Source organism: Xenopus laevis, chromosome 3S, assembly GCF_017654675.1.
Source record: "Xenopus laevis strain J_2021 chromosome 3S, Xenopus_laevis_v10.1, whole genome shotgun sequence".
NCBI classification, from domain to species: domain Eukaryota; kingdom Metazoa; phylum Chordata; class Amphibia; order Anura; family Pipidae; genus Xenopus; species Xenopus laevis.
The window spans coordinates 57,038,940-57,183,118 of NC_054376.1; the positions used below are offsets into that span (position 1 = coordinate 57,038,940).

Here is a 144,179-nt window from a genome sequence, read left to right on the forward strand (position 1 = left end):
TGAAACAAAATGGGACAGATTCGCCCTTCACTAGGGGCGTAACTACAGTGGGGGGCCTAGAAGGTATAGAGGAATCATAAGGCCCTAATATATATAACATTTATATAAATATTGGTAAAACTGGTCAACCTCTAGACATTTTGGTGGCCAGCAGATTTTTGCCACAAAATTTTCTGAAATTGAGGAAACTCACTGGAAAATTTGAGACTGCTTAAGAGGGACAGGATACTGGGCTACAGAGCCCAAAATTTGGTAACTCCCGACTTCGACACAAGGCAGTCCCATTGCATGCTGGGTGTTTTAGTCTAACATTAAACATGGCAGTTGGCAAATTGTTAAACAAAAACCACATTACCCAACATGCATTGGGAGATGCAGGCTCAGCACATTAGGGCAAGAAAACACTTTGGCTGGTTTCCAAAGTACAAACCAGCCAACAGCCCAAAGATTAGCCCAAATCCATACCTTGGCACGTTTATACTTTCAAAACCCGTCTGTGCTTTAAATTAGTAGCCCAATTTGGCTGGAAAAACGCCAACCTGGCAACCCAGGGCGGTACTTGCAGGTATGCTGGGAGTTGTAAAAACAAATTGTAGATTTAAAATATTCACATTAACATTTACTTAATATTACCTCATACTCAAAATGTTTCCCAAGAATATTGGAGGGGGAAAAAAAGAGAAAGCCAGAAGACAAGGGATGTTTAATAGAAACCATTCATATATTTCAACTTTCAATTAACATTTGGAGTGCATAACAATAAATAGCATTCATAACTTACTAGACTGTTTACAAAGCTTCTCCATGTCATTGTTATTTCTACCAACGGCTCTGCGGTTCACCTACTAAAATGACAGACCCTGTATATAATAAAGGCGCAAAATATTGCTCTATAGCATATTTTGTAAATAATATAAAAATAAGTTCTATATTACAATTTAAACTTGGCTTGTAAAATTTCAACATAATACAGCCTTTATTCTACAAACAGAACACATACAAACACCTTTCTTTTTATTTTTCTCCACAATATACTATTTTTTTTTTCTCATGATATAGTTTCTTCTGTGATGCGCAAATGAGTGTCAATTACAAAACAAAAAGAAAAACAAAATAGGTTATTTATTTTGCTACATCAGTACTGGAAATATCTTTGAGAGCTTGAATGAGACAGAAGTATCTGTGGGCAGAGCGGCTCTATAAATTCCTGCCATTTTAAGGGTTCTGTGTGAAAACAAATTGTTTATTCCAAATAATCAAAGCTGAAAAGTCACTTACAATCATGGTCAGGATTTCTGAAGGATTTGTTTGCTATAAATACGTTTGGAGAATGTAAAGACACTAGACCTTATGAGGTGAATCACAATAGTGTTCTAAACACCCAGCAATTAACATGCATTTCTTTAAGCAGCAGCTCCACCTACAGGAGTCACAGACGCACAAACAGTTGTTTTCTCTTTGCAGCAACAGAGTAGCATTTAGGATCCTATTTGCAGTGAGAGAATTAAAAAATACTTTACTTTGATTATTCACTGATATAGAAATATTGCATTTTTTGTTCCCAGTGGTAAAATCTCTGAGATTCTTCTAATAAACCAAAAACTTCAAACTCTTGCAATGAAGAACCATAGCTTACTAAAATGCATACCCTCTAGTGACTTACTCAGCTGCTTTCTAGACTATGCCCTTTTAAAGAATGTATTCCGACCTCCTTCTGAAATGTACTTTTTCTTATACAATCTATGCTTTAAATATATGAACGTCAAACAAATCTTTTTAAGCATTCAAAATATTAAATGCATTTAAAACTCACAAATTGAAGACACAGTCACAGAGGGTGTTTTAAGGTTTCTACATGGACATAGTGCCCTGATAATATCTCCTAGGTCATCTCGAATGTGAGACTCCCTTGCAGGCCTAGTGGGGACTGGGTGAACTCCTTAATGTCTGGGTTTGGTTAGAAAAGGCTATGGGGTATATTTATGGGACACTGTATATTGAAGTTAGAGATCCCCACAGTACTCCACTCTCCATTAGTTTCTATGGGATTTATCAATGGGTGATAGTGAAAGTTCACCCTTTGATAAATACACCTTTCAAAATCCCAAAGAAATGAATGGAGAGTCTAAACTACAGAACTTGTGGGATGATATTGAGAAATTACTAACTAGACTCACTAACCTAACCTTACCCAAAGATATTTTAACGTTTCTTTTAGGGAAGCCATTCCCTCGGCTGCCCAGATGGTCCCAGACCTTAGCCAATCAGATCCTGACGGCAACCAGATTAGCTATAGCAGCCAAATGGAAAGCCTTGGATCCCCCGTCTTTGGCTGCAGTAATTACCCGGGTAAATAATAATCGCTTTTTTGAAGAGAGGATGGCTTTCGTTCAGAACAAAACACAGCAACACTTGAAGGTCTGGTCTGTTTGGGTACTCGAGGGTTTGGCAAACTGAGACTTTTCGTGTTGTAGTCTGCCCAAGAATGTCTTTGATTATTGCCCTGCTCTATGCAGACGTCTTCTTCATATGCTGCTGTTATTAGCCTCGCTGGAGTTGACTAACCTCGGCTGTTTATTTTGTATCTTTGTCCCTTCTTTCCTTCCCTCTTCTTTAGTCTTTATTCTTTCTCAATCCCCTTCCTACCCTTCCGTTTGTCTATCCTCCCTTTTCCTCTTTACTTCTTTCCTTTTATTCTATCTTCTCTATCGAGGAGGCCTTACACAACTAGTAATTGTTTACCACTGCTTACGATATGCTGTTTTATGCTGTACGGCTTATGATGATTGTGTATGTCTTCTTTATTCCTTAATAAAAAAATTTAAGTTACAAAAAAAAAAAAAGAAATAAATGGAGAGTGGCAGAATTTCACTCTAGACGACTGTGGTGATCTTTAACGTCACTGTTTGATAAATATACCCCTAAGAGTGATTCATGGGTGAGTGGCTCATTAAAAATGCAATACTGTATGGTATTTTATCAAGATATATATATATATATATATATATATATACATATACACTTTCCCTGATGAAAGTTCCAGTGTGGAACTGAAACGTTGGAACCAACAAACCTACATTTTGTTTGCTGAAACCTTTGCCTCAAAACTTCCTTGGAGTGCTGTCAATTCACCTCGCTATATATATATATATATATATATATATATATATATATATTTATTTTAACATTACTCATGTATCCAACGTTTCGGCCCTCGTTAGGGCCTTTATCAAAGCCATGATAAAGGCCCTAACGAGGGGCGAAACGTTGGATACACGTGTAATGTTAAAATAAAGGATTGAATGGAAAAAGTTTGGTGTGCGGGTCCATCTTGAAGATTATATGCAATAATTGACCGAGCACCCACGAGCGGATATACTACTAAGAGTGCCTTCACAAACATTATATATATAGTTTATATAGTCAGCTTCAAATTCTTAGGTCCCAGATGTGCAGCCATGTATAAAGTGTTACATGATGTTGCATACACAATTGTGTGACTTTGTACACAGAGTTGTATATTCGTACATAGCAAATGTGTGTACATATGGACATTTTAACAGTCTTCATCCAAAGCATAATCCATTTACTGTGCATTTCCCGTACCCCCCTTAATCACAGCAATAATTGAGGAATCCCATGAAAAAATAATGTGCTTTCCTTCATAGCATCATGTTACTTCAGACAGCTGACAGTACAGAACAGGAAATATTTGCATAGCAACTCCTAATATACGGGATCAGATTAGTAACAGAGCAGACACATCTAGACTTTTCATTCACATATTTTCGCTTCAACATTTTTATGAGCAACTTTTAAATTAAATAACATTTTAGATATGAGCAACACATTTGATATTCATTTTTATATATTTAATTCCGAGAACTATTCCAAAAAGAACATCTGCTGGGAGCAGGAGAGACTCCCTCCCACCTTCTTACTATTGACCCGTATCCTGTCTGAATCTCAGTGGTAGTACATTTATGCAATACAATATATATATGAGCTTTAGTTTGCTCCGTTGCTAGTTACACTAGAATTGTGTTTTAGTTTAGTGAAGTTGTAACTAGACTGTTACTAAGATGCTTAGAAGATATCTGCATAATGTTAAACAAGTCTGCTACTTGTAACGATCCTCCTACAAGGCTAGAGCTATTATTTAATGGAAACTCTCTGTCTCTGGTGAGAATACTAGTTGAAATACAGTTAGTCTTCATCATGTACTATTAGACTTTTCATGTGATCCTAGTCCTAAGCTAGTCTTTTGTATTACATTCCAAAAAACAAATATTTAGAGGTTAAAACGTAAAAATGTACTGCTGCCAAACAGTGATCCGTCGACTGAATCAAGATCCTTAATATATTGTGCCTGAGGAGCAGGTACAATTTTTTCATCTCAAAAGGTTGTGTTTTTTTACATGAACCAATAAATGGCATCACGTTGCCACAACCCTCTCTTTTTCTTTTACAGATATGGGACCTGTTATCCAGAATGCTTGGGACCTAGGGTTTTCCAGATAAAGGATCTTTCTATAATTTGGATCTCCACCCCTTAAGTCTACTAGAAAATAATGTAAACATTAAATAAACCCAATAGGCTGACTTTGCTTCCAATAACAATTAATTATATCTTAGATCAAGTAGAAGGTACTGTTTTAATATTATAGAGAAAAAGGGAATTCATAGAAATTTGGATTCTTTGGATAAAATGGAGTCTATGGGAGATGAACTTTCTGTAATTCAGAGCTTTCTGGATAATAGGTTTGTGGATAACGAATCCCATCCCATATGAGTTTGGGGAAAGCACACTCACAGGCCAATATCTCTTATCTAAATGGGTGGGCAAAATCTGGTGGAAGGCGAGTAAACGGTTTGAATGAATTGGTTAACTTTGTTAACCAATTATTATAATAATAATAATGGGTAGTTTCATTTGTAGGAGTGGACTGGGTTGTGGTCTGAGCACACAGCCTTAATAATGCATCTTCTTTAGGTCTTCAAAAATGACCCCTGCTCAAGAGACCTACAGAAATATTTGTATGCTGCATGCTTGCTAAAGTGTGATCTCATGGGCCAATTGTGTTAACTGTTTAAATGTTGCTGCAGTTTCTGTCAGTGGATTCCTAATTGTGGTACAGTGACAACTCGTACTGTATGTCTGTGCCAGTCACAGGAAAGTAATGATTCACGTCAATTCATGTGCAAACTGAGATATTTATTATGACATGTAGGCTATACCTTATGAAGCTGAAGTTGTTTATAATGTGTTTGGCTGGAACATATGGAGCAGCAGTGAATTCAGAAGCAAGCATCTTGCCTGGTGATTGTCACTAAGCACATTCTAAAGCAATGAAAACCTTACACTGAATGGATGCTCTCAGTCAAAGACAAAAGGGGATGTGTAGCACGCAAAAGGTTCTTTAAAACACACCTGCCTAGACTAAAGGAATATTTGGGATGATTCTGAAATGGAGTATATAAACTGAAGATACTATTCTCTCCCACTGAAAGCCTACCAAGGTTAATGCTTGGAATAGTCCCCGAGCCTAGCAACCAGTGCACAGTTTGAATGTGATGCTAGAGTCCAATTATAATCTGTCATCCACACAACAGACTAGTTGCTAGGGCCAGTGCAAACGTAAAAGCCAAAAAGACCTGCAGAACAACTGTAAATCTTATTGATAGCACAGGCTACACCATTTTTAAAAGATGTAGGTTTCCTGACTCTTTAAAGTACAATTAAACCCTAAAAATATATATGGCTGAAAATAATATATTTTATTTATGGCTGAAAATAATATATTTTATACTGAATTTATCACACCTGATTGCAGTATTCCCCTGTACACAGTACACAGAATAGTGGTGAGAAAAAGTAGAAAATTGGTATCCAAGCCTACAAGTGCCTAGATATTTCCCTTGTTTACTTTATTAAGTTATGTCGGCTTATTTACTAAGAGGTACTAAACTTTATCATTGCATTACTTTAATTGCATTACCTGTAGTTGTTTGATCAAAACTAGTAAGTGAATAGATGCTCCTGGCATCTGCACTGGTATTATATAGCGCCTAAGTTAGATAATCAGCCTCTAGTCTAATAAGTGACCTTAAGATGCTTAGCCCATAACTATTTCTTCTGTGAACTGTAACTCTCACAGTCCAGTCACTGGTTTAGGAGTGTCTGAGAGTCTGACATCACTGCAAAAAGTATTGTTGATCTGCCACAATTAATAGTAGGGTATCTCTGCTTTAGTTCTTGATATGATTCCAGTTGCCCTGACCTTGAAATAGTTATATTGTAAGGAACATGCAGATGTCAACTATGGTTTATCATGTCCCTGGGCATTTTCCATCAGTATTGCATTATGGACAATAAAGGACAGAATGGCAGTTATGAATATGGGAACAGCTGCATTATATTCGAGTAAGATAAAGTGCCCTCTTTGTCTGCTAATGACCTAATTAGTCTTGCAATACTAATTCCCCCTTCAAGGAATCCCATTTTCAGGATAGATGATTCATAGTGACTTTTGCATTTAGAATGGTTCATGCCGTTTTCAGCCTCACAAGATCTTTTTCTCTTTATTGTTGCCACGATCCACAAAAATGAAGACCACATTACAAAACCTTTAAATGTAAAATGTACATGAAGTGACTAAAAAGTTAGTAGAAATGTATGCTTGGGTCACCTAGGAAATCAATAAAACCATGAAAGCCAAAGATCATCTCTGACTGCACAAAGCCAATAGTGATATTAGAAATATTGAATGTTTCTTTCTACTTACCTGAGAGATAGAAAAAAAATCAGGCACCTTAGTTAATAATAACCACACGCTTACTGTGATATAAACAACCTTTCAGCTTAACACATGAACATGAGCAGGGATAAACGCAATATAAAGGTATTATGCCTTTACATTATTACCCACATACCAGTGTCATTTCATCCCTGTCTTTATTCTAATTTGGCTAATTTGTTCTATTACAATTAAAGTGAGTTTAGTATTGAAGTTTTGCATGTATAAAAGGATAGATGTGGTGTGGACCATTCAGTGCCTGTGAACTTTACTTTCCTTATCCCGTCGCTTCAACTCCTCTTTGTAGCAGTAAGAACAGTAATTTTCAGTCTCAGGACGCCCATAAAAAGAACAATTCTCTCTTTTACACCTGCTCTGATGGAGTAAATAGATTGGACAACCTGTGCTTCTGCCTCTGCTGTTTTTGTCATTGTTCAACCGTGTCTGAGAGGTTTCCTCATCAGCATATTCCAAGCAGTCTCTGATATCACTAGAGTTAAACCCGTTTGTATATGTCTGAGATTTATGCTCTGAAGGCTTTTCATATGTAAGAGATTCCACTGTGTTCACTGTGCGTATACCAGATAACCTTGCCGGGCTATAACTTTGTGAAGATAACGACCGGTTTTGTTGGGGATATGTAGCACAAGTTTTTAAGGAGCCTATTGTTGGCCTATAAGGGTTATCTTGGAAGCTTGGCGACTTGGAGTTGACATCATGTAAATGGATAACACTTTGCCTTTGGACTGGAGGTGTATGGCTATAGTGTGCAGATACTGGAATGGGGCCACATTTTTTAGCACCATTGTTGGGTGAGGGATATGATGTTGGGGTTGGACTGGAACGGTCTTTGAGTTTTAGAACAAGCTGTGTTGTATGGCTTTGAGGCAAGATTGGTGATGCCCTGTCCTGAGGTGAGGAATCCAGCTTATCTTTCGCAAAACCATCTTGATCTAGCTTTCTACTCGATGATCCATTGACAGCAGCTTTCTTCTCAACCTCTTTCCTTTTCTGCTCTTGCTCAGCATTGAAACGTTCCTGGGCACTGGTTAAGTAGAAACCAATCATTTCCTCATGGAACTGATGTCGGTGACTGGTGAGAAGAAGTCCTGCAAAGATAAACTTACGTTCCCCTTGCATGGCTGCTCTCAATATATTAAGGCTGAGTTTTACATCTGTGCTATATTTCCATGGGTCAGACTTATTATCTGAAAGTGATCTGTTGGTTAGTTTATCAACAGGAGAAATGCTAGCTTTATCGGTGGGTGATGGAGTTGTTTTCTCAGATGGGGAAGTACTAGCAGACTGTCCTGATTCCTCTTTGCTTCCCTTCCGAGACTTGGACTTTTTAACTTTGTCAGTTGAGTCCCCATTCTTCCCATTGCCTGAATTAGCTCGACTGATTTTGCCATGAACTAATCCCCCAAGACCCCCCATGTTCTTTTTCAACTTAATACCCAGTGTTTTACTGAAACTTCCAAGCTTATTTGCCACTGAATCAGTTCTATTCTTTTCCTTCTCCTTTCTTTGTTTTTCTTTGTCTTTCCCAGTTTTTCCATTGTTGACATTAGAATTACTACAGATGGAGTCTCGATCAGAGTCCATGGAATCCGCCAGTGACTGTACATCTTCTCCTGTGGAAGCTGTCGGGGATTCGGGTTGAGCCAAGGGTGCCTGAAAGTAAAGCAGAATATATAACTTTAATATTAAATACCAGATCGGCTTTTTTCCTCATTACATCATTTTTTTTCAATATGCAATTTTCTAACGTTTTCACTAATCACTGTCCATCTTACTGCATCCCTTTATCTCCAAAGTATTTGCCATTTCTACTAAATGCCCTACCTACACTTTTCTGCTTTTCTGCCTTCATGAATTCTGATGGCATAATAATTGATTTCTTTATGACAAATTCCTATCTTTTCTTCATAGGTTACTTTAACCCCCAAAACATTTTATATTATATACAGGAATTTCTATTTTTCCAATAATCCTATTTAAAAAGAAGATATTGCATAACACTTAAGGGGAGATATCAACAGGATGGACACAAAACACAATCTTACAAAGCAGAAGCAATAAAATAAATATAATATCATTGATGACAAAATATATTTATATCTGGGGCTTGTTGTTTTGTAACAGGTGGGGAACCTAGAATTACAACAAAATAATGTAGAACTGATGTTTTTCATAGAATAGGCACTACTCTTGCATGTCCACTTTCTTTCAGGAATGTTTCTCTATTGGGTAATACAAATAAAGTTCTTCCCAATTTTTTACAACACTTATTTATAACAAGTGTCATCCATCATCACCTGTGTGGCTTCTACATAAATCTATGATGCTTTGAAATTATGATAAGCTGGTTTTATTTGTGTATTGGGTTGAAATATTGAGTTCATGCAGCACACAAATCAGACTCCTACACAGCTAATAAGTAAGTAGGGCAAATGCAAACATGATCAAACATCATTCTAAACATATCAGAACACTTTACAGTTAAATTAGAAAAATCAGCGTAAGGTTATACAGTGCCTGCCAAATGTCAATTAAAGCTGTCTGATCAAAACACATTATGTTTTATTTTGTGTCATGACATGGAAGCATTGGGACACATTGATATGGCAATTACTATTATCCATATATAAACATGTAAATATTAATAAGTATAAAATAGATCCTTTGATTGCCCAAATGAGTTCTGGGTTTGGCTGCAGACATACAAACTTTCACAGTGCTCTGTCTAGTCATGGAATCCATTTCCTCCATTCCTGTTGGGCAGATATTGTAGCAACTGCAAAGAAACTATAACTATACCAATCCCTGAACAACAAATGGAGCAGATTTTAATGAAGCATTTCCAGCCAAGGTACACCATTTATTTTATTCAGAAAATGCAAATGGCTGTGTGTTCCATTGATTTTAATTACACAAACAGGAGTGGTTGAGTGCCAAATGCATATACAGTGCCTCATGCATTTCTCTGTAACAGCGCCTCATAAATCAGATGCCTTCATGTTTGCTACAAGTCCCAAAATATGATATGTACCCACACCTTCAAGGGGCTGGGGTTATCTTGAATTAAAGACCCTTTGCAGTGGATGGCCTGCTCCTACCGCTGGCTGATTCTAATTGCAGAGTGCTTTAGTAAGATGAACGTTTTTAAAATGATCAGTAACTCCAGGTGATGTCACATGCAAATCAGCACATAATGGTATTAGCATAATCTTCACTTGGTTGTTACTTCATTTAAGTGCCCAGAAATCATTTGATGTTGACTGTCCACTCAACACAACTAGGTGTCATATTGGGCATAAAGAGCAGGGACTTGGACCTGGGAGGTAATAAATAAGGGACTGTAGAATAATGAAAGGGAAGAATTATTGGTTCTACTAAACAAGGAATCCAATAGGCGTGTATGGTGGAAAAGAACTCCAGCTGTTATCAAGTGGTAAAAAGCAAATGTATATGTAATGAATCATGGTTCCTTACCAACTTCAACCCCATAAGTTATGGATCCAAATTGCTAGCTGTCTCTACGACAGATATATAGCTTGTTACAGCTCAGTAAAATACAAATGTATACATACTCAAGGTTAATGTATAATTTTCCCCATCCCCCTGATCTGAATTTACATGCCCTTCTGCTCAGAGACCTTTCATGTGAATCCTCATAGATCCTCCCATCAAGCTGTATCAGATTTTTAAGGCCAAAATCATGGTTCTCACATTTTCTGTGAGGGAAACTGTGAACACCAGAAACTCTAGTTTTAATTGACATGGTGATCTATGAAATGGCAGAGGCCTGAGTGCTGACTAAGATATGTGGCCTTGATGATCAAGAACCAGTTGTATAAATGCCGGCCTCACTATGTAACTTTGGATGAACTTTTATTATCGTGTAGAAACTTTTTCTGAGTCAATTTGCAATTGGTTTTCATTTTTCAATATTTGTGGTTTATGAGTTATTTGGCTTTTTATTCAGCAGCTCTCCAGTTTACAATTTTAGCAATCTGGCTGCTAGGGTCCAAATTACCCTAGCAACCATGCACTGATTTAAATAAGGGACTGGAATATAAATAGGAGAGGCCTGAATAGAAAGATGAGTAATAAAAATTAGTAACAACAATACATTTGTAGCCTTACAGAGCCTTTGTTTTTTAGATGGGGTCAGTGACCCCTTTAAAAGCTGAAAAGTATCAGAAGAAGGCAAATAATTAATAAATTATATAAAAAAAAAATAATAAAGACCAATTGGAAAGTTACTTAGAATTGGCTATTTTATAACATATTAAAAGTTAACTTGAAGGTGAACCACCCCTTTAAGTGGGGGGGCATTCATGGAGCAATCACATTGATCCCTTTAAGATTGCAAGGCCTTACCCGTGTTTCTGAGGGGATGCGTATCCAGGTTACATTCATATAGCTGTGCAGAAGGTTCAGTTTGGCCTCCAGAGAAAGGATCAGACTGTAAGGGGAATACATAGCCATAATGAATGTAAACTATACAGTGCAACTGCAAACTAGGGTTGCACCAAATCCACCACGATTCTTCACGAAAGATTCGGCTGAATACCGAACTGAATCCTAATTTGCATATGCAAATTAGGGGTGGGAAGGGAAAACCTTTTTTTACTTCCTTGTTTTGTGACAAAAAGTCACGAGATTTCAGTCCCGCCACTAATTTTCATATGCAAATTAAGATTCGGATTTGGTTCGGCCTGGCAGAAGGATTCGGTCAAAACCAAATCCTGCTGAAAAAGGCCGGATCCTGGATTCGGTGCATCCCTAACACAAGAACAGACAATGTTACAGACAACATTAAGTGCTCAATAAAACATCCGTGTGCACTTTTGGTGCTTGTCACAGTGACATTTGTACAAGTATTACCTGGCTAACTTGATGTTATCATTGTCATCCTTGCCCCAGTCCCAGTCCTTCCCAGGATCAACCGCAAAGTGCAAAGGTAGAAGCTTGTGTTCTGAGTCAGTTAAAGGGATCACAGCTGTGAAAGAGATGTATGAGTAGCATTTAATTGTAGAGACACAACAACGATTTTATATGTATGGGGTGCTTTGCCTTCACTACTTGTTGGACCCGGACTAGCGAAAACAATAAGTGCAAATCTGAGGCAGTACTTCTGTTGCTGAACTACGAATTCCCAGCACTTTAGCCCTATAGCAGGTTAGACTTCCATTTATATCCACTGGGTACCGTATATACTCGAGTATAAGCCGAGTTTTTCAGCCCCCAAAATATGCTGAAAAACTCTACCTCGGCTTATACTCGGGTCAAAAACGGTCGCCGGCATCTAAGAATAGTCGCCGGCGCCTAAGAATAGTCGCCGGCGCCTAAGAATAGTCGCCGGTGTCCAAGAATAGTCGCCGGTGTCCAAGAATAGTCGCCGGTGTCCAAGAATAGTCGCCGGTGTCCAAGACTAGTCGCCGGTGTCCAAGAATAGTCGCCGTCGTCCAAAAATAGTCTCCAAGAATATTCGCCGGCGTCCAGGAATGGTCGCCGGCATCCAAAAACGAGACGCAGGCACCTCCAATGGGAGCAGAAACCCTCAATTTTTTAATTGAAACTTACCAGAAGTGGCTGCATTTCTCACCCTAGGCTTATAATCGAGTCAATAAGCTTTCCCAGTTTTTGGAGGTAAAATTAGGTACCTCGGCTTATACTCGAATATATACGGTAATCATAATAAAGATTATAATAACATTTCTGCATCATTGTCTGTTACTGAGACTTTTGGCAGAAAAAAAACAATGATAAATCTTTTAGAGAAAAAAAATATTGATTATATCAGCTTCTCCACTGAAATGTTTTGCATTAGTCACTTGTATTGACCTGTAACTTTATTGTGAGATGATGGGTTTTCTTTATCATTGGAAAGACTTTATTGATTTATCCAGCGAGTCACTGTGTCATGCCCTTTATTTACTGAATAAATATTAGTAAATATTTATTGTTGGTATTCATAAATCAGAAATAAGAGAAATAACCAGAATACAATGCTTATGAACTCAATAAATAAACCTTCTAGTCTCAGGGGTAGATTCATTATGGATCAAACTAAGGAATTCAGTTTTAGGATTTATCAAAACTTGCCTGACTGCCATAAACATTTTCCTGAGAAAGGGGATGCAAAGTCAAAAAAATAAAATCCCAATATTAGGTTCATGGCTAAAAAAGAAACATATCTTCAATATAATTACAAAATCTGTACAGTTTTTATTAAACGAACGCATCCGTTTCTACTTCTCTCCACTTTCACTGCACAAATCTTAAGACTGCCGAGGCTGCTCTGCTTCAAAACGATCAACCCTTCTCCGAGTATCTTTTTCAGCAGTGAACCTGATAATGGGATTTTATTTTTTGACTTTACATACCTGTTAACAAATCAACATATTTTATCAAAGCTCATAACTGTGTCAACTCTGTAGAATATGTTCTGTTGACTAGTCGTATGCAATTGAACACTACAGGATGGTAACGCTCTGTGCTTCTCTTGATTACCCATCCAAATCAATGTGTATCATATGTGGGGAGAGAGGATTTGCACAATTATTTTTATATGCCATAATGAAACATTTCATAAATTAAATGATTATTTTTTTTTACGAGCATAGTTACAATTTAATAAATTATCTGGTCAGTGTTACAACCAATGAATAAAAGTATTCCTAAAATAAAGCTTAAATAAATAAATAAAGCTATACTGCAGCACAAAGCTAATAATAAATGTGCATATCTATCAAATTAGATTTTCTACTTCCAGTGAACACCACAAGATGGCAGTGTAGAACACAGAAACGAGCAGCCACTTTTATTTATTTGCATAACAAACATATCGCTATGGGGATCACTAAGCTCTGACGACCATTGCGACTGCTGACTCAAGTGGGAATGGAAACTCTGCCTTGTATTTCCCAGGTGCAGGGATGTTGTAATATTGCACCGAGAGGTTTTGCACTAATTAAAAGTATGACTTGTCTCTGCTAGCATTCCTAGCACAGTGTTAAGGTTGCTCATCACTTAACAACTTAGGCTGATAACTTTATATATACACCTTTTTAACATGAACAAAATAAATAGAACTTGTGCTTAAAATACTGTGTGCTCTGGGAAACTGTTGGGAAGCTAAGCTTAGTCGTTGTCGAAAACCATTCAAAAAAGCAGAAAGTGAGATTACATTTGTCACTCACTTTTAAATTCTTTTTCAAAATGCACAGAACTCTGAACTGCCATGCAATATGAATTATTATTATTATTATTAACATTAACATTTAAAAAGTGAATGTGAATTAATTCCCAGTTATGGTGATTTTTTTATTCTATATATGCAGTATATTGTGATTTGGTCCCTAAGCTCAGGCAACTGACAGCAGCACAGAGAATGTACTGTTAATCAGCAAAAAATTATATTAGCCACCTTCATTATTAAGCTTTAGTTCTCTTTTATCCGACAAATAAAAAGACCTGGATGTCCACGGAAGACAACAGTGGTGAATGATCACAGAAACATTTCCATGGTGAAGAGAAACCACTTCAAAACACTCTCCAGGAGGTAGGCGTATCAATATCCAGGTCTACCATAAAGAGAAGACTGCATGAAAGTAAATACAGAGGGGTGCACTGCAAGGTACAAGCCACTCATAAGCCTCACGATTAGAAAGGCTAGATTTGCCTTCAAAGTTCAGAGACATACTGTCTGCTCAAATCCAGCTAAATGCAGTCAAATTGATTGGGAGGTGTTTTATAATACAGATGGACAATTATCCAAAACATACAGCCAAAGCAACCCAGGAGTTTATTAAAGCAAAGAAGTGGAATATTCTTGAATGACCAAGTCAGTCACCTGATCTGAACCCAATTGAGCTGCATTTCACTTGTTGAAGACTAAACTTCGGATAGAAAAACCCCAAACAAACAGCAACTGAAAGCCACTGCAGTAAAGGCCTGGCAGAGTATTAAAAAGGAGGAAACCCAGAATCTGGTGATGTCCATGAGTTCAAGACTTCAGGCTGTCATTGGCAGCAAAGGGTTTTCAACCAAGTATTAGAAATTAACATTTTATTTTTAGTTTTTTTAATTTGTCCAATTTCTTATTAGCCCCTGAAATGAAGCTATAAGGCTGTAGTTCCTTACATTTTTATGCAATCTTTTTCTTCAACGCACTGAATTACAGCTGAAAGTCTGCAGTTCAACTGAATCTGAGTTGTTTCATTTAAAATTCATTGTGATAATGTACAGAAACAAAATTAGAAAAAAGTTGTCTCTGTCCAAAGATTTATGGGCCTAACTGTACTTGCTAATTAGATGCTATGGGTTACTGCACCTGGGCAAATTAGCATCCCATCATTAACCCATTAGGGGATAATAAAATAAACTGTTTGCCCACATCTAGTAACCCGTAGCAACTAATGAGAGTTGTGTTTTCAAACAGCTGTCCAGCAAATACTTGAAACTGATTGGTTACGATCAGTTACTAGACAAGTAACTTTAGCTGGTTAATTACTTTACCCCCAATAAACATTACAGCACTGACAGGAGACAACTAATTTCTATGTGCACATACAATTTATTACTGATAGTCAATAATATTATTAGATTGTGTGCCGTTTAATTCTTAATAACATACTTGCTATTCTTGTATAAATACATAAGCCATACAAATATTATTACTGCACAGCTAATGGAATTTGAAAGACACGAAAATAGAGAATTAGGAACCTGTACAATTTGTACTGTTCAGAACAGACATTTCAGCAGTATGGCTCTGGATGAAACTGGAGCCTTACAGAAACAGGTGCTGCACCAGCAGAAAGAGCTGACCATCCGTATCCCCAGTATTGGTATGCAAGGAAGGAATAACATGTTGTCAGTGTGTGCTTGGTGCAGTCACCCTGTCAACTGAAACTTAAGCAACAAAACTTCCATAGCTCTGAACAAGTTTACACATTACTTCCTTGGACCGTGCCTTCACACCTAGAATCACAAACAGGACAGGATGATTGATTTGATGTTTTAAACAGGGCTCAAATTCAAATCCAATCTGTACTACAACTGAAGTGTCTGCTCTGCATTTCTGCACTACTGTCTGGAATGTGAGCCCCTATAGCTCTCCAGAGCCAGGATGGAATGTGACAAATGCTCCCACCTGATGTAAATTAGACAAAACACATGAAACATTTGAGACGTTAATGTACTAGTTTTCCAGATATACTGTATATAGTTACTACTTTTCCATAATGTAATTTTTTGGGATTGACTTTCTTGGCCACTAACTCACTTAAACTCCTCAATCTAAGATGCAGTCCCTTTGGCTACAAGGCAACACTGCCGCCATTTGACTTAGTGGCCGTATGCTGATTGGCAGCAGAGATTGGTTTCTCCAAATTTGTGTACAAACCATAAAGTTCTTTGAAATTCACCAAATTCTGTGTGATGCATCTGCCTGCCTTGGCATGTTTAGAATGCCATCTTAACCTTGTTACCTGTAAAATGCCAGCACTACTTATTGATTTCGAGCTTGTTTGACTTAAGGAACTGTGTCTAAGGCAGCTGGATAAGTCTTACCATCAGTAGTAAGGTTTTTAATCATGGGACCTGGTCTGCACCATAACTACAGAGGAAGAAGACCTTGCAGCTGCAGGGGGGCCGGAGGTACAGGTGGCCCCATGAGGCCCTAACTGATTAGCAATTTCAATATCTATTGGTTAAACAGGTCAGCCTCTGGTTATGTTAGGGACCCTAAAATTAAATTGCTGTGGGGCCCAGTATTATCTAGTTACGCCTCTGGACCTGGATAAGCTTAGGGGCTTTTATAAAACATTTTTTCACAACTGCTTCACAATAGCTTAACTTAATTGCAAAATGAATTGTTACCATAAATTGGCCATCCTTACTCTACTCAAATTATGACATACACCTTGTATTTGTGGTAGCTTTATTGCTATTGCGTGTTCAAACTCAAGCCTCTAACATCATGAGATGTGGTCTAAACCAACACTTATAAGGTTGTGTGAGTTTTTGTTTATATGGATGCTGGGTTTCATTTGAAGGGGTTGAACTTGATGGACTTTTGTTTTTTTGTTTTTTAACCCAATTTAACTATGCAACTATGTAAGTGCACATAAAGTCATGGCCCATGAGTCATAAGTATGACTTTAGAGATACAATAGTGGGCAGTGCACCATCACCACATGTTCACAGTTAACCTTATGTTTTGGCTAAAATCAAACTCAACTTAGTGGGCAATATTAAACCATTAACAGAACCTCTGTGGAAACACCTTTAACAGTTAATAAGTGGAAAAGTGTAGCCCAGCAACATGCACAGTCAACAGTAAGGTTTTCTAACAATTCCATAAATCCTGCATCATATACCTTTTAATTCTCCAATAAACAAATCCAACACAAAAGTCTCAAGGCTAACGAGCCAGCCAGTGTTGACTAACCTGAAGCTTCATAAATAAACATTATTTCCAACAGAAACTGGAAACAAATCAGCCACCATTTGTGGGAAATGTACAATAAATCTGAAAGTCAAATTCATTTTATTTGCATATTGAGCATTCTGCTTGACGTTTCTGCATAGTGTGTGTTAGTCCAGGCAAAAGAACTGCATCAGCATATTTATTACCCAACTCTTGAGCCTCTAGCAATGCAGAACTGATAACATTATGTTGCCTGAAAAATTAACAGACCTTGCTACTTGAACTGCACTGCAGGTAAATTATGGTAATAAAAATAACAGAAATATTTCATGGGTAAATGATTTTGAATCAACTTTATGTAAAAATTTCATCTGAGGACTATTGACACAAGCATGCTTCCTCTGAAAACTAACGTAAAGAACAGCACAACAGTGGGTCCAGAGTTTGAAATGAATCATTTGTAAGATCTGTGCATCTACATAAGGGAGCATAAAAGGAAACCAGTAAATAATAAATGGAGTAGGCGATAAACTCACCTTTCCAAGTGTGTGAGTGGGCACGTCTGACAACTGCCATGTGCTACATGCAGCCAACCAAATCCTCATGGGATTGTCGGTTCACACTGAGAGCATCGGGATCTTGGCCTTACCATTTCTCAGAAGAGAAAGAACTGCTTTCAGCTAAGTACTAACCAAGAGAACCGCTCTCTGAACAATAGTCAGCGGCGATCCTTGCCTTTATGCCGCCTGAGGCGGCCTTCCATTGCAGCCCCCACCCCTCCTCAGGGCGCTCACCTTTTCAGCGCTGGAGGGGGTCAGGGGTTCTAATAATTCTGTATTTCCAGAAGAAATTACAAACATAACCTTCCATATACAATTATTCCACCCCAAAGAAATAAAGAAAAGAAATGTAGTATCGGCTGGGTCTAAAAACATTATATGTTATATTTTTAAGGTTATGAGCCCAGAAATAAATGTATGCACTAGATTCCTCTGCATTTGGAACTCTGCTCCCTACCTTTTGCTTCATTTAGGTGTTAAACAATTATGGGCACCTCACTTGTCTGTCAACCAAACACAAAGCAGTCTGCCTTTTTTATTTAACATCAAGATCTCATCTGTCAATCATTTATGTATTTCCCCACCTCTATGCCACTGGCATAGCAATTACTTACCATTATGCACTTTCCTCCTACTCAAGGCTCTATTGAGGTCTGGTGCCACCCTAAGCAAAGGACCTAACAGCCCCAACAATATATGGAAATGATGTTATGTGCACGGGTGCATGCAACTTCACTTCCACTAAATGTCACTTCCTTTTTTGCCAAGACGGGCCTTGTACCCCTCACCCCACAGTTTTGCCGGTGGATTTAAGCAGAAAGATTCCCACGGCAGCTAGGGGGTCTCACTGTACACCCTACTTGTCTTAAGGAGATGAACATGGATTCCCATTAGAGGATTAGATGAAGCAAAGTTAGACCCTGGTGTTGCTTTACTATAGTTGCCACAAAATAGTATTAGACCACACCATCAAAAAATAAACTTCATTCAAAGCCTTTATTGAGTTAAGGGTTCTGACCCAGGTACCAGCAATGTTTCAGACCAACACTGGTCTTTTTTGAAGCTTGACAACAGCATCTATGTTAAATATTAAACAGTCATAAATAGAATGCAACTCATTCTTCTTAAATAAATCCTACGGCTATTTTACATTATCTTTAGATCATCAAAATGTTTCCATATTTTATGTTATGGTTATAAAAAATTGCTGCCATGGTAACATTTGCAGAACCTTTTTCTTTTTTATGATGCCAGAAGTTTATTAAAAGCAGGTTTCATCTATAACATATTCTAGATCATAGGATATAAGAGGTATGGGCTGCATTATGCCCAGGAGCTTAGAAGTCAAGCCAATCTGACCTCAGAATATGTGTCAACTGAAAGTGCCTTCTGGGCCTTGGGCCAGAGTATGACTCTTCTTGGGCTCTGAATCAGCCAAACTTTCTTATTCAGGCACCTTTTGATGGTTAGTGTAATACCTACTAGAGAATCAAAGAGCCAACCACTTCTGACAAAGAAAACAGGAGAGTGCAGGCTGCACTGATATGTTACAGGGCAGATACGGTACAGAGTTACATTGATGTATATGTCCAACTTCTGTGGCACAGAGGGTCAGAATTTTTCTGGTCTGTGGTATAGGGACGATAATTGAAGCCAGTTTTGGCCACTCCCCTTTTACTCACATATATTATTCATCACTTAGTATCGCACACACAGGCAGAGTATGACACACACAGGCAGATTATGACACACACAGGCAGAGTATGGCACACAGGCAGAGTATGGCAAACAGGCAGAGTATGGCACACACAGGCAGAGTATGACACACACAGGCAGAGTATGACAGACACAGGCAGAGTATGGCACACAAAGGCAGAGTATGGCATACACAGGCAGAGTATGACACTCACAGGCAGTTTATGGTGCACACAGGCAGAGTATGGCACACACAGGCAGATTATGGCACACAAAGGCAGAGTATGACACAAACAGGCAGATTATGACACACACAGGCAGTGTATGGCACACACAGGCAGAAAAAATTTGAAATTGTTGGGGAGCACCTCCCATCAATAATTGATAACAATAGATGGTGTGCAGGGTCAAGTAGCCAATTGTATATGCAGAAAAAAGAGAAAGAACTGACCCATCTTGCTGCACCCTCCCATCTGTTACATCCGAAGTCTCATATAGAATAGTGATTAAAACATAACCTTTAATAAACACAGTAATAAAATAATTTTGTCCAGAAATCAGCAATTAAAAACAAGGTTAACCGCAGGGAGGCGTCTTGACCAGAGGCAATAGGTTGTGTGGACGGTTACAATTTGTCTGGGGGGATAGTATAGCCTGCCTAATGCGGTAAATTAAACAGCAGTCACAGGCATATCGCCGGTGTTTGGCACAATTTTAGAATTTGGTTAGGCAGGGTGCCGTAATAGACCGTTATAGGGGCAACTACCCACAATCCGGGAGGGTGCTTACTGAGGGTCAAGGGGTTGGTTGCGGAAAGGATCTTGGGGTAGCACCTGAAGCTAATTAAGTGCCCGAGGCACAATATATCTAGAGTTTGGCTTAATCTAAGTGCATACGGCACAATCTAGTTTAACAGACTAAATATGAAAACCACATGCTGATACGCTTATCCATGTGATGCGTGAAGGAGATGACTGTGGCAATTGATCTATAGGCAGCGTCGGTGTGGTGCACACAGGCAGAGTATGGCACGCACAGGTAGCGTAGAGCAGGCACAGACAGTGCAGGTTAGAAAACCTATTAGGACCACCCTAAAATTAACAGTACATACTGTTCACAGGTGTGAACAATGCAGGTCCTTAAGGGTGTGAAGAATACATAGGATAACAAGTGCAGGGCTTTTATAGCCTGAATCTGAGGTTTGAACAATACAGGGGCCAGTTAATCTCAGTTCTAATACCCTTTGAAACGTACATAAAGGTCAGCAATCAATGCAACTAGAATTCAATGGAGGGGGGGGCTGCGGGTAACCAGTTGGATAGCACTGGTGCTTATTATGGGTGCCATGACAAAGCGGTGACTCTCTTATTTCTGCATTGTGACCTTGTTTCAATGTCAGTACATTCTTTCTCTTTGTTCCATACATTCAGAGGTTAAACACAACTAGAATGCAAGGAGAAGAGATTGCTATAGAGAAGATGTATCAGTGTGTTAGGTCTATGATCTTTTTTTTTTTGCATGAGCAACATTAAACAGATGTATATGAAAAAAGGAAAGGAAATAATGACTGCGGTGCTCTCATAATCTCACGCTTTTAGACAGATTTCAACTCTTTGTAAACAACAAGAACTATTATCCAAAGCCTTTCACAAGCCTGTCACTAGCAACTTCCTACATAGGGACGGGAACAATATTTTCTCCTCTCATCTTTTGAATATTCAAATAAAAAAAAAAGTCCTAGCAGATATGCCATTACTCTAATCAGCCAGATGCAGCTGTCTGCCGACATGCTCATCCTGCACAATTAAAAATGCAGTTCAGAGTTTGCACACTTGTATATCAAAAATGCCCATGCATGGTCTCAATGTAGTTTACCTCAAAAGAAAAAAGAAACCTACTCACAAGACATGAACATGCTTTCTACTTTTCTATTTGTGATCATTTTTTATAATATTGAATTTGAAAGTTTCATTCTTGACCTTTTAATGTCTTTCTAAAGCAGCTCTGGGAAGGGGTGATCAACTCTGTAACTGTTCTAAATTGAAACATTAGTTGATACACTTCTTATTGTTTCTTATCATTTCTTACTGGCTCTGCTGAGCAGAATCCCTGAGTATCGGCTGTTAGAATTGATACAATTGATGTTAATATTCCACAGATGCTGCTGAGAAATGTATAAACTAAGGAGATTTTGATCAGATTTTGTGCAACACCACACAACAGCATGAGATCCGTAGGATCCTACAAAGTCTGATGCCCCTATTGCTAGAATGTAAAGTCAGAAGATGTACTTATTGCATCTACATCTGACAGTCAATGTATTTCAATGGAAAAAAAAGGTCAGTCAGACACCATCAAATTTTAAACTCCAATAAGGATTAATTATATCTTAGTTGGGATCAAGTACAAGGCATTGTTTTATTATTAAACTGACATCTTCTCAAAGAGCTATACGCTGAAACCTTTGCCATAGTTTGTTGAATGAAACTGTACTGCAGCTAATAAACTTATTTACAACCAAGGCACCTGTTTTAAAGCATATGAAATGCACTCACCGCAGATAAAAGCCCTTCTGATGGTGCAAAGACATTCAAATGTTGATGTGCCTTCAATGTGTCATGGGTTGTCTCAAGGAGTTTTCACTCACTTTATTGTCTCTTTTTTTTTTACTTGGGCATATTTATACAGATAGGTATCTCTTTTTATACCAGGCTAATGCAGAAAATGATGCCATTATTTGCCTGGTGAAAACAAGAGTTAAAGGGACACATTTATGCAGTGGCTTTTAATGGCAGTTATAGTTATGATATTCCTCCTTTTGTGCCAAAACTTTAAAGTCAGCTCCATATACTGCATAACAGGTATGATATTACATGGAGTACCATGGTGTTGAGATGTCAATGGCATCTTGGGCTAACAAAAAAAAAAAAATACAAGCATACTGCTCCTCAATCTATCACACCTTTTACTTAACATAAGAAAGGATCACGACGTGTGTATTTTTTTAAGTTCTGCCATTATGGTTCCACAAACAGATTGTCACAGGCAAAAGATTTCCATGGAACAACTGTCACAGCAGTGATATTTACTGAAACCTTGCTTGTAATTAAGACATTCGCAGAAGTTGAAATTAGTAAATAAGTGAGAGGAATATCAGAGCAGTTCTGTTGGTTAGAGAAATAAAAGGACATAGTAATAGCCATCACACTAGGCAGCTCTGGCAATAAGTGATGGGCGAATCTATTTGGCAGGCGTGAATTCACTGCAAATTTCCGCATTTTACTGCTGGTGAATAAATCCACGAATTTGCCGCTGGCGACGAAATGGACGCCGGCGACAAATTGGGAGCAAACATATTGTTATCAGCATTCATGAAAATCTCCACATAAATGTAATTTTTAGGCCTGATCCACTTACAGGGAATCACCTATGGTAATTAGTTTGTCGATTCTTTACAATTTACAGGTTAGTTATGGCTTTTCAAACTAATCAGAAACGCAGCACGGGCAGCACTGTATGTCTTATATCCATAGGCATTGCTATATTTTTTGTAGGCTCCTTTCTGGAAAATACAGCACAGCATACAGGATCTGTCTGCCCAGAGGCATCCCAGAGTACAGAATCAGCCTCATAAATTATTTACATATATAATGCCACTAACATCATATAGTATACAAATATAGTTGAACTAAACACTTGAGGGTAAGAGTATGGTTTATGGCCCTCCAACTATCACAGTCTTTCATATAACACAAATAGATGTATGCAAGTGTGATTATGAATGAATGATGTCAAAGGCAATGTACTGAAAAAAAAATACAAAGTAGATCTTACGATCTATAATTCACAAGTGAATAATTTAGGATACATGTCCTCAGAGGCTGGCCCTGGGTTATGCTAGTAGACTTTCTGTGGGGATGAGGTTCACTAACATCATAAAATAATAACTTCATCATGTTCAGCTGCTAAATGTTCATCATAACATCATTGCCCTGGATCCCAAATTGGCATCATTTAAGTCCCCCAGCTTTAAACGAGACAAGTGTGTGCATACACATGACATCGGAACACTTTACACATATCAAAAACTCAAAAGTAATGAAGCATGGCGCTTCAACGTGTGAAGATCATACAACATAGCAAGAGCTATGGCGCTGTGTTTGTTTTCATGCTAGCTGAACATTGCTGCGGGCTCAGACTTCTTCTAGCAGAAGTTCATGGTTTGCATACACATTATCGGATTAAAACAGGCAATAAGAAAATGCTGATGGAAAGGAAGATTTCATTTTTCAAATTTTCTCCATCCATATCCTTTAAACGCTCCAATGCTGCCAGAATTTTAAGCATGTTACGGGCTTTGAGTGATGAGTTAAGCTACAGACATTAATGGTTCTTCCACTGTGCGGATCGTTAAGAAGGAGAACATTTCAAGTGCTCTCATTTGTTAAAGCGAGAAAGCACAGTGCTTAATTTTAATTCTGTTTCTCCATTTTTATATTGTTTCTTTTCTCTTCAGCCTCACCGTTTTCTTTTATTCTTATAGTTACAGCCATTCACTGCAATTCCTCACTGCAGCTCTAGGATACGGAGAGGAGAATATGCACAGCATGGTACAAAGTTGTGCACAGCTTCTGGTATCTATTCCCTGCAAGATGACAGAAAGGTGCATCTATCCACATAAATAACTGCCCTGTTCAGCTTTGTAAAGCAAGACACTAAATCCCTGTAATTTTCAGACAGCTATTTTAAAAAGCGACAGGGTTTTTCCGTCATTGTTTCATCGTATGTCATTAAGGTATTTCAAACTATTTTTTTTGTCTTTTGGCATCAAAATAAAATCTTTTAATAAATACATGCTCCTGTTCCTCTACATATGGAAATCATAGGGGTCATTTACAGTGAAGAATGCAGTATGGAAAGCGTAAAAAAAAGTCTGCATTTGACATTAAAGGAGCGTAGAGACCTGTGGTTTGCCCGTTGAATAGAGTGATGCCGCTTTTTAGTTACTGTTCGGCTTTTCACTCTACTGCACATGCGCAGCCACGAGATGAAAGAAGAAAAAGGAAGAGGATCACTCCGTGGTGCTCGCTGGATGAACACCGATCCGGTGCAGTTTTCTGCAGACAGGAGCACTGGCCCGGGGTACCAGGTAAGTTAATACAATCACTTGGGGGCAAATTCATCAAGGGTCGAATTTCGAGGGGTTAAATCCCTCGAATTTCGACTGAGGAATAGAATCGAATAGGCAATTTGGGCGAATTTACGCGCTGGCGAATAGTCAAATTGGTGAATATTCGCCAGGCGAATAGGCGCTCGATCGAATATTCGCTCGAAGGATTTTCATTCGAACGAATGCCTTTCCCATAGGCTTTAGGCAATTTGGTAGGTTTTAGGTGGCGAAGTAGGCAGTCGAAGTATTTTTAAAAGAGACAGTACTTCGACTATTGAATGGGCGAATAGTCGCAGCATTTTTGCGCTCGATCCAGTACTTCGACTATCGAATGGCGAATAGTCGCAGCGTTTTTGCGCTCGATCTATTCCAATCATTCTACTTAGGTGAATTTATGCCAATTCGATAGTCGAGGAGCACAAAAATTCAAAGTTTTTTTACTTCGAATCCTTCACTCGAAGTTAGTGAATCGGCCCCTTGGGGTTGCCTAACTTTTGGCATCCCCAAGAAAAAAAACATCTACTGTGTAATAACTCAAATGATGATTTTTGACAATCTCATTATTTAAAAAAAACTTTATTGTCCCAATAGAAATTATGCAGTAGTAGAATGTTGTACTGTGTTAGCCACAGTACATCTTTTTGTTTAATTTGATAACATTTATTGACTAAATTACATGTAATTAGGCAAAAAAAAAGATAAAATTAAAGTTTCATCTCTTCAAACCCACCAATTCCTGATGAAGATAAATGTTGCATGAATCTACGTGTTTGTGGCAGCTCACCCTACCTTGCTCACGTTGTTGATCTTTCTGCTCCATGGACACAAGTGCTGAGAAATGGGCTTGATCGTAGGCCAAGACCAGGGGTGAGCAATGGCATCTGTTGGGTGGGACTTCAAGAGGTAAATAGATTCCGCCAAAAGGGATAGGTGCAAAGGCTGCAAAAGAAAGATAAGAACATATTTTATACACAAAACGATTTGGTACTATGCCTCCTAAAAGTCATGGTCAGCATTGCCATAGTATATGGAAGAACCAATAAAAATGCAATGATCACACAAACCAATATCCAAACCAATCACATAAACCAATATCCTGGCCTATTACAAGATGCTATTTCATACATCCAAAAGATGCTTGTGGCCATTTTTGAAGCTCATTTAAATGATGCATGATAATTTTCATGTTGCGCCATACTAAGATATTTTCCCTAGAGAAAACTTTATTCACTTTGCTCTTCCATAGCTGTTGACATTTCCAAAATGCAAATAAAATATTTTTATTGCTTTTTTTTTTTGCATTCATCTCCCCATTGGAAGGCACTGTATAATTACGCTAGTCTGTGTAGGAGGAAACGCTTTAAACAAAATTAAAAAGCTTTTCAGATTTGTTATGCAGCAGGTTAAACATGGTTTGTAGAACTAAGAAACATGCTACATCCTTGATCCTGTAGTCCAGTAAGTAGAGTTAAGATAATTGATAGCAATGCCATGTATCCTTTATCTTACACTTCTATTCACTTTGCTTCACAATAACGAAAGGAGGAAATGTATTTTTATGACATTTCACTTACGGCAACTTAGAACATGGCAGAAACCAGGTCTCATAATTGAAACTGAAAATGCAACACTGTGATCATATAAGATCAGAGGAAAGGACGGCATGTGGCCTTGCCGAGGGGTAATTATGTGAAAGAAAGCTGTTGAACTCTGCTGTAACAGAATTCTGATTCCATACAGTTCTCTATATCATCAATGACACAGAACGCATCTCATACATTTTTTTTCTTTTAAATTGAAGTTATTTGCTTTGGTTCCCCATAGCCCTCTTCCATAAAGTAGAGGACCTCTTTCTTTTCAAATAGGATCAGAGACGTAACAAGAGCTGGTTGTTATAAAAAGCGTGAATATTTAATTGGATGATAATAGCAAAGACTTATGTACTGAATGAAACAAGTATGCTTACCTTCTCCCCCAGAGTCCCGGAGCATTGTATCTGCAACTACAACAATGGGTCGCCTCAAAATATGGGCCAGTACAAACACATGGAACTCTTCCAGGCTCTCATACACTGGGTCTTCTGCATTATCAACTCTGAAAGAAAGAGAAGTTTCTGTATTAAATTAATTAAAATTAATCTATATGAGAGAGCAATACCTACAGAATTTTGGATTCATGGCCCAAACATACAAAAACAGACAAAAAGTCCAAAATGTTGACTTATTAATGTGGCAATTGTGCTCTAGCTTGATGACTGCACCAGAGGCCACCCATATAAACTAGAGGAGCATAACTATTTTTTTTGAAGCAGTGTAGGGGGTTCTTTATGGTTAGAAAAGAGAAGCAAGTGAGGTTATGGCATGCCCTGCTGGGTGATGTTATGATGGCAGATTCTATTACCTCCTTTAAGAGAGGCACTGGGGTTCATTTAGAAGGGTTCAAATTAACGGACATTGGTCTTTTCCAACCCAACTTAAGTATGAAACCATATAAAAGTCACTCTTCGCTGCATATAGTTCACCATTCAAACTGTGGCCTTCTTGATCAAAAGGATCAGTGATGCAGGGTGAAAAGCACACATACAAACAAGAGTGGACTTACCAATATACATTCCTTGGCACAATGTTTTATTAATTATTCATTCTGTGCAAACATACACAGGGATTTTTAGTTACAAACTCATAATAAAATTGCCAAACTGCATCAAGGTAAAAAGCACAGTGCAGAAAAACCAAATTATAGGGGCTTGGTAATACAGCAGCATACATTATTTTTGCATGACATTTTCCTACTGGTATGCAAGAATTAATGTGAACATTATCCTTGTGACGACAGAACTACTCAACAAATATATGTTGACAAAGCATATCTCAATTGGTTTAACCAAATAGAATAATAAGTGACTCTCTTCTGCTCACAGGTCATTTGTTTTGTGCCGCATGTGCTTGTACAGCTGCATACGTAGTGTTTGAGTGCTGACATACAGTGTGCCAAAATCAGCTACAATTTGGCTGCATCTCCTCACACAGAATATTTATAGAAATCTTTGCCCGAAAGTACTCAAAGCGATTCAGAGTAATGCAGAAAGCAGGCGCTGCCTGTTTGCAATGGACCATTCATCATTAGCCTCCATTAACAATAAGGGGCCGATGCATCAAGGGTCGAATATCGAGGGTTAATTAACCCTCGATATTCGACTGGGGAATGAAAATCCTCGACTTCGAATATCGAAGTCGAAGGATTTTGCGCAAAAAGTTCGATCAAACGATCGAAGGAATAATTCATCGATCGAACGATTAAATCCTTCGAATTGAACGATTCAAAGGATTTTAATCCAACGATCGAAGGATTATCCTTCGACCAAAAAAACTTAGCCAAGCCTATGGGGACCTTCCCCATAGGCTAACATTGGGTTTGGTAGCTTTTAGGTGGCGAACTAGGGGGTCGAAGTTTTTTCTTAAAGAGACAGTACTTCGACTATGGAATGGTCGAACGATTTTTAGTTCGAATCCTTCAATTCGAAGTCGAAGGTCGAAGTAGCCCATTCGATGGTCGAAGTAGCCCAAAAAACACTTCGAAAGTCAAAGTTTTTTTACTTCGAATCCTTCACTTGAGCTTGGTGAATTGGCCCCTAAATGTTTCTTTCTTGTAAAATAAAGTTTATTCCAAAGCAACATTAACAGAAAACAAAATAAACCACACTAAATCACTTATCAAAGATTGTTGCTGCTTAGATACTTTTATCAACCACAATGAAATGTATTCCAGGAAAAATCCCAATCAAGCCTAATATAGTATTAGTCAGAATTAGTGATGGGCGAATTTGCGCCGTTTCGATTCGCCGAAAAATTCGAATTTTTGACGGGAATTTTCGTGGGCGTTTCACGAATTTATTCGCTGGCGGTGAATTGCGCAAATTCACCGTAAATTCGCACCTGGCGAATAAATTCGCCCATCACTAGTCAGAATTATGCAATATCTGATGATAATCCTGCTGGATTGCCAACTATCTCTGGACCAGCATTCATTCAAATACCTTGTAGACCACCTGCACAGGAAAGTCCTGGATTGTGCTGGGTAGGTCAAAATAAACTATTTAATGAGTTGTTCACGAAAAACTGTGCACTAATGTTGTGTGCAATGGTATCACAACCTGTGTACATCTTGCTGACAGGGAACATTATTTTTGACTATATCTCATAGTTGATAATGGTGCTTCTTACCTAATCATAAACAATGTAGTACTGGTTGTAAAATAGAATAGCATACTAGGGTTTATACACATACACATTTGTAACCAAGGCAAGGTGGAATGCCTTCCTAGGTGCAACAGTCAATGAAGTATAGCTGGTGGTATAAAAAACATGGTGGGTTCTGCAGACCCAGACCCATGCCCCCAGTGCCCCAATTGATAGCTGTAGGCACCTGCTGCACTCCCCCTGAACTCCCCCCAATCATGGCCACAAAGGACAGAAGTGAAAAGGTACATGCAGCAGGGGAGGAGGGTAGGGTTGCCACTAGTGATGGGCGAATCTGTGGCGTTGAAGTCAATGGGCGTCAAAATAATTTTGATGTGCGACAATTTTGACACGAGCAACAATTTTTACATGCGTGACTATTTTGTCCAAATGCATTAAAGTCAATGGGAGTCTGAACAATTTTGTTGCGGTGGGTTTTTCGCCAATAAATTTTCATGATCCAAATTAGGAAAACCGGACAGAATTCTATTAGGTTTACACAGTGATTGACCAATCGCAACTTGTGACTGCACAAGCCCACCCCCCCAGCCCAGAAACAGGTGGCAACCCTAGAGGAGAGGGATGGTTGTAACCTCTGGACAAGCTCAAGACTGGGGTGGGGGCCCCAAGGTGGCAGCCCTGGTAGGCCCGATCCCTAAGTCCAACTCTGTACTGGAAATAAAAGATAATAATAGCTGCCTTAAAAACATTGCAATTACAATTTATACAGTCGTGCATTACAAGAAATGTTTGTACCTTTGCTTTGAATGTGTATATACAGTAAATGAGACTACCACTCTCTAAAAACTTAGAAGATCAGAGATCTGCATCATTTGATTCACCAGCTGTAAACTGAGTGTTATATGTGGCGATGATTCGCCAGCGTGATTTCATTACTTTGCCGATTTACAAACGGGCGCAGGAATCATTTTACTAGTGAAGGAGATAGATGCTAGTGTTGCTTCACACTCTAACTACAGGAGAATTTTCGTTCTGGCGAATGGACATAACTCCGCAAATTCACTAAGATGCAGATTTTACTGAACGTTTCCTCTTTCGCCAGACTTGCCTTTGCCAGCTCAGACCAGGCGAAGTGCAATGTGCAACTTTTTTCAAAAGTCCTTAAAAATGCTTTTTGGGTAACCCGGGTTCCCCCATACATTTTATGGAACACAAACTATACAGTGGGCTCATGTGTAGGGCATTATAACAACTATATTTTCTTTATTATGGTTCCCTGGACTTGTGTAATGTAATGTATTTGCTGCAACATATACGTCCATTAAACTTTATAATTTCTCACAGTATGCAAATTAGCCTGAGTGAAGACCTCTAACAAAGTTGTGCTGGGCATAATTGAATGCTAGCGCATCTTCACTTTGATTGCAGACATAACGCTATTGAAAATTCACCAGCGTTCGGTGCCCTGGATGCAACTTCGAATTTTAGTAAATTAGCGTTGTCTGAGCGAATTTTCACCTGGTGAAGTGTAGCGATGCCGTCGCCAATATGTTTCTTCTGCTTTAAGCCTGGATAGGACACTTGGCTTTGGTATTTTAAAAGCTGCTATGGCTTCCAAACAACAAGGAAATGGATTTTAAAGTGCAAGGAAGACTCTCAACTATGTATAACACACTTTTATCTTCTTCCTACAAATGGAATCTAATGACTCTGATGCTTGATGGAACACTAGAAATATCTTTAGATTGTAATTACTTACCACATTGCTATTCCCAAAGTAAACAATAATTCCTATGTAAATATGGCATGCACACCAACCCTAATCCATGTTGATCCAACACAAAAAGGATTTTTTTTTAATCAGATGCATATACATTTTTTAATTCAAGCCCGACTTCCAACAATTATTCAGGGCTCATTTGATCCTGAAAACATTGTTGTAACAATCAGCCTGCTTTTGTTTAAATTCTATAAGGGAAATTAAAATGAGCATTTATACCTAATCTCATTACAATCACCATGGCCTACCTATCCACTGCTTTGAAACCCTAAGGGAAGCCAGCAAGTCAGTTTGGGAATTGTTGCTGTAAAATAACAGAATCCAAAAAAATATTATTTGAATGTATTTTAGTTATCTTCATGTTTGGTTCCAATTTCTTGCAAAATACTTAAAATGGCCATGCATGTTTCAATTGAAATCTAGCTTACCATACCACATTTCATGTGAACTTTAATTTACAGCAAGAAATTATAATTTCTGATCACAGCCTTATCATATATAGTAAATAATGTACCCCTTGTTGTATAATAAGGATATTATTATTATTAAGGAGTTCTATGACTATCTAAAAGCACAAGGCAGAAGACCAAGCGCTTTTATACAAGTTATGGAACTCCAAGGTGACCAATAATATCCTCATATTTGACAATAAGGAGTACATTATTTGATATACAGTAAAACACAAGTTTCAGTGAGTAATGTGACAGGAATTACTGTTTTCTAGCGCAATAAAGTCATGTAAATGGCAAACTGCACTGCAACATTTGGCCAATTTGCTGCTGCTCCAATGGAGAATACAACCCATCTGACATAGGCTGGAAAATAATGATAAACAAAATGTTATGTTATGTTATACTCATGAGGCACTAGGATAATAGGAATGACAATGCTAGAAAATAGTATAGAGGGCTTATTTGGCTTGCAGCTTTATATAAAGATAATAATAATAATGCCTACATGGTAAGTGGAACAGAATTGTGTGACACTTGCCATTAAAACCCTGTAGCTATTTAATGCAAGATGGAAAAATTTTGAACATGAACATTTTTTTCATAATTTTTTCATCATTTGATGAGTAGGGTAACTTTAGTGCCGTCTATATTTAATTTTCAGCGCAGATTCATTTGCATTTTATTTGGACTCCTGCAGTGGCACAAACACTTGCTCAACTAAATATCTAATAAAAGGTGCCTCACCCCTCCGCCCTAATGGCTTTTTCTGCGCTACTATCAGATACATCCTGCAGTACAGATGGTGACTTGGTGAGGCATTTGCAAATTAAAATTAGTTTGCTTGCCATATATTTTAATTAAACTAATGATGAACCCATGAATTAGTACAGAAAGATGAAATATAAACATTTCTTATGCAAACAGCATGTATGATTCTGCTGACTAGTTAAATGGCAGCACTATTATTGTTAGCTCTTCAGGCTAGACACGTCCTTTATCCTGTGTCTCCTAACATATTGTAACCATGTATGTATATATATATATATATATATATGTGTGTGTGTGTGTGTGTTTATTCCCATGTATTTATGGTAAAAATGTACATGTAAATAAATAAATAAACAATGGTGTGTGACTTCTCATCCCAGGGAACCCCCAGTCCAAGGGTTACTAATCATTTAGAGAATATAAGAAATATTCAAATAAGAGAAGAGGACAAGACCCACTACTAATAAAGCAGTAGCAGTAGAAACCTTTATTAGGACATGCATTAGCCTGATGTGTTTCATGCCTAAATGGGCACTTACTCATAGAGCATATGCAGGGGCGTAACTATAGAGGAAGCAGACCCTGCGGTTGCAGGGGGGCCCAGGAGTGTAGGGGGCCCAGTGAGACCCTAATTAATTAGCAATTTTAATATATCTTGGTAAAATAGGCCAACTTATAAATATTTTGGGGCCCTAAATTGAATTTGCTATGGGGCCCAGTAACAACTAGTTACGCCACTGATATGAGTAAGTGCATTTATACTTTTACGCTGGGATACAATAATGTAGAGACTTCCAATACTGACCGTGTGTGCTAGCCAAATGTAAAATAGGGAAGGTTCGCCAGGTAAGTTAAAGTGGAAAAACTACTTAAATGCATTATGTATCAGTTCTTTATTTTGCGGCTGAAGCATTAGGGCTTCATTAAGTCACTAGGAGAGGGTTTGTAGGTGTCTGTTATCCTTGAGTAAATACTAAGGAATCTGGGGTGTAATTTGGCCAGCTATCTGGGGTGTTTGAATAGGTAGTCTCTCTGTTGGTACTATCTTTCCCATTTGTGTGTCTTTAGCTCCATAGAATGCTGTTCATTTTTATTGGCGATACTTTTTTTCCTGCCTTCTACTTATAGCTACCTTTAGAATAGTATAGTGTTACTATGAAGATTAGTGAAGGGCAAATTTATTCACCAGTGCAAATTCGCGAAAATTCACTGGCGACGATTAACGGATGCCCATTGACTTTAATGGGCACCAGCGCCAACGAAGCAAAGCAAAATGGGACAAATTCACCCATCACTAATGAAGACACATTTTACTTTATCAGTGGCCCTGGCACACATCCCCCCAGCTGTTTTTTAACTGGCATTTGGCAAACTGAAAGTTCCAGCCGAAAATATGAAGCTATAATAGACAGCATGCACTAAATCTGCATTGTAATTATTTAGGTCGCTTCCTCTGTTTCATTGGCTTCCTGTCTAATGCTCATATTTCTACAATAATTTATCTACTCAGTATTTCAATAAAATCTCTATCCACTGCTTAAAGAACAACAATAAAAACAAATTTGTTCAGATTTATACAAATAACTATATTATAAGCAGGGGGATTTTTGAGCCATATTACTAACATCTTACATACTGCTAATCCAAACCTGAAAATGTAAAAATACGAATCTTCATAGACATAAAAATGTTTAAAATTTTTTTTTTAAATGGAACTTGTGAGTTATTGTGAATGTCTGTTAGGGGCTTATTACGACTATCCCTAAAAGTAAATGTTATTTATATATATTTATCTATATTTACAGGTATTCATAAAAATAAAGTAAAAACAAAATAAAAATAAACACATGGGGTTTCTTGCAGTGCTTGCTGATGACCAGCAGAGAGCGCTCTGAATAGTCACTCAGTCTTCTCCATATTCATTACAGTGAAATGTAAACCTGGAGCAAATAACACCTTGTTTTATTTGCCATTGTGATATTAAAGCAATGCTATAAATTGTTGTAATTGTTTACATACATAAATGTACCTTTTTTGGGATGTCTGTCTTGGGTTTCACATCCCACTGTTCAACACAGCTTGTGTCATCCTCAGCCCTCCACTAATATGTCTGGATTTATATTCACAAGACAAGGAGGGCTGTGTGTTTGATCCCCAAAGGTGGGTGATTGGGGGGAGGGCTGATATACAAAATGATTGCTTTATAGTATATAAAGAATAAGCATCTGTAATATAAATAATATGCCCAATGCACAGAAGCGGTATTCTTAGTGGATCTATACATTTCTAGTCACGTATAAAGTGTGTCTAAAATAGCTGCCTCTGGACTATATTTGCTGTTACAACGGTGCTTTACAGTCACATGGATATAATGAGGATTTATCATATTAAAAATTCATATTGCAAATGTGGTTTTAATACTTCACTTTACAGAGTAAAGATCAATTTCCTGTCCGTGCATTATACAAACCAAAATCTATATGCCTGTCACCGCACACAAGGGAGCACCTTTGTTATAATCTGCATGAAGAGCAAGAAAGGCCAAGCACTTAAAATTGACTTTGCAATCAGAAAGCAAAACATTTATTTAAAAATGATCACTACAGGTTAATGTTTCCTATTTCAGATACCTAGGTATTCACAAATGAATATGTGACCTACCTAAATGCATGCATAGAAAAAAGTAGGTGAAAACAACTCAAGAGAATATTTGAACCCCTGAACCCCAATAGATATATATATTTTGCAAATTTTGGAGCGTCAGAGATTTTATTGAGTTCTGCAATTATCAACAGGGCACAACTCCTAAAGGCTATTAATGCCCAATTAGATAATTAGGCTCAGGAACTTGCAAAACGGTGTTTATCAGTGGCCAAATGGAAGGCGTTGTTTTAGGGTCAGGGCACAAAGGTAGATTCGGGGAGATTAGTCGCCCGCCGACAAAACTCCTCTTCTTCGAGGGGACTTATCTCCCTGAACTGCCTCCCCTGCCTTCCTGCCAGCTAAAATGTAAACTGTCGGCGGGATAACACTCGGATCGATTTGTTTTTTGAAGTCGTCTGAAGTTGCCTCTCAAGGAACTTCGGGCGACTTCTGAAAGCAAATCACTTACATTTTAGCTGGTGGGAAGGCAGGGGAGGCAGTTCGGGGAGATTAGTTGCCCTGAAGAAGAGGAGATTTGTCGCCAGGTTGACTAATCCCCAAATCTGCCTGTGTGTCCTGAGTCCTGACCCTTAAAGTTCCCAATGTAACTGTGCATTATTATGTGTAAATGTGTCGTTTCTTACACACTGATTACAGTAGTCGTTATTGAATTCTTTTCACTTACAAAATTAACCAAATATGTAATTTGTCAGGCGTGCCCAAACCTTTTCTTTTAACTGTATCTTTTCAAGAATACAATGGTGAAGGAATTGTAAATGCACAATACTTACCCACCACCAGAGCCTCCATTTTTGCTGAAGTGTGTCCGGGGTTCACTAGATGCCAACTTTAGTAGTTCGTTCCACTCTCGTTCCCACTCATCCTCTGTGTAAACCAGCCCAGACTGTATGGCAAATGATCAGAAATTAAACAAGTTCCAAACAATGGTTTCATGGATTACTAATTAAACATTGTCATTCCATTTACAAAATATATAGGAGAGGAAAGGTTAAGCCTTAACTACAGATTTCTGTCCCTGCATAATGGCATTTTTTAAAAAAAAAAGGTAAACCACCTCTTTAAATTATTTTTAATAATACATCACACAGTTACTTAACTGTGGAAATTTTAAAGGTATGCTTGCAAACCGTAATCTAATTAAATAACAGCAAACCCCCATCGTTTTTATAGAAAAAATGGCCCATCTTGAGTACACCAATGGCCTTTTGAAATTAATATCCCCAAGAAACTATAAGGGACATCAATGTTAATACAATAGCAGAATGTCTATTTAGCTGGCTACTTTGGATACTCGAAAAAAGCATATGAGTTGCCACAGTGGCATATTTATGAAAGTAGGTTATTGAATAAATTCAGTCCTGGGTCCCCTGACATGCCATGCTATCTAACCTTGAACCAAGTATTCCTTCCCCCAGGCAGTCGGCATGTGGCTGCAAACAGCTCAGGAGTGTGGACCCCATTGAGACCTCTACTGCTAGAGGGCTGTGGTTGCCTTGGGCTGGTACAGAAGCCCAAAACATAATGTACAGTATTCTAGACTACTTTTTTAGTTAAGCTTTAATTCTTCTTTAAGGACAGTATATTTATTAAGGGATCTGCCATTATGACACAGATGGTGCTGTACTATAAGTAGTTTCTAAGGCAGGGGTCCCCAATCTTTTTTACCCATGAGCCACATTTAAATGTAAAAGAGTTGGGGAACGTCATAAGCATGAAAAAAGTCCCTGGGGATGATTAATAAGGGCTGTGATTGGCTATTTGGTAGACCTTATGTGGACTGTCAGCTTACAGGGGGCTCTACTTGGCAGCACACCTAGTTTTATTGCAACCAAAACTTGCCTCTAAACCAGTAATTCAAAACACCTGCTTTGAGGCCACTGAGAGCAACATCCAAGGGTTTGGGAGCAACATGTTGCTTGTGAGCCACTAGCTGGGGATCACTGTTCTAAGGCCTGCCACGTGGTGCTTTCTCCTACTGCTTGCTCTCACCCTATAGTTCTTATAATAAACACTGCAATGATTAGAATAATTTTCTTTTGCAGCATATAACTGAATTACAAAACTAAATTACTTATCCAGCATAGGAAACTCTCATCATAAGGGGAAGTTCTACTGCAATATGTTATGCAGGAAATAAGTAAAACCACCAAGCTGAATTCATTTTATTTACTGGGCGAGCAAAGTAAAACCCGCAGCTAAATTGATTAAAAGGACTACTTCATTTTGTGATTAAAATGAACTACTGAAATGAAACAAAGACTGCCTCAAACAACGACAGCAAATATTGCTTCATTGTTAAATTCAATTATACAGACAAGGAGTCGATTTCCACTTGTACAACTAGAGTGTTCTAAAAAAAGGCTTGTATTCTTTCCTGGATAAAAGGTGATACGTTTGAGCATGTGCAGATATTCACATTTAGTTGGGCTGCATTCACCGCTTTCAAAGGGACAGGGTTCTTCATTATATGGTCTTGTAGTTGCATCTGCTCGCACAAATCAAACAATTAACATTCATTGATAAATAAGGATTTTCATGCTACAGAATATCTTGACTATTCCCTTTAGATGTCATGGGAATGCTTCTAAAATAATGGGGCAGTGAAAAAAAATAAGTAAAATGTGAGCATTCTGTGCTGCAACAACCATGCATGCTGATGATGAAGACCATGTTTTTGGTTGCAACTCAGCCTTCCATTCCTCCTATATTCTATCCTTAAAGCCTTTTGCTACAGAGTTTCATAGAACAGTAATTTTCTGACTGCCAGCCTCTTCCTCTGTGGGATGTAATTGCTGATGAGACACATATAGACACCTAGATCACCATACAGTGCAATAGCAGACATATATGGACACCATTTTTAACCAACCTTGACAAATGCTGCATTACAATTCTTGTGATTAATTTATTACTGTACTGGTCTCTTGATACTTCAATTGCACCTATACTATTTTGAGATCCTGAGAAAACTCAAAGTACAGGTATGGGACCTGTTATCCAGAATGCTCGGGAACTAGGGTAACTTCAGGATAATGGATCTTTCTGTAAGGATCTTTCTGTAATTTGGATCTTCATACCTTAATATTATTACTTATTTTATTATTACAGAGAAAAAGGAAATCATTTGTAAAAATTTGGATTATTTGATTATAATGGAGTTCATGGGAGACAGCCTTTCCGCAATTCGGAGCTTTCTAGATAAAGTGTTTCCGTATAACGGATCCCATACCTGTAGCAGTTCTGGGTAAACCCAACTTAAGGTAAAATATATAATGTATAAATTCATGAGTCATCAGATATAAATTAACCTATACCTACAGGCACATACACAATGACAGGCATTGCATAATGACATTGTAAGACAGTCTGATAAGTAAAGAGGTACACAGAGAGGCAAACTAAAAGAGTATAACTATGAAAGAGTGTATCAAACAGAATTAACACACAGGGAGACATTAATGATGGTTTTATTGAGATAAAATCAATTCAGATGTACTTTTACATTACATGTACTTTTTACCTGTCTTGTAGTATAAGCGCAAAATAAATACATCTGGTTACCTCTTTGTTCTGCTGTGTCTGTTGCCACCTCCATCGTCTTTTCAGTGCATCCCTTTCAGCTCCGTTCCTCATCATAGTATAAAGGGCTTTTCTCAGAACCAGATCTCTGTCATGAAATCCCCACATCCCTAGGACATAGAATATTTAGAACTCGGATAACTGCAATGATGAGCACAAACACACCACAAAAACTCAACACCACAAAACTGTCATGTAACCTCCTGAAGGAAACAAGGTGGGGTTAGTTTATTTTCCTTGCCCTAAATTAAAAGGTTCCCAAAATTGTTGAGCTGGCCAAAGACCAATCTTGGTGGGAGAACACCTATAGGATTTGCTTTCTTAGACATTTTTATATTTCAAGCCTAAAGAGTAATTTGTGTGAGATATGGCATGAAAAGTACTTGAATAATCTTGCATGTATACCAGGATTATTGACAATATTTCCATATATCTGTAAGCTTTTTAGGTTGTCAGCCATTAGGTAGCAACACTTTAATATAGTACTCAATAACTCTTTTAAAGTTTCAGGATTAATCTATGAAAATTATAATACAGTCCAATAAGTGAGTAGCCCACAATATGCAAGTACTCTGAAATACATGGCAATTGAAATTATACTTCTCATCTTACCCAAAGAGGCAGCATGTAAAAGACAATTTCCATCTCCAGTTGTTGCTAAGGGCAGAAGACGTTTGCAACTTAAACATGTTGTTGACCACCAGTTTAATCTCCCTGCATGGAAGAAAGGACAACATAATTTTTAGTGATAAAGAATGTTGTTTTCCAACCCCCAGGGACGGCTGCTCTTTGCATGGAGCCCCAAATTAAAACTCTGGTGTTCTGTGCAAAGAGTCTCATCAGGAGACACCCCCCCCCCCAATATCTTGATGGTAAGTACACGGCTGAACATCCTGCCGCTCTGTACTTTGCTCAAGACACAAGGAATATTGAGGGTACGTGAGGGTATGTCTACGTTCCTCCCCTTCCTTCCATTCTTGAATTGAGCGCTGTCTAATGTTCGCTCACCTTGCTGGTAAGGCTTCAACTTGAGTATGCAGTGCAGTTTTGAGCTCCAGTACTTAAGAAGGATAGTAGCTGGAGCAAGTGCAGAGATGTGCAACTAAACTGGTAAAATGAATGAAAGAATTAAACTAGGAGGAAGTACTATTAAGGTTGGAGTTTTCTTCTCTGGAAAAAAGGAGCTTCCAAGTGGACATACTCACTGTTTACAGAAACATTAGAGGACATTATAGACAGCAGGAGATCTTATTAAAAGAGCCCATCTCACCATTTTAGTCTACGCTTACTGGTGAAATTCTTCCTATGCTCTAGGGGGCAGCATTAGGGAACTGCTCATACTTACTGTTTTTCTTACTATTTCATAGACTTCATCATATGGACAAGAAAAGTATTTCTGACAAAGATAAATAGGTAAAGAAATACCAGTAAATGGGCAGATAAACATTTTGGTAGCATCCTAAGAGACTGTAAGATGTAGAATGCACTGGGCTGGGCCCCCATGAGTTACCAGAACATATTCACTGTGCTTTTGCATTATTTTAATAGCCTCTGGAATGCTAAAGGATGAATGAGACATCATTCTTTCATGACAAATTCAGGACATGGTTTTGAATGATGCCTAAAAACCAGATTCAACTATAAATATTTACTCCAGCTGTTAGTGTGATAGCAAAAGTTAACCAAGTACATAAATGTTGCAGGAAAAATACCATTATAACAGAAAGGTTACCTGTAAATGACAATATATTATCTACTTGAAATTCACTTCAAACTATAAATGCAAATGGCATACAATTTTGGGAACAATTCAGAAGGCAAACTCTGCAGGATCTTCTCCAATTTAAATCCTGTTTCTTTCAGTCTTAGAATTCAGAGCAAAGATTAGAGTCTATTCTTATAATAAAAAGCAACTTACATTACCTTGTCACCATATATTTAAATTCCTATATAAATGAAAACATCTAAATCAAAAAATTAGATAAACTGAATGAAAAGGACACTGTGGAAAATGGTATTGGCATATTTCAAAGCTTCATGGAGAACGAGTTTACATGTAATAGATCCCACACCTATACCATAGAAAATTATACAGTACTACCGCTTTACTTAAACAATTCAACACCTTAAAAGTCTCCCTATAACATCACATGATAGCTATAGTAATACAGGTATAGGATCCATAACCAGGGTTTTTCCAGATAAGGAACCTTTCCATAATTTGGATTACCATATTTTAAGTCTATTTTGTTTGTTCAAACATGGTATAACCAAATGCAATAAAACTTCTGAGGGACCTTTCTCTTATACAGTGATAGGTCAAAACTACTTTTGGTGCAAAAAACTTTGGGCCTCCCACATGCAATGTCCCAAGAATTTTAGTCCCCTAGCTGCAGAATTATTTCATGAAGCAAAGCAACACTGAAGCATCCTCTCATTCAGGATGAAGTCAACTACTACTTTTTGTGGAAAAGTTTCCTACCTACAAAGGCTCACCAGTCAGATTTTAGCATTTCATAGGGTACAATCAAATGCAACAAAACATGTACATTGTGGTACTAAGAGGTATTGAATCTGCTAAGCTTCAATCTGCCATCGAGTTCCCTGGAAACAACAGTGTTTTCAATAAATGAATTGAATAACCCAACTACAGAATTCTCAAGTAAATTCAGGGATTACTAAATTTTAGCAAATTCTTCCATAAAATAAATGTTAATATACCCTATTGGATAGAAAGGTTCTTGTTACCTTTGAACACCCAAGATGTAGATGAGAAAATGCTATTAAGAAAATTGATAAATCACAAAAAAAATTCTCAATGGTAGAAATCCATTTTTGTTCATCTAGCAAGACTTAATAAAACTCTGCAACCTTACATTTCACCCCTAAAATGACCCCAAACTAACTTACATTTTAGTGTTATGTCTACATTAGTCAATCAACACAAACAGCTCATAGTTCCATAGCTCAAAGCATTGCCACCATAGAATATATGATGAAGTAAGGAATCCAGGGTGAAAACGCCCTTCAAATAAGACTTTCATACATAATTTTCCTGCTAAACTTGTGATTATGCAATCCATTTCTCTTCCCAGTGCTGTCTGTAAGGTAATTCATCATTTAGACCTGTCCTTGAAATACAAAATGTAATGTCATGCATGACGGAACAAGAAAGACCATGTAAACTCACTTTACCGATAACCCAGCATGGATGCTCAGCTGATTCTGCAGCAGGGATAATGATCAAAATGCAATTGCAAGCCAGAAGGCTATCCAAAACTAGGTCACATGAATAACTACTCCAATTTCCCAGAGGCCAGCAAGGCATTCATTGAGGTTCTTGTTTAAGGATGTGTAAAAAAGAAAAATTACTTGTACAGGGTTGGTACCTGGCTGGTATTTTAACGACCTAGCTGCTTAAACACCTGCCACGGCCTGAGCCGGTTTTACAAATTTACCAGCAATTTAGTTGCTGGTAAATTTGTAATACCCTTAAGATTAGCCCTTGGCCTGCTCCTAATCCGCCCAAATGTTACCTTATTTGCATGCAGATCTGCTCCTAAAGCATTTCTCCTGCTGTTCTGTTGTCCTAGCCACACCCCTTTTGCTGCATAACCCCACCCCTTTTATGTCACTACTGCCCCCTTTCGTGCCTCACCTGCCAGTAAAAAAAATTCATAAATATTGCAACCCTACTAAAAGATTTAATAGAAATAAACCAGACCAAAATAAACATAAGCAATTAAGCACCATACAGGTATGTGATCTACTATCCAGAAACCATTAAACCAGAAAGCTCAAAAATAAGGCCATTGTGGTGTCTTTAAACAAAGAATTCTTCATTTTTGTCTGTTTTGCCTAATGTCAGTATTGATATTACTGGACCTCTTGGCTAAGCTAATTCATGTTGATTGAAAACAATCCAATGTTTAATGTTTTTGTTAGAAAAAAAGGAGTTGTGTTCCACATTATAGAAAGACTACTTACATATAGGTCCATAAATATTTGGACAGAGACAATTTTTTTCTCATTTTGGTTCTGTAAAACATGGCGGAGGCAATGAATTTTAGATGAAACAACTCAGATGCAGTTGAACTGCAGACTTTCAGCTTTAATTCTGTGGGTTGAACAAAAAGATTGCAGAAAAATGTGAGGAACTAAAGCCTTTTTTTAACACAATCACTTCATTTCAGGGGCTCAAAAGTAATTGACCAAATTAAAAAACTGAAAATAAAATGTTCATTTCTAATACTTGGTTGAAAACCCTTTGCTGGCAATGGCAGCCTGAAGTCTTGAACTCATGGACATCACCAGATTCTGGGTTTCCTCCTTTTTAATGCTCTGCCAGGCCTTTACTGCAGTGGCTTTCAGTTGCTGTTTGTTTGTGGGCCTTTCTGTCCGAAGTTTAGTCTTCAACAAGTGAAATGCATGCTCAATTGGGTTCAGATCAGGTGACTGACTTGGCCATTCAAGAATATTCCACTTCTTTGCTTTAATATGGCTGTATGTTTTGGCTCATTGTCCATCTGTATTATGAAACTCCTCCCAATCAATTTGACTGCATTGAGCTGGATTTGAGCAGACAGTGTCTCTGAACACCTCAGAATTCATTCGGCTGCTTCTGTCCTGTGTCACATCATGGATAAACACTAGTGTCCCAGTGCCACTGGCAGCCATGCACGCCCAAGCCATCACACTGCCTCCGCCATGTTTTACAGATGTTGTGGTATGCTTTGGATCATGAGCTGTTCCATGCCTTTTCCATACTTTTTTCTTGCCATCATTCTGGTAGAGGTTGAACCAAAATTAGAAAAAAAGTTGTCTGTGTTCAAATATTTATGGACCTTACTGTATGAGGAAAACAATTCTGCAATGATATTATATAGGACAAAATATATAGTTCTATTTCGTAATAACATTATGGAAACCTATTTTTACATAAACTATTAATATACTCAGTTAAGGGAGAATGAAACCTCCCCACCTATTTTTATTTAAACGATTAATCTATTTAGTTAAGGAGGAGCTAAACCTCTCCACAAATAAAAGCCCCTATCCATTGCCCTCAATGATCCCCCTTCATGCTCCCTTCCCATAGAGTCTGTTACATAGAATAGCATCCCTAGCACAGCAGAGTTTAGAGGTGCCATCTTCTGTATATTCGGATCCTTTTCTATCACTTCTATGCTTGACAGAGCCTGCAGGAGCATGCCAGTTAAAGGAGTGCATTTTATTCATTTAGATGTTGATGGAATGTGTTTGAAAAAGTAATGTTTCGGGTTACTTTATTGAAAATTACTACAAAGACCCTACTAGTCCCGCCCATCTGTTCCACTTCCTGCTGCCTCCTTTCCCAGGCTGTGCAGAGGAGCCAGCAGCAGTCAGCACACTGCACTGTAAGACAGGAATCAATCAGCAGCTAGGCTAACCTGATGGGGAACTGAAGCCTGTCTTTGCTTGTGTGACTGCAGGGCTGTGAATGGCTGTCCCCCTTCTAGCGTGCATCTGGCAAGGACCATTAGGACACACCGACCCCTTATTTGAAACTCAGAGACGGACCAGAAAACATAAATAGGGAGCTCTAATAAAGGGGCTATTTTTAAAGATAATATACAACACCATATATTATACATAGCTGCCTATATAACTAGGCTTTTTTAGTTTATCTTATATGTCTCCTTTAAAGCTAATTCTGGAGTAGCTCCTACTGTGTATGCGCCTGCAATCTTTGTGTTGGCAAACTGATAGAAGAGAATCCAAAGATATAAAACAGGGACTCTTTTCCATGTAACAGCCTCAGAGGATAGGCAACAGGGGGGGGGGGAAGGTTTTGAACATGTAGGGCAGTGGAGGGTTGAGTTCTCCTTTAAGTGAGGATTTTTCCTTCTAAATTATTTAGAGATATTTTGACTCAGTTCTAAATTGTACGAATATGCCTTACCTGCCTGTTCTAAAGCCACCATTGTTGATTGCTCAATTAAGTCCCGTTCAATAAAGCTTCTGAAGTCTTCACTGTACACACTGAGGTCTGGTAGTTGGAATGTGTAGATGGGCATTTCAAGAGGAAATGGCTCGCTGCTGCATTCATTGGCCACATGGAGCCGAGCAAGGGAAACAATGGCTGAGCTGGCATGGGAAATGCCTCTGGAGAGTCTCTTTTCTAGGCAAAACAGGCACAACATAATCTTATATGTGAATTGTACTGCACATTTCACCATTAGGATACACAGGCAATGTAGGCATCTTCCTAAAAGCTTTTGCTAATACAATTCTGTACAAATCAAGCCAAGATTTACCTGTAATGTTAAGTTATTAATGGACTAATAATGTTACCAATTGAATTTTTTTGATTTTATACTGTATTTTAAGTCTGCTTGTGTTCATCCAGCACCTACAAATAAATCATTTCTTGGCAAAACATTATCCTTTATGAGAAAGATTTTATTGTATAGTCCTGTTGAGAACCATGAGTGGCATCTGACCCATCTTTATCTTCCTGTGCATAGCCCAATTTCAATGTGCATGGCTGTCCCCATGTTTATTCAGTAGGTTACAAGTGTCTCTGAAACAAACAAACAGTTTGCACCAGCGCATAACATTTACATGTACACACATTCATTTTTTGGTTTTACTTGTCATTTAACTGATGGACAAAGGTGGGGAACATGCAACAGGTCACTGACAAGGTTTCCAAAATGGATTATAGTAACTGCTAATGTAGTCACTTTTCCTCGGCAACTCCATCTGTAATAAACCCCAAAAAACAGCATGTACAAAATAATCACAATAAGGTACATCACAAGAGGTCTCTTTTGTAGTAAATTTTATTTTGAGCATCGCCTACCTGTCCCATCACTGACAAAGAAACAGTATAGGTGTGGGGAGTTCTGGTGCACTTTCTGCATAGTTATTTGAATTTTTACTATTTTTTCCCAAAAAATTTGCAATTTTTAAAATGTTTTCTCTAATTTGAATATTCCAATGAAGATTAGAATTTAGTAAATCAAAATCTTAAAAATATGCATTCCTATAGTAAAACAAAAATACAGCATATAGCCATTTAATGTATTTTTCATTTCTTTCAGCTTGCTAGAATAACTATTATGGTTAGGTAATACTTTATATATAGTTCTATGCATGACCACTTGTAACACCATATAATTTACTACCTGGTTGAACTTTATATGTAAATTAAAGAAGGGAAAACGGTTTTACATTTTCTAATACCAATATAGGCCAATATAGGTGAAATGCCACTTGGAACATTTTTGAGCATTCTCATATGTGAGTGAAAATAACCTTTATGAATTTGAAGTGCTCACATTTTCTAGTAAGATTTTTTACAGAACTGGATTCTTAATTCATCCAGGTTCCCACTTCATAGTTCAAATCAGTGACTGGGTTATTCCTTTTCTACCAAATGTTCTACTTAGTAAGTAATAGAAGAAAGCATCATCCTCAATGATTTCTTAAAGGGGAAATCCAGCTTCCAAACCAAAATTTGATAAAGAGGCCCACATAACACAGAAACCCCTAATATACCATCACAGTTACCTGTTTCTTCAGATAGTATGACTAAATGCCATTTGTTATGCTGAAATCCAGCTGTTTAACAGTTCATCTCTTTCTGCATCATTTGAAATCCTTTCAGGGAAGGAGGGGCTAAAACACTGATGTTGCAAATTGTAACAACTTCTCCACAGCTTATAGACAGCATGCAGGAACTACATAACCCACAATGCATTGCACAGTGATGTTCCATTTTGAAATCACATGTGCAGGGAATTGTGGGGTTTGGACGATGCAGGCTAGGACAGATGGCTGTTGATACAAAGTAGCAGTAGTCAGCCAGCTTAGCAAAGTAGTCAGAAAGATCAGCAGAAGAGCAGGGGGCTAGGCTTAAGGAACTGTTCCAAACCATTAAAAATCATGAAGAGTCTACATATTTGATTATTTGATAATTGATGTATATTGCAAAGTTGTTGAAATTATGTTTACTTTTCAAAAAGCTCAAGTTATGTTTTTGTGGAGTTCCCCTTTAAAATTACATTCTGAGCAAAGACAGCCCCCCCCTCCGTGATTTGTTCTCAGTGTTCGGACTATAGATTGTTTGTATAGTCGTGCTAAGTCTGAGACAGTGTTCTGTGTGTGTGTGAGAGTGTGCAAGCTTTATGTGCTTTATTACCTTGAGCAATGTCATCCTGTCTTTGGAGGTTTGGTTTCTCAATTTTATTGATATGTTGGGTGATTTCTCTCTCCTGCTGCTGCTTATAGTATTTCCCTTCGTTAAATACTTGAGGCAAATTTGCTGTGTGCACCTGTCGAAGTTGTTCGTAGTCACTTAAAGCTGCAGTGAGATCCCAGTTTTTTCCTAAAGATATAACATATTAAAAACACATTAGTGACCTACTTTAATGAGCTTAAAATACTATGAGTAGCAGTATGGGTATGCATATTAGAATTCCCAATTTGTAAGGATATTAATATTGTTACCAAAATAGGAATAAATTATGATAAAATTCTCCAGACCTATTGCTGCAAATCACAATCACAGGCAGCTCACACTGATTGCAGCTTGCCTTCTCCATGTTTCCACAAATAGGGTATAGAGGATATTAAAGTAGATTGACCTAGTTAGCTATTGCCTTGACCCTCTTTCAATGATGCCTTAGTTGATTTGAGTCCTAAATTACAATGAAAGAATTGCACCAGAGGAAGGACCTAAGGGTTCCGAAACATGTAGTGTGTCAATAAAAACTACTTTTTTCACATTTGAAGAATCTCCAGTTTCCTTCAAACTTCATGTTACTGCTGTGGAGATGGCTACTCCACCAACCTTTTGAAGAGTCTGACTATTAAGTCATTTGGAGGATCGTTTGGGATTAAAAATTTGAATGAAAGAATTGCCCTGCTGTCTGGCAGGCTGGGTAATAGACCAAGGAACCTGGAATGGATAGGTTAAAAGATAGTGCTTCTGTACAAAGCTGGTGAGCCACAGTGCCACCAAGTTAACCACTGCATGGGGTTCTCTGATCATTAATGTGTATGGGGACTGATCATTTCTAATAAAGGGGCAGATGTATGCTGAAATCCACCAGGGCTATGAAGTTATATTTCACAAATAATTAGATGATTACACCTTTAAAGCCTATAGTGTAGAAGAGCTAGAGATCTACGATACTACAAGTAAAATATACAATCTATTTAAAAAAGAACAGGTTAATCACGGGGAGCAATTTGTTTCTCTCCTTCCACCCCAGACTTTATAACGTAAATGGCCAGCTTAATATAAAAAAAAAACCCACAAACACAATGGCCGGGGTACTATTTTAGTAAGCACCACACTGCCATCTTCTTTACTTTCCCAGGAATCCCTCACTGCTGCCCTGGGCTATGTGCATGCAGAGTAGAGTAAATCAGACGTTAGATGCTAAAACCAAACAGGGATGCAGCAAAGTTCCTGGCGACAGCAAATAATAAACCAGGGGTCGCTAAAAAAAAGGCTAGTGCCCCTTTTAAGTAAAAACCTGCTGGGTGATGTTGTGATGACTGATTCTGTTAATGCCTTTAATAGTGGTTTGGATGATGATTTTGGACAAACAATATATCCAAGGCTTTACTATGATTCTAAAATCTACAATTAGTATAAATACTGATATATACAGTTTATATATGTGAGTGTATAGATAGTCTGGTATGAATATGTGTATATCTGAGCATTGGGGTTTCATTGGGGTTTGTTTGGAGGGGTTGAACTTGATGGACTTTGGTCTCTTTGTTTAACCCAACTTAACTATGTATCTTGCAGCCACTTTATAAATAAATGATGATTATGGTTGAATTTAGTGAAAGTGTGAAGTAGGATTCCTGCTTGTTTTGTCTCTGTAGAGAGATTGTACCTAAAGGAGGCCATACAAGTTTGCAGTCACTAACCAACTGTTCCATTCATTTAGGCCAAAATCCTGAAACATTCAGAATTGCAGGAAGTGCAGAGGAGACGTAGTAAAAATCTTGTAGAGTGCAATATAACTAGTGGGGTAGGTGTGAAAGGAAGTCTTCTTAAAAGTCATCTTAAATATATTGCAATATATGGACAAACAATCCCTGTTTTGTTTAAAGGGTAAGGAATTTTTTAGTAGCAGTATGCACAAAATGTCTCTGTCTTAAATATATTGATAATGGGTTGAGTGCAGAGGACTCTTTTATTTGTGAAAGGAAGTCTTGACAGATTGTGGTAGATATCACAGTTTATGATTCTCACCACAGACAACAGACAAACAGGTCTGTCTATAGGATACAGATTTTATAATTCCTTGTTAAAAATGACACCATGTTACTGATATTTCTGATACTGATATTGATATTCATGCAACAGGACTACAGTATGTAAAATGTTCCTATAAGACACTCGGGCATGTCTAGTAAGTCTTCAATCCTCATGTCCAACCTTTTAAAAACATTCATACAGAACTGCCAACTAAAAGGAGTCGGTTACCTTTTAAATTAACTTGTGTATGGTGGAGAGAGCGATAGACAATTTGCAATTGATTTTCAATATTTGAGTTTTTTATTCAGCAGCTCTCCAGTTTGCAATTTCAGAAATCTTGTTGCTAGGGTCCAAATTACTTTAGTAAACATGCCTTGATTTGAATAAGAAACTGGAATATGAATAGGAGAGGGCCTCAATAGAAACAGTGCTTTACAAAGGATAACATTACATTTGCTATGGCTTCTATCTCTTATTTAAACATTTTTCCTTGATGATAAACCTATTCTGCACCAAAATGAGTCATCAGTCATCCAACCTTTAGCACCTCATAGTCATCCCTATAGGAGAATAGTAGAAGACTTAAGTGTGTGGTTCACAAGCACCCTGTGGTACGCCAACCTTCTGAGTCTAAAAATATTTACTAGCATATAAACAAATAAGTAAAATACAACTTGTCTTGTCAAACAGGAAATCTGTGCCGAATGACAAACAGTCATTCACACATGACACAAACAGTTCCAAATATATTTTTATGAGGATGAATTTCACCTATTTGGGTAATACATTCATAATAAAGCCTGAGTACTGTTTTTACTAATTGTTCTAATTAAGTCAGCTCTGATTTATAGTCAGATCTGGCATGGTCTGTGTAGTTATCTCTATACAGATCTGTGTTTAATTAAGCAACAACAGCCCCCCCTGGAATTAAAAATTACAAATGCAATGTTTCCTTGTTATGCTTAATTAATTACATAATGCCACACTAACCAGAGCAAGATGGATCAATACATCAAGTTTCTTAACACTTCCCTAAATGATAGATACATCTTCAGGGAATCATTTTGCTGGCATGGCTGATACATTGGAATACAAAGAGAATTGTCTACATCACAGAAACCTGTTAAAATGAGCTGATGTGAGCAACTGATTTTATCTTGATGAACAGAATGATTTCTATTCTGAGGAGTTAGTTTTAGCGACTTCCTGTAAATGACACGGAAACAAGTAGGTGTTAAGTTCCTCTGTCTTAAGGCACTTCAGAAATAAAATTAGGTTCAACATAGCATTTTTGGATGTGGTCTCCTCCGTTCATTCATGGCAACAGCTCACAAAATAATAAAAGATGATTTTATTGAAACAAACCAGTGCTGTCCTGAAATATATATAAGTATATGGAATGGATAAATCCTAGACATGTGTGACCTATAAGTAAGGTTTTTTACACTTTGTTCTAGAATTGGTCTCCCTTATACTCCGGTATAAGCTGTGTGACAAGATATTTTCTCAAAAGTGGAGTAAAGTGCTCAAATAGAGTTGTGTTAAGAATAATAGCAGTGTGTTTGAAAAAAAAGCTGAAAATTCTTACAATAGCTATTATTTCCATACATGAAATTGCGTTGGGAACACTGCACATTCTATTCCAAATGAAAATATGAAGAAAAATGTATAAAATTTGTGTTATTTCTTTACAGAAGTAGTAGTATTACATTCTTTTAAGTGAAGAAAGGGAAATATTAGGTTGTGCAGTGTCTGCATTCTTCTTTACAAATATTCACTGTATTTACTGAAAAATGTTTAAAGATTTTGCTTTCCTTGGAATTAGGGATGCACCGAATCCACTATTTGGGATTTGGCCGAATCCCTGAATCCTTCGTGAAAGATTCGGCGAATACCGAACCGAACCCTAATTTGCATATGTAAATTAGTTGTAGGAAAGGAAAAAGTGGAAAAAAATCTTCTTTTGTGACGAAAAGTCATGTGATTTCCCTAACCGCCCGTAATTTACATATGCAAATTAGGATTCGGATTCCGTTCAGCCAGGCACAAGGATTCGGCCGAAACCAAATCCTGCTGAAAAAGCCAGAATCCTGGCCGAATCCCGAACCGAATCCTGGATTCTGTGCATCCCTATTTGGAATCACTGAATATCTAGTTGTATAATCAGTGTTTGTGAGAACTGCTGCACATCTGTGTTACATGGAGTCAGCCACCTTCTGGCACCTGTTACATTCCACAATTTTCTGCATGTCTTGGTTTTGCCTTATAAACAGCATTTTTGAGGTCACCCCCTAAATTTTCTATTGGATTATTAAGGTCCAGGGATTGGGCTGGCCACTCCACAACATCAATCTTGTTGGCCTGGAACCAAGATGTTGCTTGTTTACTAATGTGTTTGGGGTTGTTGTCTTGTTGAAACACCCATTTCAAGCACATTACCTCTTCAACATAAGTCAAAATGACTTCTTAAAGTATTTTGATGTATTGAAACTGATCCATGATCCCTGGTATGTGATAAATAGGCCCAACACCATAGTATGAGAAACATCCTCATATCATGCTTGTGCCACCATGCTTCACTGTCTTCAATGTACTGAGGCTTGAATTTAGTTTAGTCATCTGATAAATTGTCTGCAGCCACTAGACCCAAAAAGAACAATCTTGCTTTTATCAGTCCACAAAATGTTGCGCCATTTCTCTTTAGGCCAATCAACGTGTTCTTTTGCAAATTGTAACCTCTTCAGCATGTCTTTTTTCAACAGGAGATAACTTTGCTTCACATAGGCATCTTCTATTTGTAACAATACTCACAGGTAACTTTAGACCTTCTTTGATCTCCCTGGAGCTGAACATTGATAGAGTCTTTGCCATTTTGACTATTTTTCTATACATTCGAATGGTAGTTTCCATTTTCTACCACATATTTTGGGTTTTGGTTGCCATTTTAAAGCACATGAGATATTTTAGCTGAGCAGCCTATCATTTTCTTCACTTCTTTATATGTTTTCCCCTCTCCAATACATTTTTTAACCAATTTACGCTGTTCTTCTGAATAATGTCTGGAACAACCTATTTTACTTATTTTCTGCCTTCCTTCCTTAAAGGAGAACTAAACCCTAAAAATTAATATAGCTAAAAATGGACACTGAATTTATTCTGCCAGCCTTACGTTTTAGCTTCTCAACAGCAGCAATGATCCAGGACTTCAAACTTGTCACAGGGGGTCACCATCTTGGAAAGTGTTTGCGACACTCACATGCTCAGTGGGCTCTGAGCAGCTGTTGAGAAGCTAAGCTTAGGGGTTTCGGCAAATTTACAAGCTGAAAATTAGGTTGTAATATAAGCCTTATACTGTGACTTTTCTGTGTATTGTATATTTTGAGTTGGTCCCTAAGCTCAGCAAATGACGGCAGCACAGAGCATGTGCAGTGAATCAACAGAAAAGAAGATGGGGAGCAACTGCGGCATCTTTGGAGACACAAAGGGCTGTAGTTGCCTTGAGCTGGTACCGAAGCACAAAACCTAATGTACAACATTTCTAACCTACTTTTTACGTTAAGCTTTAATTCTCCTTTAAAAAAGGCAGTAATTGATACCTATTTTTTCACAGACCTCATTACCTCATTAATTGAACTCCACATTGCTGTTATTTGGAACAAGCTATTATTGTGAACACCCTCAATTAATGATTTAATAACACAGAATCAGCAGCATGCATGTCATAACTCTTGGGTCTGTTGGTTTTTAGTGATGTTGAGCTGCTATTGTTCTGGACACAACTAAACTTCTTTTAGAAAATGGTCTGAGTTCCATGATGGCTGGCCACAGAGGTTCCCTTACATAGTCCTAAATCATATTGCACTTTACAAGGCAAGAACTACACAAAACAAATATTGTGACACTTTTTGATTTCAATGGTTAAAAGAAGCAAAGTACAGAACTATCAGAAATAGAGCCTGTCATTGAATAATGTGAATTACAGGGCACTTCTGAGCTTTGTTTTCAATGGTGCTCCCTAATTGATACACAAGATGGGTGAGTGACAAGCAGCCTGAATGACTGGATGACAAGCAAAAAGCGACTGTCCTCATCTACTGATGCCCCATGCACTCAGGGTCCCTCCTACTGTGAACCTTTCCTTGGGTGGCAGTATGCAGCAGGTTACCTGAGGCAACAAAAATAAATTTGCCTATTCTAGTGGAGAGAGCACAACTGCGCCCTGAAAAAGTGGTCTTCGGCATAGCATTGCCCTGAAGACACTGGTTGACATGATGCATTGGCAGACTAAATTTGAACCCTGCCCAATCCCCGTATTGACCCAAACAGCTAGATAGTTCTTTGCTGGCCTACACAGACACATAAAATACACACACAAAATTGTACAAAATAATCTTATCTGAAAGTTTATGGCCAGATTTAGATGTACTGTATTTTAGCTGTAGCCCTATTCTAGTAGGGAATTTGTAATAGGAGCAAGGGGGTCTGTTATAATAAGATTAATCAATGTTATGATCCAGTTCTAGCAGCCAACAATAGCACTTACTAGTCTGGAATTTGACTGACTGGTTGTTATGGGTTACTAGACAAGAACTTTGGATCTATTATTACATTACCTTATCTCCATTTAATATATTCTACACACAGAATACGAGGAAAGGAAAAAAACTACCAATTGTACATTTTCCAGCCAAAGAAGTTTGCATTACTGAAATTCTTGGGGTAGTTGCATGCCATATACAAATAAAGTACCAGTGAATGTAATGTATTGGGTACATAAGATGAGCTTACCGCTGTGTACGGTGGGCCTGGGTGCACACGCCCCAGACCTTCAGCAGAGGGACCAAGAAACATCAAAGGAGGCTGGCTGGAGTCATAGGCTAAGTGTCCTTGGTAGACACGAAGTTCGTCAGGCCTTGGTTCTTAATTTTGAAAAATAAAATTTAAGTTTTTAACCTTGTACTTTGTGGGACCAGGCTTGTGCCAGCCTCATTTGTTGTTTCTTGGTAGTTGCATGCGATGCTGTATACATAGGAAATCTATGTCAGTTCTTGATGTGATTTACTGCTGTTATGCATTGCACCACTTACTTCATATGGAAGTTGCCTGAATACAAAAGAGAATGCTAAAGCAGCCAGTTTGAAATCTGCCAATGCATTAGTAGCTGACAACATGAAAAGTACATCATGTAAAACTGGAAAATGTGTTTGGAACACTGGCAAGAGCTGCTTGCCTAAAATGCTGGATAAATCTCAGCATATGTGTCCAGTCACATAGACACCATGGTTTATTTGTCTTTATTTAGGGTACAATAAGTAACACGTATATATTAAGCGTGCTGATGGTCCTAGCCCCGTCTTGAAGTCTAATCTCTACCCAAGGGTTTATCAGGCCTCGGCAGACTCTAAGAAGGCAGGTTTGCTGACTCTGGTACATAGGGATTGTCCGTTCCAGGTTTCTCAGGTGGATACTGACCCGGCTGGCAGATATCTGATTCTCAGGGGATCACTGGGGGGCAAACCTTTGACCGTTATGAATGTCTATGCACCGAATAGAAGGCAATTGAAGTTTTTACGCTCCAGGTTGAGCAAAGCTAGAGGGGACTATTCGGTTCCCACGGTAATTGGCGGAGACTTTAACTTAGTGTGTTCGGAGTTGAGAGATCGGTCCTTCCCGCCCACTGCCAGGGACACGGCGGAGCACTCCAAAGGACTCCGCCAATTACTCCGTAAACTTGACCTTAGGGACATTTGGAGGGTGCACCACCCCACTGAGAGAGAATATACGTTTTTTTCCGCTAGACATAGTCTCTCCACTAGAATAGATTACTTTCTTGTGTCTAGAGACCTTCTCTTAGTCCCGGCCACTTCCACTATTATCCCCACATCTTGGACTGATCACTCTGCAGTGATGCTAGAATTAGAGGTAACACACCCGCCTAAGAGGTCCTCCCATTGGCGCTTAAATGAAACTCTCCTGAATAACCCGGAGTTTAAACAGAAGGCCTTAGAAACCATTACGGAATACTTTGACACTAACCGAGGGTCGGTAGAGGATATAGCATGTTTATGGGAAGCTCATAAAGCAGTCCTCAGAGGCCACTTTATTTCCGTCTCCTCTAAGCTTAAAAAACAGAGAACACTCCGCATATCGCAGCTGGAGCGTCAGCTGGTACATTGGGAGAAGTCCTATAGTCATACTCCTACCAGACTGATCAGACTAAAAATATCCCAGACACGTAGAGACCTTAAAACCCTACTTTTAGCTGACACGGAAAAGGCCCTCCGATGGCTCAAACAGAGATACTACGAGAGTGGAGATAAGGCTCACACTTTATTAGCCAAGAAATTGCGGGAACAACTGGCCCAGACGGCTATCTCATCGATAGATACAGGAGATAACCAGCTAGTATATTCTCCTGAGGCCATAGCTGAGACGTTTAGTAATTATTATTCCAAATTGTACAACATAGGTACCCGTCCTTCTGTGTCAGGGAGGCCCGTGGATCAGCTAAGAGAGGCGTTTTTGAGGGATAATGTTAAAACTCGGCTCTCCCAATCTGATTTAGAGACTCTCAATGCTCCCATATCTGCGGAGGAGATTGCAGCTACCATAAAAGCCTTTCCCTCAATGAAGGCCCCAGGCCCAGATGGCTTTACGTATGCATATTATAAGGCGTTTCATGGTGTCCTTCTTCCTTACCTGACCCAACTCTTTAACTCCTTTCTCACTGGTTCTCCTATTCCACCGACAATGCTGACCTCGTATATTACCTTACTGCTTAAAGAGGGAAAGGACCCCAACCAGTGTGGCAGCTACCGCCCCATTGCTCTGCTGAATTCGGACCTTAAATTATTTACGAAAATTTTGGCCAATAGACTTGCCCCCTTAATGCCTGGACTTGTCCACCCTGATCAAGTTGGGTTCATTCAGGACAGACAAGCAGGTGACAACACCCGTAGAGCTATTGATGTAATTGATCTTATTAATAGAGCCCAAATCCCAGCGGTCGTCCTTAGTTTGGACGCCGAAAAAGCGTTTGACCGCTTGGATTGGGGCTTTTTGTTCGATCTGCTACATACCATGGGGTTCGATGGCCCATTCCTGACGGCAATAAAGGCTCTTTACTCCATACCTACGGCGACCCTTAAATTACCTGGGGCTCCTAGCCAATCTATCTCTATCTCAAATGGTACCAGGCAGGGTTGCCCACTCTCTCCCCTTCTTTATGCCCTTAGTATCGAGCCGCTGGCTACAGCTGTACGGGAACATCCTGACATCACGGGTCCGCGGCTGGGGGATAGTGAGTTCCGGGTGGCCCTGTTCGCAGATGATGTCATTCTAACCATTACCAACCCCATAATCTCTCTCCCAAATCTGCACAAATTGCTTACTCTATACGGCACCTATTCGGGTTATAAGCTGAATCTCCAGAAATCAGAGGCCTTAGCTTTGAATACTCCCTCCCATGTGAGGGAACTGTTGAAAGCCAACTTTAAATATAAATGGAGGGAACATTCGCTCCGTTATCTTGGGGTACAGTTGACGGCCTCCTATTCTCAACTATTTAAATACAACTATACCCCCTTCTGCAATCCATTTCTTCGCTCCTGGAAAAATGGGGCACTTACACGATATCCTGGCTGGGTAGGATATCAGCTGTTAAGATGTCTATCCTGCCTAAACTGTTATACCTTTTTGAGACCCTCCCTGTGACGGTGCCCACTGCTGTCCTGCAGAATATTCAAACCATGTTTTTTAAGTTCATTTGGGCGAAGTCGAGACACAGAGTCTCCAGAAAGGTAATGTCTATGAATAGATCTCAGGGGGGATTGGCAGTACCCAATATCCGCAGATACTACGAAGCGGCACAACTTAGACAGGTGTTAGGCTGGACCACATATCACCCTACCTCTAGATGGGCACTCATTGAATCGCTTTCTCTGGCTCCTATTCACCCGAATGCTCTTCTGTGGCAGACCCCTAAACCGGTGAAGTTACCTCCCAATGTTTTGCAGGCAACTAAATTCACTATTAGACTCTGGGAACATTGCTCCAAGAAATTTCCCTTGACCAATTTCCCATCCCCTATGCAATCCGTTCTGGCTAATCCTCGCTTTATCCCGGGGATGTCTCCCGCCTTCCAGAACCGTTGGGGTTCCAAGGGCCTCTTTAGAATATATGATTTTCTCAAGCCATTGGAGAATAGAGTCCACTCGTTCGCAGAACTTCAAGAGAAGTATCAAATCCCCCAGACCTGGTGTTATGACTTTTGCAAATTCTACATTTCATTAAGGGGGTGTTCCAGGGGCGTCCTCCATCTCGCTCACTGACGTTCTTTGAAAGGACGTGTCTCCGGGGTCTGCCACAGAAAGCGTTGATCTCGACTATTTATTCTGTACTTAACACTGTATTAGAGGAACCGTTTCCTAAACACAGGTATATGCTACAATGGGAAAGAGAGCTCTCCACCACTTACACCTTGGAACAATGGCAGGACATATGGGAGAATGCCAGGAGAAGTGTCACTTGTGTAAGACAGAAAGAGAGCGTTTACAAGGCTATCTTCCATTGGTACTATACCCCGGTGAAATTAAGCAAAATGTATCCAACTACCTCAGCGCTGTGCTGGAGGGCTTGTGGACAGGAGGGCTCTCTCTCCCATATATTGTGGTCCTGTCCGAGACTATCTGCATTTTGGAAAGCGGTTAGGGATCTGGTGACGAAACTCTTTTTCTATGAGATCCCAATTCAGGCCTCTAATGCAATACTAGGCCTACCACATGTAGGCATCTCCCCCCCAGAACAGAAGCTTCTGAATTTCATTTACACTGCGGCCAGATTGTCTATTACTTCCAATTGGAAGTCTTCTCGTGCCCCATCCATAGGCGAGACAATTTCCCGTATCAGGGATATGAAATTAATGGAAGAAATGACGGCCAAACATCGCGGATCCTTGCCTAAGCATGACGCTGTTTGGTCGAAATGGGTCTATTATGTATCTCAAACGCGTATGGTGGAAGGGGGGGAATGAGAATAAGGATGTTGATAATTGTATTGCTGATGATTGTCTATTACAGGCCTCTTGCATCTCTATTGCTTCATTGACCTATACTTCAAGCCCTCTGGTCGTTCAATGTTTTCCAACCATCTCTGTAACTCTGTACGTTTACTCTGACATCCATGTTAACTCCCACACTCCTTCTTTTTTACCAACTGAGAACTTTGTGAAAACGATATACATGACTTTTTTTCCTGTTATGTCTGTACCTTGTGCTTTTATTATGCTTGGAAACTTAAATGCTAAACCAAATAAAATTTAAGTTACAAAAAAAATAAGTAACACGTATACAAATTCTATGCATTTTAAACACATGGAGATTTCGTGGCATTTTTCTCATAAAGCCTTTTAAAGTAAAAAAAAGTGGTGTCAGAAATTAAAGGTTTAGTAAAACACTACTACTACAGTGTTTCACTGTATCACATACAAGTATGGGAACTGTTATCCAGAAGCCGGTTATCCAGAAAGCTCCTAATTCCCTTTTCTTTCTAATAATAAAAAAGAACATTGTACTTGATTCAATCTAAGATCTAATTAATCAGCAGGTAGCATTTACTGGTCACCTGTTTAAAAGCAACAATCTTATTGCTATTATATATATATATATATATATATATATATATATATATATATATATATATATATATATATATATATATATATATATATATATATATATATATATCTTATAGCTATATACTGCTCATGGGCAAATTTATGGCCTTTTATTGCATTTGGGGGATTGTAACCAGACAAATGAAAATGTCAAAGAAGTCTCAAAGCACCCAGTACATAATAATGGTCATTACAAATCAGGGATATCCAGCGTTCCAGTTTTGGCTGAAAAAATCTTGGGCTGGCTCCACCACGTGTTCCTGTCGTCACACAAAATTGTAATAGCTATAACCAACAACGGTGAAGGAAGCCTCAGAAGCAGGTCTTTGCTGCAATTAAATGTATTAAGTTGTGCCACTACATGTTTCGGGCCTACAAGCTCTCTCTCATAGTGGCATAACTTAATACATTTAATTGCAGCGAAGACCTGCTTCTGAGGCTTCCCTCACCATATTATAATGGTCACCCTAGGCTACTGCAGACCAGACCAGATGTGCATTTTACCAAATAATCTCCTGGTCACCAGAATCATTTTGATAGTCTAAACAGTGTGGAACATTTCGGACATTACAGAGACTATGGCTCCAGAGAGCAAAAATTGTATGGTCGGAGATAGTAAGTACACTACTGACAATAGTGTCTGATTTTAATGCACGAGTAATGCATGAGAAAGCCACACAGTGTGGGGTAACAGAAATACCTTATATTGTGTTGCCCAGTAGGCATCTTATTGATTGTTCCTAAAGTACAACTTCTAACACAAGTTCACCAAAACCTCAATAGCTCTTCCTATAGAAATGATGAGACTCTAGCTCCCATAGCATGAAGGAGTGAAGGTTGTTAACAAAACACATACAAAATATCATTAAATAAACCACCACTTATGTAGCTACTGAAGCATTTTTCCAGCAAGAAGAAACAAGTCACCAGCCATGAAGTTACTTCGTTCACTTGTCCTATCAGTCCTAAGTAAAAGAAAAGGAAGATTTGTTTTTAGTTACCAACTAGATTTTTCCACACCACATATATACGCTGGCCCTTGCTTTCTGCATGAAGTCTAATATGGCTGTATTTCTTGAAGACACACATATTCCTTACAATAACTATTTCCTTTTAACGGAAATATTCAGAAAACATATGATATTGAATGATCTTCTTTGTAAAAGACATTTTAACTCTAAAGGGCAGATTTATCAAAATCAATATGTATCTAAATGTGATCATCCTTAAAGAACCCAATGGATTGACCTAGTTTATGACTTATAAAAATTATGCAGTTTAAAGGAGAACTAAAGCCTAATTAAAGACGTAGCTAGAAATGTTGTACATTATGTTTTGTACTTCTGTACCAGTCCAAGGCAACCACAGCCCTTTAGCAGTAAAGATCTGTCCCTCCAAATATGCCCCAGTAGCTCCCCATCTTCTTTTATGCTGATTCACTGCACATGCTCTGTGCTGCTGTCAATTACTGAGCTTAAGGACCCACTCACAATATACAGTACACGAATATAAATGCGACAATATAAGGCTGTTTAGTACTTAATGCAGATAATTACTACATTGCAGCACAGAAACCAGTGTAATTAGCATCAGAATGTCATAATCAGCCCTATAGCATTAGCTTTCATTACAAGCCAACCTAATTTTCTGCTGTATAATTTGCGACGGCCCCTAAGCTTAGCTTCTCAACCACTGCTCAGAGCCCACTGAGCATGTGAGTGTAGCTGACACTTTCCAAGATGGTGACCCCCTGTGACAAGTTTGAAGTCCTGGATCATTGCTGCTATTGACAAGCTGAAGCTTTAGGCTGGCAGAATAAGTTCTGGGTTTAAAATATGACATTTTTAACCATATTAATTTTTAGGGTTTAGTCCTCCTTTAAGGAACTGCCCAAACCCAAGTATGTCATAATCACAAGCACTGCAAGGTCTAAAACACAGCATGTACAATTATAGTCCAAAGATTTCTTTTATGCTACCCTCAATATCTACAGCACTTCTGTCAAAATCCATTCTTCTAGAGCTGCTCTCCCACTCTCACCTTGGTAGGACATGCAGTTTCATGGTACTTGTGTCTCAGCAGCCTACTGTACCAGGAACCTGGAAAAACGCATTTTATAGGAATATGCAATTGCCACACATTTTTGCTTTGACACCGACCATATCCATATATTGTATTAAGACCAAACAGATCTGATACCTAAATATAATATCTTTCTAGGAGAAAATGAATGTTTCATGACAGTAGCAGTTTTACAACCCATTGCTTTTTAAGTTTGATGTAGTTCCTTTATAAAAGGGGAATTATCTATTGGGTTTATTTGAATACAGCCCAGTATCTCTGCCAGAAACCGTTCAGATGGAAGGCAGGCATATATCTGATCTGCAGCTCTTTCAGAAGATTATTAGTTCCCATCAGAGCACAAAGCCTTTCATTTTATTCCTTCCAGTCAGCCTAGCAATTACATCAATAACTCACAAGACACAGGAACATTTTTCAAGGAAGTAAAAAAAAACAATGGGCAGTTATGATTAGGAAGTTTGTTTTGTAAATACTCAGTGCCAGTCCAAAATGAAATCTGAACCACACAAAATTTTCCCATAAAGCTGATTAACAGAGGAAACTGATGTTCAGGCAAAATGGCAGCTCCAATTCACACTCAGACAATGAAAATCTGCTGTAATAATCTGCTGTAATCCTTTTACTGATTTATAAATATTAAGCATTTTTCTTGGAATCAAAAGTGGGATAGAAAAAGAAGAATTGCTTAGTGGGTTAAGAAACAGTGACCCTTTAATGGCATTCCATCCAGCACAGTCCCCACCAGTTGCACAGGTTATTGTCTTCATTTTATAAGAGAGTATCCACCAATTTAGGAGTGAAGAAAATTTTCATTTTAGAAATATACAATAATCTGAGCTCTCTGCTTGAGTGCTGAATTGTACATTCCCTCCATGTCTATATCATTAGAAATGGCTTCAATGGAGTCACGGTGAGCTGATACATAAATGTTTACATATGTGCTACTGTGAAAATTAAGGTGGGAATATATCAGAAGATAAAAAAAAAATTCTGCAAGATATAGTTGCATAAAAACAACAGTAAACCACCATGATTGCCTACATAAAAGGGGGATAAGCCGTGTGTTACTACCAGGTCCAGACTGAGAATTAAAATAGGCCCTGGCATTTCAGGTACACAGAGGCCCAATCAGCCCACATAGAGGCCCAAATAGCACCCACCAGCCCACTTAATATTGACTTTCTATGGGACCTTATAGCAGCCCCTCTGGCATTTGCCAGAACCCACAGATTGCCAGTCCGGGCCTGGTTACTACTTTATAAAGGAACAGTATTTTGCCCATGTCTATGAGTCTGTTACTGGGATGGACCTTGTGTGCAGGTGTTTTAGTGTGGATATGGTCAGCTGATTCCACGATCACATTGTGGAACCTATAGAGAACTCTATGCAAACTCAGTCAATTATTGGGATCTATTTGGTGGTAAAATGTTTGATTGCGGCTTCTGACATAAAATACCACAAGCCAGTACTGAATTACAAAAACAGCATCAGTACACAGTTCTTTTGAGCATCATATTCTTATTATGTCTACGTATTTAAAATAGAAAAAACCACTAAGGCACATTATGATCATCAATTGTTAAAAATACACATTTTTCCACAATATAATTAAAATGTGACAACTGTTTAATTTGTTAAAAGCACATGGATGCTATACACAGAATGCCAAGAAAACCACAGCAATTATTATTATTATTTATTTTTTTTTGGTAGGATGTGGAAAAACACTCTTCTTTTTTTGTTTAAAAGCAGCTTATAAAGAAAAACATATATGTTCCAAGCTACACCATTAAATGATAATAAAGCACACCATCTGCTTCTGTTTGCAAACACTAGTGTTTTCTGCTGCAAAAGCAACTAGACATATGTCCTGCTCACTTCACAAGCATTTTCTGCTGATCTTAAATCAGCAGATCATTATCTACAAAGCCAATGGGAGCATCCCTAGGAAGGGAACAGTCACTAATCCTAATTCCTCTACAAGTGCCCAATGGCGGTAGTCTATGCCATCTTGTGAGTTTTGTTAATGCAACAGTTTTATACTGTTCTTTAAATCATTATGGTTTTGGATTTATTAAAACTCACAAAGCCTCATTTATTAAGGCCTGGGCAAGATGCAAACAACAAATAGATACAAAGCACCATGCAACGAGCAAGTCATAATTCCAAGAACAAGTTCATCCTGTACAATAACCCCATTTTGTTGCATCATATCACTGCTCAAAAGTCTGCACAAGTCTTGTCACCCATAGTATCCAATGAGATTGTGTCTTGTTTTTCAAACAGGTGACCAATAAATTCAAACTATTGGTTAGTTGATAGACCTGTATTACATACCTTCCAACATTCTGGAAACAGAAAGGGGATCAAAAAGTTTTTTTTGACCACGCCCATTTTGTGGCCATACCCTTTAATTACCATGTTCATTTTCCAAAATGTGGCAGGTTATGAAAGTCTGAACACATTTCTGTCGTTTTTATGTGTTATTACAGTTCTGCTAATGATGGTGAATTGCCCTTTAAGATGTGAGTTCTCCCAAGAGACCTCCTTATCTTAAACTGTTACAAAAGTATCTAAGTATCTATTCTGGGCTCTCTGCCAAAAGCCAATTAAGTTAGAAACTTCGTAACTTTTTTGGCTGTACAGTGCACGAGATCAAAGAGAAAGACGGGACATTTCAGTAACAAACCTGGGACTGCGGCTAAGCTGTCTAAATCTGGACTTTTCCGAGAAAAACAGGACAGTTGGGAGGTATGTGTAACAAAATGTGCACCTTTTCTGACATCACTCCTGCTACTCCTTAACAAAAAGATGTACACTCACACTGACCCTGTAATGCGGCCATGCCCCACTGCAGTTGATGCAAGGCAATTATCGCATTCAGCACACAAAGGTAAGGTTCATGTGGAGACAACCTGTCTTTAAGCCTATGGACAATATGGATAACAGATCCCATTTTTGTACAGGTTACTAGATTACTGGCCTAAACATCTAAAATCAGTAAATAGGCCAGGCTAAATATTTTTTTACTTTGACCCAACTGCCCACATGCTTTTTTTTCATTCATTTGCCCCAGTTTCCACTTAAGACCTCTGATTTATATTCTCTAGCAATAAATCACTTTTGAAATTATTCAAAAACAAAAATTCATAACAATTTGCAAATGACAAATTATTGGTAATATAGGTCTAGCACTTGTGTTCCTAAAAACGGGAAACAATTATTTCCTTACCTTCAAGCAAGTCCCTTGCCAGACCCGGTTCAGCCCCTGTGGACCGAACAAAGTCTGACAGGACTGAGTCCATATCCAGAGTCATGTGATCATGTAGTGGCGCTGCTTTGCAAGCAGCAGGAGCAGAAGGGATAAACTAGAAGACCTCCATCTACAGACAAGGGAAAAAAAACCAAAACATTAGCCATTCTACATTACATCATTAAGGGAGCTTCTTGAAAAAGCATTTTTATATACCACTTTAATCATATGTCTTATTAAAACTCAAATGAAATGGATGTACTGCTGTCAAAACTAGTGATGGGCCGGCGCGAATTCGCAATGAATTCCCGCGATTTGCAAAACCGCCGACATCTGTTGTTTGGACGCCAGTGCATTTTCGCCACTGAATTTGCACTGGCATCCAAAAACAGACACCGCCGTCAAAAACTAGACACGGCTTTGCGAATTTTTCGCAATTTCGCGGTAAATTCGCAAATTTTTCGGCGAAGCAAAATGCCCCAAATTTGCCTATCACTAGTCAAAACGCAAGCATAGTTACTGAAAGCATCAAGTGATGTTAAATACTGGCACCAGAAGTTTGGAGTTAAAAATGCATATAGAATAATTCCAGTAACATAATTAACTTCAAATAATAACAAACAGTACCCAAGGAACTGGCCACTAGCATCAAAGTTTCCTATAGCACTGATGTAAAAACAAGCAGAAAAAAAAAAGAGAGAAATAAAGGGGAAGCCTGACAAAGGAACAGTAAGTCAGTGGCTGAAGCTTACCGTGGGCTGTCTGTACCACGCTGCTTGTAGAACAGCAACAATTCCTCCACTGTGTGACAATGACTCACTGCCCTCACTAACACAATAGCTGACAGGATCTTGGTTATTAGAGATACTAATATGCAAATACACTGTTGTTTTTCAGCAGTGCTTGGAAATTCTGATTCTTGACCGTCCTCATTAACATTTCTAGCAAAGTGAAGACATCCTGAACAAGTAATAAAAAGTGAATGTGTTTCGCAAATACTCATGGCAATAGTTTATTTTTATTTTATTTTCCTCCGTAGTAAATTGAGATAAGATTTGGTTAAGATACTATAAGGTTTTCCTACAGAAATGACAGCAAATGCTCAAGAAGGAATTAACTCCTACATTTTTTTTTAGAGCAAAAGCAGGAACGGGTGTAAACAAATATCAAATTTGTATCCAGTTTTACATCATTTTGATCCACCAAAGCATAACATCATTTCTCCATCCGTATGTCAGCAGAGTAGCCACTATTTCTGTAAATACCATGGCTAGTGATGGGAGAATCTGACCCGTTTCACCTATTAAAGTCTATGGGCGTCTTTTTTTTTTTTTTTAAAGCTGGCAAAAAATGTCACTCATCTACTACAAGATTCCAATATGCAAGTGTGCACAGCATGGGTATATAATACATAATCTTTATTGTGTGCTGAATTTATAACAGTTATAAGGCATTACAAATCATCACACAAGGCTCCAGTTAGTCTAGAGTTGACCATTAATGGATCTACTGTAATTGGCAGGATAAACATCAGTTAAAATACCCATGTCTAATAATCCACTCCAAACAGACACACTTTAAATACTTCATCCAACAGGTTTGTCTTTGTCACCCCTAAAAAAAGACAAGTACAAAGTAACACTGGGCTCATGGGCACATTTTCATTAAGGCTTGGGAAAGCTTAGCCTCCCCAACTAGGGGGCTACAGGCAAAATCAGGGCCACCACACACCACCTGAGGGAACCCCAGGACAGAAAGGGATCCTGTCTGAGAACTGCAAAGACCTGATTCATGGCCTGTAAAGGTGTGGGGCTTGTGGGGGCGGGGTCTGATGGTTACTGACAAGGGTCTCTGGCAGAGGTGATAGGAGTAGGGGAGAAAATAATATATAAGATGTAAGATTCACAGAAAAGAACAAAAATGCTGGAAGAAAGGAAAATGAAAAAAGACAGGGTTAGTAGAGGACAGCAGCAGGATATTAAAATAAAGAAAAACATAGATGATAGATCAATAAATAAAATGTGAGTACAGTGTTTCACATTTTACATCTATAATTGATATGATTATTGGCCTATTCAGGTTGCACGGATGTTTAGCATTGTCCAATATTGCAGCAGGGGCACAAAGACAGAACCTTAAATGTAATATGACAGAGTTGAATCTCCGAACTGGCAGGAAGAAATCTGCTCAGTGGCAGCAGTTTGGCCTTCTGGCTACATTACTTGCTAGTGTCAGGCATGGAATAGTTCTGGATATCTTTGAAAATACCAGAGGCAATAGTGTAAAATGACCATAGACCTATGACTTAGTTTGGGACTGTGGGGCTCTGTCTGGACCTCAGAGTACCTGAAATGCCAGGGTCCATTTTAAATCTCAGTTGATACATGTCTCCCCATTTGTAAAAATGAATCAAGGTGTTTCTTTTTTACACCAGTGGAGAATCTGCTATATCTAACATTAGCTTTAAGTGAGTTTCTGTATAGCCACCATTAGCCTCCGCAAACAAAAATTCACCCTCCACCTATGACTGGGTGTTTGCTCAGCCCATTCCATAGAAGCCTTTCAGCAGAGGGAAAGCAAAGCAGAGTGGTAAGTGGGAATAGTGTAAGGAATTTTCCTTCTGAATTGAACTGCTGTAGATGCTTCCATCCACCAGCTCTTCTGAATAGCTACAGTTACAGTACAAGCTGAAATGCAGAACACTCACATTTCTGTATAAAGTGCCACCACAGTCAACTGCCCAGACTAATAACAGGCAGTCTCTGCAAACATGAAATCCAATTTAAACTAAAAACAAGGTAAAAGTGCTTGACAATAATATATCAAAACAGATCTCAAAACCTTCAGCATTAGGCCCAGCACGAGCAGTGTCTTGATCCACTTCTTCTAAAGTAATTCTTGTAATAGAAGTACCGATACTTATTTTATGAAGGCAATTTCTTATGTTTGAATCTACCAGAAATACAATCCCCACTAGCAGAGAACAGCATAAGGCTTGTGTTCAAACCCCAAGGAACATTTCTATTTGTAACAACCTGCCTGGAGTTGAAACAGGGACCTGATGTTTCTGTGCTGTCTGCATTATCACTGCTCAATGTGAGTTGACAGCTAAGGCCCTAGTTCACTCCTATGGCCCAGCAGATCTTAGTTTAGAAAGCAGTCATTTGTGGGGCACAGTATCATATGCTTTGGCAAATCCAAATAGATTGCATCTACTGCCCCCCCCCGCTGTTCAGAATTTTAATTACCTCATCATAAAAAGCAATTCAAATCAAATTGGTCTGATATGACCTATCCTTCATAAAGCCATACTGATTGCTGCTCATAATGCCATTCACTAGGACAACATTTTGAATATGATCACTTAACAAGCCTTCAAATAATTTGTGCACAGCTGTCAAACTTACTGGTCTATAATTGCCAGGCTGAGATCATTATCCCTTTTTTAAAATTGGAATGACATTAGCTTTCCCCATCAGCTTTCCTCCAATCCATAGGTACCATACCAGATGAAAGTGAATCTGAGAAAATCAGAATAGGTGCCGGTCTAAAACTTAACTAAGCTCTCTTAGAACATGGGGGTGTATGCCACCTGGCCCTGGCACCTTGTTTACATTAATTTTTATTAAAGCTTTATGGATCATATCCTGAGTCAGCCATTGACTAGATTGAGCTGAGCCAACAGTGCAGCTATGATGTGAGCCTGTGAACTCTGACTCCTCTATTGTATACAATGAAGAAAAGAACGGATTTAGCACATTTGCCCATTCTGTATCTGTCATAACCATACTGGTACAATTATTTGAAAGAGTAACACTCTCAACCCACATCATTTTACCATTAATATACTTAAAAACACTTTTTGTGGTTCGTCTTAGCCTCTGCTGCAATGCGCTTCTCATTTCTTATCTTTGCTATTCGGATTTCGGTTTTACGACATTTAGGGGCAGATTTATTAAAGATTGAGGTGAATTTTTGAATGAAAAAAATTAGAATTTTGAGCTATTTTTGTGTACTTCGACTAGGGAATAGTCCAAATTCGATTCGGATTTGAAAAAAATTAGAATATCGAAATTTATCATGTACTGTCTCTTTAAAAATTCGACTTCGACCATTCGCCATCTAAAACCTGCCGAATTGCTGTTTTAGCCTATGGGGGACCTCCTACAACCTATTTGAAATCAATTGTTTTTTTTGGGAAAAACTTTGAATCGTATTCGATCGAATGCACTATTCCTTTGATTCGTACAATTCAAAAAGTTTATGTCAATTAAATGCAACTTCTGTCCCCAAATACTTATAGTTTTTAAATGTCTCTCCTTTTCTTTTAACTTCTTTACATCTATATTAAGCCACATAGGGTGATTCTTAGTGCTACTACAGAAAAAATTGAGTACAGTAACTATTTAATATAATTTTAAATGACAACCATGTTCTGTCTTTTTAGTTGAAAACCTAATGCCCCAATCTATGATTTGAAGGGCAGCCCTCAAGGCACTAAAATTAGCTTTTCTGAAATGTAGGGTTTTTGTGTCCCAGTGTATATTTGTTTTCTACACCAGACATTAAAGGGATCCTGTCATCAGAAAACATGTTTTTTTCAAAAGGCATCAGTTACTAGTGCTACTCCAGCAGACTTCTGTACTGAAATCCATTTCTCAAAAGAGCAAACAAATTTTTTTATATTCAATTTTGAAATCTGACATGGGGCTAGACATTGTCAATTTCCCAGCTGCCCCTGGTCATGTGACTTGTGCCTGCACTTTAGGAAAGAAATGCTTTCTGGCAGGCTGCTGTTTTTCCTTCTCAATGTAACTGAATGTGTCTCAGTGGGAAATGGGTTTATACTATTGAGTGTTGTTCTTAGATCTACCAGGCAGCTGTTATCTTGTGTTAGGGAGCTATCTGGTTACCTTCCCACTGTTCTTTTGTTTGGCTGCTGGGGGGGGGGGAAGGGAGGGGGTGATATCACTCCAACTTGCAGTACAGCAGTAAAGAGTGATTGAAGTTTATCAGAGCACAAGTCACATGACTTGGGGCAGCTGGGAAACTGACAATATGTCTAGCCCCATATCAGATTTCAAAATGGAATATAAAAAAAATCTGTTTGCTCTTTTGAGTAATGGATTTCAGTGCAGAATTCTGCTGGAGCAGCACTTTTAACTGATTCATTTTGAAAAAAAATATTTTTCCCATGACAGTATCCCTTTAAATTAGATCACATTATGGTATTTATTACCCAGGGGTTCAATGACTTGCACATTTGCTATACGTTCTGGGTCATTAGAGATCACTAGATCCAGTATAGCATTTTTTCTGGCTGACTCAACAACTTGTGCCATAAAATTGTCATTAACAAGTTTATAAACTTGCTCCCATTAACTGTCCTGGTAGTCCTTTGGCTCCAGTCAATATCTGGGTAATTAAAATCACCCATTATAATTACTTTGTCCAAACTAGCAGCCTTTTCTATTTGCACCAGGAGCTTAGCCTCCTCCTCCTCACTAACAGTAGGGGTATATAGCATACTCCTACATCCTTAATGGAATAAATGGAAATTAGCCTGTAAGACATGTTTGCATCTGAGAACTGACAGAGTGATGGACGGAAGGTCAGTGTGGGCAATATAGTATTTGAAGAGTCTAAAATAGATATTATTGTTCTGTGCTCTACTTTTTTTTTATAATGCCAATAGTTTTTTACCAAATGTAATTCTATTGCTAGAGCACAATGCATACTGCCTTTATACTTCACACAAATGCTTTAAAAATAGCTAAACTACATATTAACTCCATTCAATGTGAAGGTCAAGAGAAGGTAATTTCATGATAGATTATTCCTGAAAACTGGCCAGCAACGCAAGCATAGTCATTTTAAAAATAACTATCTGTCTTTTTGGACCTGAATGTATAATAATCACATATAAAAGCTTATATAGATAGAATTCCTATAAATGTACACTAGGCAGCAGATTTACTAAGGGTCGAAGTGAATTTTCGAATAAAAAAAGTTTGAATTTCGAAGTAATTTTTGGGTACTTCGACCATCGAATAGGCCAAATTCGACTTTGATTCGAAGTAAAAAGTTCGACTTTGAAAATCGTAGTACTGTCTCTTTAAAAAAGTTCGACTTCGCCATCTTAAACCTGCCGAATTGCTATGTTAGCCTATGGGACCTCCTAGGACCCATAGCCAACATTTGGCTAAGTAAGTTGAAGGAAAATCGTTTGTTTGACGAAATAGTTTGAATCGTTCGATGCAAAGGATTTCATCGCACGATCGAACGGTTTTCATTTGACCGAAAACGGCCAAATTCGATACAAAAAAACTTTGACATTCGAAGTCGAAGTAATCCAATTCGATGGTCGAATTTTGAAGGTTTTTCCACTTCGAAATTCGACCCTTGATAAATTTGCCCCTAGCTGTTCATATAGAGGCAAATAACAGTGTAAATACCACCCACACGTATTCACAAGTATTCTATGCCAGAATCTTATACTTTGCAACAAAAGGTTTATGAACAGACTGCAGTATTCCCTTTTTAATTTATGGACTATTTTTCTTTAGGTTGTTTGTTGAGTTAAAATGTTCTCTTTAAACAAGAATCATTTATAGCTGAAATTCTGTATTCCTAGCTTCAAAGTTCTTAATGAAGCATGGTGCTTGATAACAAGAAGCAGGTTTGGTGCTGAGATATGAATCGGAGACCTTTAGTCTGTTGCTTCCAAAAAAAGTCAAACAAAAGTGTTTTCTGGTTCTATTAAACAAAATAGCTTTTGATTCCAACCACATCTTTTAATATAAAGTTATAGCCCTGTCTGATGGAACGTAGCAGATGTGCCTTCTGGATCATAATGTCACTGAATTAAGCAACTTGCTTGGGGGCTTACACATGTACCCTTAAAATGAAACAAGATTTATATCGTAATTCTGAATAATAAACACATCCTTTCCACATGAACAGATTCATGGTAACAAGTACATGCAATAACGCTTGAAATACAATGTACAGAAAAATATAGCACTTAAAAAGGAGGAACACTAGGGTTCACCCGTTCATTGACGGTGTGCAAAGTGCAAATTTCATAGGCAATCAGTTTTTTATCCTCAAAAAAGCTTTTTCCCATAATTCCAGCATAATGTGGTTGCCAGGGATGGTACACCTAAAAATTCTCTATGTCCGGATTGGCTTCACTTCCAGCACTTGATGTCTAAAATGATTTGTGCACCCACTTCTTTACGTGCAAGTATGCTGTGTCTATTTACGTATGTTGCTCTTGGAACCCTGAAGGTACCACCACCATTGTAGGCAGCAGTAGTTCCAGGGTTCCCCTACATTCAATAGCACACTGTGTGTTACAGCGAATCACAAGACAGGGCAGGACCGATTAGACACAGAGCAACTATTCCAAAAAAATGAAGAGACTTTGAATTTATTTTTCAAGCAAATTTGCACAAACGTAACTGCACTTAGAGGTAGTAACTGAGCCCTATAGACTTGATGAGTATAGCAATATTCAAAGGCTAAAACTTCAGGTATACAATAAGCCCAATAAGTTAAATACAGTATGCTCAATAAAACATCACAGCCCCAATAGGAAGTTGTGACCCATTTAGGTTACAATCATAAAAAAGTGGGAAAAGAAGCAAAGAGGAAGGCTAGGAATAAAGAGAATTAATGAAGACCAGGCGAAGTTGCTTAGAATGAATAGGACCACCTATAACACAGTAAAAGTTTCTTTAAAGGTGAACTTACCCTTTTTTGAATGCTTTTCTTTCTTAGCTTCTCTAAGAACATATGCATTTGCAAAAGGATTTATGCCATAGGAATATGTCTTTACTTCCACGTGTTCATGTTTAAATAGTACAAATCCAAATTCTGTGAAAGGAAGCTTAGGAGAAGAAAAATGTACCCCACGGGCAGTGGCCAATATGTTTGCAGTTTTTGTTTTTTTGTTTAATATATACTGACAACAAGGGAGTGGGGTTGGTGATGTTACATAATACCAATAATTAGGGGTGGAATTTACCTTTTAAGAATGGAATTGAGACAGTTTTTTGTTAACACTTGAGAAAGAGCTCTGCTCAAAACATGTTGTGACACAATAAAGCACTTGAATTTTGCAGCAAAGTTCTGTGATCTGTGGACCCATTATTAACCACAACTTTTCTTGTTGCTTAGGAGAAGACAGCAAGAACAAATTTAAAAATTGACTTTAGCACATTAAGAATTCTATTGCTTCATTCTACATTTTACAAAGGGATGAAGTTTTACCTGCAACTTACTAGCTCCCACCCTTCCCAGCTATAGTCAGGTGATCCCACTGGTGTGTAATAAAAGGGCAGCCAAGTTTGGGAGTTTTACTTTGAAAGCAGCTAGTAAGTTGCAGGTAAAACTTAGTCCCTTTGTAAAATGTATAATTAAGCAATTGAATTCTTAATGAATCAGATAAAATTGAGCATAGGACTGGCCAGATATGGGATGACTTTGACGTAGTTGGCCAGCTTAAATATATTGCAATATATGGACAAACAATCCCTGTGTTGTTTAAAGGGCAAGGCATTTTTCTGTAGCAGTATGCACAAAATGTCGCTGTCTTAATATATTGATAAAGGGTTGAGTGCAGAGGACTCTTGTATTTGTCTTTATGTATTTTGTGGTCACACCCTCATTGCACCCCCGCCTAATGGTTTTAAAAATTAGTGGTGAGCACAACTTTCCCTTGTTTGTTATAGCCTCTATATGCCGTTTTATCAGTAATAGGGAGGGCGAGTGAAAGACGCGTAAACATGGCAATGGCTGTGCGTAAATAGGATATGCGCTGTTAAAATGGCAGAAGCCTTTGAGGAAGTCTGGAGTGACGAAACGCTTCAGACGGGGCTTAGTGACGTCACCCAGGGTGCGCCCAGAAAGGAACATGCTGTGAGGAGAGTAATAAGCCGGCATGAGTAATTGGACTCCGAACACAGCGCAGCAGGTACACACAATTGAACCTGGAAAGGACTGATAAGTGCCAATCTGCTTGGTTTTTACACCATATGAAGCACATTTTCCCTAGCAAATCCGGACTGGGGTCTGGATACAAGCATTGAGAAAACAGGCAGGCAGGCATATAACCGTTGAAAACGTTTGTAAGTACGAACGGTGGTGGATCACAAAAAATTAGGAGAACGTGTAACTAGGGTCTGCTGGATGAAGGAGTGGGTTTCATGTGAGATTGAATATTAGAGCGTTCACACTGAGAGGTAGCGATTATATATAAAAATATACTACACTATATTTTTGGAACATTTTTTCTTGCTGTCTTCTCCTGAGCTTCCTTGTGAAGCACTGTTTCACAGAATTTGGATTTGTAAGATTTATACCAGTTGGAGAACGGAATAGAAACGGCTACAGGACCGAACTTCTGGAAATCCTTAAACTTTCTTTTTAGTGACATGTTTAAATAGTATTGCAAAAGATACTTGCATCTGTATATTCTATTTCCAGATCTAGATCAGAGATGTGAAATGCACACAGTACAGTATTATGTTTCCCAAATTTAACTATATTTTAGACTATTCACTTTCAAATCAATTTAAATCATAAATCAAACTTATTTTAGCAATATAAGTTTAAAAAAAAGGCTAACGACTACGGTCAGGTCCATTAATTGATTAAAATTAGTTAAAGAAAATGAATGACGTCCTATTATATGAGATACTCACGTCAGTCAGCCCCAAGGGAGGTCATGTGGCTCACACAGGGCACAAATCAAAATAAAGCACAGTAAAGCAGTAAAGTGACTACTCAGCATTACACAGCAGCCCACTACAGCTGACAGTAACAAATGTAGCCTTCTTATAAATGCCATGATTAATGTCAGCCATGCAGGGAAAACCAAAAAACAGATAAGCAGAAAAAACAGCCTCAGTTCACACTTGAGCAAGCTACCATTTATTAACAACACACAATAAAAAGTAAAAGGAGTAGTGGAATGGAATGGAAGATTAAGTGTATATTTACTGGCTGCATTTCATCTCTGCTGAAATGCAATAGAATATACAATACGAATGAACACAATACAGCATACCTCCCAACTGTCCCGTTTTCAGTGGAACAGTCCTGCTTTTGACAGCTCAACCCACATTTCCGCGTTTGTACTGAAAATTCCTGACTTTCTCTGCACTGAACAGCCAGTAAAAGAAACAAAGTTTCTAACTTAATTGGCTTTTTGCAGAGAGCCCAGAACAGCCACCAGGTGCAACTAAGATACTTTGTTACAATTTTGAGATAAGCAAATAAGTAACAAGGTCCCATGGGAAAAGTTAGACTCACAGCTTAAATGACAATTCACCTTCATTAGCAAAACTGTAATAACTGAAAAAAAACCCACAGAAATATGTTCAAACTTTCATAACCTGCCAAATTTTGTAAAATGAACATGATAATTAGGAGGTGTGGCCACAAAAATGGGCATGGCCAAAATAAATTTTACCGCACGCCCTCTTTATTTCAATAATGTTGGGCGGTATGAATACAGTCTAATACCACATGAACAATTTAGTGTTCATTATAGTAAAGGTACTGTGGGTCTTTAGGTGTGGATATAGATGGGTTCACACTTATCTCAGTTTTTGGTGCAGAATAATTAAATTTAACTAGAAAATAACCCACTGAAAAAGTTTAATCAATGCATATTCAAAGGTTTCTCAGAATTAAAGTTGCCAGCTCTCCCTTCCCGTTAGGGACAGTGTAATGTAACCACTCCCTCACCTTGTTCCTTTTTGAAGTGATGGATTCACGACTTGGAAGTCCCACTTTCCAGTGCACCACCAACAATGGAAAGCAGTCAAGTCCAAGAATCCATCAGTTCACAATTGAAAGTTTTGAGAACACTTATGGGTTTAAAATTTGGAGGTTTAAATTTAGATTTGTCAGACCAGGTGAACAGTCTGGGTATGATTCTAAATAGAATCTCTCAAACATTGGGTATCCGCTATCAGATCAACATTTTTTCATATTAGGAACAATGCAAGAATAAAATGTCTAATTCTAGCAGAGGACACCTGTAAACTCAGGTCTAGATTTCCGCAAATGCCCTTTATAATGGTCTGCCAGAAAAAGAACTGTATTGATTACAGTCGATACCAAATGCAACAGCCAGGGTACTTACCCACCAACACCACCAAAGCTGTATAACACCAATTCAATGCTAGCTACACTGCCTTTAAAACAAGAGGATTCTCTGTAAAATCAGCCTGTAAATGACTAAATCATAAAGGTCCTGTTTGTCTGGAAGAACTTCTGATTCCTCATATCTCCTTCTAAGACTTATGAAAACTCAAGGTACCCAGAGTAGCCCTAAAATCCTTTTTCTTGTGCTTTCTATTGCACAGCACCCACAGTATGGAATGCTTTGCCAATAACAGTCCAAGTGGCATCTTCACTGAATGTTTTTAAAAGTAGACTCAAGATATATCTATTCACCCAGGCTTGTTAATTACAGTAAGAAGCATGATATAAAGTGATATCAGTAATATATTAAATGCTGGAGTACCATGGGAGAAAAGCTCAATAAATATGTTATTATTTTAAACCCTGTTTTTCTTTATTCAGAATAGGGAAAAGCAGAAGTAAAATAGTTTGTAAACTTTTATTCCAGCAACAATACAACAAAATCAATTGTGAATTGATTTGTTAAAAAAAAATATATTTAATCAAAATGTTCCTTATGGCTTTTTTAAGGGTAATATACTAGCTGGAAAGTATAACGTTAAGCTTGTATAAGTCCCTGAGGTCTAAGGTGCTAACCAGTTTAGCATTGTCACAAGTTTAAAAATGGCTCCCCTGGGACAATTAGGAGTGGTTCCATTTAGTGGTGGATGCACATGTCCTTTATGGGTGAATGGCCACTGAAGGGTTTGATATATTTTTTCATTTTTTGACCTCTGCAGGAATCTCCATTTAGAATGTACACTGTTATGCTCATTAGTAAAATATCTTTTTTGCAGCAGCCATTACCTTTTTTTGCATCAATGGCTCACAAATATTTTAGGTACTGACACATATATTGAAACAATAGAAGCTTTTTCACCAGTGTGATCCTAGATTTTGGAAATCAAAAGCTTTTATATGACCACAGAAATGGATTTTATACTGTATGTAACAGTCAACTTTTTCTTTAATGTACATCCCCCTATATTGCAAATTGTGTTTTTGCCACAAATAGGAAAATACATGTCCAATGTACTACTACTATAGCTAATTTGCAGCTCCCCGTTGTTACAAACTGCTATAACCTTCAGCAATGTGAGTTTGATAAATGCACTTAAGCATGTAATGCTCTTCTTAAAGGACCAGTAACATCAAATTTAAAAAAAAAAAAAAAAATCATTAGTACACAATGAATAAATAACACCCAAGAGAAGTTATACTTTAAAATTGCAAAGTCTTTATTAAGAAATAACTTAAATTGCACAGTTCTGAGCAAGGACGCGTCTCTTACACACAGACACAAGCACCGGCTATGAAACACGGTAACCAGCAGCCTTCCTACAATGGGAAGGGATTGCAGACAGAATGAAAGCTGAAAATGATCTGTGCTCGGTGCATACAGTGGAAGAGTGCAAATCCTACCGAACTAACCGCATCTGTCAACGGCATGAGAGTTAACTACTTCCTTGGTTAAACACATAACCAGCACCGATACACATTAGCGCAAAGTTACCGCAGCGCTTATACAAAGTACAAACCATTCCCATTCGTGAATGTGTGGAAAAAGACTCAGGCCCTGAGGGCGCTGGCAGGCTTGGGGCACATCGGGAAAACTTTGCCAGTTTGGAGCATCAGTTAGCGGCCAGCAGGATCCAGCAGCAGAGAGCCAGGGAGGATAAATCGAGCGCCGCTGGATGGATGGACGCCCTGTCGCCTTTTCTGAAGAGGAGTGGAAGCTGAGTTTTTGTAAGTTATTTCTTAATAAAGACTTTGCAATGTAAAAGTATAATTTGTCTTGGTGTTGTTATTTATTCGTTGTGTACTAACAAATTTTTTTAAAAAAATTTGACATTACTTTGAGCTGTATGAAAGGAAAGGAAGGCTAAACATTAAAACTAAAGGGAACAGTACAAGCTCAGTACTGCAACAAATAAACAGTCATTGATAAACTGATCTCTTCCAACCAAGCCAGTAACCCATGTACCCATGCTATAAAACTGTAAAATATTGCCCTACTTGTTTCAATCAAGAGCAGATAAAATTAAAAACTCATAATGCACATATTAAAGGAATTACAGCACATTAATAAATCAAATAACAGAGCCCTTGGCATTTAATTCCCCATAATAATACATTCTTTACAGTTGAATAACAATAGTTATGCAGTCTGCACTTACCTTTGTTAAAACTATGGTTGCATTAAGAACTCTTCCAATTTGGAAATATTCTGTGTAGCTGCATTCTGAGGCCCATGGTTTGTAGAATTTCTCTTTTCAAGTCTTGTTTCCAAGGAATTAGAAAACGTCTGAAGTATCTGTGGGACAGAAAATAAATACGTACGCTATAAATGCTGATACTAGTTTTAAGGCGTACAGTCAACATAATCACTGAAGTAATTTAAGTACAGTCAACATAATCCCTGAAATGCAAATTGCTTTAATAATGGTGTTAGCTTTCTGTTACAGGGGAGTTCATCAAACAGGAGATGAAAATGCAGTTTGACTTGTCCCAACTTAAATGCACATGAAAATGATCAGTAAATTCAGTAAAAAACATATCTGAGGGCACTGCCTGTTTCTCTGCATCAAGCCACGATGGAGCTTGGTAATAAACACTGGGCAAATATGAACCTGGACAGGACCCATAGCAACAAATCAATCAGTGATTAGCTTTTTCAGCCATCTGCAGGTTGAACACTGAAAGCAATCATCTGATTGGTTGCCATAAGTTACTGCCCAGGTGCAAATAACTCCCACTATTTAGTGATTTTTACCAGATAGTAAAATCTAGCACTTCTAATGGAAAGGAAATATACAGTAGCAGCTTGTGCAGACAAAATATAACAGCATTGTAACTAGTGTGTGCTGTGCCCCCTGCAAAAAATTCTTTGGAGGGCCCCAGCGCACAGATATTCCTACCCGGCCCCTACACGCCCACTCCCTGCCTCTACCAGGGCAGTGACTGGAGCAAAATATTAACAATCTATGTTAAGTGCTGAGTAAAATGTGCCAGGGCTGTAGAAATAATAGATAATAATACTATTTTCCAATGCTCAAACCAAACCTTCCTGGAAGCATAGGATTTCATATATGAGTAATCAAGGAAATAATTATAACTCTCACACAGAGTGCAGAGAAAATGTTTATGTACACTCTAGGATATTGTAGAATATGTACACTTTAGCACACAATAGTTAATATCCTTGAGTGAAAAGTATTTAAAAACATTGATATGTAGGGGTTTTAATACATTTAACATTTTCTGTTAAATAACTGATTTCTGATCTTGCACTTATAAACACAGCAGAGATTTGGCTAAACCACCAACAGTCTTCTTTCGGTACTTTTTAGTCTACGTTTAAAGGATGACCCAGGCTCGTATTAACCATCTCTAATTATCTGAGCAAAACAATTTGTTTTGTTAAGTGCTTCAGTAAGTCTCCTCCATCTCAAAGAAAGCCAACTGTATTCCATTTTTGCCAAAACAGTATTGTTAGTACACTATTAGTACAGTTGACGAAGATTTTGTTGAAGCAAACAGCCATAGCATTGAAATGATAATCCAGTACTTGTAGCAACACACAGGTTAGCTTTTCAGGTTCTGTGTATGTCAGCACAAATTAAACTTTACTGCAGAACTTCTACCTAAAAGGGAACATCAAAAGATCTGTAAAATCTGTATAAAACAATCTTTACTGTGTACCGGTGAGTATATCACCATATGCTTTAGTGCAGTGTATGAAGATACACCAAGAGTCGTGAAAGATTTGGAAGCAAGCTTTGCATTGAATCCAAACAGCGCAGTCAATATTAAGGAAAGATGTCAGGGCTTTGTATCTGAGAATAAACTGCCACTGGACCATATGTTACAGAGACCGATATATCAGTAGTTTCTTAGTACAAGTGTCACAGACAGGAACATCAGTCTGCAATACACAGCCTGTTTACCATTCATCGTATATGGAAAAGAAAAATCACTAAAACACATTGATCATTGATAACATTCTCAGACATAAACAAACCCTACTGCAGCTTACATTGCAATGCCGAAAACAACAGCTTTCTAATACATAAACAGTTATGTCAAATCTAGACGCTGACAGCTGGTTTATATGAGTATATGTATAGGATTCAATATCCAGAAACCCATTAACTAGAGAGCTCTGAAATACAGGAATGCCATTTCCCATAGAGTCCTATTTGAAAAGGCAATATTTTATTATTGAAATATTTGCTTTTCTATGAAATATTAAGACAGTACCTTCTAACTGATAAAGTTAGTATACAATTATATTAGTGGCAAAAGAAACCCATTTGCTTTTATTATTCAGTGTTTAATAATACACAGCCTGTGTTTAGCAGGTGCTAAAATGCTTAATGGCAGTGTAGATGGACTAAGGATACGTGTTATGGGTGCCCCCACCTCCTCGTTGTTTCTTTTCAGAGGGCAGGTACTTGTAAAACTTCTGGTGGCTGGGTTACATAGGCAGTCTTCATGCCTGTCCTTTTGCCTCAGCTGGGTGCACCCTATGTTACCAGGGGCAGCAAAAAGTCAATCCTGGTAACTTTAAGGGTAGGACTACATGCTGTGCCTGCATCCGACAGTCGTGTCGGATCAACAATGCGACTTCATCCAACATTTCTATCTCTTACCTTATTTCCATTGCATGCGATTTGTCATTGGCGTTTTGTCGCAGCATGTCGGATCGCGCTGAAAACGTCCATGTAGTCCCACCCTCAGAGAAGAACTTCTGGTTATTACACCAAAAATTCTGCTCTTTTAGTGCACTTTCTGCACTAACCTTATTGCCCCCCTCGACCTGCTACTCCTCTGATGAAGAAGAAAAAAAGGCTTAGCTAAAGGTGACCACAGCCGATAATATTGTACGAAAAAAATTTTGTACGATATTCGGTACATTTACTGTATAGTGGGAGACGAGCCGTCAAATATCGGTAGAAGACTTTGATATTGGTCGGCTTGTCAATCGGCCCAGGCAGAAGATTTTGATTGGGTGCTTTTGAAGGCACCCGAACATTGGCCACTGTTAGTGCTGAATTGTGTGAATACAGGTAGAATTCAATTGTTTCTACCTGTATATCTAACGATTCGGCTCTACACGTGTGTATTGAAACAAACAATCTTTCCTGGAAAGATCTTTTCCAGGAAAGATTGTAATTTTAATGTCTATGGCCACCTTTAGACACGTTACAGCTTGTGAGAGAATTAACTGGTATTATAATAAAAGCTTGTAATTATGGCTATGCATTTTTATAAATGAGTTCATATTCCAGTGCCGAAAGCGTTAAAAGAAAAAAGCATCTGCATTTACCAGAAAGCAAGTTAACATATTCCATTTCTCAAAGACGGATCTTGCAGACTAAAGTCTGGCACATTAATGTGCACTCATACATAATAAATAAAGAAAATGTACACAAGTACAGTATCTTGAATTGTCCAATACAGAGTGTGAGCAAAAGAAGAGCTGGCTAAGTTAAACATCTATGCTTTAGTCTATAACAATAATATTTTCATTGTGAAATTATCAACCAAACTGGTATCAACATGGTATGACGCTTGAAGTGCTAACCCAAGTGCAAGCCCAATATTATAGCCTTTACAAAGCTTGCTGCTACCAGTTGTAGTAATCTACCGACCCAAACGCACTCATGTTTTTTCAATATGCACACCATTTTTTAAATTAGATATCAAGAGTCTATCTAGAATGTATGGGCATTTTTTCACAGCAAAATGCAGCAATATACTTTTTTCATCCCTACTGAACAGCCTTCATTTTCCTTGGCCTGTCTGTTTCTCAGAACACTGCCCATTGGTGCTTTACCATGCCCCTCGATGTATGTATCAGGAGTTAAACGTCTGCACAGGATGCTAACTTTGCCCTAACTCAGGGATTGCTTCTTCTTTACTACATAAAATGCAAAGTACATGGTGTACTGAGGGAACCATGGTCTAAACACCTGCCTTGAGGAGCTGTTAATTGAAATGATTTGCATCTAATGAACTGCAAACAAATCCATGAAAACTTTGCCGTGCCACTCACATCTTGGCATCTTAGCACTGGATAACATGAGACTTAATTGGATAATGTGGAGATGTGCTGTGTGTGCTCATCTATCTTTTGATAGTAATCGGTTTGATAATATTTATTTTCATTGTTAGATGGAGATTATGTTTCACAAACCAAGTACAGAACACTTTCATTTTAGTAGTATCAAAGCCACACTGGTAGATTGCTTAAGAGTTGAAACAGATTTTATTTCCATGTCATCTGAGCTGCAAAATCTGATGTTTTCTCACTATAAAACATTCACTGTAGTATTTCCTACTAAAACTCACTCACTTTCTATTCACTCCTATGGTATTTTTAGAATGGTATTTACCAATGGAGTTCACAATGTAATGAATATGCTTTTAAAAATCCCTTAGGAATGAATAGAAAGTGAGTGAGTTTTATTGGGGTGAGTTCTAAATTCACACTTTGATAAGTCGGCCCCTTTATATTACACCAGCCTAAAGTTTCAGCAATGATCCAGGACTTCGAACTGTCACCACCTTGGAAAGTGTCTGTGACACTCGCATAATCAGTGGGCTCTGAGCAACTGTTGAGAAGCTGCTCTTCGCAAATTATCAAGCAAAAAAAATGAGATTTGTCTGTTATATAAGCTGATGCTGCAAGGCTATATACAGTAAGTACACATTATGCTAGTACTCCAACACTGCTTACAGAAAAAAGCTTTAATATAGTTAATAGGGAAATGAGGCTTCTCACAGGTAATTCGGTGGAACTGCTACATCAACACCTGAATAATACACTGGAAAGCAAAGAAACGCCAAGACTACTCACTTTTATTTGCTTCTGTCAGCGTAACCGATTCCAGACATTGCTGCTGATGCTCAGAGGAGCAGAAGTATTGACTCCTATCCAACTACTGTTTTGAAGGCTGTCTGCCCTGCAAAACAAGGGAAAACAAATTTAAGAGAGCCAGATGCTCCTGTGGATTGAAGGGAATTACATATTCACAAAATATGTGTGAAAAGTAAAAATAGAGCCGCCAACCTCTCACATACAGGCTGGAAATAGCACATGATTGCAAAAGTGGCGTGGATGGTGGGTGGAAAAAAATAAAGGTTATGACACATCTTGTGGTATAAACAGGACACGGCTTTTAATACAGACATATGGTCATCGGTACAGGAAAAACAAAACAGGCCAAAAGAAGAAAACATTCCTGATTCTAGTCTATCACAGTAAGTTCTACAAACATTTAAAGTACAACTTCTCCTATCAGGTAAGAACTTTAGGTGCAATGGTGGAATTATGTGAATGTCCTAGGTTAATCATGTATCTTTCATATCTCACAACATGCTTACAGGCAAGTATGAGAACTTGTAGTGTCCAAATACTCAAGAAGGTTGCCCTGACTGGTGCATTTGCAACACTGTAGTTACCTACAGCAACTATAAATGTTTCATCTACAATAAGTTGATCCAAGTTAAATACCGATTGGCTGCTCTAGGTCAATCTGCAGGTGAAAATGGATCCCAATTTTAGTACCAATGGAAAAAAACACTAAAAATAGTATTTCAATGAGATAAGTTGACAAGAACATCCCATACATGTTACCCTCCTGTGGTTCTGGTTCCTCACTTCTTTATTCTGCTTAGAACTGAAGAGACAAGCCATGTTTGGTTTGGACAGCCATTTTCCCCATGATCAGATCAAGTCAGGGATCCAACATTGACCTTAAGGAGCTCTGCAACTAGGGCTGTGATCTTTTCAACTGAAGAATACTGCCTGAGATGTGTGTGGGGTGTCGATAATGTAGGAAAGGCAGGGCGATGAATGATCGGAACAGGGAAGATAACATTTAGCAGGAACTAGGGCAATCAGGGGCAGAAAAATAAGTTAATAATAATCAGCCAGTACATTGCAGGAAAATTTGTAACACTAGCAACCCCTGCCTTGGCTGGTATTGTACTGGGAATAAAGGTGACATTCAGGCTGAGCTGCAACCACATCTGCAACTGACGTTGCAATAGTATATTGTATTAGTACACCACCAATATCGATTCATTCAGCTTAGTTACCATCAAGTACAAGGTGCTGTTTTATTATTACAGAGAGAAAGAAAAAATGAGAACAAATTGCTTACAATTGTCTCTGTGGGACATGATGTCCCGTAACACACAGCTAAATGTATTGTGTGTGTATGTGTGTGTGTGTGTGTGTGTTTACATTTTAATGACAACACAAATCCTACAACTCAAAATACTGGATAACTTAAAAATAAGGAAGAGAAATAGATCTCTCTACTTAATATACCTTTAAAAAATTTTCAGGAGGGAGTGTCCCACTTATTTATTGATACATATACATGCACACACATTTTCGCATTCCTCCTTCGAGGAATTCTCGAATTCCCGTTTTTGGCGCCAGCGTCCGTTTTTTCAAAAAAAAATTTTTTTGGCGCCGGCGAATTTTTGCCGCAAATTTTCGCGGGCGTTTTGCGAATTTATTCGCTGGCGGCGAAACGTGCAAATTCGCCGCGAATTCGGGCCTGGCGAATAAATTCGCCCATCACTAATAGCTTTCTTTCCTGATACATGTCTTACAGGTTGTTCCTTCATTGAGGAAAAAGGTCACTACATGCCTAGAATGCCTGAGCTATACATAGCATGTAAAGTTTTGCTTGCAGCAGTGACATTTACCCAAGTGCTATCAAAAGAGGAACAAATAAGGGAAGAATCATTAATATTTTTCTCAAGCTCTTTTTTGAAACCCTATAGGTCTGAGCCAATAGTGCAATATGTAAAGGTTATTTAGAACATTAGTGAAAGGCCACAAATAGCAATGAGTTACTTTTGAACTTGAATTTATGTTGTTAGAAACACCTTAACCCTTGAATGAGAAACTTTATGAGATCTGTTACATATTAACCTATATATATATATATATATATATATATATATATATATATATATATATATATATATATATATATATATATATATATATATATATATAGAAGAATGATAAAAAGTATGATGCTTCTCTTTGAAATGTGAACAATGAAGCTTCATATAATAAACATACAGATTGAAATCATTGAAAAAACATGAAATCATTGAAAAAAACATCTCACACTTTACCTAGTCACATGAGTATTATAAAAGGTGAGAGAGAGGTGTTTGCAATAATCTGCAATAGATTTGCCTATTGCCCTATGCTCAGCAATTTATTTACTAAACACAAGAACTAACAGGAATACGAATTGCAAGAGTCCAGCTTGCTCTCCATGGTACTGAATGAAAGATGCAATGATGGATGTAGAGCAGTGAAGTCAATATATATATTCTATTCTTTTAGTTTGGGAAGTACTTTTGATTGTATTTTAGTAAGGTACATGACACAGATGCTTGGTGGGGGATAATACCTTTGTTCGGGTCATTAGAATTTAAAGGCTTTGTTTTTAGTGCAACGCATCCATTTTTTGTTGGTAAAAGGCCTTCTTAAACTGGTCCCCATTTCCTACACCCTGGCAGTAACAAATAATAACTAAATGGAGTGCTTACCTCCAAAGAAGTGTTTATAGGTGTTACACTGAACACCTCTTCCAAAATGTAAGGCTGACCTCCCTCCCTAGGGTACCCTAACAAAATGCAGGACCTTAAAGAGGAGCTTGATAGAGATAGATTCATCCCGGTCACATACAGATGTTTGGAAGTGTATGTATGTGTAAGTATACATTTTCATTGTTAGCCAGTGTCTGAACGGCCCAAACTACACAGCAACCTCTTGGAGGTACATGCTCCTACTTTTATATTTTATATATACATATATCAATCTATCTAGTCCATATATAACCTTTGTGGCTGATTGGCAGTGAAGGAACCAGACAGAGGGTCTTGCAACAGTGTTGCTTTGCCTTTAATTGCAGTTTGTATTTCAGACAACAGGCTGCCCCTTTTTAGGGAGAGCAGGAGAAGAGCTCAACCTGCTTCCGCCCGCGAAGAAGAGTGCGAGGTAAACCCGTGGGTATTAGGGCTGCTTATCACTAGTACAAAACACTAAGAAGGTATTCACCTGTTTTGCAAACTGTGGCTTTCTGAACAGAGCAGTCTCTCTGAAGAGCTCCCATCTCCTCACAGGCAACACAGTGAGCTGGAAAAACCAAACTTTTTTAACACACAGCAGCTGGGTTAATTGGAAACCCATACACATGCTTGCCCGACAGAATTAACTCTAGAGCTGCTGGCAGAATTATTGCTTCTTTTGCCTACAAAATCCCTCTCTCTGGCTACACCTTAGGGTAGAACTCCACTAGCGTTTTTCGTTAGATCGAATGTTGCTGACAAAACGCATGCGACAAGTCGGATGGAGAGGCAGGTGTCAAGATTGTAATTGGACTGAATGAAAAGTAGCAGATAAAAACTACATTACATCCGACGCAACACGACTGTCAGATGTGGACGCAGAAAGCAGCGCCTTCATCCGACAATAGAACCGTTACCTCCAACTTTTCATTCAGTCCAATTATATCTTGACGTGTGCGACTCCATCCGACTTTTTGCGTGCGTTTTGTCGCTGGGCATCAGTCCGATATTAAACGCTTGTGGAGTTGTACCCTTATACAGGGATACCGGTTCAACCAGCTTCCAATCAGATGCAGCCAACAAACAAAATTTTATCTAAAATATAAGCTTACAGAAATAATAAATGAATAACCAATGAAACATTCTGTACTGTTTCTGGAATAATTATGTTATTCTTCGCTATCCCTCTCTCATAAACCAGCCTGTCTGAATACAGTTAGCTCTAATGAATCAACTATGCAAAGGGATCACAGAGCAATGAGGTATTAGAGCTAACTGTAGCTAACAGAGCTACATCTACATAGATTGCTTAGAGGAGGATAGCCTAAAGGAACTTATTTCAAAACAATAATGTTCATATTTTTATATATATAGATCGTTTCTTATTTCCAGTAGAAGAAGCTTGAATAAAATGATTGTTTTTATATACAGCTGTAATTTCCCTCTACATTAATGTTATTCCCCTAATAATAATAACTGGACAGATGTCTCACACCCATGGGACCTCAGTGGTAGGTTGGGGTTTAGAGGTTGAATTGCCATTGCTGGGTGGTGCTCATATCAGCAAATTATATTTGTTGAACATAGTAGGTGTTTTACAGAGGGTTGCTGGTAAATGACAAGTGCTGTGCCAGGAGAGAGGTTGTGATTTTTGTAATATTAACAATGCTCATTTAAAAAAGGAAAAAAAAAATCACTAATCCTGGAAATGACAGGCTGTGTTATGTATGGCCACTTCCTAAATACAATACAGAGCTGTCCCCGAATGTAACACATCAATGTTATATATAGATATGCATAAACACAGCAACTGAAAGATATTTGTTTCCAGGCTGTAGGTAAAATGTATAGCAATCCTGCAGCAATGCATTCACATGTTTTGGATATCCAGCAATAGCAGCACAGGTTCTGTAAAACCTACACAATTACAGTATTAAAACAGCCTACCAACCAACTGGACCATCACCCAGGGTCAGAAAAGAAATGTATCAGTGGGCTCGGTAGCAATGGGGGTGCTATTAAAAAATCAGTTGAACACAATGCCCTTTTTTTGTCTTTTTGGGTCCTTCACTTTTCCTCCTTGTTGCACTTTCCCTGATATGTCAAGAACTCGTGACTGACAAAGCATAGGCGTTCTGCAGTACAGCCTTTTGGTGAATTTACTGATCTGACTTTGAGCTGTGACAGGAGCTCTTTCTGAGTGTCATGGTGGGTGGGTGGATGTGATCTCTGTATGTGCTGAGACAGGAATCCATTTATTGAGTTAACCCTGCAAATACACTTATCTTCAAAACTGTCATGAGGTTATTAGGAGTGTTATGAAGGTGAGAAGTCTTCACCTCTATACCCCACACCCCCCACAAAGCAGCAAATGGATTTAATACATTGTTATTGGTGAATAACACACATGGAATACACCAACAGACTAATAAAAAAGAATACGCCAATAAATATGCTTTTCGCTCCATCTGCCATTTTTGTGTTCTTATTTTGGAGCACCTCAATTTGCTGTCTAGTAGCAAAGTACTTTTATGGCTAGGATGAACTCACTGGACAATGAGTATATGAGAGACAATTTTTGGGCACACACACATCAGTATTGATACTGGTACAACAAGTTGGGAGCAGACTTGCTGGGGGGAAACATACAACTGCTATAGTTATTTGTATGCCCACCATAGGCTCCTCCACTTCTAGCTGCATAAACTTTCACTGTCAGTGGATATAAGCATTTTGACTTCATCCATCACTACTGCATATAGATGCCACTGCATATAAAATAGGGATCATAAGGACATATGCTGTATCCTTGAAATGAGTGGACACACAAAAAATGAACCTACGGGGAAAAATATAGACCAATAAAGTCAGTTAAAAGTGATTCTTTTTATGCACCTTTTTAATAGTATGGAATCCGTTATCCAGAAACCTATTATCCATAAAGCTTCGAATTAAGAGAATGCCATCTCCCATAGACTCATTTTTATCCAAATTATTCAAATTATTAAAATGTATTTCCTTTTTTCTCTGTAATAATAAAACAGAACATTGTGCTTGATCCAAACTAAGATATAATTAATCCTTATTGGAGGCAAAAAAAAGCCTATTGGATTTATTTAATGTTTAAATTTTTATTTAGTGAGCTTAGGGGGTTATTAATCAAAGTACCATTTTTTCTCAACATTTTCTACTACAAACTCAGATCAAATCTGCTCGGGTTATTTACGCTTATTTATTATTACATTTCCCGAAAATTTGCTTTCCGGTTTTCACGATTTTTTAGGATTTTTCACCCGAAAACTCTGATTTCTTATGCTTTTTTGCCTGAAAATTCGGGGTATTGCACACAACCCAGCGCACATCAAAAAATCATTGAGACTTTCCAAAGATTACGGATTTTATAATTCTGACTTTTCCATCCTCGGGGTTTAATAAAGTACGATTTTATAAAAAAAAAAACCCACATTTTTTGGGACTTTTGCATTCAGAGTTTAGTAAATAAACCCCGTAATTTATGAAGGTCCAATAAAGGAATCATCTATTATTCGGAAAACCCCAAGCGTTCTGGATTAGAGGTCCTATACATATTTAGCTAGCGTAGGTAACTGGGATCCAAGCAATTTATGCTGTTAGTGTATGGTATTTGTATGTGTATGGTATGGGCGGTATTTTTGTGTTGAAGTATTTGTAAGGAAGAAATAAACATTTTATAATTACAGCGCTGCACAATATGTTGGCGCTCAAAAATTACGTGTTAATAATAATATACAACTTTAGAAAATGTAAATCGCATCCAGTTCTACATGCACAGCTATGCTTATGGATTTTTGAAAATGTGACTAGTAACAGAGCTGTTGTACTAAAGCAAAGATGATACAGAATAAACTTCCTACCTCCTACAAGTGCTGCTATATTTAAAGCCAATAACCTTTTTCTGGCATGTTGTTTGTGCTTTTGCATTGCTAATGTGTAATGGAAAAAAAAGAGTGACGGGTAAAGACAAAGCAGATATGTTTCACATGTCCTATTATAGTCTGCTGTTTCCAAGAAGAGCGAGTCAGACAGCCACAATGGCTCCCACACAGTACCTGCCTGCTAGATACTGAACAACCAGAAGTTACATTACATCTCTTGGGGAAAAGTGACTCAGTCGCTGAAACATAATGTTTAGAAAGGGGGAAACCTGGTGATTCATTTAAATAAAATCAAGACTGCAACGGAAGTGTTTCGTAATAAATGTATGTATTTTGGAATACAAAAAAAAAATTGTAAGGGCTCATACACATGAGCATTTAAACCTGCGCTCTCCTGTGATAAGTTTCAAAGAACCGAGTAGCACGGAAGCACAGGAAGAAATGCATTTTATTCATTTAAATGGACCCATACTCACGCATTTTGCAACCCCTGGTAACTAGCAGGGCACTGCCGTCGCCTCATTGACGCAACGCCCCTGCATAAGTTACAATTAACACTTATGAGCAGAGGTGCCCAGACACTAATGGGGAAATGTAATAGTCTTAAACAGAAATACAATTTGCAAAAATAGAAAAACAAAAAGTTGCATTTTGCAATCTAATATTCTTCATCAGTTAGTTATTTCATGTGTATTTTTTGTCTATCTGGGGCAAAAGTAACAACTTTATTCCTTCAGAAGTTTTACCAAACTATTAAATAACCTATGCTAAATACTTCCACGAGTTCGTAAAAGGTAGATTAATTTTCTGCAAATTAAAAAGTTCATACAAATTCTACATATTTTTTCATTAACCAAGTTTTTTTTAAATATTTTAACATAAATCACCTAGTACTGGTTCTGGCAGGGATTAACTTGCAGATGACTGGCGCATTTAGCCAACAAGTCAGCTGAATTACAGTATGTTCTTCTGTAAATTATAACTATGCACATGTTCTGAATTAGTTTCCTAGTACAGCACATTAAACGGAACATTAATAGGCACCTCCCAGCCTGATTTTCCATTAATAAGTCCCAATGTGTTAATTAAGCTTTAGTTCTCATTTAAGCCTGTCCTCTTCTTTTATTGTGATACAAGCAGTTTGCCTGTTGCTTCATGGCTTTCTGTATTTATGTATCCCTTGCGTGCCTACGTAGGAGCTCAGTGATTAGCTTTTTGGAGCCAGCTGCAAGCAGAACAATGAATGCAGCAATTTGATTGGTTGCCATAGGTTACTGCCCATGGGCAAATTTACCCAGTGTTGATAAATGACTCCCAGTGGGTCTACTTTTATTGAAGTTATCTTACCAAGAATTACCACTAAAACTGGGTTGTCAGATTTCTTTTATAATATCATGGAAAATTTATTTAACAACACTAAGAGGGTTATTTATTAAAATCCGATTTTTTTTTCTGATCGGACTTTTAAAGGGAAAAAACTGAAGGATTTTGTGGTTTTGGGAGTCAAATCCGAAAAAGTCGCAAGTTACGGAAGTCCAATCCGACAAAGGCGTAGTTTTTGGCAACAAATTTGAAAAAATTTGGGTTTTTTCATGATTTTATCGAATGTTCTCCTGTTAAAATTTTCATGAAAATGTATTGATAAATATAGGGAAAAGTATGTTCGGATTTGGTCAGTGAAAAAATCCTACGGTTTGGGTTTTTTTCATGATTTTATCGATTCTTATCCCGTACAAATTTTCATGAAAATGTATTGATAAATATGGGGGAAAGTATGTGCGGATTTGGTCAGTGAAAAAATCCTACGGTTTGGGTTTTTTCATGATTTTATCGAATCTTTTCCAGCACAAATTTTAGTGAAAATGTATTGATAAATAGGGGGAAAAGTATGTGTGGATTTGCTCAGAAAAGTGAGAAAATTTTGGATTTTGAAAAATAACCCCCTAGGAGTAAATATAGTGCATACTATAATGAAATGAACACTAACTGAAATCATACTTTTTGTCTACCATTGTGGAACATGGGTATATTTCATCTGTCAACTACGGAGGCATACAATGAAACAGAGTAAAGTTTCTTTGGACCAGAAGAGCTTGTTCTGAAGAGGGAATGTTTGGTCAACATGATAAGTTGAGAACAGCTTGCATGAAGACCTGTACAACCTACCCAATCTTAACAACAGCAAAATTTGTGCTCTACTAGTTTGTTCCAAGGATGGCAAAAACCTATCTTTTTGATGTGCTGCAATTTGACCAAACAATGACAGCTCTAAACATCTATGCGAAGCTTTCAGCAGATAGCATGTGTGATGTTTGGCCTGGTGCCACAAACCTCCTCCTACAGCTCCTAATCACTAAAACAGCAGGAGCCTCCTCCAGTATTCAGTAGTAGAAGTCTAAGCCAACTGGTCTTGTTGAGTAATCTTGAAAATGTCCAACCACTCACCCAAGTTGCATCCTTTGATCAGCTACAGTAGCTTGGAAGTGTGGTGAAATATTTTTACTATTACTCAGCAAGTTCAATTACTTTAGACTTACCAATAGTGAATATTGTAAATCATGGCAAGAATGAATGAAAACCTTCAGCCATATGCAGAACAGATGCCTCCACCTAGAAAATACACTTTGTTTGTGGTATTTTTCAAATGGAGAAATGATGAGGCACCACATGTGCCCCAAATTAGCCTATGATTTGGTCCTCAGCCTTTTCCTCCGTCCTCAGTTGAGAAAGCAATTTCAGTGCAAAAAGGAGCATTACTACTAATAATAATAATTACAAATAATTACCTCCACAGGAGGTTCCCTCAAAAAGTAAAATTCTCTTTTGTTGTTATAGTGGATGTCAGCACCTCTGTGTAAAGGTAAGAGGAATGACTAGAACACATAAAAGACAATTTGTAAAGTGTATTGATGTAAGTAAAGGTGGCCATACATGGATAGATCCGCTCGTTTGGCGATGTCGCCAAACGAGCGGATCTCCCTCCGATATGCCCACCTTGAGGTGGGCAATATCGGGCTGATCCGATCGTGGGCCCTAGGGCCCAATGATCGGATCCTAGCATTCGCAAACGGGCGGTCGGATCGCGGGACCGCATCCGACGGGATTTTTAGTCCCATCCGATCGAGATCTGGCCGACTTTCGGCCAGATCTCGATCGGAGAAGCCCGTCGGGGGCCCCCATACACGGGCCAATAAGCTGCCGACTCGGTCTGTCGGCAGCTTTTATCGGCCCGTGTATGGCCACCTTAAGAGTGTGTAGTTCCTAGTTTAGAGCTTTCTTCAGTGCCTCCAAAACCATCATTTAGCAGAAATTGTTGAAGGGTTCAGACACAAAACCACTGATTTTTCAGAGATAACAGGACTAATTTAATAACACAGTCATTAAATTACACCGCTGCACTTACCATAAAGAGAGTCTCTCATAAAGGAGAGCTGGAAATGGAGATTTGTGTATTCTCCAGTATTAAAACACCTTAAAAGGTGCAATTTAGCACCTATGTTAGTAAATGAGCCCTATCGTGCAATCAGATTTAATGAAGACAAACACAAACCTAAGTTTCTAATCAGTCTGAGAAGCAACACAGGTCACTATATTTTAATAATGAAATTACTGTGTTTTCTATTCATCATAGGAATACCAAGGCAGTGCACATTGGCTTTCCATGTGAACCAGAAGGTGTTTATACTGAACAAAACAGACCTTAAATGGATAAGATTGATCCACATTAACATATTCTGCCCTTGATGAAAATGTTCTAAATACATATAAAAGGTACATACTGTACTGTACACTAATTACAACCACAAAAATGCAAACAGTAAGAAGTAGAAAACTGTCTCTTTCCTTAGTTTCACTTCAGTGACCGAGATTATTTATGGTTTGTTATTGGAGACATTTACCGGTTCATTGCAAATACAGCTCTGCCTTTAGAATGATATAAGAGCAGGGTAGGACCAATGCTCACAGACTAGGAACTGAAAAGCTGGATAGCTACTATGGGCACCATATAAAATACCCTGTGGTCATCATAAGCAGAAATGTACATATTGCTTTGCATTACAATGAAAGCAAAAAATTGCTAAGTGTATACGAACTATAGCTGTCCCAATTACTTATTTTGTCAGGTCAAAATACTCCACAGTTACAGCAGAAAGTTTGTTGGAACTAAATCAAGTGCATGTAAATCTGTCAGTGAACTGCACAAATCGCTGATAATCAATATGACTTGCCATGCGTCATTGTGCAAATAAGGTACATTCAAATGGTTATTTCTCAATTTGTCCTCTTGTTTCTCATCTCTCTTGCACATCCCCTGGACTAAAACATCTATCATTGTTTCCATGTATTACACACAATACTATTACTCTATATAAATGTGAAGTGAACACTACACTACTAGCTCTTTTGTTTTTTTCATATTCGGACCCCAACATGCCTTTGAAACTTTGAATAACTTTTGTACATTCAATATAATTAAAAAAAAAAAGTCAGGTGATGATTATTACTGCCCCCTCCACATTGAGTTTACCATCAAGTGAAAGGATACTTATCACATGAAAACCATTTTCCCCAGTGAAGGTGCAGAATAACAAAGCTTGCACTCTGTTTGAGAAAAACAATTGTATTTTTTTCATGAAAACCCCTCATGCACCTCTATGTTCCAGTGCCCCAATTAGCTTATTAAATGTATGCATGTGACATAGGTTAGAAGGGCATACCCCTGATCCTACATCACAAAAATACATGTAAGCAACAAGCTGGGCAATGGATCCTTATGTGCTTGCCGCTCATTATGCGCATGCATGTGTTCCAACATGGTTGCAGCACTGGAAGCTCCCACTTAGTGCGGGGGACAGGGGACCACTGCACCACTGGTTCTGTCCTACTTCCTCTTGCAATGGTCGTATTGATATAGGAGTACTCTCCATGGTTCCAACAGCAGCCTGCATCAACAACATAGTGAACTTGTTCTTGCGGCTGGAATTATGCGAATAAAGGTAACTTGCACCTGGGCTTGTACAAGAGCCTTCTAATCTGTTTAGGGAACATCAGTAACTTTCAGTAATTTTCTTTGGTTCTACAGATTACATGACCTTTTATAGTTTTCAAAATGTAATTCTTTAGCTACATTCTGGATGTATGACATGAGATAGACACAATGCAGTTAGGAGATTCTGCTGAACGTGGATTCCATTCCTAAAACCAGCTCATGTCCAATTCAATTATTTGCAGGGCAAGGGCAAATACTAATTACATTATCTGTCCATCCTCAACCTCTGGCAAGAAGCTCATCTGTCATGGTTTTGGGATAGACTAAAAACTCAATATGCCAAATAAAATCAATGTTTATTATGAGCTTTCTAGCTGGAAGTAGACCCTGACTCATGTGTCCTTCCTCTTCCCTTTGAAGAAATGGGCATCCATCATGGAGTAGAGATGGCTTTGAACATGACTTTTGAAGTTACCTTCTATAATGATCACTAGACATTTCAACATATTTGAAAATGTATACCAATGAAAATTTCATGAAGAAAACCCAAGACTTTTAAACCTACAAAATGACATTGTGGTGGATGAATGCAGTAAATATTTAATAAACCATTTTCTTAAAACTATCATTCCAAAAATCTAAATCGGCTGCTTAAGCAGAAAGTCAATTTATTTTCCATAATAAGAATTAATGTTAACTATACTAGCATGAATCCATGGGAAATAAGACTCCCAAATATTGAAATTTTCAAGTTTCAAAAGGGCTTGCTTGGGGCCCCATATGTTTCCTTCACTATAACAGATGCTGGTAGCTGTAGTTCAATCACAGCCAGAGAGCTGATGCACAATTATAAAATATTTGTTATCATATAATAAAGAGAAGTCTACCACTATAAACTTTTTCATAATGCCACATCAGCAATGGAAATATATCATTTCTCACTGAAATGTCACTGATAGCATTATAAAATAAATATAAATATGAAAGGTAAATTAGGAACCAGGAGGGGCTCACAAATGGCTATAATGGCTTTGGAATCTGCTTATTTCCGACAAGGTAATAAAATGTAAGAATTGAATGGATGAACACAGGAAGAAACTACTTTAGCAATCCAGACTCATTATACTTTAACGATGGGGTCAGAGGATATTAGATAAATCTATACAAATGGAATGACTAAAAGGACTCGTTTGCTGTACCCCACAGGTGCTGCATTAACACAGTCCTACAAAAAAATTTGCATATGTAATAATGTGATCATCTCTAATGAGTGTATTGTCAGTATTTGAGACCGACGATAAACAGCACAATATTCTTTACAGACTAATATTCTTTACATACTATAGAACTATTCTGAGATGTCCCATGCCTTGAGAAAAGTAATACTATGGAGTACAATAAAATATGGAATCAAAGTGTATGCTACCACATTATTACAAAAAACAAAAGCTTCTTTCAGCATCAGACTTGCCTGCCAGAGCACCAGAAGATCCCTTTGCTGGCTCCAAGCAAAGACAATTCTCATCAGCCCTTTCTTGTGGTGGAACATTTAATATTGAGTTCTTTCTACATCAAATTGTTTTGTAAAAGTCATGTGATATGAGTACCAGGCCTCTTTATGCCTGCAAGGTGTTAGATACAGACAGTGGAAGAAAATCTGGAACTCATTTATACAGAAAGTATAGTCTAATGTGGTTTTTTTGTTAAACATAATCTGTTGAATAAATAGTAATCCATTAACTGTTATAGTTTAAGAAGGACTGATTCTGATGGACACTCCCATGTACATTAAAGGGGATCTGTACCCTCCATATAAAACAGTCCTACTCCCCCTGCCCCCTTAGTTCTATAAAGAAAATGATCAAAATGTAATTAGAGATGCAAGAGAACTGACCAATGAGAGTGCTGCTTAGCAGTGCTCTGTCATCTTGATATTATCTTGCACACTAAGGGGCAGATTTATCAAAAAGTGAAATTGTCAATTACTTACCGAGGGGACGACAGGGACGCCTGTCGCCCCCTCGACGGGGACGCCCGTCTCTCTCCTCCACCGCCGATGCGGCTAGGCCTCAGGCGCCGGCTCCTATGGAGCGCGCCACGCGCATGCGCAGCAATTAAAGGGCCAGTCACGCTGGCGCGATTGCGCAGGCGCTGGCGCTGATTCGCCAGCGTCCAATGGCGCCAAATTCAAATCTTTAAATGGCCAGCAGTCCTTTTGTGCCTTGCCCAACGTAGGTTCTGTTTATTGTTCCTGGGTGTGATTATTTCTGAGATTCTTGTTGTGACCTTTGGCTATTCCTGATTACTGTTTGACTTCCGCCTGCCCTGATCCTTTGGCTTGTTCCTGACTACTCTTTGGATTCCGTTTTTGTACTTCGACCCTGTTAGTTGCTGACCTGGCCTGTGACCTCGACCACTCTGCTGTTTACCGATTTTGTACCGCATTTCCGATTGGTTTCGACTCGGCCCGTTACTGGACTTTGTTAAACTTTACGTTTAGTTCCCTTGCTCGCCCAGAGTTCTTCCCTCAGTCTCCTCACTATTAAGTCCTGGCGGCATCCGAGTAGCGGAGGGCTCCACCCGACGTGAAAGGCGGCGGTTATAGGCCGAAGCGTGAGCCGAGCCCGGGACATTGGGGTTTACTCTGGGTTGTGGGATACCGAACGTTACAGAAATTACAGCTCACCACAGGAAAACTCGCCCATGTTCTATTCATTCCTATGGGATTTTTAGAATCGTATTTATGAATGAAGTACACCGTTTGATAAATATGACTTTAAAAATCCCATGGAAAACATGTAAACTGGGAATGACATATTACATTCTAATCAAATATCAGGTGGGAAGACTCACTTTTACGGGCCGTATACATAGTTGTTTCACTCTGAGTTACTCTGTGCTTAATTGTCTTGAGCTCCACTGAAGGGGAGTGCAGGACGGAACGTATCCTACCCACCAGGTCTTTCTAAAGTCATGGAGTATATTATGATACTTTCTTTCATTTACTGGTGGAAACATGAAAAGGCTTGGGTTTTTAAAAGTTTGCGGGAACAAAGACAGATTTGTTTAGATCCCCATTGGAGGATTATTTTTCATTTTAATGGAATCACTGGCCCTGGGAACATAACATTTTTTTATTCAGTACCGGTAATATTGTGTTAAAAATACAACCCTGGTGTTGTTGGAAAACAGTTCCTAGCATGTTTTAAGCTTTAATAATATGTTATGCTGGGATTTTAGTACAGCAAAAATTAAGCAGTGTGTGAAGTGTAAGTTTAGATTATTGTAAAGTAAACAGCAGTGCAGAAAAGAACATGAAAATACAGCTACCAACAGCAAGTTTAAAGGGATACTGTCATGGGGGAAAAAATGTTGAAGGAAAATCAGTTAATAGTGCTTCTCCAGCAGAATTCTGCACTGAAATCCATTTCTCAAAAGAGCAAACAAATTTTTTATATTCAATTTTGAAATCTGACATGGGGCTAGACATATTGTCAATTTCCCAGCTGCCCCTAGTCATGTGACTTGTGCTCTGATAAACTTCAATCACTCTTTACTGCTGTACTGCAAGTTGGAGCGATATCACTGCCTCCCTTTTCCCCCCCAGCAGCCAAACAAAAGAACAATGGGAAGGTAACCAGATAACAGCTCCCTAACACAAGATAACAGCTGCCTGGTAGATCTAAGAACAGCACTCAATAGTAAAAACCCATGTCCCACTGATACACATTCAGTTACATTGAGAAGGAAAAACAGCAGCCTGGCACAAGTCACATGACCAGGGGCAGCTGGGAAATTGACAAAATGTCTAGCCCCATGTCAGATTTCAAAATTGAATATAAAAAAATCTGGTTGCTCTTTTGAGAAATGGATTTCAGTGCAGAATTCTGCTGGAGTAGCACTATTAACTGATGCGTTTTGAAAAAAAACATGTTTTCCGATGACAGGATCCCTTTAAATAACTTTGAAACAACTGAAATGTTTTAATGGGAAATCACAATTTCTTTCATAAGGTAAAATTGTATTTTGGACTTTTTATGGACCCTGTTAAAAAGTCGTTTTATTTCTATTCAGCTTCTAGATAAGACAAGGGTGGAACAGACAGAGAGAACAGTTTTAAGACCAATAGCTCTTAGATTAAATCATGTTTTGTATATGTCACTGTAGCCAAACACTTTGCAGAATCACACTACATCACATCTACACCACCAGTGTCAGATTTCCCTAGTCTCTTCATTGTAAAAGTAAATTTGTTTGACAAGAGCTGTCTCTAATAAAACCACACTGTCTACTATTCTATTCTAAGTTTTCTCCACTGAAGATGCCTAAATTCCTAAATTTTTCCTTAATGTTGTTTCCTTGTGGTTTAGGTGTAAGCATATTACAATTGCAAGAGTGCATGTAAATTAGCCTTTTAATAGACATTTTGTCTTCACTTAGGCTAATTAGGCTAATATACGTGATGTCTTGATTGGTTGCAACCCCTATTTAAGCATTGTACAGGGGTGTGTCATTTAGCCTATGAGTAAGTGCCCGAATTGGCACAAAATGCGTTAGGCCTTGTCCCAACATGTCCTAATAAACTTTTGTATTTTTTAAATTATTACTTATTTGATTCTTGGAGGAACTCACAAAAATAGTAAAACCAAGGATAGTCATCGGATATTATAGACAAATGGAAATTATGTGGGGCCCTAGAGATTTGAATAGCTTCATTTTATTTGTAAGTACTGAACAAAATGGTTTAACAAAGCACTTTCGACTTCATAATAATTCTTTTAACCAACAAAACAATTATTCTGGAGGGTTAATTAAAGGATAGCATTTTGGAAGCATACACATTAATTTTTCGAATATATAGTCCAAGTATTCTACATTTTTTTGCATGTGAAGGTTTATAGTTGTTGACTAAAAAGTTGTAGTTCAATAGGGATATTTGTATCAAAAGGGGTTTTGTTTTTCTTTGCCATTTAAAAGAAGATTTGCTTGCAGTTTGTAGAATAAAGGTATATACTGTGTGTATATATATATATATATATATATATATATATATATATATATATATATATATATATATATACACAGGCCCGGATTTGTGGCGGACAAAGGCCCAGGCCTAGGGCGGCAGATTATTAGAGGTGGCATGTCACACTGAGGACGCACAGCTCCCCAGTGCTCTGGTGCTTTTGTGCGCTCGTGAGGGTTTGTGTGGGCGGGCGCTAGGACAGTGCAGCCGAGCTATAGGACCGGTAAATCTGGCACTATATATATATATATATATATATATATATATATATATATATATATATATATATATATATATATATATATATATATACACACTTCAATTTGGAATGAATAGTCCCTGGACGAGCACTTCCCTTTGTGAAATCATTGAATTTTATTTAAATACACATTTTAGTGTGGGACCGAAAAGTCAGAAAAAAATGCTACTTTATGTGAAATAAATCACTATTAGTGATGGGTGAAAATAGGCGAAAAATTTGCGAAACGCAATTGACGCACATTATAAATCAAAAGGCGTCCGTTTAATTGTCGTCGGCATCTGAACTGCCACCGGCGTCCAAAAATTTGGACGCAGACGAATTTTTTCTGTAAATTTGCGAATTCATTAGACGGTGGTGAAACGTGCAAATTCGCCATGAATTCACGACTGGCGAATAAATTCGCCAATCACTGATCACTATATCACGATCAACAGAGTGTGCTGATCCTGCCTTTGCATATACTAAATACTATTGATCATGCACTTCTGGCTTTGTTGAGATTGCGGGCACTGTGGGATACTTTACATAAGTTAATACTGATTTGTGTAATTAAATTAATTAAAGGGCAAAGAAAGTCACAATCACTTGCGAGTATCAAAAGTTTCTGCTGATAGGAGCACCGGCCTTAGGTAATAGGTAAGAGAATACAATCTCGGGGGGGGGGGAGGGTCTAACTTTTGGCACCCCCTAGTGATTGTTGCTTGTTATTTAAAATATTGTTTACAATAAGCTAATATTTATTGAAATCACATTGAGATACATCAGAGTGCACTAGGTTTTCTAAGATTTCTAGTTCATCTGTAAACATCCTGTTTTTCTAGTTATTAGCAAATGTTCATGACACAACCTTTATAGCAATTCAAGCTTTAATGCCTTAATAAATTAGCCAATGTTCTAACATTCTGTATATGATGCACAGGAGCAAATTCACTAACCTGCCGAGTTGCGCTAGCACAGGCTTCGCCGCACTTGCCAGGCGAGGTTTCGCCAGGGCGCCGCTAATTCACTAAAATCTGAAGATGCGCTCAGGGAGGTGAACAGTAGCGAAGTTGCGATAGCGTTAATTCGTCAAGCAAAGCGAGGTTATATTTGCATACGGCGCCAAGTTGGCGAAGTAACGAAATGACATCATGCTGGCGAATTTGCGCTAGCGTTAGGCGCTTCGCGCTTTAGTGAATTTGCCCCATACTGTTTTGTAATACATGTAGATTCATTTATATTTCTAGAGTAAATTTTAACACTGTTTGCAACTTATTTGAGAGTCTCAAGCATTCTACTTATATGACATGTTTATGGGTAGATAAGTTTGCATTACATATATGTATGTATAACTTTATTTAGAAAGCCAAGTATATGCAGCCCTGTATAATCTTGTGTATCAGTGTATAAACGTTTACACAGGAAGGACAAGCATTATAATAAATAAATAAACAGAAATGACTTTCCATGTGTTAAGAGATGTGTCCCTGCCTCGTAAAGCTTACAATCTAAGTGGGTGTATAACAAACAGGCACAAATCTGAGGGCAAATGTGCACAAAGGTTTGATCACTGGACTGGACTAGATACGGTTCCATACTTGTAACAGTCATTTGTATCTATTGAGGAAATACAAGGTGGAACACATTATCGCTTCTGTGTCCCTCCTGCAAACCTCCAGTTAACTAGTTCAGGTGCTGAAGTGATTTATCAAATAAAATTTGACTTTTATTTATCTCACTTAAAAATTCACGCTACACACACACATCATTGGGGATCCACCTCAATGAAGCTGGACCATGTCCATAAAAAACATACAGCTTAAAAACACATAGGATGGAACCGTGGGGAATTAGTGTACTGATATCCAATCAACCACTATTGGTACAGCTATGTACTATGTTAGGGTATATGTAAATTGTTCCCCTGCTCTTATCTATTTTTAAGCATATAGTAAGACACCCAGTATTAGTTCTGGTAATAAGTAGTAGGTTCAAGGATACCACAAAAGAATATCACAAAAGAATGGCAACCACTTTTAGCCAAAAAATATATATAAATGTGCCTTTTAGTAATCAAAGAGTTTGCTGCAAAAATAGATCATTTAGCTTTGCCAGCCCTCCCAGACCACCCTTCCATTAGTTTTCCCAGAGTGAATCTGCCTAACTGCGTAGGGAGCAGATGGGGGCTGGTCCCCCACTGTCCACCTATGCCACCCAACGCGTTTCACCGGAAAACCGGCTTCTTCAGGGGCATAAGTCCCTTTCCGGTGAAACGCGTTGGGAAAACTAATGGAAGGGTGGTCTGGGAGGGCTGGCAAAGCTAAATGATCTATTTTTGCAGCAAACTCTTTGGTTACTAAAAGGCACATTTATATATATTTTTTGGCTAAAAGTGGTTGCCATTCTTTTGTGATATTCTTTTGTGGTATCCTTGAACCTACTACTTATTACCAGAACTAATACTGGGTGTCTTACTATATGCTTAAAAATAGATAAGAGCAGGGGAACAATTTACATATACCCTAACATAGTACATAGCTGTACCAATAGTGGTTGATTGGATATCAGTACACTAATTCCCCACGGTTCCATCCTATGTGTTTTTAAGCTGTATGTTTTTTATAGACATGGTCCAGCTTCATTGAGGTGGATCCCCAATGATGTGTGTGTGTAGCGTGAATTTTTAAGTGAGATAAATAAAAGTTACATTTTATTTGATAAATCACTTCAGCACTTGAACTAGTTAACTGGAGGTTTGAAGGAGGGACACAGAAGCGATAGTGTGTTCCACCTTGTATTTCCTCAATAGATACAAATGACTGTTACAATTGTTACAATTTAACTTGCGGGTGCACTGCTACTTTATTTCATTTTCAGATACTCTGATAGCTAGTGACGTTTCCATACTTCCCAACTGTACGGTTTTTCTGGAAACATTCCTGATTTTTGTAGTTTATGGCCCGCTGTCAAATGTCTTGGGTTTCTCAGCTTGTCTTTGATTCTTCTCAGCTCCCTGCTCCTTGAGAAAAAAAATCAAAGATGGTCATGTGTTCCATTGTGCACAGCCTTCTCTGAATGTTTACAGAAGACATGCAGAGAGAATTACAAAGAGAAAGAATAGCATCATTGGAGTATTAGGAAATAAAAAACGTTGGTGTTGGTATTTTGCTTGGACAAGTGCAGGTGAGGTTATGCTTTCGATATATATACATTTCTGCATTGATCTTACTGGCATGTATGACGTTAATGATATGCTCCTCGGCCATTTTTCAGCGATTTGACTGGCTTGTCTGGGGTTAACATAGTACTCATTGGCCATTTCTACAAACAATTATACTGGCATGTCTGGGGTTAATATGCTGATTATACATTTTCTGTAGTAATTCTATTGACACTCTGCTGATTTTTCCATGATGTGCACACTGATCTTTTTGTCCTTCTTTCCATTTTTCAAATGCTGGAAGGTATACTGTTCTAATGTTCCAAAAGGTAGGCTCTGACTTTCTTTTGACGGGATTGAGAGAGCTCCTTACAGAGAAATTCTTGGATAAAATGCCAAAGATAGATAGTGTGAAAAGATAGTGGGGCTCATTCATGAACTCTGGGCAAATTTGCACCTGGGCAGTAACCCATAGCAACCAATCAGTAATAAGCTTTTGTCAGCCAGCTGTAAGTTGAACACTGGAAGCAAGAATCTGATTGGTTGCCATGGGTTACTGCCCAGGTGCAAATTTGCCCAGTGTTTATAAATAACCCTCAGTGGCTCTAAGAGAAGTATAGGAGATAGCCAGTAATGTACAATGAGAAAAGTGAAGAAACATAGGGGCAAATTTACTAAAGGGCGAAGTGACTAACGCTGGCATCATTTCTGTACTTGGCCAATTTACTTACAGGCGCAACTTCGCCAACGAAAGAGACTGACGCTGGCGCTCATTCGCACTCAATCGCCAGGGAAGTTGCGCTCTGGGGAAGGGACATAACTCCGCAAATTCACTAAGATGTGGAATTTTCTGAACGTTACCTCTTTCACGAGACTTGCCTTTGCCAGCTCAGACCAGGTGAAGTGTAATGGAGTGCATTGGACTTCCTCAATTTTTAGTGGAAAGTCCCAAAAAACGCGGGTGTCTTTTCCTTTTTTTTAGAGTGATAGCCTGCAAAAGTCCATAAAATGTTTTTTTGGGTAACTGGGTTCCCCCATACATTTTATGGAACACAAACTATACAGTGGGCTCATGTGTAAGGCAATATAACAACTCTCATTTTCTTTTATTAAGGTTCCCTGGGCTTGTGTAGTGTAATGTATTTGCTGCAACATATACGTCCATTCAACTTTAACTTCCCACCGTATGCAAATTAGCCAACTATAGCGCAACTTCGCTCTGCTTGCTGAATTAACGCTAGCACAACTTCGCCAGCGTTCGGCGCCCTGGATGCAACTCAGCATGTTAGTGATTTCGAGGTTTTTTGAGCGAATTTTGGCCTGGTGAAGTGTGATGCGCTGCCTGCAAAACCGTCGCTGCTTAGTAAATTTGCTCATTAGTGAGGAGCAGAGGAATAAAAGCAAGATAATCTAGATTCAAGAGATGGTCAAGCCTTAATTTATTACTCTGCATACTGTGCATTTTTTTTACAAGAAAACAGATAAAAAATAATGGTATAAACCATTTCCAGTCTCAGTACAATTGCTAGTTAAAAACTCTGCACACAGCAGCTCCAAGGAAAGACTTTTGGGATTTGTGAGTTTTGCAAACAATAAGGAAGCATAAAGTAGTCAAACTAAAACAATATAGAAACATCCAAGCTTGTGACAAAACACACTATCTAATGGTAATGTTAATGTTGTATAAAGCAAACAGAAGTCAAGATTGCAGTAAAATGATGGTGCTGCAGAATAACATCCATGTTTGCAGACTTACAGCGATTTATCATTTCACCCAGTTGTTATTTCTGTTCTAAAGATGAAAATTGGTTTGACATATAGGGGCATATTTATCAAGATATTCAAAAAGACCAACCGAATAGAGGTCTAAGTGGTCCGTATTTGGCCTATTTCGAAACGTAAGATCGAAGGAATAGCGCCTTCGATCTACTTCAATTTGAAGTTTTCCCCCTAAAAAACTTTGATCTCTCAAACTCCACCAATTGCCTCCATATAGGTTCTAGGAGGTCCCCCATTGGCTAAAACAGCACTTCGGCAGCTTTTAGGTGGCGAATGATCGAAGTCAAAGTTTTAAAGAGACAGTGGGGCTCATTTATCAACACTGGGCAAATTTGCCCATGGGCAGTTACCTATAGCAACCAATCAGTGATTAGCTTTTTGAAACCAGCTGCAAGTAGAACAATGAATGCAGCAATCTGATTGGTTGCCATGGGTTACTGCCCATGGGCAAATTTGCCCAGTGTTGATAAATGACCCCCAGTATATGATAAATTTCGATAATTTTCAACATTGAATCGAAGTTTACTATTCGATGGTCGAAGTACCCAAAAATTATTTTGAAATTCAAAGTTTTTTACTTCGAAAATTCACTTCAAAATTAATAAGTCTGCCCCTTAGAATAGTGACACTTATTTATTTTTTTAAACAACATTATTTTGAGCTGTGCTAAACAAATAAAAAGTTGCCTTATTTTAGGCTTTGAAGTTACTTTAATAAAAACAAACAGGACTATAATTTCCCAGAAATAAGAATCATACCAGAGAAAGCTTTCATACATACACTCTGAAACAAAAAGCATTATTGATGTCTCTTAAACAGGAAACACCAGTATTTTTCCATAAGAATATTATTTATTGATCCTGTGTGTTTACTTCTCATATTGCACTGGTGACAACTCCCAAGAGTTATTTAAAAAAAACACTTTCATAAGCAGAAATGTTTAGTGACGTTATATGATGATTACCAAGGGAAAGCATGGAAGCCGCTTATCACACAGCACTACACCTGTAACATTAAAGAAGGCACATTAAAGTGGAGAATGCAAAGTCCACAAATAAAAAGAAGAATCAGCTATTTCTAATACAGGGACAACCAGTTTACACTTATTGGATGTTTAGTTAACAAAAGACTGAGCAAGGGAACGGGTTCCAACTGCAAAATAGCTTTTGCCTTGCAGTATGTGACTGCTTTTCTTTACGCAACCCCACACGGTAAAGTATATCGTTCATCATCATCGTCCTCACAAGGGATTTTTCTTTGTTTATTTTAAAGTAGAAAATACAAGCATGAAACTTTGGTCATTTTCTGGGGTCTCAAACAATATGCAGCACATTGGTGACGTCATAGAAAGAAGTCACATGTCAGGATTTCCCTCAGGAGGTTGGCAGTGTTACATTATGAAGAACTCTAGGCAATAACCTAGGTCACCTAGCGGGTGATCCAGCCTGCATATTAGGGCTTCCCCAGAAAAAAACAACTTACCCAGCAAGCAGTAGGGAAGGGAAAGTAGATTTTACTGGACATCATTTTAAGGATCCCTTAAATGGAAAAAATACTTTTTCATAAATGTAAATTGAAAGTGTGTATCAGTCAGTGTCTCACCGGGCCTACTACATTTAAGCATTAGCATTAACAGGGTCTGATTCCATTATAGCTATGCTCTAACCAACTTCTTCCCTAACAGGCGTTCTCCTAATCCTAAGGCCCCTCTGGTACAATATGTTCCATTGCCCAAGAACTGAGAATATGTGATTCCACAGAGGGTTCCTAAACACTGACAGCTGTTTGGCAGTACAGTTTAAAATTTAGATTATTTGAAGAGAAAAAAAAAAGTTCAGTTAGACAGCGCTAATTAGAGTGCTATTTCTTGTCACTTTAAGGAAAATATCATGATGGGGTAACTTAATTTGTGATGGGATGTTAGTATTATTCTTATATAAGTTATACTTTGGTTGAAAACTCTATTCAACTGTGTTAATTTATGACATCCAACTTATTTTCTAAATTCAGGTCTCCAATGGCACGGCATGTGACAACATGTCACAAAGGGGCACATTCATCAAGGGTCATTCATCAAGGGTCGAATTTTGAGGGTTAATTAACCCTCGAATTCGACCCTCAAAGTTAAATCCTTTGAATTCGAATATCGAATTTGAAGGATTTAGCGCAAATACTTTGATCGATCAAAGTAAAAATTGAACGATTGAGCGATAAAATCCTTCGAACCGAACGATTCGAACGAAGGATTCTTCTTCAATCAAAAAAAGGTTCGAAAAGTGATGGGGAAGGTCCCCATAGGCTAACATTGTACCTCGGTAGGTTTAACCTGCCAAAGTATGTAGTCGAAGTATTTTTTAAAAAGACAGTACTTCGACTATCAAATGGTTGAATAGTCGAACAATTTTTAGTTTGAATCGTTCAAATCGAAGTCGAAGGTTGTAGTAGCCTATTCGATGGTCGAAGTACCCAAAAAAATACTTTTTTTTTTTCATTTGAATCCTTCACTCGAGCTTAGTAAATGTGCCCCATAATGTCCCAACATGTGAATTATATTAATAAAGCTTAATATAGCAGAAATAATTAGCAGAAAAAACAAGTTTCATACTAATAAAAGTATACATGGAACCTGAAGTGGTATTTTTTCATCATTTGAACATCAGAAACATAAAAATTATTTTTATACCAAATCACAAATTTTTTTGTTGGTATTTTTATTGGTACTCAGGAGTAAAAGCAAGCTAGATTTTTAGGAATACTATAAGACAGCTGCTTGCATAAGCTTGGTATTAGTTACCAGTTATGGAGGAAACTGTACAAGGCTAGAAATCAAACCAGCAATATACAAGTTGGATATAATTGATTTCACACAATGCTGGACTGGAGATCAATTGACTCAATGGAGGATCTGACCTACAGGGCCCCACCATCACGTCTCCATTCACGGCTCAAGCTTCCGCCTATAACAGCCACCTTTCGCTTTGGGAGGATCCCTCTGCTACTCAGATGCGCCAGGTGTTAAAGTGAGAGGACCAAGGTGAGAGTTCTGGGCAGACAAGGGAACTGTAACATGCAACAGGATAAACAGAACTAGAGCAAATCATAGTTGTAAAACAGGCCAGGGACAAAACTAATCAAAGCGCTGTATGTAATCAGGAACCAGAAATGTAGTCAAGAACACTGGTTGGGGTCAAACCAAACAGTAAATGCAGTACAAAGTCAAGATCGGGAAGAACGGTCAGTGACAGGCTAAGGTCAGTACAGGCAACGAATCAGCAGAAATCAGGGACAGGTAAGGGTCAAGAACAAAAAAAACAGACTAGAAGCTGATTTTATTTTTCTTTCATAATGCCATATTTTCACTGCTATGACTGCCCTAAAATATCATGTAAATGTTAAAAAAAGCAAAGATGCAATGCTAAAAGCTTGAGACAAATGAATAGTGAGTACCTAGACAGTGAAGGTCCAGGACAACATAACCATAACTGACTAAGAAATTAAATGCATTTATACTAAGCTAATAACAGCACCAAATGAAAAGAAAAAGGACTTCCAGTCACATCTGATTGACTAGGGATCTGCTTCTGTAAAAGATTCCTATAAATGGCCAGTTGCAGAACTACGACACTGCCTTTTACTTTTAGTGAGTAAAAACTACACAACACTTTGCAGTGTAGCAGAAAATATTAATCAGACTGTTTAACAACAGTGCATTAACTAGAATGTAAGCATGCATTAAAAAGTAAATGTTTTCAGTTTATTGGTACTACATTCACAATATTGTAAATGGATTGTCCCAGAATTTCCAAAACGGTGTTCCGGTACTCCTCAACAGGTCACAGCCCCCGTGTCAGGATGCCAAAGTAGTAATAACATATCACCCGGAGAGTATGTCATATAGTTAAATTATTTTTCCGTTTTTATTGCAGGTAAAACATGCACAACATGTTTCGGCACATTCGCCTTCATCAGGTGCATACTAGTACTACATTCACACTCTGTTTGTAGAAGGCATGCCCTATGCCTAAAATGGGGCAAAGAGATTACATGCTGGTAAAACGAGTATAACACATGAATATGGGGGAAGGCCACACACCTCTATTTCTTGCAAGAACATTCTCTCCAAGCATGACACAATGAGCATTTTTTTTAACAACAGAAAATAAAAAAATTGGCAAAAAAAATGGTGTTTCCATCATACACAACTAGAAAATCAACCATCTTTTTCTTTGTCTGCAGAGTACTTGGCAATCTCCAAACATGAAAGAAGAGAATGATGCTTTAATTATTATAATTATAACCCAATTAACTGAATCTGCTCACTTCTAAAAGGTTAAGCACGGAATCAATGATGCTGTCAAGGGGAGAGAAAAACATGAACCTAGTAATCAACAATTCACATGTGAGAGTCATATAAATGTGAACAAAGCCTTGAGACTGAATACGTTAAATTATTTTGCAAGCATGCGGGCAGATGTAATAGTCATTTAGGGGCAGATTTATCCAGGGTCAACGTGAATTAGAGGGATACTTCGACCATCGAAATGGGATACTACGACTTCGAATTTACTTTGAATTCGATTTGAAGTAAAATAGTTTGAATATTTGACCATTCAATAATCAAAGTACTGTCTCTTTAAAAAAAACTACGACTTCAATACTTCGCCAAATTAAACCTGCTGAAGTACTACGTTAGCCTATTCTACAGCATTTTACTACGTTTTTTGAAGTCGAAGTAAAATCGTTCAATCGTACGATAAAATCGCCCGAATCGTTCGATTCAAAGGATTTAATCGTTCGATCGAACGATTTTACTTCGACCGCAGAATACCCAAATTCGATGAAAAAAGTTCAAATTCGATATTCGAATTTGAAGTATTTCAATTCGATGGTCAAATTTCGAAGTATTTTTTACTTCAAATTCGACCCTTCATAAATCTGCCCCTTAGACTTCAGAAAGTCTTAAGATGTGTAATTTAAAGGGTGAAACACACTTCAGACTTCCATCCTATATTTTGTAGGGATGCACCCAACCCAGAACCATTCAGGATTCACAAATAAGCTTTGGAAGAAGATACAGCCCAGCTTTGAAATATGCAATTTGCATGAGAAAACCCATTAATGAAGAAATATTATGCTAAGTAATGAATGCTAGACTACAAAATGTGAACCTGTGAGCTTCAACTATCTTACCTACACAGGTAATCCATGTCTAGATAGGAAAGACTGTTTAATATACATGTAGGATTGAATTTGGCTGACTAATACGTGAAAGGAAAAAAATATTTAATTAAAAATGTCAAAAACACTCCAATATAGGAGTGTCAGGGAGATAATGACATAATCAACTGACATGTAGCACCATCTGGGTCTGTTCCACTGAAAATTCACAATGGCCCAGCTGTTAGCAGCTTGGCAGTGAAACGTTGCAAACACGCCTTAAGCCACTGAAAGTTTCTTTTTACAGAACAGCTCCTGAGCCTCAGGTTAAACCAACCCTAGCCTCCACGCTGGTGACATGATTTGCTGTCTAATTCATCTGCTCCCAATTCTTACAGAAAAACAGCATTCAGCCAAACAAAAACATTTCTGATGCACACATACAAGAAGGGATTGGAGATCATTTACATTGCTGAAATGATGAGAAATGTGGATAAAAGCACAATCTTGCACCAAGGCCACTGCAATAACCAGGCCTAATAATATAGGAATTTTAAAATAATATATATATGAAAGTTTGCTTGGTAGGCATCTTTATAGAGGAACATTCTGTACTGGTTGTTACCAGTGTTGGACTGGCCCACTGATACCAGGAAAACTCCTGCTGGGCCCAGATGTCAGTCGGTCCTCTTGCTTCTAACCATTTGGCCTATTTCATGGCCATTCCCTATTCCTTTATGGTAAAAAAGAGGCTTAATAATGGAAATATAGTATAGTTATAATAAAGTATAGTAAGTAGATATAAAAGACTAGGAAAATAAAGAGGTTGACTTCAGAGAGGAGGAATAATAGTTTGGAAAGTGGGTCCATGGTCACAGTGTAACGGTGGGCCCACCATCTAAAGTTTTCTGGTGGGCCCCTGGCATTCCAGTCCGACACTGGTTGTTACAGTTCCGATGAAAGTATTTAGTGCAAATTGTCAACAGAAGTGAACACCTTAGTTTCAATAAAACTGCTGAGTTAGCTTTCAAGAGATTAGATTTTATATGACTGTATTGCTTAAGGAGATATCTCCTATATATGTAAATAGTCACAGGTGTCTGTGTGCCACTTCGATGCACTGAGACCTGTAGACTGAGCATTGAATAGAGTGGTGTTTGCTGGCAGAGAAATGTTGGTGTCCACCTCAAATAGTAAAATGCAGAGTAACAATTTTACATATACTGTATTGGACACCCAAATACTACCTCACCTGTATGCAGCTTGGAGAAAGACAACTTTTTGCAGCCCATTCTGTGGCTACAAATAGGTTCCTTTATAGGTGCTACTATCAAATTCTGCACCCTATTTGTAAAGAAGCCCTTATAAGTTTGTCAAAGGCAAATTTGCCTATCCAGGGAAGATAAAAGAAATTGTAATAAACCATTGACACTAGTTTGTTAATCATCCTCAGTTACTCGACTCATCAGCTAGCTAACAATTGCACTCACACTTACACACATTCAAACATCCAAAAAACAATTATTACAATTCAAGCAAAATCTTTATGCACAAAATTTTAGTGAAGCACAACAGAAATACACTTTATAGCTGGAGCTGCTGTAAGTAGCTACAGTGCCAGAACACATGACTTGATCTATAACCTTGAGTCTGCTGATGAAAATGTATTATGTCTGGATTGTGCGAACTGCTGTGTTTGGACTTCAGGGCAGCAGCAGTAGGAGACAAAGTGAAACACATTTTACATGATTCACCAAAATAAAATAAAAAGCCTAAAGCAAACATAAAAAAATGACAGTTAATATATTCTTGCATATCCTGCAAAGAAAAATGGACATTTCCAAACACACAGGTCTGAACATTTTATGTTTCTAAAGTTGGGAAATGACATCTGAACTAAATGTACAATATTCTAGTACAGGTATGGGACCTGTTATCCAGAATGCTCGTGACCTGGGGTTTTCCGGATAACAGATCTTTCCGTAATTTGGGTCTTCATGCCTTATGTCTATTAGAAAATCATGTCAACATTAAATAAACCCAATAAGCTGGTTCTGCTTCCAATAAGGATTAATTATATCTTAGTTGGGATCAAGTACAAGCTACTGTTTTATTATTACAGAGAAAAAGGAAATAATTTTTTAAAATTTGGATTCTTTGGATAAAATGGAGTCTATGGGAGAAAGCCATTACGTAATTCGGAGCTTTCTGGATATTTGGTTTCCGGATAAGGGATCCTATACCTGTACAGCAAAATAAAGCTGAATGGATGTTATTTCCCCTGCTTTCAAAATGAGCAATTCATACAGAACTTAAATGGAAGCAACTTGATGAAAAAACAATGACAATGGGAACAAAGTCTTTGTACTGAAACTGTAGAACTCGCTATAAAGATCTATTAAGAATGTGGAATACAGCATATGCTTGGAGCATCTTGCAAAAGTAAAAGGAATATGTCTCATGTCTGAGAGGCATTTTATTCAAAAGTTACTGATTAGTGAAGCAATACTTGGCCAATAGAGAAAATATTTCTATGTGTAAAATGTCAACATTTATTTTATAGAAGTAATAGACTCTTTGTTATTCTCACATTTTGCATGCTTATATTAACACCTTGGCACAGACGTAACCATTGCTGCCTTGCTGTGCTGTGGGTCTGACTTCAGCCAGGGCATTGTCTACAAGGAGTCTGAAAGGTCTTAAAGTTTTCCCATGGTTCCTAGGCTTTCCTCCAGGTACCCTGGCTTCCTCCTACACTTCAAAAACTTACAGGAAAGCTAATGGTTCTTAATAAATCTGACCCTAGTGTGTCTAGGAATGTGGTAGGGGCTTAGAATTTAAGCTCTAATGGGGCTGATGTGAACCAGAAACAAAGGTGTTGTCACATTCAGCATCCTAACTCCAGAACCAATGCTAGGCTCCCTGGTCTCAGCTCTTGCTTCTGCCTTTAACAGCTGCCTTTCACCTCGGGAGGAGCCCTTAGGTAATTGGATGCCGCCAGGTCTTACTAAGAGAGCAGCAAAGCTAAAGGTTCTGGATGAGCAAAGGGGCACCAAGGATACTGGATGGAAGACAACAGAGTGTGGAAGACAGACCAGACTATGCAGCGTGGATGGAAAGGCTGGGCTAGCACAAGCAGTGTTAAGACAGGCCGGAATCAGGCTTGGAGAGTTAAGAATAGTCAGACAGGCCGGAATCAGGATTGGAGAGTTAAGAATAGTCAGACAGGCCAGAATCAGGATTGGAGAATGTAGAATAGTCTGCTTTTTCTTTTTGTTAGTAGACAGTGCCTTCTACACTCTACTTGATAATAAAGCTAGCACAAAACCATGTTGATGTTAAACAAACAGCCTCAAAGCATGGTGCCCTAGAGCTAAATCCTGTATTTGGTTTATCCACGATATTCAATTTTTCTAATTTATAATGACTAAAAAAATTCTAATAGCAACCATCAGCTGCCAGATTTGGATAAGAGTCTATTATGTCGTCAAACTAAAAGTAAACAAATTCTTAGGAGAGTTTGTAAATGGCACTGTTCTTCCTTCCTGAATTGCAGACTTGTTAAAAGAAATCTAGTTTGGCACCTTGCTTAAACAGGTATGGGATCCGTTATCTGGAAACCCATTATCCAAAAAGTTCAGAATTACAGAAAGGCTGTCTTCCATCCATTATAATAAAATAATTTAGATCTTTAAAAAGGATTTCCTTCTTCTCTGCAATAATAAAATAGTACATTTTACTTGATCCAAACAAATATATAATTAATCCTTATTGGAAGCAGAACCAGCCTATTGGGTTTAATTAATTTTTACATGATTTTCTAATAAATTTAAGATATTAAGATCCAAATTACAGAAAGATCCATTATCCAGAAAACTCCAGGCCCTGAGCATTCTGGATAACATGTGCCATACCATCAGCATTTGACCAAATAAACTACATGAACATTTGAGCACAGGGAGAGGGAAACATTAATCTCCTCATCAGTATGAATTCTGCTCTTTCACATGCTCAGATAATATGCTCTACATCTTGCAGATCAATGACTTAACAGTAACTGGCAGACAAAACAGCTTTCCGACTTTTATCTTTTTGAAGTTTTATTCCATAAATCATTGTAAGTTAATTACAGCATCTTCATGAATGTACAGACTGAATGATACTCCGCTACTGTTATATACAGCATCCTACAAAACTATTTACACTCTTGACCATTAAAGAAACTGAGCCAGCTTTTGCAGTAATAACAGATGTCAGTCTTTTTGGGTAGGTAAGTATACTAATTTATCAATTATCTAGAAAATAGCACACAAAAAACACAATCTTTAATATTTTCAAGTTTGAGCTTTTTAGACTTACATTTTTCAACCCAAAAAAATTCTGAAAAAATAGAATGAAAAACCATGGCAACTAAAAGCGAACGAGTTTCTGTATAAATCAATGGTAAGTAAGTGAATCAAGTTTATCAAGAGCTCTGCAAAACACTAGGCTGTATGGAAAGATGGCAGTCAAAATAGTAGTAAACATATTCAGCCTATAACTTTATGGCTCACTTACAACTAGTAAATAATAATACTCTGGAAATGGACAGTATTCATCCAATTTCAGAAAACAACATTTATTGGAACTTCTGAACACAGCAGTGCAATCCATGGCTTGTGCCCTAAAGTTCTGATAAAGGTGTGTAAATGAATTCGGAAAAATTGTGTTCCTTGACCAAACTGTTATTTTGTCAAATAAGACCAAATCCCTTGTAAATGGTGCCCTGTTGGGATTATACTCAGGACCCCAGTGCTGCAAGCAGAAGTGCCGCCCACTGAGTCAGAGATCAAAACAATGACAGACAATAAATATATCATTACCTTCCAGAATAAGTACTTCCAATTAAAGTCTTGTGAATTAGAATGAAGAATGGATGGTATAAAATAGAGGCAAATAATGCAAGAGTCTCGGTTCAAGGAAAAGGAAATGTCATCTCTTCACAAACGATGATCCAAAACAAAAAGTAACACAAGCACAGTTTTTTGTAAATCATAGTACCCTGAGCAAAACCAAGTTACCAATAGTAACAAAACAGTTAGCTAATAAACAGAGTATCAAAACAATGATTTGAATTAAGATACTTGACAAAATAAAACCAAAAGGCTGTAGGCTAAGAACCAGGTCGAAAGTGAAAACTGTTTTGATTTCTCATGAGTGAGAATAAAGAAAATACTTTTGATAGGTCTATAATGGCTTCCATCAACTAATTTATAAATGTACATTTTTTAAAGAAGTTTCTTAAATATAAGCAGCTTCTTCTGGGACTTTTTTTTCCTGGGCAATAACATATTCAAGATCTGTATGATATGATTGTGTTGGGAATAAACCTAACTGATCAATGTAGATAAAAGTTTAGCATTTAAGCTCTGTTTGCCTTTGCTGACCATGGTTAGTCCCATATCCTAATATTTTAATAACTTTTCTGCATTATCCCAGTTATACAAAATGATGTAATGCTATTGCTCTCCTGGGAAGTGACCTAGATTTTTAACCCATTCTTATAACAAATTATTTTGTCAAATGCAATTGCTTTAAGGAACAACGTGAGCACACCTTTGGAATCTGACTATCAGTTCCAAAGGCTAGAGACTTTAACATTATTCTGGACATCCTCTTCAATTTTGCTCCATCATGTGTTACCAAATAAGAAGAAGCAGAATAGGTCAAAGGGGAAGCACAGATTGCATGAAGCAGACAACCATTTAAAAGGCATCTAATAGCCAAAAAACACTTAAATATACATTAATTTTTTCTTGTTTGTATGTTTTAAACTGCTACTAAATTGCTTATGGCAGAGTTCTGAGCTGTTATGTGACCAAGTCTGGCCACCAGAAGGTTAAATGCATTGCTACTCTGGACAGTTCTCTCCCATTCATTGGAAGTCAACTTTAACAGAGTCTTTTCCCACATTTTTAGGTGTGTAAAATTTCTGTTTCCTGCTGATCTATACGTTTCCAATTGTAAAAACCTTTAAACTCTGTAACTATAAAAATAGCAAAAAAAAAATCACAAGTCAAGTACATTTCAGAAAGAACTCTTAGAAAGTAACACTGTATCAAAGCATATTATTTGCAGTATATCAAATTAAAAGGAAAAACTTCCACCTCAAGTGTAAAGCCTAGGACTTTTGAGGATGTGTGCTGAATATAATTCTGTGTCCAAGAAGATTCCTAAAATGAACATCAACTTTACATGTGACTAAACAGTAAATTTTGAGTTTCTATTTCAAGATATATTCAGCTTTCTTTCAGTTCTTATGCTATATTTATAGCTGCATGAGACAAGATGTGACATAATGAAAACACTTATATAGACTGAGTAATATAGCTATACTAAATAAAATCATATACCAAAAACCACTGATCAAACCTGACTATGTTCATCAGTTTCACAAAAATGTATCCAGATGGGCCCTTAGCGTATCTAATACACATGCAGGTGATTGGTGGCAGTGTTCCATAATAATTATTTCCCACCATTAACCATTTGTCGGTCCAAACATGAGCCTGCATGGACTTCGGAAGTTTTTTTAAAAAGTTACCGAAAAGCATACATTTAGTAGCATACAAACACATGCACACCAATAAATGCCTTGTACTTCCCATTTAAAATGTTATTGACAAGTATGCAAAATTGCTTGTTTGTTTATGAAATTCCCTTATTTTTGGAGCTTTCTGAATAGGTTTTTACATAATAGATCCCCAATTTATGTTTTAGTCAATAAAATGGACATAATCCCTACAACATGTATGTCCTACTTATGAATGGCAGGAGATGTCCCACTTGACTAGTTACATAGTAAGTAAGGTTGAAAAAAGGCACACGTCCATCAAGTTCAACCTTTTCAGTCTACCTTTTAAGTCAAGATATGACCTGCCTAACTTCTAGTTGATCCAGTTATTTGGTTATTTATATCTCAGATGCTGCTGGTGTGATCAAGTTTCTCTTGTTTGAATGAACCCAAATACATCTTGACATGCCTGAGTATAACTTCCAGAAATGCTAGGAGGGCAAAGAACTAGCCATCTTACCCCGGTACTCTAATTTGGGCATAGATACCCAGAAGTTCTTTCACTTCATTAACTTTGCATAGTACTGTAGACACTTTTAGGATAAGGCCAAACTTTCATCAACCCTTTACCGTCTCTTTAATTCCAAAAATGAATGAAATGGCTTCCTTTATTATGAGCTAATACCCTTAGGAGGGATCAAAGGGAAATTTGGTGGGTACGCCACAAATTACTTGAATGCTAATTCTTATTATTTGATCCACTGTATTGGTAATTGTCAGTTCTTGTACATCTGGCTTCAAAGATCTTTAAATAGGTCGTTCACCTTCCAACCACTTGTTTTCAGTTCACTTGTATTTAGATTGGTCACCATCAACAAATACTTTTTTTAATTGCTTTCCATCTTTTATTTTTTACCGTTCTCCTAAAATTTAAGTTTAAAGTTTGATGACCTGTCTCTTGTGTTTTCAGTCTGGCAGCTCAGTGATCCAGGAGCAGATTATGAACTGTTACAATTTACTACATTTAGTTGATACAATTAGTTGATACATTCCTCAGCTGTGGAACATTAGCAACTATTATATCAATTCTAACAGCTGCCTTTAATAAAGCTCTGGTATTCTGCTCAGCAGGGACAAAGATAGCAAATGTATCAACTAAATGTATCAATTTAGAACAGTTAAAGAGTTGACTACCCCCACCAGAGCTGATTTGGAAGGTGAAAAATTAAACTTTACACTTCAATATTCGAAAAACGGTCACAATTAGAAAAAAGAAAGTAATCAGAAAATGTCTTTATTTCTAGTGAACAATCTGAAACCAACTGAATTGGAAAAGTGTTTGAAGGTGAATAACCCCTTTAATATTCTCCTAGGTAACATAACCTATTTAGTTAACAGAAGTCTGGCTTTTACCATGGATATTTTCATATGTAATTTATTTTTTAAACTGACCAGAAAAGTGAATTTAACATCACCCATGTATGTTTATAATCTATTAAACATGTCTTAATCAGCCGTTTTTAGGGGTTACTCCAAACAGACATCCTAAAACATACAAAGATTAATGGTTCCCAAAACATGGTGTTGTCCTCAAGAACTACTGGCAAGAATCAGCCAAGTCTCAAGAGTTCTGCCATAGATGCCTACATGCCCACCTAGATACCACTGAAAGCCCAGACTTAATGTAAGTTATTGTTCAATTTTGGGGGAATTATAATGTGTTGCCCTAGATTGTTTTGAAGCTCTGACTGAATAGTCGAAAAAACAATACATGTAAACTTTGTATGAACCTAGCTCAAATATTGCTGTGGAATTTAAACCAAAAGAATCAGAAAACCATTGACAAAGAAAGAGGCAGGTTGGCACTTGGGTAAATCTACAAGCTGTCTTTTGCTTCCAAACAGATTTAATTTCTATTAACCCCTTCATTTTGTCACCTCCACAAATAGGTAAGACTTTCCCGGCATTCATTTGCTTAGTGAAAGAAAAAAAGTGGCCTGGACTGTGGTCAAGTAGGGGTTAAAAAACATGTTCTTTCAATAACAAACCATTGCTTTGAGTGAGCGTATGATTTATGAGATATATGGAAGTCTCCCGTGTCCTGCTAGGCACAGTGCCAGGATATGCAGGGAGTGAAACATAAGTAAGAGATTTTGGTGTGTGGTCACAGACTGAGGTTATGTAGTCATAAGATATTTTGAGTGAATGCAGTTTCCCATTACAGGCTCCACCATACATCCAAGTCGCTTCTTCTCTGGTGGCTAACAAGCATTTTAATCTTGCAAAATTCAATTAAATGAATAAAGAATACATTAAAATTTTAACAGTCTCCAGTGAGGGTGGTTAACAATCCAGCTCAAGGGACACTCGGCGTTGCTCCAATCCCCTACAAGAATGTACATACAGAGCAGAGGTGGCTTGTCATTGGGAATGCTGGGTAATCTGGTAAAACGATATGAACAGGGCCAGCGGTTGAACATGGTTGATATAAAGCATAGTTTCTGTATATTTTACATTAAAGCATTATTGGAATAACATGTATAGTAAAGGATAATGGCTAATCTAGGGCAACACTTGATATCATTGCTGTTCCTCCCTTTATCTGCTGCCCAGTGCAACTGTTAGCACTCATTGACAGGTATAGGCTGTTGATGGGTAGTACAGCTAAATGACTATAGGATAGACAGTAATAAATTATGATTATATAAATAATGAGCCCACATTCTGCCCAAAGGCCCTGCCAGTACTAAAAATAACCCTGACACCATTTTTTTCAGAAGGGTCCATAACACTCTGGGTTATAGAGGGTTAAACACTTCTTGACTGCAATCAAATACTTTAGGATTATTTCCGAGACCATAAAGATACGGCCATTGATTCCAAACAATCAATCATAGGCCTATGCCAGATAGTCATTATCTTACCATAACTATTTGCAGGATATAAGGAAACATGTAGCAAGTAACTGAATCAGCAGGCGCTTAAAAGCCACTTAAATCATTAATACAAACCAACACAAAGATCTATAATGGAAGAGGAAATGCTCTATCAAGGAATAATAGGTGTTGAGTTACACGCACATCAAAGGGTATGAATGCAGCCAAAATACTTTCTGTTATTAACCTGGGCAAGCAATGAGGGTAAACAAGGTAATCAAAGAAACAGAAAGAACCTATATACAGAGCTCTTATGTGCACATGAAGCATGGGGAGAGGCATTTTGGCAGTAGGGCTGGTGAATGACTAAATCTGAATCAGAATGACAGTGGCAGTGACAGGCAAAGCTATCAATGAGAATGTCTCTGGCAAGCAGTGGAAGGATACAGCCACAGGCAAAAAGTCCTAATTGCCTCTGATGGTTTAAGCACATCAGCATTTGTGGTTTTCCAGGGACTTTTGTCTATTCACATCCATACACACCTACACTCAGAGTGTAATACAACTACACACTGCATATAATACAAAAGCAACCAAAGAATGCCATAACAGAGCACAACAGCAGAAATATCTCCTCCTTCCTAAGGATGCTCCATCCAGCTACTGCTCCTCTATCACTCCCAGCGACTACAGGGTGCCAGGGGGGCGCTGGGAGTTGTAGTCTGACAACGGCAGGGGCTCTGATGGTGCAGCCAGGGATGGGAAGCCGGTTTGGATGTAGAGGTCACAATCGAGCAGACTGGAAATCCCTTACACTGCACACCGACAGCCCAAGGTGAGCACACAATGCAGTGACCGTGCAGCAGCAGCACAGAGAGGATGTAGCGACCCTGTCCCATCTCTACAGCTGCTGCAGTGCAGACACAAAACAATGTCCAGCATTTGGCAGATATCATGTTCCCTCCGCTCACCTGCCTGACGCGTCTCCCCTCGGCTCCGTGTGTCCTTCTGCATCCAGCCGCTATGTCCAGGATAAAGGCTTCAGTTCGCCCAGCTCCAGGCTCAGCCTCTATCAGCGGCACCAGATGCCTTCTTACTTCACCCTGCAGAACACAGGGTCCGCCCCCTTGTCTTCAAGAAGTGTGACATCACCGGCTCAAACACCGCCCACTAGCTGTGGAATCAAAACAAAAGCGATGTGGACGCGAAGGCAACAAGGGGAGGTAGAGCAGCGCATTGGTTCAAGCACCTGTCTCTCAAACACAAGACTGGCCGGTAGGTGGCGTCTAAGAACATAGTAGAAATGAAGGGCGGGGTTTTTGTCAGGTCACGCTTGGCGTGCTAAAATGTAAGGCGGCTTGCTATTGGTCGGATCGCTATGTAAAATAGTTTTTTCCAGCCAAGCAATGTCTGTTTTTATAGTAAAGCACCGTCCGTTTTTCTGTCTGGAGTCTGGTCAAAGGTGTCCCATGTTACCTCAGCTGTGAGGCAGTCCTTGGTCTTATTTACCAGTGAAATAAATGATAATACATTCATACCTCCCAACATTTTGGAAATAAAAAGAGGGACAAAAAAAAGTTTTATTGACCACGCCCATTTTGGTGGCCACGCCCCCTGTTCAATTTACAAAATTTGGCAGGTTATAAAAGTTTGAGCAGTGTTCAAAAAAATAATATCCATGGCAGTGTGGAGTTCAATCAGTAAAGGCCCTTATCTAAAGGGGAAGTAAAGTCTAAAATAGAATAAGGCTAGAAATGCTGTATTTTGTATACTAAACATAAACACGAACTTACTGCACCACAAGCCTAATCAAACAAATGATTTATGCTTTCAAAGTTGGCCACAGGGGGTCACCATCTTGTAACTTTGTTAAACATCTTTGCAAGACTAAGACTGTGCACATGCTCAGCATGGTCTGGGCTGCTTAGGGATCATCATAAATTATCAAAACAGCACAAGTCAAATAATATCTGCCAGAAGCCTATACAGCAAGACTTATTAATAATCAGAATATACAGACTGCACTGGGTCCTGTGTTGTCATGTAATCTAATGTGGATTTTATTCTTTTTGTATTGTCTAATACAAACTTTCTCCAACTCTGCAGAATCAGTGGCTGCAGCAAAATAATCCTCCAAATAGAATCCCAGTTTATCTGTTTAAAGGAGAAGGAAAGGCTAAAACTAAGTAAGCTTTATCATAAATACACCAGTAAACCCTCAAAGTCATGCTGATGTGAGTCCTCTGTCCAAAGAAACACAACATTTTTTTCCCTTCTATTGTGTACACATGGGCTTCTATATCAGACTTCCTGTTTTCAGCATAAACCTCCGGGGCTAGGGCTTGAGCATGCTCAGTTTGCTCCTCTCTACTTATCTCCCTCCCTCCCCACCTGCTGTAATCTGAGCCCAGAGCTATGAGTGAATAGCAGGGAATAACTCAGGCAGGAAGTAATGGCAGCTACTATTCTAAACAAACAGAGAGCTTCTAGAGCTGTTTACTCAGGTATGGTAAAGCATAAAATCTGGCTCCATGATCTTTGTCCCTGCAGCTGGAGTTGGAAACAGTAAAGGGGATGAAAAGGCAAAAATAAATTCCAATACAAATCTCTACTCATTCGCCGACTGCTCTACAGGGAAACAAACAAAGCTGCTTGAGTTCTGCATGGCTGAGAAGTAAGGCGGGGGCTCCCCCTGCTGATCATAAGTATGATTGTTTCCCTGCTCAGTAGTTAGGGATCATCTGACAATTCCTATCTACAGCAGTAAATGAAGGGAGAATTTCACTGCATACAGTCAGATTTCTTATAAAAATTGTACACATTTTTTAATTAAAGTATATTGGAGATAGGTTTCTTTTTCATTAAAGTAAAAATGGGATTTATTTAAGTTTAGAGCTGCAGTGTGGGACTCATGCAATAATTTAGTTCAATTCATGTTTAATTCAATAGAGGGCAAAGTAAAATAAATATAAATACTTTTTTTTTTTTTAGCAAATTAAAATCCTAAAATTTTACTGGTGTACAACATTAACCTTCAGTAGCTTTCTGGTTATTTTAGTTATTCTGGTTATTTCTACTTTTATTACTCATCTTTCTGTTCAGGCCACTCCTATTCATATTCCAGTCTCTTATTCAAATCCATTCAAACACAAAGACAGCAAATAATAAAAAATGAAGAGCAGCTGCAAATTGTATTAGGTTATCACTATCTACATCATACCCAAAGCTCATTGAAGTTGAAAAACACCTTTGCCTAAATAATGCACCAACCTTCTCACCTCACATTTCCCCGATGCATTATCTTCTCCGTAACATTTATAATATTTAAAATGAATATTTCTTCACCAGAAACTTCACCACACAGCTACAGTCTCATTTATCTCCGAAACATAGATAATAAGCCTTTGCTGGCAGGGCTTTCATTCCCAACTGTATTGGTCCTCCTGTATGTCAGTTATTATGTACCCTTCTGTGCAGCATTGTGGAGTATGTTGACATCTTATAAACAAATGCAATAATAATTTTCCCGTCAGGTTCTCTGCTAAAGTTGCTAAGATGAATGTATAAATATTTTCCTTATGATTTCTCCTCCCAACTCATTTGTATATTACATGTACAACATAATAAATAGTAGGCATATTGGAACAAGGTACTTCACTAAACAGGATTATATGTCTATCTAGCTGTCTCTGTCTGTCTAGAAAAATAACATTTATTTCTAAACAGCCTTTACAGTATCTAGTATATTAAATACAATGGTTCAATTTATATTTAGATCTACTAGGCCTTTAAATAATGCTGTTCTGCCTTTTGCCGATTGCAGTGGAATGTGAAGTATTACAGTTTTACTAAGTAATGGTTTAGTAGGTGTGAAACTTATATAAGCTTAAAAAAATCCCATGGGGAAGATAATTATAATACTCAACAAATAATTTGAGTAAAAATTTGAGAGAAAATGACTGTGAAGGCTGGCCCACATATGATATGTTCCTCTTCCAAATTATTATTCACTTTGCATCTTCTCTGACAGCATATCCGGAACCTATTCAGCTACTTTTAACTAAAGTTTACCAATTTTCCCCTCTTTGGCTTCAATGATGTCCCAACAATGTCTCAGGCACTGTTCCTTCTGCATCATCTGATGCATTTCACCGGATGTCTGTATTTATTGGAAGACCTTAAAATATAAATTATTGGACAAACCTTTCTCTGCTGTATATGTATGTGTTAAATTATAAGCTGTCATGAAGATTTACAGATCACAGAGAGAGCTGAGAGAAAGCAAACGAAGAGGCAGAACTTGCTGCTAAGTGCTCTTTATTGCACACAACATGTTTCGGGCCCAAAGCCCTTTATCAAGTGTACAAATCATTATGTGAACAGACTTTTTAAGGTGTAAAACAGGAAGTGAGATCATCAAACATCATATGTCAATCAAAAGTGGCATGGTATTCATGTCGTCATAATTTATGTTAATAAAAATATATAAAATACCTTTGTTATAGTTCAACCGTGATACAGTGCTTATGTCATCACAATACGTGCTCATAAAATCGATAAAATATAAAAATAGTACAAAAATAGTCCAAATGGTCTTTTGACTTCATTCCAAGGTTACGAAATTTATATAAGTATTGCACAAAGGTTGTATCTACATAGTGTTTCACTAAAGTGCTGGTATGCTAATGAACACAAAAGGAACTGCCCATTTCTAGGCCTACCACTAATACAACAAGATCACATGTCTATTTTACATAGAAGGATTACCCAATATTCTTACCACTAGTGTAACTATCTTGGGCTCAGTAATTCTGTTATCTGCAAGGAAAAATAGAATATAAGTTTTAAGGGAGAATACATTACAAATGTATCAAAAAGGACGTCTCAATGGGCTGTAAAAAAGTTAAAAAGTTATCAGTCATCGTATACACAAAATAGAGATAAGGGATGTTACAATGTAGTTATAAGAAACATTTGACACTCCAGCTATCATTCATGCCTTTTGGATAGAGAGTATCCAGTTTTTTAATCCAGTATGCCTCCCTCTGTGACAATTTTTTCCTCTGATTGCCTCCTCTTTGCATTGGGTTAACAACTTCAAGTATAGCCCATCTTAGCTGGGACTGATTATGGTTGGCAGTATTAAAATGTCTAGATACTGTTGTGTCGGTGGCTGCTCCTTTTTTAAAATTCCTTATATTCCCTTTATGTTCCTTTATGCGTGTCTTAACTGCTCTTATGGTTTGACCAATGTATGCAAGCCCACAGGGACATTTTAGCATATAGATCACATAGCTTGTGTCACATGTGGCAAAGTGATTTAGCTTAACAGGAGTGCCGTTTGCTGGATGTCGCAAGGTTTCTCCTTTAATGATAGCGGAGCAACAATTGCAATTTAGACAGGCAAATGTTCCCACTTTAGGCTGACCCAGAAACCTCTGGGTACCCAGTATACGGGGCGGGTTAACTTCCGATGGGCATAATATATCTCGAAGACACCTTCCTTTGTTGTAGCTAAATATTGGGGGTTTTGTCAGGGAACTCCTTAATGTTTTTCCTGTAATACCAATGGCCAGTATTTGTGGATTATACGTTCTATATCTTTGCTTTTGGTACTGTATTGGCTTACAAATGGGAAGACATCCCTTCTGTCTCTAACTTTATATGTAAGAAGTTCTTTCCTAGGTATTGTGCCTACTTCCCTGGCGCAGTTCTCAATATTTTTAGGTTTATAACCACGTTCAATAAATCTATGTTTAAGAGTATTTACTGCAAGGGAATAGTTGGTCTCTTCAGAAGTGATCCTACGTGCCCTTATAAACTGGCCCTTAGGGATTGCTCTCATTACTTTAGGGGCATGGAAACTAGAAGCATGTAAGATATTATTTTTCTCAGTGGGTTTACGGTACAGATTTGTACTGATGTTACCCTCATTTACAGTTATGGTAACATCAAGGAAGTTAATGCTCTGCCCCCCTGCTCAGTGGTGAATTTTATGGTAGGGTGTGCCTCATTTGCTTTGTTAACCATTTCCATAAAGGCAGAGTCTGAACCTTCCCACAATATGAGGATATCATCCACAAATCTATAATATCCCAGTATGTACTTTAGATATGGTGCTGTCAGGAATAATTGCTTCTCGATTCTGTGGACAAAAATATTGGCAAATGATGGAGCGACGGCTGCACCCATCGACGTCCCCTGTCTTTGCCAATAGAATTCCCCAGAGAATCTAAAATAATTCCTCTTTAAGACAACCGACAAACAATCAATGATAAAATACACTAGTTGATGGGAGACATTTGTTTCTAATAAAGCTTCCTCTACATATCGTATACCCTCTTCTTGCGGGATAGATGTGTAGAGGCTCTGTATGTCAATACTATACAGTTTAACATTGGTACTCATTTTCCCAAGATCCCTTAATTTACAAAGTAAATCTGTGGTGTCAGTGAGGCAGGTAGGAATATTGGCAACCAAGGGCTGTAGAAACTTATCCACAAACTTGGAAAGAGGTTCTAGTACAGAATCTATTCCAGAAACTATAGGCCTGCCTGGCGGATTCTCTAAGGACTTGTGGATCTTAGGTAGCAGGTATAGCACAGGTATGCGCGGATGTTCTTTACAAAGGAAATCTTTTACATGGTTTGGAATAAGGCCATTCTCGGCTGCTTGCGAGACCATCAATTCAACCTCTTTTTTTATATTGAGAGTGGGATCAATCTCTATTTTCTCATAATGGCCTGGCATATTGAGTTGTTTATAGGCCTCCTGTAGGTAAGAGTCCTTATTCAATAATACAATTGCCCCACCTTTATCAGCTTTACGTATAACAATTGACTCATTCGTTTTGAGTTTTTGAAGTGCCGATTTCTCCTTATAAGTAAGATTTGTCCTGCACCCCTTGGTTGCATTCTTTTCCCAAACCTGTTTCACCTCATGTGTAACGATTTTTTCAAAGGCAGACAAAATTCATTATTTACTTCAGGTACAAAAGTGCTAGTATTTTTTAACCCATTAAACACTTCAACTGGGTTAGTAGTTTTAATACTACTAGCAGCCCCAGGTGTGCCAAAATGTAATTTTAATTTAATATTCCTTAGAAACTTTTGAAAGTCAATTTCCCAGGTCACAAATTCAGGGTTATGTGTTGGTACAAAGCCTAGACCCTTATTAAGTACTTGTATTTCATACTTGTCTAGTTCATAGGAGGATAAGTTCACCACAAGGTGATTTACCTTGTTGCCTTGCGATTCCTCGTTGGGTATTGCTCCCTGGTGTTCTGTGGCTTTGATTGCGTGGTATACCCATCGTGTCCTGGGGTGCCGCAGCTCCTAAAAAAGGCACAGAGGATTGGGAAGATGAGGCAGAGCATTCTTCGCTGCTGGATGTTAGCTCCGTCGGTGCGCGTGATGTGCCCTGTCGTGGGGTTCTATAACGCTGTTTGCGCCGATACTGGGGCTGTGCGGTGTCAGTTGAAGCCCAAGGTCTTCTTTCCGCTCGATCCGTTCGTCTGTAGCGCGGACTATACTGGCCTGGCTGTGTACGCTGGCTGTTCCTGTCTTCTCGCCACGTGTATTCGCGGCCCTCTCTGTAGTCACGCGCGTCTCTTTCGAACTTGTTGCGCTTTCGGAGGATGATAGTCTCGCGTAATTTGGCCAGTGCACGCTCCTGTTCGCTGATCACTTTCTCCGCTTGATCCTTGCCTTTCTCTAATAGTAGCTGTTCTTTGTATTTCTGGACTTCAGTGCGGATATCCACCAGTTTTTCAGTAAGTGTTTCAACGGTTAAAAGCATCAAATCCTGGCTACATTTATTGCATATTTCATGCCAGCGTTGTTGCAGGAGATTATTTTCTGCACATAAATTAGGTTTGATGTCAAGTCTTAGACCTCGGGGAATTCTTTTAACTTTGATATATTCAGCCAGAGAACTTACATGCAGACTGGTGTGTATTTCCTTTCGTCGTAGGTTGAACAGATCCTTCTCTGTATCTGTAGTAACGATGTCTTGCGTTGAAAGCAGATTTACTGCATCAATTTTACTTAAAATCCTTCCAATATCTGCTTCATCATATGCAAACGTAGTCGCAGTTGAAGGGATAGAATCCTCAGACATATTAAACTGCTGTCCTTCACCCACAGTCTAGCGGTACTCACTTTTGAACAATATAACAGGATGACTGGGGAACTGGCAGCTATGCTCTCAATCTCAGCGAAGCACCCCCGCTCCAGGTGTAGGATATATGCAAATCACAGAGAGAGCTGAGAGAAAGCAAACGAAGAGGCAGAACTTGCTGCTAAGTGCTCTTTATTGCACACAACATGTTTCGGGCCCAAAGCCCTTTATCAAGTGTACAAATCATTATGTGAACAGACTTTTTAAGGTGTAAAACAGGAAGTGAGATCATCAAACATCATATGTCAATCAAAAGTGGCATGGTATTCATGTCGTCATAATTTATGTTAATAAAAATATATAAAATACCTTTGTTATAGTTCAACCGTGATACAGTGCTTATGTCATCACAATACGTGCTCATAAAATCGATAAAATATAAAAATAGTACAAAAATAGTCCAAATGGTCTTTTGACTTCATTCCAAGGTTACGAAATTTATACCAGCACTTTAGTGAAACACTATGTAGATACAACCTTTGTGCAATACTTATATAAATTTCGTAACCTTGGAATGAAGTCAAAAGACCATTTGGACTATTTTTGTACTATTTTTATATTTTATCGATTTTATGAGCACGTATTGTGATGACATAAGCACTGTATCACGGTTGAACTATAACAAAGGTATTTTATATATTTTTATTAACATAAATTATGACGACATGAATACCATGCCACTTTTGATTGACATATGATGTTTGATGATCTCACTTCCTGTTTTACACCTTAAAAAGTCTGTTCACATAATGATTTGTACACTTGATAAAGGGCTTTGGGCCCGAAACATGTTGTGTGCAATAAAGAGCACTTAGCAGCAAGTTCTGCCTCTTCGTTTGCTTTCTCTCAGCTCTCTCTGTGATTTGCATATATCCTACACCTGGAGCGGGGGTGCTTCGCTGAGATTGAGAGCATAGCTGCCAGTTCCCCAGTCATCCTGTTATATTGTTCAAAAGTGAGTACCGCTAGACTGTGGGTGAAGGACAGCAGTTTAATATGTCTGAGGATTCTATCCCTTCAACTGCGACTACGTTTGCATATGATGAAGCAGATATTGGAAGGATTTTAAGTAAAATTGATGCAGTAAATCTGCTTTCAACGCAAGACATCGTTACTACAGATACAGAGAAGGATCTGTTCAACCTACGACGAAAGGAAATACACACCAGTCTGCATGTAAGTTCTCTGGCTGAATATATCAAAGTTAAAAGAATTCCCCGAGGTCTAAGACTTGACATCAAACCTAATTTATGTGCAGAAAATAATCTCCTGCAACAACGCTGGCATGAAATATGCAATAAATGTAGCCAGGATTTGATGCTTTTAACCGTTGAAACACTTACTGAAAAACTGGTGGATATCCGCACTGAAGTCCAGAAATACAAAGAACAGCTACTATTAGAGAAAGGCAAGGATCAAGCGGAGAAAGTGATCAGCGAACAGGAGCGTGCACTGGCCAAATTACGCGAGACTATCATCCTCCGAAAGCGCAACAAGTTCGAAAGAGACGCGCGTGACTACAGAGAGGGCCGCGAATACACGTGGCGAGAAGACAGGAACAGCCAGCGTACACAGCCAGGCCAGTATAGTCCGCGCTACAGACGAACGGATCGAGCGGAAAGAAGACCTTGGGCTTCAACTGACACCGCACAGCCCCAGTATCGGCGCAAACAGCGTTATAGAACCCCACGACAGGGCACATCACGCGCACCGACGGAGCTAACATCCAGCAGCGAAGAATGCTCTGCCTCATCTTCCCAATCCTCTGTGCCTTTTTTAGGAGCTGCGGCACCCCAGGACACGATGGGTATACCACGCAATCAAAAGCCACAGAACACCAGGGAGCAATACCCAACGAGGAATCGCAAGGCAACAAGGTAAATCACCTTGTGGTGAACTTATCCTCCTATGAACTAGACAAGTATGAAATACAAGTACTTAATAAGGGTCTAGGCTTTGTACCAACACATAACCCTGAATTTGTGACCTGGGAAATTGACTTTCAAAAGTTTCTAAGGAATATTAAATTAAAATTACATTTTGGCACACCTGGGGCTGCTAGTAGTATTAAAACTACTAACCCAGTTGAAGTGTTTAATGGGTTAAAAAATACTAGCACTTTTGTACCTGAAGTAAATAATGAATTTTTGTCTGCCTTTGAAAAAATCGTTACACATGAGGTGAAACAGGTTTGGGAAAAGAATGCAACCAAGGGGTGCAGGACAAATCTTACTTATAAGGAGAAATCGGCACTTCAAAAACTCAAAACGAATGAGTCAATTGTTATACGTAAAGCTGATAAAGGTGGGGCAATTGTATTATTGAATAAGGACTCTTACCTACAGGAGGCCTATAAACAACTCAATATGCCAGGCCATTATGAGAAAATAGAGATTGATCCCACTCTCAATATAAAAAAAGAGGTTGAATTGATGGTCTCGCAAGCAGCCGAGAATGGCCTTATTCCAAACCATGTAAAAGATTTCCTTTGTAAAGAACATCCGCGCATACCTGTGCTATACCTGCTACCTAAGATCCACAAGTCCTTAGAGAATCCGCCAGGCAGGCCTATAGTTTCTGGAATAGATTCTGTACTAGAACCTCTTTCCAAGTTTGTGGATAAGTTTCTACAGCCCTTGGTTGCCAATATTCCTACCTGCCTCACTGACACCACAGATTTACTTTGTAAATTAAGGGATCTTGGGAAAATGAGTACCAATGTTAAACTGTATAGTATTGACATACAGAGCCTCTACACATCTATCCCGCAAGAAGAGGGTATACGATATGTAGAGGAAGCTTTATTAGAAACAAATGTCTCCCATCAACTAGTGTATTTTATCATTGATTGTTTGTCGGTTGTCTTAAAGAGGAATTATTTTAGATTCTCTGGGGAATTCTATTGGCAAAGACAGGGGACGTCGATGGGTGCAGCCGTCGCTCCATCATTTGCCAATATTTTTGTCCACAGAATCGAGAAGCAATTATTCCTGACAGCACCATATCTAAAGTACATACTGGGATATTATAGATTTGTGGATGATATCCTCATATTGTGGGAAGGTTCAGACTCTGCCTTTATGGAAATGGTTAACAAAGCAAATGAGGCACACCCTACCATAAAATTCACCACTGAGCAGGGGGGGCAGAGCATTAACTTCCTTGATGTTACCATAACTGTAAATGAGGGTAACATCAGTACAAATCTGTACCGTAAACCCACTGAGAAAAATAATATCTTACATGCTTCTAGTTTCCATGCCCCTAAAGTAATGAGAGCAATCCCTAAGGGCCAGTTTATAAGGGCACGTAGGATCACTTCTGAAGAGACCAACTATTCCCTTGCAGTAAATACTCTTAAACATAGATTTATTGAACGTGGTTATAAACCTAAAAATATTGAGAACTGCGCCAGGGAAGTAGGCACAATACCTAGGAAAGAACTTCTTACATATAAAGTTAGAGACAGAAGGGATGTCTTCCCATTTGTAAGCCAATACAGTACCAAAAGCAAAGATATAGAACGTATAATCCACAAATACTGGCCATTGGTATTACAGGAAAAAACATTAAGGAGTTCCCTGACAAAACCCCCAATATTTAGCTACAACAAAGGAAGGTGTCTTCGAGATATATTATGCCCATCGGAAGTTAACCCGCCCCGTATACTGGGTACCCAGAGGTTTCTGGGTCAGCCTAAAGTGGGAACATTTGCCTGTCTAAATTGCAATTGTTGCTCCGCTATCATTAAAGGAGAAACCTTGCGACATCCAGCAAACGGCACTCCTGTTAAGCTAAATCACTTTGCCACATGTGACACAAGCTATGTGATCTATATGCTAAAATGTCCCTGTGGGCTTGCATACATTGGTCAAACCATAAGAGCAGTTAAGACACGCATAAAGGAACATAAAGGGAATATAAGGAATTTTAAAAAAGGAGCAGCCACCGACACAACAGTATCTAGACATTTTAATACTGCCAACCATAATCAGTCCCAGCTAAGATGGGCTATACTTGAAGTTGTTAACCCAATGCAAAGAGGAGGCAATCAGAGGAAAAAATTGTCACAGAGGGAGGCATACTGGATTAAAAAACTGGATACTCTCTATCCAAAAGGCATGAATGATAGCTGGAGTGTCAAATGTTTCTTATAACTACATTGTAACATCCCTTATCTCTATTTTGTGTATACGATGACTGATAACTTTTTAACTTTTTTACAGCCCATTGAGACGTCCTTTTTGATACATTTGTAATGTATTCTCCCTTAAAACTTATATTCTATTTTTCCTTGCAGATAACAGAATTACTGAGCCCAAGATAGTTACACTAGTGGTAAGAATATTGGGTAATCCTTCTATGTAAAATAGACATGTGATCTTGTTGTATTAGTGGTAGGCCTAGAAATGGGCAGTTCCTTTTGTGTTCATTAGCATACCAGCACTTTAGTGAAACACTATGTAGATACAACCTTTGTGCAATACTTATATAAATTTCGTAACCTTGGAATGAAGTCAAAAGACCATTTGGACTATTTTTGTACTATTTTTATATTTTATCGATTTTATGAGCACGTATTGTGATGACATAAGCACTGTATCACGGTTGAACTATAACAAAGGTATTTTATATATTTTTATTAACATAAATTATGACGACATGAATACCATGCCACTTTTGATTGACATATGATGTTTGATGATCTCACTTCCTGTTTTACACCTTAAAAAGTCTGTTCACATAATGATTTGTACACTTGATAAAGGGCTTTGGGCCCGAAACATGTTGTGTGCAATAAAGAGCACTTAGCAGCAAGTTCTGCCTCTTCGTTTGCTTTCTCTCAGCTCTCTCTGTGATTTGCATATATCCTACACCTGGAGCGGGGGTGCTTCGCTGAGATTGAGAGCATAGCTGCCAGTTCCCCAGTCATCCTGTTATATTGTTCAAAAATGAAGATTTACAGCATATGTATTAGTGTGCACAAGTGAGCCATTAGTTAACTTTTTTAAATAAATGGAAGTGTCAGATCAAAGATGAAATTTGGTTTTTGACACAATGAGGTCATTGTATCTTTCATAATATCCTGATGTCATTTTTGTTTACTCCTAGAGACAGATTATTCATCTTGTTATTGTAATAGTAATAAAGTACCTGCTACTAAACCGTACTGTTCATTCAAACTGTATTGTGAAAAGGTTTATGGCGGATAGTTTCATACTGAAAAGGCATACTCACGTGTTTTCATGTTGCTGCACCAAGGCCGATGCAGTGCCCCTCAGTGCAGACACAGGACAGAGCAGAGGACAGCAGGTTGGCTAATTATCATCTGCGTTTATATGCAATCCAAGAATCAGCCCTGTCTGGCGGTAACTTAAACAATCCCTGCAAAGATTGCATTTTACTGTCCAGTAATTTAAAGTCACATGACTTTTAGTTTTTCAGAATTCGCACATATGCTACTGTTTTTGACCTGGATATAAAGAGGAATAGCACCTGCAGTGATCTCCTTGGGCATTCTCTTCATTCAACTGATTGGCTGATGATTCAATACCCAGCCTCTTTCCACAACACCTAAAAATGAAAGCACTTACACATATTTGCTGTCTTCTTATTCAATTCTGCATAACTACATGTTTTCTGCACCTTTCATAAAAGCAATATTTTCAGTACATTCAAGTGAGATATGAGTTGGAATGGTTGAAACAAATTTTAACATGTTTATTAAGGTGTTCTTAAATGGGCTGCATTGGAGTTAGGATCACTTCTAGTTGATTCAAACATCAATTCTGAGTATTGCTGAGTGTTGCTTAATTATGTATTCAATGAAGGTGAAAGGCAGTTTTTTTTTTGTCTGTCACTAATTTCCTTAGATACAAGTAGCAGAGCTTTGAAATTGATTAACTTTTAACATGAAGCATCTAACAATAATGAGTGCTTAAAAACACTAACCACAATCATTTTATCATGGTTTATTACATTATTCCTAAATTTTTAGATTGACAACTAATGTGCCAAAATGTTATTTTACAAAATTGGGTATCTTTTATTTTGTGTGATTACTACATTGAACAGAAACTTATCTTACAGATCTGCTTGCTGATCTACTGCAGTAACATATTGGTCATGTTTAAATAAGCCATACAGGACGCCCTGTGGCTCAATGCATTTTGATTTCCAGTGATGGCAATGGAGGGTGGCCTTAGCGCTTAGCCTATAATTGTATCCTGAGGATGAGATGGTGTTTGTGCTACTGTTAGGGGCCAATTCACCAAGCTCAAGTGAAGGATTCGAAGTAAAAAAACTTCGAATTTCGAAGTGTTTTTTGGGCTACTTCAACCATCGAATGGGCTACTTCGACCTTCCACTACGACTTCGAATTGAAGGATTCGAACGAAAAATCATTCGACTATTCGACTATTCGATAGTCGAAGTACTGTCTCTTAAAGAAAAAACTTCAACCCCCTAGTTCGCCACCTAAAACCTACCGAACTCAATGTAAGCCTATGGGGACCTTCCCCATAGGCTTTCCTAAGTTTTTTTGGTCGAAGGATAATCCTTCGATCATTGGATTAAAATCCTTCAAATCGTTCGATTCGAAGGATTTAATCGTTCGATCTATGGATTATTCCTTCGATCGTTCGATCAAACTATTTGCGCTAAAATACTTCGATATTCAAAGTCGAAGGATTTTAATTCCCAGTCGAATATCGAGGGTTAATTAACCCTCGATATTCGACCCATGATGAATTTGCCCCTTAGTGTCAATAAAAAGCAACTGGCAGGGATTCCAGATATTTTAATTGCTGCTGCTTAGTAGTGGTGATCAAAATGGCTTGACATGATTCTAAAATCTCTATAAGGTAGACGCACAGGGATACAATTGGTGGCATTCTATGATATGTTGTACATTGTTTATCCTGCAATTTTATGAAGTTGAAATGGTCACAATATGCAAAATACAACTGGCAGCATATAAAATACATATGCATCTGCAACACTTTAAACAATACACTGTTTTGCAGTTATGATGTCTATAGTTGCGAGAGAGTCATTTCATTTGTGCATTTGGAAATAGTGCTTTCTCATTTAGTGGCATTGCATTCTCTATAATAAGCAAAGAAGACGCGTTTTGAATATTTGTCTGCCACTACCAGCTGCACAGCTACATCAGATACAATCTGCAGAGCTCCAAAAGTGATGAATAAGTCCTTTCATGGAACACGGAGAAAAGGAAAAGAGGCCATCTGACTAAATTAAATAAGTAAAGCATCCTGCCATTCAGTGTCTGCCTTGAACTTTTACTTGAGGTAGGTTTTTATCCCTGTGAAACCAAATTGACCTTCAGTAGACCTTTTGAGCAGAGTACATCCTTTTCTGCGTATCTTCACATATCAAACAATGCTGGTTATTATGTACAGCAGGTAGCATGAAAAAAGTGGGAAGATAGTTTTTTGAAATCTGATTTGTTCTTTTTTTAATGTGTGCACTTCATGAAAGTTTGCCTGGAAGTTATAATTCATCTTTCATACAAATTATATTGATATACACACACACTTCCAGGTGCGCATGTGCAGTAGAGTGAAAAAGCATTCTTTAAGAAAAACTCTGTACTGCACATGTCAGCCTGGGGCCATTGAAAATAATCGTTCTCTGGTGCTAATTGGAGCACTGACATGGGGTATCAGCTAATTTATAATTTACAATCGGACTAGTCCCTGGATCAACTTGTACTATGAGCTATTTCCCATAACCCTGTATTCCCTCACTTGCTAAAAAGCTATCCAACCCCTTCTTAAAGCTATCTAATGTATCAGCCTGTACAACAGATTCAGGGAGAGAATTCCACGTCTTCACAGCTCTCACTGTAAAAAACCCCTTCCGAATATTTAGGCGGAACCTCTTTTCTTCTAATTGGAATGGGTGACCTCGTGTCAGCTGGAAAGACCTACTGGTAAATAAAGCATTAGAGAGATTATTATATGATCCCCTTATATATTTATACATAGTTCATATCTCCCCTTAAGCGCCTCTTCTCCAGCGTGAACATCCCCAATATGGCCAGTCTTTCCTCATAGCTAAGATTTTCCATACCTTTCACCAGCTTAGTTGCCCTTATCTGTACCCTCTCTAATACAATAATGTCCTGTTTGAGTGATGGAGACCAACACTGTACGGCATATTCTAGATGGGGCCTTACCAGTGCTCTATACAGTGGAAGAATGACCCCCTCCTCCCGTGACTCTATGCCCCTTTTAATACAGCTCAAGACCTTATTTGAGGTACAAGAGGGGGGTTGTGGGTGCACTCCTAAGGCCATATAAAAAATATATAAATACAATAATCCCCTGTCTAAAAAAAGAAAAACAGGGTTTTTTGTTACAAAGTTATGATCATAAAATTGGTAAGCCGCTATACCACGTCAAGGTAAACCCCATACGGCGGTCCCTAACCTGTTTACCTGTGATCAAAATTTAAAACCTTGGTTTCAATCTGGACTAGATCCTCCCCCGCCACCTGCATATGCGGCTTTTGAAGGGGAGACTGCCCAGGCCAACGCCCATTTAAAAAAAAAAAAAAAAAAAAAAAATGTGATTGTGAAGAGACTATAATGAAGGAAAAGTAAAGTTGTATATATAAGTGCACACTTGTGTGTGTATGTGTGTGAGTATAAGTATAAGTACAGGTGTGAGTATAGATTTAGAGGGAGATGAAAAAGGAAAAGCTAAATGTGGAGTGTGATAGGTGTAATGTGTGTGGGTCTGTGCAAGTGTTACCTAGTGATAAGTGCAGCAAATATAATGAGTGTCTCACAGGCGTTGGTAATAAAAAGGCCAAAGCCTCCCCAGCCGCTAGCATTTGTGGCTTTTGAGGGAGAGAAATTGCCCAAACCAAGGATTAATAAAAAACAACAAGGACATAGGGCCACCGTTAATTTAAAGGGGTGGGTATGAGGGTGCACTAACTACATGAAGCTTAGCTACAGCTTCCGGCTACATTTCAGGTACAAGTGGGGGGTTGTGGGTGCACTCCTAAGGCCATATAAAAAATATATAAATACAATAATCCCCTGTCTAAAAAAAGAAAAACAGGGTTTTAAATTTTGATCACAGGTAAACAGGTTAGGGACCGCCGTATGGGGTTTACCTTGACGTGGTATGGCGGCTTACCAATTTTATGATCATAACTTTGTAACAAAAAACCCTGTTTTTCTCTTTTTAGACAGGGGATTATTGTATTTAAATATTTTTTATATGGCCTTAGGAGTGCACCCACAACCCCCCTCTTGTACAAGACCTTATTTGCCCTTGATGCTGCTGACTGGCATTGCTTGCCACAGCTAGTTTATCATCTACAAGGACTCCAAGGTCCTTTTCCATAATGGATTTGCCTAGTGCAGTCAAACAATGGTGGTTATTATGTACAGTAGATGGCATGAATTAATTCAGTAACTTTCATTGCTGGTATAGAGTTGGGGAAACTGCATGCTAAAAGCCTAGGCCTGAATCTCAGACTGAATTTTAAGCTGATTGGGTTTGGAGATAAAAGTCTGTTTTTTTTCAGGCATTGATTACTATATATTATATCATGAGCATGGGGGCAGTGGCGTAACTTCTGGGCCAGGCATCCTGGATCGGATGTCACACTGTAAGTCATTGATTAGCCGCAAACCCACCCCAAAGCCCCCTGTTCCCACGGGCTCCCTTGCAGTTGTGGGGTCTGCCACTTCTGTAGATACACCATTGTATCAAGGTTGCCACCATCATATTGATGTACTACAACTGGTATAGTCAGACTAGGTACAGGGAAACATTTGAATTAATTCAGTGACTGATTCTTTTAAATTGCTTATCTTGGTCATCTTTAGGAGTGCTTCCCCTACTTCTTTTATATGTAACACTTGTTAACATCTGATTAAATTACATCAGGACAGGAATAAGCAGCAACACATATCCTAAAAACAGTTCTTAAAGAAACATAATACAACTTTGTCACATGCAGAACTCTGTAATAACCAATTTGTAGATATTTTTGATAGGTCAATTGGATGTAGAATAATGAAACAACATTTCTTCATGGTTTTTATGAGTTTCAACAATTGTGAAAAACTTGAACCTGTGTTAGGAAATGAGAACCACTGTTCAAACATAGGTTAAAAGTCTATTGAGAAAGAATCTCTACAAAACAATAAAATTGTCCAAAATCTATGCACCAATTAGAACTGCAGGGATGGGACCTGTTTTCCAGAATGCGTGGAACCTGTGGTTTTTCAGATAATGGATCTTTCTGAAATTTGGATCTTTATATCTAAAGTCTACTAGAAAATCATGTAAACATTAAATAGACGCAATAGGCTGGTTTTGCTTCCAATAAGGATTAATTATATATTAGTTTGGATCAAGTACAAGGTCCTGTTTTATTGTTACAGAGAAAAAGGTAATAACCAATTTGTAGATATCTTTGATAGGTCAATTGGATGTAGAATAATGAAAAAACATTTCTTCATGGTTTTTATGAGTTTCAACAATTGTGAAAAACTTGAACCTGTGTTAGGAAATGAGAACCACTGTTCAAACACAGTTTAAAAGTCTATTGAGAAAGAATCTCTACAAAACAATAAAATTGTCCAAAATCTCTGCAACAATTATGGTAGAACTGCAGGGATGGGACCTGTTTTCCAGAATGCGTGGGACCTATGGTCTTTCAGATAATGGATTCAGAGTTTCTCTGAAAGAATCCTAATAGGAAATAGAAGCAGCACTGATATTAATTATTTTGATTACTGAGCTGTCTATTAAGTTAGTCAAGTTTGTCATAGGTGTCTGGATGTATCATGTATTCCAACTACATTAAATTACACACACAGTCAAAAAATGACTGGGAAAAGTACATTTCAACATACTATATGATATACATCCGTCTTTAAATCTGAGACGAACAGTTATGTTGTTGATTACAAAGTATCTATTTTCTTCCCCTCTGATGTTCTCCATCGCAGTCGCTGTAATATACACTGTCCCCGAGGTGTGACCTGTGAAACGTACCCAATAAACTGTGAGCTATGCACTGACTCCAATAACTGCCAAAAATACAAAAGTAACTACAGGTTGCAAAATGGAGCATGTTATTTAAGTCAGTGCCTGCCAGGTAAGTATTATTTTTTTTAAAGGAAAGCACCTTTTTTGAGAAAAGTCTCCAGGGGGAGGAAAGTTTGGAACATGGACACTTTTATGTTGCTTGAATAAATTTGAACACAGAAGGCAATGCTGATCCATTCTATGAAGTGTATTATTCCATTGATCGCGCACTCCACATTCAAAAGGGTTAGGTGCAGGCATCTTACAAAGCTTAACAAAGTAACAAGATATGCATAAACATAATGTATGTATGGATTTCTACAACATGATCCATATCTCATGGTTTTTAATAACTAAAATAAAATTAAACTTAATCTGCCGAGGAGTGGGGTATTTATCAACCCTCAGATTTTTCTGGTCAAGTTTTACAGGGCAAAAAAGGAGATTTATTATGCTCTTAAACTACTAAAAATCTGAATCCAAAAATACTGCAGCTAAAACCTGTCGAAATCATGTAGAAATCAACGGCAGATGTCCATTTAACAATTGGAACATGTTTTTTACCTTCAAGTTTCTGGGTGTTTGCCTTGGTTTTCGTTTGATTATCTGAATTATTCGAGTTTTTCAGGCGACGACACAAAAAAGTAGAATTTTTGGAGCGCCAATTCGAAAAAGTTGCACAATTGATTTGGGTTTTTCGGACCAAATTGTTTTTTAAAAAATGATTCGCAAATTAAGGGTGTTTGTGTTTGGGAGTTTGGCCAAATTTTTTTTTAAATAAAGTGAGAAAAAGTCAAGTTTTAGTAAATAACCCCCTCTGTGTACAAACTGACATTTAATTGATCAGGTTTTGTTGCCTGCACTGCCAAGATAAGATAAACCTGGTGGAAATGACAGTAATAAAAATGTTGTATTTGGAATTCTTGTTATCTGTGAAATGCACACTTGAATCAAAGGCCATTTTTACTACAGAGACACAGCTCACATATCACTGGTAGATTTTATGGAATGAAATGATGATTTAATCATTCAGGGTCTCCCCAGTGAGTGCTTAAATGAATTAATAGTGTATATAATTTGTTCATTGTCATTTTCCTGTTAGCCTTTAAACTGTCACTGTTCTATAAACAATTGTTTTTTTTATTGCAAAAATGGTATTTTCTAATCTTGGTAAATCCAAGTTGTAAATGTCTAAGTGAGCAGATTTATGTGGAACAATTAATTTAAATCACAAGGGGCGAAAATACATATCACTGCATGATCCTAACTAATCCTCATCACTTGTCTGCCCTAATAAGAGGAAGCTTCAGACAGCTGAATAGAAACATGAAGAACTGCCAGCCTTTTCTCCAAATTGCCAAATTGTCACTGCTTAGGGAATAAAAATAGATTTTGCAACAGATGCAAAACCAAATGTAAAGTAGCAACAAATAAAACTTAGGGCATCTATATAACTGGCAACTTAACAACAAAATGAATTTACAGCCCAAGCTTTTGTTTTTCTTTTTCTTTCAACCAGTGCACCCATTCAAATCTCTGACTATACCCTTTACTTATTGCTTTAGCTTCCCTGAACAGGCGTGTGGGATCTGTTATCTAGAAACCTCTAAAATATCAAATATTGGATTGCCATTTGTTGTAGTTATATTTAAGCTAGGCTGCATAAATACAGATATGGGATCTTTTATAAAGAATTCTTAGGACCTGGGGTTTTCCAGATAATATTCCTATAATTTGGATCAATATACCTTAAGTCTCAGGTCTTTAAACAGTAAATAAACTGAACAGAATTGTTTTGCCATCAATATACAGTTACGTAGCTTGTTACTGCTAAGTAAAAGGTACAAGTGATGGGACCGATTATCCAAAATGCAACAAATACAACAAATTTCAAATTTCTCAGTATAGGTCCAAAGTGGCAATACTACTAACTGTTTCTTCCATGCTTGTTGAGCAGCATTTTCAGTGTCAAGTCTTGGCTAGGGATTAAATCCTTCTTCCTCAGGATTTTAAATAATTAAAACAACCATTTTAAACTACTTAAATGAAGATGATAATATCATGGTAAATGCACATTGATGCATCTGAAAGCACTATTCATGTATCTCTTTCCAGACACAGAAATGTTTTAGGACCATCAATTCTGCACATCTACTTTATCCTGAGGCACAGTAAAATCAGGGAATATTGATCTTCATAAAGTACCCAGCAATTGAAGCAGCAGTATACTGTATCTTAAGTGAAGATTCAAACCCAGTTGAATGGAAGAATAAATATATGAGAGGGTCCTGCATGTTTGAGTTTATAATTTAGAGGATGTATGGAAACATGAAAAAATATAGATAAAGATCGGTGTGCTTATGTAACTGTTTTGTAAAAGAGCATTCTTCGAAAAAGACCAGTTTCAACTAATGGATTGTAAAAAAAAAAAGAAAAAAATGAAGTCAAAATAAAGTAGTTTTGATGCAGACATTTTTAGAAACACGCGGCTTGAAAAAAACAATTTTTTGTTACTTCTCTGCCATGTCAGTTCATGTGCCAGGCTGTGGAGAGATGGCATGGGATGCAAACATGCAAATGAGGCATGAAGTGTCCCAGTTTGTTATGTGCATGGGTGTGATGTCAGGGAGAGAAGGAGGCTCTTTCATTAAGCATATACAGTATTTTATCATCATTTCAAGCACTCTGATTTCACTTTGCTTACATGCCTTTTCAGATATCGACCTCACCCTTGTCAGGAGCGCCGAAATGGCAGTGCCCATAGTTACCACATCCTCACGCTGGCATGATGACATCATGTGCTTGGTGGGAAAATTTTAAATAAAAACCCTTCCAGGTCACGAGTTCAATGCCCGATTGTAGGATTTGTTTGGAATATTCCTGGGTGCTTAATAATTTCTGTTATATTGATTCCTGGACTTTTGAATCTGCCTGAACCTCGACTTTGATATTGTTCTGCCTGCCTTTTGGACTTTTGCCTGGACTTTGATTACGATTATGCCTGATCCTATTTTGTACTGTGAACTTGGACTTGAACCCCCAAGGCTTCCTCCTTGGTCCTGACTACTTCCACTGGGGGCCGATAGACCCCCTGACAATCCTAGCCTTTCAGCCAACTGCAGGATTAGGGCAGTAACTCATTGTTATGTATGCTTGATATATTCAGTCTCAAAATCAGCATAAAGATTTTATCCTAATTGAACAATAAATAAATGCTTCAAAAAGCTATTGCTTGATTTTTTTTAATTCCCAAAAGGCACGGTCTATTTTGGTTGCTGCTGTACTGACTGGCTATTCTGCTTTCTAGTTGCAGATGGAAATGCTACAAATGTCATTCATATTGTCAAAGTTGCTTTGGTCCAGAGGAACAGAACTGCTGTTATGCTGGTAATGCACCACTGTCTTCTTCTTCTTCATCTGCCATTGTTAAAACATCTCTTAATACTCCATGTGATACAATAAAATGAATATAAATATGATGGACCAGGGGCGCTTTGACCATGGGGTAAACAGATTCAAACACTATGTAATGCTCAAAGTATTTATTTCATTCAAAACGAGAGTATTTTGAACAGAGGTTTCTGTTACCCTGCTGAAATACAGGTACAGTATCTGTTATTCAGAAACCGTTATATGTAGATCCAAAATACAGAAGGTCCCTTATCCGGAAAACCCCAGGTCCCGAACATTCTGGATAACAGGTCCCATACTGTATACTTCTTGCTTGACTTTATATGTTTATGCATTTACATTTACTATATACATGTATATTTACTATGTATGTTCACAACATGCTACCTTCATATTTATGCTTGAGTGGTTATATAAGACTAAACACGTTAATAACCATTGATTTATTTATTATTATAATATGTCTGGTGACTTTAGGCACTCATTCCTTTATTTAATGCAGATCCCTTTGGGATCCCCTACTAATGTTAGATTGTAGCTTGGTTTGGATTGGTGTCTTGTGGTTTTAATGTGCTCTTAATCATGGTAAATATAGAATATATTTTATATAATATGACACTGCATATTATAGAAGCACGTGTTCTCTAATATTGTCATAGTTTCATGAGTGAATTATTTTACATTATATACTACATGTTACTACATTAATACTATTGCCAGAGTAAAGTATAGTATATTTTGGGGTGGGGGGTGCTGATTAAAAAAAACATTATTTTAGTAACAAATAGTTATCAACCAGTTAACAGTTATAAAAGGCTCAAAGCAGTTAACACATTGTGACAAATGTATACATTATTCTACTTGGATAAATATGTCCGACTGTTACGTCCTTTCTTCACCATCAGGAAGTAATGTGATTCAATCTGCTGGGAATCATGTAGGCTTCTTCAGTTCAAATTTGAATATGTACATCAGAAATACTGTTTTTACATTTTGTGTCTGCTGAAATATATGTTTGTGACTGTACAGTCATGTGCAATGGGTTGGAGGCTGATTACCCATGGACCCTTTCCAAGTTTCATCCTACTGATACTGAGGTAGAGGAAATAAATAAGTTTGCATATTCTGGAAGTTAAATGGGTAGTTCATCTTTAAGTTAACTGTTAGAAGGGTTATTTATCAAAATCCGAATTTATTGCATTATTTTCTGAAATATACTCCGACCGAAAACTCAAATTTGTGCCCAAAAACCTCAACATCTTCGGATTTTTGCACGAAACCTACGCCGGTCAGGATATCTTCAGGACTTCTCCCATTGACTAATGTACAACGCTGGCAGATCTGAAATGCCGGATTTTCGGATTTGGACTTTCCATCCTCGGGGTACACTAAATCCTGAAAAATGTAAGTTTCACAAAAAATTCAGATTTTGGACTTTAATAAATAACCCCCTTAGTGTTATAGAATGTCATATATAGAGCAATTTTTCAATTGGTCTTCACTTTTTGTTATAGTTTTGGTATTATTTTCCTAACCCTTCAGACTCTTTCTAGCTTTCTAACTGGGATCACTGACCTTGGCAGCTAAAAAAATGATTGCTTCATGAAGATACAATTTTATTGTGTTACTGTCACTACTTATCTTTCTATTCAGGCCTTTTACAATTCATATTTCATTCTTTCATTGAAAACACTGCCTGGTTCCTAGAATACATTGGACCCTAGCAATCAGATAGCTAATTGCTGAATAACAAAAAATGAAACAAATGAGAAAACCAAAAAACTGACCAACTGCATATTATATCAGAATATCACTGTATCATAATAAAGGGTAAATCTTCTTACTGTAAATTACTAGTCTAAAGCCACAATGCCTGGAACATTGTTGTATTATTTCAGCTGCTCTGTACAGTACTCTCTCTCTTGCAGACAAACTTTAGAATACTTTTTAAAAGTCTATAATTATAGGGTAAACAACTGAATTGGATGACATAAAATTTAGCACTTGGACTGCTTCACATAATGAAATATTAATCTGCGGATGCATGCTTTGTTTAGAATTAATTTTATACAATACCATATAAAAGGACTATGGTGAGAGACTTATAAATGTAACTAAATATACTTCCTAATATTCTGTTCTGAAGATAATATATATATATATATATATATATATATATATATATATATATATATATATATATATATATATATATATATATATATATATATATTGCAGTGTCTGTGAATGCTGGAGACTTAACCTTCTAAAAATGACTAGACAATGTAACACTTGTCCACATACAGTATAAGGCCAAATCATATTTGACCTGACTAGTATGCCTTCAGTCTGAACAATGGGACCTTCCTGATTCCTGGTTCCAGTGATGACTGCTTAAAATGTAAAGGAACATGATGAGCAAAAGTTATTTCTCCATGAAGGAAATTCCCTTCTCAACTGTCCAGAGTAAGTAGCAGCTTGTCAGATATGAGTATCATCATTCATTTGATATTTCTTTAAAGAGGGTTGCATGAGGATCAACAAAAAATAACATAGCCTGATAGCAGATCCATCAGTTCATATTCCACCAGCTAAATAAAATGTATCTTACTTGCAGGAGGCTACTTGAAAATGCTGATGGCTCATGTGAAGCATGTGACACGTCTTGCTGGGCTTGCGATGAGAATAAAATGAAATGCTTGTCATGCATGGAAGGCTTATACCTTGAAAGCAGCAAGTGTAAGCCTAATTGCTCTTTGAAGTATTTTCCAGATGATGATGGCATCTGTAAACGCTGTCCAGCCCACTGCAATTTCTGTAAAGATGAAAACATCTGCTTGGGTAAGTGGATATACACATGCTCTAGTCAATAGTCTACACAGTCATTATGTTGTGCTAAAAAACTTTGCATAATCCACATTTTAATTTTCCAAATGAAAAATGTATTTATAGAGCACTAACCTTAATTATCCTCAATGTCATCATACAATTGTTTTGTGATTGCTGTCATTAACAATAATAAAGTTAGAGACTTTTGTAACAAGTAGTTCATGCACAAAGAATATTCAATCTTCTAAATAATAACATCTATCATCTATCTTCCTAAAATAAAGGGACACTCTTCTAAATAATAATTCTATCTATCTATCATCTATCTTCCTAAAATAAAGGGACACTCTTCTAAATAATAATTCTATCTATCTATCATCTATCTTCCTAAAATAAAGGGACTTTTCACTTTCCAAGAGTTATGATATATGTATTTTTCCACAAGCAATCCAAAAAATAATAAAAAAGGGTTTAAGAAGGGTTTTTCTTTCAGGGAGAATTGTAAATTTCATCTGGCAAATTTAGACATGACTGTTTAAAATGTTGATAGCACTTAAGTGAAGGTTAGCTGATGTGCTACATTCTAGTTTCTTTAAATTCAACTGATTTATTTACACATACTTTTCAGTATTGCCTTTCATGTGAATACTTTGTTCTCTGGGTAAAGGCAGGCAAATCTCATTATGGAGATATCATTATATCATTATGGTGGATTTGAATACCACCATGCAGCACTGCAGGGCGTATCTTCAGCTTTGATTGAACTCTTTTATTAATAGATAACTGAGCTTCGAAG

General features: G+C 38.0%; 1 protein-coding gene across 1 annotated transcript; it reads right to left on the reverse strand.

The window, feature by feature from the left end:
• Positions 1-5,200: 5,200 nt before the first annotated feature.
• otud7a.S (OTU deubiquitinase 7A S homeolog) lies at positions 5,201-119,141 on the reverse strand. The gene is made up of 14 exons (XM_018255506.2): positions 118,859-119,141; positions 81,442-81,547; positions 76,757-76,893; positions 63,363-63,513; positions 46,294-46,479; positions 44,050-44,268; positions 38,721-38,822; positions 38,091-38,218; positions 35,300-35,412; positions 26,633-26,760; positions 25,456-25,605; positions 11,691-11,805; positions 11,184-11,268; positions 5,201-8,471 (listed from the first exon to the last, which is right to left on the reverse strand). The coding sequence occupies exons 4-14, from the start codon at positions 63,445-63,447 to the stop codon at positions 7,050-7,052; spliced, it is 2,733 nt and encodes a 910-aa protein (XP_018110995.1). The 5' UTR covers positions 63,448-63,513; positions 76,757-76,893; positions 81,442-81,547; positions 118,859-119,141; the 3' UTR covers positions 5,201-7,049.
• Positions 119,142-144,179: the final 25,038 nt, after the last annotated feature.

What these genes read in the sequence shown, in the direction of transcription:
- otud7a.S (XM_018255506.2), bottom strand. Translation starts at nt 63,447, where the DNA reads ATGACTCTGGATATGGACTCAGTCCTGTCAGACTTTGTTCGGTCCACA. An exon ending in ACAGGATGACATTGCTCAAG is followed by an intron (nt 44,269 to 46,293) that starts GTAATAAAGCAC and finishes TGTTTTGCCTAG; the next exon opens with AAAAGAGACTCTCCAGAGGC. An exon ending in AGATCAACAACGTGAGCAAG is followed by an intron (nt 11,806 to 25,455) that starts GTAGGGTGAGCT and finishes TCTCTTTCACAG; the next exon opens with CTGTGATCCCTTTAACTGAC.